At 39.9% G+C, this 144179-nt stretch overlaps 2 pseudogenes and 3 gene segments (V, D, J or C); all 5 read left to right on the top strand.

Moving 5' to 3' along the window:
- Positions 1–8324: 8324 nt before the first annotated feature.
- LOC131837083 (immunoglobulin heavy variable 3-23-like) lies at positions 8325–8885 on the top strand (annotated as a pseudogene).
- Positions 8886–24150: 15265 nt separating this feature from the next.
- Positions 24151–24791, top strand: LOC131837286 (immunoglobulin heavy variable 3-48-like). The segment is given in 2 exon segments: positions 24151–24281; positions 24385–24791. Coding segments are annotated over 2 exon segments (453 nt in total).
- A 12115-nt stretch (positions 24792–36906) lies between these two features.
- LOC131837085 (immunoglobulin heavy variable 3-74-like) lies at positions 36907–37671 on the top strand (the record flags this gene model as incomplete). The annotated part of the segment is given in 2 exon segments: positions 36907–36922; positions 37026–37671. Coding segments are annotated over 2 exon segments (582 nt in total), but the record flags the coding sequence as incomplete, so codon positions are not given.
- A 12956-nt stretch (positions 37672–50627) lies between these two features.
- Positions 50628–120156, top strand: LOC131837084 (immunoglobulin heavy variable 3-33-like). The segment is given in 2 exon segments: positions 50628–50739; positions 119816–120156. Coding segments are annotated over 2 exon segments (372 nt in total).
- Positions 120157–134792: 14636 nt separating this feature from the next.
- LOC131837285 (immunoglobulin heavy variable 3-23-like) lies at positions 134793–135349 on the top strand (annotated as a pseudogene).
- Positions 135350–144179: the final 8830 nt, after the last annotated feature.

Raw genomic sequence — 144179 nt, 5'->3', positions numbered from 1 at the left:
AATATAATTTGAAACATATAGAGACCTGGTTTCTAGGAATAACCCTCCAAGGAAAACAGCTGTCCCTCCCCTTACTGAGATAGGAGACATTTCCCATACAATAGAAACTATGAATTTATACCAACAGAAGGGAAAGACCTCACAGTGTGTGGGCACCTTATAGTTCACAGGGAATTGATCCAAAATTCCTGTTCACCTCTGAATACAATAAATATAGTTGGATGTTGTAGCCTAAGGAGCTGAATGAGGAACTCAAGTAAAGTAGGTAAGTATGAGGACATATCATTTCAACAGGACAGTCTGTAGTAGTTACACTGAGAGGGTAACTCCTCGCATGTTGGATAAATGGGGAAGGGAAAAGAGGAGTCCCTGTATCTCTGCAAGGATCTGTGACACCTGCTGCTGTACTGAGACCAACAGGGTGCACTCACAGTCCGTCTGACTCAAAAACCACGGAGCTCAAGATCCAGGGCAAGAGGTTGTTTGATGGCTGGTCTCCTTTCTAGGGTTTCCAGCTAAATGTTCTGTTAACTTCTCCCAGACAGAAACACAGTAAGCAGTTTGTAAATCTGTGGAAATAGATAAGAGTCCTACATGTTTTGATTAAACCATCAAAATGTCAATAATCAAACTTGCCAAGGGTGAAGAATTGGGAAAAATATAATTGATATCATCATGGCAATAAATATGAATGTAGAAGTACGATGATCTCCATTTCAGAAATGAAGAATTGTCTTTAACTAACAGCATACTTTCTGATTTCAGGTGTTCTGACATTAATTGTTTAACAAATAATTCCATTCTTTTATCTTTTTGAAGTTTTCCATTGATGTGTACAGAGAAAACAGGCATAAATGCCCCTTGTGGTTGTTGGTAACCCACAGTGTATTCAGCAGCTCTGTAAGTCTCTGTCAAGGCTTCCCATTGTCTCCAAGTTTATATGACAGAAAGACCTGGTCTCCACACATCAGTCTACTGGTAATTCTGGAAATTCAGGAAGCCTGCAAATCTCATGTCCATCTCTTTCCTGCAGGAGGTTTAAAGGAGCAAACAGATCCCATGGTAAGGAGCACAGACACAGACACTGGGGCTCAATTTCACCTGTTGTTCTCACCTGGAAATTCGCACAACCATTCTGTGCTGCAGAGTGTACATACCCACCTGTAAAATACTGGTAAAATTAGTACCTACATCACGAAGATGGGGTGCATATGTGAAAAAAGGAAGATAATGGGTTTTAAGCAGTTTCTCTAGCAAAATTACAAAATAAAAGGGTGTGGTTCCCGCAAAGATATCATGGTGACCAAACTCCCCCAGGACCTTCAGAACTGCTCTAGGTCTCTGCCATCATGAGAATGCTACCTTGAAAATTTGTTATATACTCAAAGAACATACAAACAAGGCCTTCCCTCTGCAGATTAACACAGCCCATCCCTGACTATGCAGCTGGGAGAGGAACCCCAGCACCAGGATTTCCAGGTGTTCTAATCAGTAATCAAGACAGAACACAGACAACCCAGTATGGAGTTTGTGCTTGGTTGGGATTTCATTGTTGCTCTTTTAAAAGGTAATTCATGGTGAACAAAAGACCCTGAGTGTGAGAGTGGATATGAGTGGGAGAAACAGTTGGTCTGCAACAATTTCCTAACCAGGATGTCTTGTGTCCTCAGGTGTCAAGTGTGAGGTGTAACTCGAGGAGTCTGGGGGAGACCTGGTGAAGCCTGGGGGATCCTGAGACTCTCCTGTGCCGCCTCTGGATTCACCTTCAGGAGTTACCACATGAGCTGAGTCCTCCAGGTTCCAGGGAAGGGGCTGCAGTGGGTCACATGGATTAGCAATGATGGAAGTAGCAAAAGCTACACAGACTCTGTGAAGGGTTGACTCACCATCTCCAGAGATAATGGCAAGAATATACTGTTTCTGTAGATAAACAGCCTTAGAGCCGAGGACACAGCCATGTATTACTGTGCAATGACAGAGTGAGGGGACATCAGTGTGAGCCTAGACAGAAACCTCACTATAGGAGAGGATAGGGACCACCAGAGGATGCACACTGCTCACCAATTCTGTCTTTAAGCCCAGGAGAAGATACAGATGGAGATTATGGGAAATTTTTCTGTCAGGATCGAGCAATTCCTCTCCAGAGAACACTTTCTTTCAGGGCCCTCTCTGCACACATGATTCTGTGCTTAACTCTTCACTCTCTGACTTCAAATATTTATTCTAATGGGAAAACAATCATACTAAAATGCACAAAATACAGAGTCACTCACGTTGTTTATTCCTGTCCCTAAATACCAATGAATCACAAATATCCTGATGCTCATCAACTGAGCTTTATAGGAATCCCAGAGGCACTCATTATGCATCACAGTTCACCCAGCTCAATGTGAAAACTTGATAGAAGGTGCATAAAGTGCATGCAGCACATGAGGGCACAGAGGCATCAACAATCCAAAGTAAAAGAAGAAAGGGTCTTTTGAGGGGGGTGTCACTGTCTTAAACAAATTTCAGAGCATCAATGTTAGTGACAACATCAGAAAGAAGTGAAACCCCACCAGGTATGTTGTGGATGTGGAGACTGAACATTAAACACACTCACCCACACACACTCACACAAAAGTATAAAACGTTCATCACTTTTACTTAATTAGCAAGGGTGGTCCTAAGACAGAAATACACAGAATACAAGAAGACCTCAAGATGCAAGAAAAATCTAAAATACACCACCTAACATTACATCTAAAGGAGCTAGAGAAAGTACAATGACTAAATACAGCAGAAAGAAGGAAATACTAAAGACTAGAGCAGAAATAAATAATATAAAAACCAAAAAATGAAAGGACAGATTAAAAAGCCAAGGTCTAGTTCTTCGGAAAAAAAATAAAATAAAATTTAGAAACCTCTGCCTAGATTTATCAAAAAAATAAGAGAAAGCGCCAAATAAATAAAATCAGAAATCTATATGTTTCTCTGTGAAACAAACATGATTTTGGAGGGGTGGGGTCAGAGGATGGCGTAACTTGGGGATGGGAGATAAGGAGGGCACATGCTGGGAAGAGCAGTGGCAGTTATACAGAAATAATGAATTGTTGAACACTGCATCAAAAATTAATGATGTAAAAAAACTAATGAACTATATGGTAGATAAATGAACATAATTTTAATGGAGGACATGGGGAGATAGAGAGGAGAAAGGAGTTGGGGGAAATTGGAAGGGGAGGTGAACCATGAGAGACTATGGACTCTGAAAAACAATCTGAGGGTTTTGAAGTGTCATGGGGTGGGAGGTCGGGGTACCAGGTGGTGGGTATTATAGAGGGCAAGGATTGCATGGAGCACTGGGTGTGGTGCAAAAATAATGAATACTGTTATGCTGAAAATAAAAAAAAATAAATTAAAAATAATAATTTTAAAAAGAATTTAAGCAAAAAAAAAAAAAAAAAGAATTTAAGCAGATAATGTTGTGATAAAATAAATAAATAATGCTATAATTCTAGGATGGACATTCCCCGTTCCAAATCCTCAAATTATAGTCAAAATTTTGAGTTTAAACTGGAGGTTGCTGTGGGGGATGGGGTAACTGGCTGATGGACATTAAGGACAGTACTTGATGGAATGAGCATTCAGTGCTATATGCAACCAATGAATCACTAAATCTACCTCTGAAACCAGTAATGCCCTGTGTGTTAACTGAACTTAATTTAAATTAAAATAATTTAAAGCATAATATAAGAAATCAGCCTGATCGTGTGTGTCATTGAAAGTCCTTGTTTTGAAAAATGCCGGTGGAATTTTCATCGGGATGGCGCTGAAAGTACAGATTGTTCTGGGCAGTATAGATATTTTAACAATGTTTATTCTTCCAATCCATGAGCATGGAACATTTTTCATTACTTTGTGCTGGAACAAAAAATCCCCAAAACCTTTATGGAATCAGACAACACTCTAAATTGCTAAGAAAATGTTGAAAAAGAAAAACCAAGCTGTAAGAGGGTTCCCTTTCTCCACATCCCCTCCAACACATGTTGTTTCCTGTCTTGTTAATTTTGGCCATTCTAACTGGTGTAGGGTGATATCTCAATGTGGTTTTAATTTGAAACTCCCTGAGGGTTAATGATGATGAACATTTTTTCATGTGTCTGATTGCTATTTGTATGTCTTCACTGGAGAAGTGTGTGTTCATATCTTCTGCCCATTTTTTTGATATGATTGTCTCTTTTGTGTGTATTGTGTTTGAGGAGTTTATTATAGATCCTGGATATAAACCTTTTGTCTGTACTGTCATGTGCAAATATCTTCTCCCATTCCGTGGTCTGCCTCTCTGTTTTTTTTTTTTTTTTTTTTTTGACTGTTTCCTTTGCTGTGTAGAAGCTTTTGATTTTGATGAAGTCCCAAAAGTTTATTTTTGCTTTTGTTTCCTTTGCCCTTGGAGACATATCTTGAAAGAAGGTGGGAATGCAAGTTGTGCAACTTCTTTGGAGAACAGTGTGGAAATTCCTCAAGAAATTAAAAATAGAACTTCCCTATGTCCCTGCAATTGCACTCCTGGGTATTTACCCCAAAGATACAGATGTTGTGAAAAGAAGGGCCATCTGTACCCCAATTTTTATAGCAGCAAAGCCCACTGGGGTCGCCAAACTATGGAAAGAACCAAGATGCCCTTCAATGGACCAATTGATAAGGAAAATGTGGTCCATATACACTATGGAGTATTATGTCTCCATCAGAAAGGATGAATACCCAACTTTTGTATCAACATGGACAGGACTCGAAGAGATTATGCTGAGTGAAATAAGTCAAGCGGAGAGAGTCAATTATCTTATGGTTTCACTTGTGGAGCATAAAAAATAGCATGGAGGACATGGGGAGTTAGGAGAAGGGAGTTGGGGGAAATTGGATGGGGAGGTGAATAATGAGAGACTATGGACTGTGAAAAACAATCTGAGGTGTTTGAAGTGGCGGGGGAGTGGGAGGTTGTTGTACTAGGTAGTGAGTATTATAGAGGGCAAGGATTGCATGGAGCACTGGGTGTGGTGAAAAAATAATGAATACTGTTATGCTGAAAATAAATAAATTAATTAAAAAAAAAGACTTGGAGAAAAAAAAGAAAAAAGAAAAAGAAAAAGAAAACCAAGCTGGAGGCATCATGTTTCCTGATTTCAAGATATACTACAAACCTATTGTCACAAAGACATCATGGTACTGACACAAACACAGACACATAGACCAGTGGAACAAAGCTGAGAGCCCAGTAATGGGCCTGCAACTTTACAATCAAATAAACTTCAACAAACCAGGAAAAAATATCCAGTGGGGCGGGGGGGGGGGGGGGACAGTATCTTCAATAAATGGCACAGGAAAAATTGGACAGCTATGTGTAGAAGAATGAAACTTGGCCATTATCTTACACCATACACAAAGATAAACTAAAAATGGATAAAAGGCCTCAATGTGAGGCAGGAATATATCAAAATTTTAGAAGAGAACATAGGCAATAACCTCTTCAACATCAGCCACTGCAACTTCTTTCAAGACATGTCTCTTAAGGCAAAGGAAACAAAAGTGAAAATGAACTCTTGGGACTTTGTCAATATCAAAATATTTTGTACTTCAAAGATACAGTCAACAAAACAAAGAGGGAACACGTGGAATGGGAGAACATATTCACAAATGATGTTAGACAAAGGATTGATGTCCAAGATCTATAGAGAACTCCTCAAACTCAACACGCTAAACGGATAATGATGTCAAAAAAAAAAAAAAAAATGGACAGAAGACATGAACAGACACTTCTCCAATAAAGACATACAAATGGCTCACAGACACATGAAATAAGGTTCATCATCATTAGCAGTCAGGGAGATTCAAATCAAAACCACATTGAGATACTTGAAAGAAGGGGCTGTGGCTGATATCGAAGAGATTACTGCCTATGTTCTCCTCTAGGATTCTGATGGATTCCGTATTGCATTGAGGTCTTTTATCCATTATGAGTTTATCTTTGTGTACGGTGTAAGAGAATGGTCGAGTTTCATTCTTCTACATATAGCTGCCCAGTTTTCCCAGCAACATTTATTGAAGAGGCTGCCTTTTTTCCACTGTATATTTTTCCTGTTTTGTCGAAGATTAATTGAACATAGAGTTGAAGGTCCATATCTGGGCTCTCTACTCTGTTCCAATGGTCCATGTGTCTGTTTTTATGCCAGTACCATGCTGTCTTGGTGACCACAGCTTTGTAGTAAAGCTTGAAATCAGGTAACGTGATGTCCCCAGTTTTATTTTTGTTTTTCAACATTTCCTTAGCGATTCGGGGTCTCTTATGATTGCATACGAATTTTAGAATTATTTGCTCCAACTCTTTGAAGAATATCGGTGGAGTTCTGATTGGAATAGCATTAAAAGTATAGATTGCTCTAGGCAGTATAGACATTTTAACAATGTTTATTCTTCCTATCCAAGAGCATGGAATGGTTTTCCATTTTTGTGTGTCTTCCTCAATTTCTTTCATGAGTGTTCTGTAGTTCCTTGAGTATAGATCCTTTACCTCTTTGGTTAGGTTTATTCCCAGGTATCTTATGGTTCTTGGTGCTATAGTAAATGGAATCGAGTCTCCAATTTCCCTTTCTGTATTTTCATTGTTAGTGTATAAGAAAGCCACTAATTTCTGTACATTGACTTTGTATCCTGTCACGTTGCTGAATTGCTGTATGAGTTCTAGTAGTTTGGGGGTGGAGTCTTTTGGGCTTTCCATATAAAGAATCAAGTCATCTTCAAAGAGAGAGAGTTTGACTTCTACCTCACACGAGTTAACACCAGTTTAACACCAGCTAAAGTGGACAAAATTAACAAGATAGTAAACAAGTGTTGGAGATGTGGAGAAAGGGAAACCCTCTTACACTGTTGGTGGGAATGAAGTTGGTGCAGCCACTTTGGAAAACAGTGTAGAGATTCTTTATAAAACTAAAAATAGTTTTGCAGACCTGTACCCCTACGTTTAAAAGTATATTTTATATTAATAAGAAACAGAAATTAAAAATAGAGATTCCCTATGACCCTGCAATTACACTCCCGGGCATTTACCCCAAATATATATATCAAGTGAAGAGAAGAGCCATCTGTACCCCAAGATTTATAGCAACAATGACCACAGTTGCCAAACTGTGGAAAGAACCCAGATTCCCCTCAATTAAGGAATGGATAAGGAAGATGTGGTCCATATGTACATGGACAACTGTGCCTCCATCAGAAAGGATGAATACCCAACTTTTGTATCAACATGGACAGGATTGGAAGAGATTATGCTGAGTGAAATAAGTCAAGCAGAGATAGTTATCACATGTTTTTACTTACTTGTGGGGTATAAGAAATAACACAGAGTACATGGGGAGATGGAGAGGAGAAGGGAGTTGGGAAATATTGGAGGGGGAGATGAACCATGAGAGACTGTGGTCTCAGAGGGACTACTGAGTGTTTTTGAGGGGAGAGAAGTGGGAGGTTGGGTAAGCCTGGTGATGGGTACTAAGGGGGGCATGTATTGCATGGAGCACTGGGTGTGGTGCATAAACAGAGAATTCTGAACACTGAAAAGATATTTAAAAAAATAAAAGAAATTTAAAAATGAAAGAAAGAAAGCAAACAGGCAACTAAGCCACCTGGAGTCACCACACTCCAATTTCAAGCTAGATTATAAAGCTCTTGTCATCAAAACAGTATGGTGCTGGCATAAAAACAGACACACAGGACAATGGAACACAAGAGAAAGCTTGGAAACTGATAATCCTAGTACTTTTACAAAGTTTATTCATTCATATATTAAAGGTATATTTGAACTTGGCTCTGATAGAATTCTTAACACTGAAAGGGAATTTATAATATTGATGTCCTTTTCCCATGTTTTCTACCAAAAATGCATTTTTTAAAGATTTGATTTATTTATTAGACAGACAGAAATCACAAGTAGACAGAGAGGGAGGCAGAGAGAAGGGGGTGGTGATGCAGGCTCCTGGCCAAATAGAAATCCCAATGGGGGGCTCGATCCCAGGAATCTGGGATCATGACCTGAGCCAAAAACATAGGCTTTAATCCACTGAACTGTCCAGGCACCCAATAAATGCATTTTTTAAACAAACAACCAAAAAAGAATACTGCATATTGTGAAAGTGCCATCTAAACAAAGCGATCCAGAAACAATGTAATCTTTGTTTTTAACTTGTAAAGAACTGAACCTGAGTCTGGAGCTAACTATATACTCAGAGGACATGCAAATAGGGTCCTCCCTCCACTGAATAAAACAGCCCAGCCCGGACCATGCAGCTGGGAGAGGAGCCCCAGGCCTGGGATTTCCAGGTGTCCACATATACTGATCTGGTCAAAACACAGAACTCACCATGGAGTTTGTGCTTGGCTGGGTTTTCCTTGTTGCTCTTTTAAAAGGTAATCTCTGGAGAGCAAGAGACATTGAGTATGTGAGTGGATATGAGTGAGAGAAACCATGGGTGTGTGATGGATTCCTGACTAGGATGTCTTGTGTCTGCAGGTGTCCAGTGTGAGGTGCAGCTGGTGGAGTCTGGGGGAGACCTAGTGAAGCCTGGGGGGTCCCTGAGACTCTCCTGTGCAGCCTCTGGATTCACCTTCAGCAGCTACAGCATGAGCTGGGTCCACCAGGCTCCAGGGAAGGGGCTGCAGTGGGTCGCATGGATTAGGAGTGATGGAAATAGCATATACTATGCAGACTCTGTGAAGGACCGATTCACAATCTCCAGAGACAACGGCAAGAACACGCTGTATCTGCAGATGAACAGCCTGAGAACCGAGGACACGGCAGTGTATTACTGTGCGAGAGACACAGTGAGGGGACTGCAGTGTAAACCCAGACACAAACCTCAATCTACAAGGGCATAAGACCAGCAGAGGGTGCACACTCCTCACTAATTCTGTCTTTAGTCCCAGGAGCAGGTGCACATGGAGTCTATGGCTTATTTCCTGTCAGGGTCTGGGGTTTCCTCTCCATAGAACTGTTTCCCCAAGGGAGCCTCCTTGACATTATTCTGTGCTTACCTATTTACTCTCTGACTTAGAATCTTAGTTGTAGCAGGAAGAAAAATATACTAACATGCAAAAAAAAGTCAGTTACATTAGTTTCCTCTTTTCCTTAAATACTAATAAATTAAAAATATCATGATGCAGGTCAACAAACCTTTTATAAGAATCTTATTGGCACTCATTGTGGATCACATGAACCTCCAACAGAGCCAGAATATCACACACATGCACATGCACACACACACACACATACACACACACACACATACACGAGTATAAAATCGCCACTGAAAAAATAAAATTAAATCGAAGAAAAGAGTAAAAAACCTTTATTACCATCCTGTAACTTCTCTGCAGCAAAGGTGGTCCCAGGACATAAATATACAGCATACAGGAGCACCTCAAGAAGAAAGAACAATCTTACATAAACAACCTAACATTACACCTAAAGATGATTGAGAAAGAGCAACAGCTGAATCCTAAATAGAGCAGAAGGAAGGAAATAACAAGAGGAGAGCAGAAAAAGATTATATAGAAACTAAGAAACACAGAACAGATCAAAGAAACCAGGAGCTGCATATGCTTTTTTCTAATTCAATTAGCCAAGGTATAGTACATCATTGACTTTTTTTTTTAAGATTTATTTATTTATTTGACATACAGAGATCACAATTAGGCAGAGAGGCAGACAGAGAGAGAGGAGAAAGCAGGCTCCCTGCTGAGCAGAGAGCCCGATGTGGGGCTCGATCTCAGGACCCTGAGATCATGACCTGAGCCGAAAGCAGAGGCTTTAACCCACTGAGCCACCCAGGCGCCCCCATCATTGACTTTTGATATAATAATCAACGATTTATCTCTTCAGTATAAAACCCTGTGCTCATCATGTCACGTGATACTTCTGGGGGAAAAAAAACGCAATACAGCTGAGAATCCTCTACCTCGTTTCTCAAAATGAAAGAAAAAGTTCCCAAATAAATAACTAAGAAGTCTATTTGGTCCAGTGTGTCAAAGCCCTTATTTCCTTGGTGCATAAACAATGAATTCTGTAACACTGAAAACAATTTTAAAAATGTGAAAAAAAGTCCATATTCTCTTTTAATGTTCACTTAGCCAACATATAGTACATGATTAATTTTTGATGTAGTGTTCAAAGATTCATTATTTGTGTATAACACCCAGTGCTCATGACATCACCTGCCCTCCTTAATCCTCATCACCTGGCTGCCCATCCCCCACCACCCTCACTTCTGCAATCCTGTTTGTTTCCCAGAATCCAGAGTCTCTCATGGTTTGTCTCCCTCTCTGATTTCTTTTTTATTATATTTTATTTTTCAGTGTTCCAAGATTCATTGTTTATGCACAACACCTTCAGCCCCATGCAATACGTGCCCTCCTTAATACCCACCACCAGGCTTACCCATCCCTCCACTCCCAAACCCTCAGTTTGTTTCTCAGAGTCCACAGGCTCTCATGCTTCATATCCCTCTCCAAATTCCCCCAACTCACTTTTCCTTTCCCTCTCCTAATGTCCCTCATGTTATGCCTTTAATCCACAAGTAAGTGAAGCCGTATGATAATTGACTTTCTCTGTGGTCCTCCTCACTATTCCTTATGTTCCACATAGAAGTGAAACCATAGGATAATTATCTTTCTCTGCTTTACTTACTCTACTTGACATAACAGTATTCATCCATAAAAGTATTCATCCTTTCTGATGGTTGAGTAATATTCCATTGTACATATGGACCACGTCTTCTTTATCCACTCATATATGGAAGGACATCTCAGCTCCTCCCACAGTTTCACTAAAGTGAACATTAATCCTATGAACATTGGGGTGCATGTGCCCCTTTTTTCACTACATCTGTATCTTTGGGGTAAATATCCAATAGCGCAATTGCTGAATCATAGGGTAGTCCTATTTTTAACTTTTTGAAGAACCTAGATACTGTTTTCCAAAGTGGCTGTATCAACCTGCATTCCCACCAAGAGCATAAGAGCATTCACTTTTCTCCACATCCTCTCCAAAATTTCTTGTTCCCTGTCCTGTTGATCTTAGTCTTTCTAACTCATGTAAAGTAATATATCATTGTGTTTTTTTAATCACAACATTCCAAACTTTATTGCATTCTTATTCTGGAACTTGTCAAGTGATTTTAACCTTTTTAATTTTTTTTAAATTTTTAATTTCTTTTCAGTTTACCAGGATTCATTGTTTATGTACTACACCCAGTGTTCCACGCAATATGTGCCCTCCATTATACGCACAACCAGGCTCACCCAAACTCCCACCTCTTGCCCCTTCAAAACCCTCAGATTGTTTTTCTGAGTCCAAAGTCTCTCATGGTTCACCTCCCTTCCAATGTCCTCAACGCCCTTCTCCTCTCCATCGCCCCCATGTCTTTCTTATGCTCCACAAATATGTCAAAACATATAATTGATTCTCTCTGCTTGACTTATTACACTCAGCATCATCTCTTCCAGTCCCGTCCATGTTGCTACAAAAGTTGGGTATTCATCCTTTCTCATGGAGGCATCATACTCCATAGTGTATATGGACCACATATTCCTTATCCATTTGTCTGTTGAAGGGCATCTGGGTTCTTTCCACAGTTTGGCGACCATGGCCATTGCTGCTATGAACCTTGGGGTACAGATGGCCCTTCTTTTCACTACATCTGAATCTTTGGGGTAAATACCCAGTTGATCAATTGCAGGGTCACAGGGAAGCTCTATTTGTAATTTCTTAAGGAATCTCCACACTGTTTTCCAGAGTGTCTGCACCAACTTGCATTCCCACCAACAGTGTAAGAGGGTTCCCCTTTCTCCACAATCTCTCAAACACACGTTGTTTCCTGTCTTGTTAATTTTGGCCATTCTAATTGTTGTAAGATAGTATCTCCATGTGATTTTTAATTTTGTTTTTATTTTTTATGAACATATAATATATTTTTATCCCCAGGGGTATAAGTCTGTGAATCACCAGGTTTACACACTTCACAGCACTCTCCATAGCACATGCCCTCCCGAATGTCCATAACTCCACCTCCCTTCTCCCAACCCCCCTCCCCTAGCAACCATCAGTTTGTTTTGTGAGATTAAGAGTCACTTAGGTTTGTCTCCCTCCCAATCCCATCTTGTTTCATTTATTCTTCTCCTACCCCCTTTTTTAAAAATTAAATTTATTTATTTTCAGCATAACAGAATTCATTATTTTTTCACCACACCCACTGCTCCATGCAATCCATGCCCTCTATATTACCCACTACCTGGTACCCCAACCTCCCACACCCCCGCCACTTCAAACCCCTCAGATTGTTTTTCCTACCCCCTTAAACCCCCGTGTTGCATCTCCACTTCCTCATATCAAGGAGATCATATGATAGTTGTCTTTCTCCGATTGACATATTTCGATAAGCATGATATCCTCTAGTTCCATCCATGTTGTCACAAAAGGCAAGATTTCATTTATTTTGGTGGCTGCATAGTATTCCATTGTGGATATATGCCACATCTTCTTGATCCATTAATCTGTTGATGGACATCTAGGTTCTTTCCATAGTTTGGCTATTGTGGACATTGCTGCTATAAACATTCAGGTGCACATGCCCCTTCGGATCACTATGTTTGTATCTTTAGGGTAAATTCCCAGTAGTGCAATTTCTGGGTCATAGGGTAGTTCTATTTTCAACTTTTTGAGGAACCTCCATGCTGTTTTCCAGAGTGGTTGCACCAGCTTGCATTCCCACCAACAATGTAGGAGTGTTCATTTTTCTCTGCCTCCTCGCCAGCATCTGTCATTTCTTGACTTGTTAATTTTAGCCATTCTGACTGGTGTGAGGTGATATCTCATTGTGGTTTTGATTTGTATTTCCCTGATGCCGAGTGATATGGAGCACTTTTTCATGTGTCTGTTGACCATCTGGATGTCTTTGCAGAAATGTCTGTTCATGTCTTCTGCCCATTTCTTGATTAGATTATTTGTTCTTTGGGTGTTGAGTTTGCTAAGTTCTTTATAGATTTTGGACACTAGCCCTTTATCTGATATGTCGTTTGCAAATATCTTCTCCCATTCTGTCAGTTGCCTTTTGGTTTGGTTAACTGTTTTCTTTGCTGTGCAAAAGCTTTTGATCTTGGTAAAATCCCAATAGTTCATTTTTGCCCTTGCTTCCCTTACCATTGGTGATGTTCCTATGAAGATGTTGTTGCGGTTGAGGTCGAAGAGGTTGCTGCCTGTGTTCTCCTCAAGGATTTTGATGGATTCCTTTCACACATTGAGGTCCTTCATCCATTTTGAGTCTATTTCTGTGTGTGGTGTAAGGAAATGGTCTGATTTCATTTTTCTGCATGGCTGTCCAATTTTCCCAACAGCATTTATTGAAGAGGCTGTCATTTTTCCATTGGATATCCTTTCCTGCTTTGTCAAAGATTAGTTGACCATAGAGTTGAGGGTCTATTTCTGTGCTCTCTATTCTGTTCCATTGATCTATGTGTCTGTTTTTGTGCCAGTACCATGCTGTCTTGATGATGACAGCTTTGTAATAGCGCTTGAAGTCCAGAATTGTGATGCCACCAACTTCGAATTTCTTTTCCTTTTTTTTTTTCATTTTTTTAGTGTTTTTTTTTTCAGCATAACAGTATTCATTATTTTTGCACCACACCCATGCTCCATGCAATCCATGCCCTCTATAATACCCACCACCTGGTACCCCGACCTCCCACTCCTGCCCCTTCAAAACCCTCAGATTGTTTTTTAGAGTCCATAGTCTCTCATGGTTCACCTCCCCTTCCAATTTCCCCCAACACACTTTGTATTTCTTTTTTAAATATTCCTTTGGATATTTGAGGTCTTTTCTGGTTCCGTATATAATCTAGGATTATTTGTTCCATTTTTTTGAAAAAGATGGATGGTACTTTGATAGGAATTGCATTAAATGTGTAGATTGCTTTAGGTAGCATAGACATTTTCACAATATTTATTCTTCCAATCCAGGAGCATGGAACATTTTTTCATTTCTTTGTGTCTTCCTCAATTTCTTTCATGAATACTTTATAGTTTTATGAGTATAGATTCTTTGCCTCTTTGACCAGGTTTATTCCTAGGTATCTTATGGTTTTGGGTGCAATTGAAAATGAGATTGACTCCCTAATTTCTCTTTCTTCTGTCTTGTTGTTGGTGTAGAAAAATGCAACTGATTTCTGTGCATTGATTTTCTATCCGGACACTTTACTGAATTCTTGTACAAGTTCTAGCAGTTTGGGAGTAGAGTCTTTTGGGTTTTCCACATATAGTATCATATCATCTGTGAAGAGTGATAGTTTGACTTCTTCTTTGCAGATTTGGATGCTTTTAATTTCCTTTTGTTGTCTGATTGCTGAGGCTAGGACTTCTAGTTCTATGTTGAATAGCACTGGTGATAACAGACACCCCTGCCGTGTTCCTGACCTTAGTGGAAAAGCTTTCAGTTTGTCTCCATTGAAAATGATATTTGCAGTGCGTTTTTCATAGATGGCTTGGATAATATTGAGGTATGTGCCCTTTATCCCTACACTTTGAAGAGTTTTGATCAAGAATGGATGCTGTACTTCGTCAAATGCTTTTTCAGCATCTATTGAGAGTATCATGTTTCTTGTTCTTTCTTTTATTGATGTGCTGTATCACATTGATGGATTTGCATATGTTGAACCAACCTTGCAGCCCTGGAATAAATCCCACTTGGTCGTCGTGAATGATCCTTTTAATGTACTGTTGAATCCTATTGGCTAGTATTTTGGTGAGAATTTTAACATCTGTGTTCATCAAGGATATTGGTCTGTAATTCTCTCTCTCTCTCTCTCTCTCTCTCTCTCTTTTTTTTTTTTAATTTTCAGCATAACAGTATTCATTGTTTTTGCACCAAACCCAGTGTTCCATACAATACGTGCCCTCTTTTTTGATGGGATCCTTGGCTGGTTTTGGGATCAAGGTGATGCTGGCCTCATAAAATGAGTTTGGAAGTTTTCCTTCCATTTCTGTTTTTTGGAACAGTTTCAGGAGAATAGGAATTAGTTCTTCTTTAAATGTTTGGTAGAATTCCCCCGGGAAGGCGTCTGGCCCTGGGCTTTTGTTTGTTTGGAGATTTTGGATGACTGTTTCAATCTCCTTACTGGTTATGGGTATGTTCAGGCTTTCTATTTCTTCATGGTTCAGTTGTGGTAGTTTATATGTCTCTGGGAATGCATCCACTTCATACAGATTGTCAAATTTGTTGGCGTAGAGTTGCTCATAGTATGTTCTTATAATTGGCTGTATTTCTTTGGTGTTTGTGTGCTCTCTCCTCTTTCATTCATGATTTTATTTATTTGGGTCCTTTCTCTTTTCTTTTTTATAAGACTGGCCAGGGTTTTATCAATCTGACTAATTCTTTCAAAGAGCAAGCTCCTAGTTTCATTGATTTGTTCTATTTTTTTTTTTTTTTTTTTTTTTTTTTTTTTTTTTTTTTGGTTTCTGTTTCATTGATTTCTGCTCTGACCTTTATGATTTCTCTTCTCCTGCTGGGTTTAGGGTTTCTTTGTTGTTCTTTCTCCAGCTCCTTTAGGTGTAGGGTTAGGTTGTGTACTTGAGACCTTCTTGTTTCTTGAGAAAGGCTTGTACAGCTATATATTTTCCTCTCAGGACTGCCTTTGCTGTGTCCCACAACTTTATTATGATTTGTTTCCATGAATATTTTCAATTCTTCTTTAATTTCCTGGTTGACTCATTCATTCATTTTTTAAATTTTTTTTCAATTTATTTATTTTCAGGAAAACAGTATTCACTATTTTTTCACCACACCCTGTGTTCCATGCAATCCATGCCCTCTATAATACCCACCACCTGGTACCCCAACCTCCCATCCCCTGCCACTTCAAACCGCTCAGATTGTTTTTCAGAGTCCATAGTCTCTCATGATTTACCTCCCCTTCCAATTTACCCCAACTCCCTTCTCCTCTCTAACACCCCTTTAGAGGGGTGCTGTGTAGTCTCCATGTATTTGGGTTCTTTCCAAATTTCCTCTTGTAATTGAGTTCTAGCTTCAGAGAATTGTGGTCTGAAAATATGCAGGGAATGATCCCAATCTTTTGATACCAGTTCATATCTGATTTAAGTCCGTGGATGTGATCTCTTCAGGAGAATGTCCCATGTACACTGGAGAAAAATGACACATTTTTTCATGTGTCTGATAGCCATTTATATGTCTTCATTGGAGAAGTGTCTGTCCATATATTCTGCCCATTTTTTATATGATTCTCTGCTTTGTGTGTGTTGAGTTTTAGAAGTACTTTATAGATCCTGGATATCAACCTTTTGTCTATACTGTCATTTGCAAATATCTTCTCCCACTCCATGGGTTGCCTCTTTGTTTTCTTGACTGTTTCCTTTGCTGTGCAGAAGCTTTTGGTTCTGATGAAGTCCCAAGAGTTTATTTTCGCTTTTGTTTCCTTTGCCTTTGGGGACATATCTTGAAAGAAGTTGTTGTGGCTGATATCGAAGAGGTTACTGTCTACGTTCTCCTCTAGGATTCTGATGGATTCCTGTCTCATGTTGAGGTCTTTTATCCATTTTGATTTTATCTTTGTGTACAGTTTTAAACTTTTTTTGACAGTCTTGCACATTGAGCAGGGGCCGCAGACAGGAGGCCCCACCGGACTCTCTGTGTCATAGGTGATGATCAGCAGTGACCGTCCTGGGACTGTGGGCTTAGACCCCTGACCATGACCGCCAGATTCCACCAGGTGTCCCTTCAGACATTTTGCTCCTTTTCAGTGCTTTTAATCATTCTCCAAGTTTTCTGCTCCCCAGTCAGAGGCCACTTTCCTATTTGGGTATTAATTTCAATGGGTCACTTCCAGTGGCTCATTCTCCCCTTGGTTTATCCGCTGATATCAGTCTGAGTGTTCCCATTCTGCTTTACCTTTCCACTGGTGTTTTCTGCACCATAGAGATTCAGAGTGTACAATCTTATATCCCAGGCTGATTTTCTGGGTGTTCAGAGTGCTCTGGTAGATATTTAGCTCATTTTGGGAGACTGGTTGAAACGTGCTCTACTACCTCTCCACCATCTTATGGAAAAGCGCTCTCTGCTCTGTGTTTTGAAAAAATTATATCATGAAAATTATTCATCATCACTAGCCATCAGGGAGATTCAAATTAAAACCACATTGAGATACCACCTTACACCAGCTATAATGGCCAAAATTAGCAAGACAGGAAACAACATGTGTTTGAGAGGATGTGGAGAAAGAGGAACCCTCTTACACTGTTGGTGGGAATGCAAGTTGGTGCAACCTCTTTGGAGAACAGTGTGGAGATTTCCTCAAGAAATTGAAATTAAAAATAGAGCTTCCCTATGACCCTGCAATTGCACTTCTGGGTATTTACCCCAAAGATACAGATGTAGTGAAAAGAAGGGCCAGCTGTACCCCAGGGTTCATAGCAGCAATGGCCACAGTCGCTAAACTGTGGAAAGAACCCAGATGCCCTTCAATGGACGAATGGATAAGGAAGATGTGGTCCATATACACTATGGAATATTATGCCTCCATCAGAAAGGACGAATACCCAACTTTTGTAGCAACATGGATGGGACTGGAAGAGATTATGCTGAGTGACATAAGTCAAGCAGAGAGAATCAATTATCATATGGCTTTACTTATTTGTGGAGCATAACAATAACATGGAGGATATGGGGAGATGGGGAGGATAAGGGAGTTGAGGGAAATGTGAAGGTGAGATGAACCATGAGAGACTATGGACTCTGAAAAACAATCTGAGGGTTTTGAAGGGGTGGGAGGTGGGAAGTTGGGAGAGTCAGGTGGTGGGTATTAAGGAGGGCACGTATTGAATGGAGCACTGGGTGTGTTGCCAAAGCAATGAATACTCTTACGCTTAAAAAAAAAACAACAACAACAACAACAACAACAACAACAACAAAAAAAAACACCTCAAACTCAACACTCAAAAAAGAAAAAAGGAAAAAAAAAAACAAAAAAAACAAAAACAGATAATCATGTCAAAAAATGGGCAGACACTTCTCCAAAGGGGACATATGAATAGCCAACAAGCATATGAAAACGTGTTCATCATTAGCTATTGGGGAAATTCATATCAAAACCACTTTGAGATATCACCTTACATAGTTAGAATGGCAAAAAGTGACAATGCATAAACAATGAATCTTGTCACACTGAAAAAATAAAATAAAATTTTAAAATAAGGTACAGGGCGCCTGGGTGGCTCAGTGGGTTAAGCCGCTGCCTTCGGCTCAGGTCATGATCTCAGGGTCCTGGGATCGAGTCCCGCATCGGGCTCTCTGCTCAGCAGGGAGCCTGCTTCCCTCTCTCTCTCTCTGCCTGCCTCTCCATCTACTTGTGATTTCTCTGTCAAATAAATAAATAAAATCTTAAAAAAAAAAAAAAAAAAAAAAATTAAAAAAAAAAAAAATAAAATAAAATAAAATAAAATAAGGTACAAAGATAAGAAACAGCAAATGTTGGAGAGGATGTGGAGAGAGGAGAACCCTCTTAAACTGTTGGTGGGAATGCAAGTTGATATAGCCACATTGGAAAACAGTGTGGAGGTTCCTAAAAAAGTTGAAAATAGAACCATCTTGTGACCCAGCAATTTCACTACTGGGTATTTACCACAAAGATACACAATGTTCATAACAGGAATTTCCACAATAGCCAAACTGTGGGAGATGCCTTCGGCAGAGGAATGGATAAAGAAGATGTGGTTTATATATACAACAGAACATTACTCGGCCATCAAAAAGGATGAATACCCAACATTTGTGTCAATATGAATAGGACTGGAGGAAATTATGCTAAATGCATTAAGCAGAAAAAGCCAATTATCATAATGTTTTATTTATTCATGGAAGATAAAAAATCGCTTGGAGGATATTAGGAGAAGGAAGGGAAATATAAATGGATGTGAATTAGAGGGGGAGATGAATCATGAGAGACAGTGGACAGTGAGAAATAAAGTGAGGGTTTTAGAGAGGAGGGGGTTGAGAGGAAGGCTTACTCCAGGACAGGTTTTAAGGAGGGCAGGTATTGCATGGAGCACTAGGTGCTATACACAAACAATGAATCTTGAAACACTACATCATATACTAAGGATATAAAGAAACTTTTGATCTTGATGAAGTCCCAAATGTTCACTTTCGCTTTTGTTTCCTTTGCTATGGAGACATATCTTGAAAGAAGTTGCTGTGGTCAATGTTGAAAAGATTACTGCCTATGTTCTCTTCTAGGATTCTTATGGATTCCTGCCTCATGTTGAGTTCTTTTATCCAATTTGAGGTTATCTTTGTGTAGTGCACAGCAAAGGATACAGTCAAGAAAATAAAGTGGGAACCCACAGAATGGGAGAAGATATTTCTAAATGACAGTAAATAAAAAGGGCTGATTCCAAGATTTACAAAGAACTCCTCAAACTCAACACACACAAAACAGATAATCATGTCAGAAAATGGGCAGAAGACATGAACACACACTTCTCCAATGAAGACATACAAATGGCTATCAAAAATATAAAAATTTGTTCATCATCACTAGCCATCAGGGAGATTCAAATTAATACCACATTGAGATACCACCTTACCCATTAGAATGGCCAAAATTAGCAAGACAGGAAACAACATGTGTCGGAGGGGGTGTCTAGAAAGGGGAACCCTCTTACACTGTTGGTGGGAATCAAAGTTGGTGTAGCCATCTTGGAGAACAATTTCCTCAAGAAATTTCCTCAAGAAATTAAAAATAGAGCTTCCCTATGACCCTGCAATTGCACTTCTGGGCATTTACCCCAAAGATACAGATGTAGTAGAAAGAAGGGCCATCTGTACCCCAATGTTTATAGCAGCAATGGTCACAGTCACCAAACTGTGGAAAGAACCAAAATGCCCTTCAACAGACGAATGGATAAGGAAGATGTGGTCCATATACACTATGGAGTATTATGCCTCCATCAGAAAGGATGAATACCCAACTTTTGTAGCAACATGGACGGGACTGGAAGAGATTATGCTGAGTGAAATAAGTCAAGCAGAGAGAGTCAATTATAATGTGGTTTCAATTACTTGTGGAGCATAATAAATAACACAGATGAGAAGGAAAGGAAAAGTGAATTGGGATAAATCAGAGGGGGAGATGAACCATGAGAGACTGTGAACTCTGAGAAACAAACTGAGTGTTTTGGAGGGAGGAAGTGCAGGGATGGATGAGCCTGGTGGTCGGTATTAAAGAGGGCATCTATTGTATGGAGAACTGGGCGTGGTGCACAAACAGTGAATCTTGGAACTCTGAGAAAATAAAATGAACTAAAAAAAGTTTTATATTCTCTTTTGTGTGTACGTGTTTCTCTGTGTGTGTTTGTGATCTTCAGACTCTGTATCCACACAACATCCTGGTCCAGGTTTCCACTTCTATCCCACGTTGTCATTAATATTGATACTGTGAGTATCGTTCAAGACTGAGACTCTACCAGGGCTGCTAATTATCTTGCTTTGCATTGTTGATGCCTCTGTAGGCTCATATCCAGCACGCACTTTACACTGGTTTTGACAATCTTGCACGCTGACCTGGGTGGCCCTCTAATTAAGAGAGAGTGTAGCTGGGGCTCCTGTAAGGTTCAGATGACATACAGTGAGATATTTGTAATTCATTGGTATTTAGGGATAGGAACAAGCAAGTATAAGTGATGCTGTCTTTTCTGCTTATTAGTATAGCTCTTGTCCCAAATTTCTAAGTTGGAGACTGAAGAGGAAGCCCAGAATCATGTGTCCAGAGAGGCCCCCTTGGGGAAAAAGTTTGGAGGGATGAATGCCAAGGACCCTGACAGGAAACCTGCCCATATCCTCCAGCTGTGCCTGCTCCTGTGGCTTAAAGACAGAACTGGTGAGTGGTGTCCGTCCCCTGGAGGTCCAGAACCCTTCCTACAGCGAGGTTTGTGTCTGGTTCACACTGATGTCCCCTCACTGTGTCTTTCGCACCATAATACACGGTCGTGTCTTCGGCTCTCAGGATGTTCATCTGCAGATATAGCGTGTTCTTGCCATTGTCTCTGGAGTTGGTGAATCGGCCCTTCACAGATTTCTACATAGCTTGGGCTACTTCCATCATAGCTAATATATGTGACCCACTGCAACCCCTTCCCTGGAGACTTGTGGACCCAGTTCATGTTGTAGCTGCTGAAGGTGAATCCAGAGGCTGCACAGGAGGCTCTCAGGGACCCCCCAGGCTTCACAAGGTCTCCCACAGATTTCACCAACTGCACCTCCCACTGGACACCTACAGACAGAAGACATCCTAGTCAGGAAACTGTCACATACTCACTGTTTCTCTCACTTGTATCCACTCTCACACTCAAGGTCTCTTATTCTTTGCAAACTACCTTTTTTTTAAATTAATATATTTATTTTCAGAAAAACAGTATTCATTATTTTTTCACCACACCCAGTGCTCCATGCAATACGTGCCCTCTTTAATACCCACCACCTGGTACCCCAACCTCCCACGCCCTGCCCCTTCAAAAACCTCAGATTGTTTTTCAGAGTCCATAGTCTCTCATGGTTCACCTCTCCTTCCAATTTACCCCAACTCCCTTCTCCTCTATAACACCCTTTGTCCTCCATGATATTTGTTATGCTCCACAAATAAGTGAAACCATATGATAATTGACTCTCTCTGTTTGACTTATTTCACTCAGCATAATCTCTTCCAGTCCCATCCATGTTGCTACAAAAGTTGGGTATTCATCCTTTCAGATGGAGGCATAATACTCCATAGTGTATATGGACCACAAATTATACTGGTATTTTTCAAAGAGCTGGAGCAAATAATCCAAAAATCTGTATGGAACCAGAGGAGACCTCGAATCTCTAAGGAAATGTTGAAAAACAAAAATAAAACTGGGGGCATCACGCTACCTGATTTCAAGCTTTACTACAAAGCAGTGATCACCAAGACAGCATGGTACTGGCATAAAAACAGACACATGGACCAGTGGAACAGAGTAGAGAGCCCAGCTATTGACCCTCAACTCTATGGTCAAATAATCTTCGACAAAACAGGGAAAAATATACAGTGGAAAAAAAGACAATCTATTCAATAAATTAAAAATTTTTAAACACAGTATAAGAAAGCAGGGGTTGTTGGTTTATGTGATACGGTGAGTGCTGGGAAGTGTGTAAGTCTGACCATTCACAGACCCTTCACCCTGTGGCTAATAATATATTATGTGTTAATAAAAATCAAATAAAAAAATAGATCAATCTGATCTGGTGTTTCAATGTCCTTATTGTGAAAAATGTCACTGGAATTTTGATAGGGATTGCACTGAACAGTATAGATATTTTATCAATGTTTATTCTTCTAATCCATGAGCAAGGAATGCTTTTTTATCTTTTTGTTCTGGAACAAACAATCCTAAAATTTGTATGGAGCCAGAAAACACCCTGAATTGCTAAGGAAATGTTGAAAAAGAAAAAAAAAAAAAAAAAAAAAAAAAAAACAACTGTGGGCATCACATTACCTGATTTAAAGCTTTACTACAAAACTGTCATCACCAAGGCAACATAGTACTGGCATATAAACAGACACAAAGACCAGTGGAACAGAGTAGAGAGCCCAGAATGGACCCTCAACTTTATGGTCAAAGAATCTTTGACAAAGCAGGGAAAAGCATACAGTGGAAAATAACTAATAAAGTACTGCATGGTGACTGACATAACAAAATAATTTTTAAAAAGCTGTGGAGCATAACAAATAGCATGGAGGACATGGGGAAATAGAGAGTAGAAGGTAGTTGGGGGAAATTGGAAGGGGAGGTGAATCATGAGAGACTATGGACTCTGAAAAACAATCTGAGGGGTTTGAAGTGGCGGGGGTGGGGTGGGAGGTTGGGGTACCAGGTGGTGGGTATTATAGAGGGCACAGATTTTATGGAGCACTGGTTGTGGTGAAAAAATATTGAATACTGTTATGCTGAAAATAAATAAAAAATAAATTTAAAAAAAGCTTTAAGAAAAAAAAGAGAAAATTTTCTTCACACATTAGAATACAGCTGAGTGAAATAAATCAAGCAGAGAAAGTCAATTATCATATGGTTTCGCTTATTTGAGGAGCATAAAGAATAACACGGAGGACATAGGGAGACAGAGAGGAGAAGGGAGTTTGGGAAAATTGGAGGGGGAGATGAACCATGAGAGACTGTGGACTCAGAAGAACTGACTGAGGGTTTTGGAGGGGAGAGGTGTGGGAGGTTGGGTGAGCCTGGTGATGGGCATTATGGAGGGCACATTTTGCATGGAGCACTGGGTGTGGTACATAAACAGTGAATTCTGGTACACTTAAAAGAAATTTAAATAAATATATATTTTTTAAAAGAATGAAAGAAAGCAAACAGGCAACTTCAGGCAAACAAACCTGAAGTCACCACACTCCAATTTCAAGCTAGATTACAAAGCTCTTGTCATCAAAACAGTAATGTACGGGCATAAAAACAGACACACAGGACAATGGAACACAATGCAGCTTGGAAAATGCTAATCCTAGTACTTTTGGCAAAGTTTATTCCTTCATATATTAAAGGTATATTGAAACTTGTCTCTGATAGAATTACTAACTCTGAATGGGAATTTGCAATATTGATGACATGTTCCAACGTTTCCTACCAATAAATGCATTTTTAAAAATATTTTATTTATTTGTTTAACAGACAGAGACCACACGTAGGTATAGAGGTAGGCAGGGTGGAGGGGATCAGGCTCCCAACTGAGCAGAAAGCCTGATGGGGGCCTCGGTCTCAGGACTCCTGGAACAGGACCCGAGCCACAGGCAGAGGCTTTAACACACTGACCCACCCAGGTGCCCAATAAAAGCATTTTTTAAACAAACAAACAAACAAACAAACATAAAGTATACTACATATTGTCAAAGTGCTGTCTAAACAAACTGGTCTACAAACAATGGACTCTTTGTTTTTAACTTGCAAAGAATTGAACCTACATCTGGAGGTAACTATATACTCAGAGAACATGCAAATAGGGTCTTCCCTCCACTGAATAAAACAGCCCAGCCCAGACCATGCAGCTGGGAGAGGAGCCCCAGCCCTGGGATTTCCAGGTGTTTACATTCACTGAGCAGGACAGAACACAGAGAACTCATTATGGACTTTGTGCTTGGCTGGGTTTTCCTTGTTGCTCTTTTAAAAGGTATTTTATGGAGAACAAGAGATATTGAGGATGTGAGTGAATATGAGTGAGAGAAACCATGGATGTGTGACAGATTCCTGACAAGCATGTCTTCTCTCTGCAGGTGTCCAGAGCGAGGTGAAGCTTGTGGAATCTGGGAGAGACCTGGTGAAGCCTGGGGGGTCCCTGAGACTCTCGTGTGCAGCCTCTGGATTCACCTTCAGTAACTATGACATGAACTGGGTCCGCCAGGCTCCAGGAAAGGGACTGCAGTGGGTCACATACATTAGCAGTGGTGGAAGTAGCACATACTATGCAGACTCTGTGAAGGGCCGATTCACCATCTCCAGAGACAACGGCAAGGACATGCTGTATCTGCAGATGAACAGCCTGAGAGCAGAGGACACGGCCATGTATTATTGTGCAAGAGACACAGTGAGGGGGCATCAGTGTGAGCCCAGACACAAACCTCAAACTTCAAGGGTATCAGACCAGCAGACGGTGCACACTCCTCACCAATTCTGTCTTTAATCCCAGGAGCAGGTGCAGATGGAGTCGTGGTCTGGGGTTTCCTCTCCATAGAGCAGTTTCCCCAAGGGAGCCTCCTTGACATCATTCTGTGCTTACCTATTCACTCCCTAACTTAGAAACTTAGTTGTAACAGGAAGACAAATATACTAACGTACACAAAACACAGTCAGTTTCATTAGTTTCCTCTTGTCCTTAAATACAAATAAATTACAAATATCCTGATGCAGGTAACAAAACCTTTAAAGGAATCTCAATGACACTCACTGTGGATCAAAAAATCTCCAGCAGAGCCAGAAGATCACACACACACACACACACACACACACACACACACACACACGAATATAAAACCTCTATCACCATCATGTAATTTCTCTGCAGCAAAAGTGGCCCTAAGACAGAAATGCACAGCATACAGGAAGACCTCAAGAAGCAAGAAAAATATCAAATAAACCACAAACATTACACCTAAAGGCGCTAGAAAAAAAAAAAAAAAACTGAAACCTATTATATCAGAAGGAAGGAAATAGCAAATTAGAGCAGAAATAAATTATATAGAAATTAGGAAACAAGAGAAGAGGTTAAAGAAACCTGGGTCTGATTCATTTTTTAAAAATCAATTAGCCAAAACATATTACATCATTGATTTTTTTCTTAAATTTATTTTCACTGTTCCATAATTCACTGCTTAGGCACCAAACCCAGTGCTCCATTCAACATGTAACCTCCACAATACCCACCACCAGCCTCACCCAACCTCCCAGCCCCCACCCCTCCAAAACCCTCAAATTGTTTCTCAGATTCCACAGTCTCTCATGGTTCATATCGTCCTGCAATTTCCCCCAAATTCCTTCTCTCCATCTCCCCATGTTCTCCATGTTATTCCTTATGCTCCACAAGTAAGTGAAACCATATGATAATTGACTGTCTCTGCTTGACTTATTTCACTCAGTATAATCTCTTCCAGTCCTGTCCATGTTTCTACAAAAGTTGGGTATTCATCTTTTCTGATGGAGGCATAATATTCCATAGTGTATATGGACCACATCTTTCTTATCCATTGAAGAGCATCTTGGTTATTTCCACAGTTTGGCGATTGTGGCCATTGCTACTATGAACATTGGGATACAGATGGCCCTTCTTTTTGCTACATCTTTATCCTTGGGGTAAATATCCAGTAGTGCAATTGCAGGGTAATAGGGAAGCTCTATATTTAATTTCTTTTTTAAAAGATTTTATTTATTTATTTATTTATTTATTTATTTATTTATTTATTTGACACAGAGAGTAAGAGCACAAGCAGCAGGCAGAGGAAGAAGCAGGCTTCCCAAGGAGCAGAAAGCCTGATGTGGTACTCAATCCCAGGACACTGGGATCATGACCCGAGCCAAAGGCAGCTGCTTAACCAACTGAGCCATCCAGGTGCCCCTATATTTAATTTCTTAAGAATATCCACACAGTTAGCAGAGTGACTGCACCAACCTGTATTCCAAACAACAGTATAAAAGGGTTCTCCTTTCTCCATATCCTCTCCAACACATGTTATTTACTGTCCTGTACATTTTGGCCATTGTAACTGGTGTAAGTGTGTATTTCAAAGTGGTTTTGATTTTAATCTCTCTGATAGCTAATGAGGATGAACATTTTTCACGAGTCTATTAGCCATTTGTATGTTTTCATTGGAGAAGTGTTTGTTCGTCTTCTGCCCTTTTTTGACATGATTATCTGTTTTGTGCATGTTGAGTTTGAGGAGTTCTTTACACATTCTGGCTATCAACCCTTTGTACTGTCATTTGTGAATATCTTATCCCATTCTATGTGTTGCCTCTTTGTTTTGTTGACTATGTATTTTCCTTTACAGAACATTTTGATCTTAATGAAGACCCAAGAGTACATTTTTGTTTTACTTTCCTACTTCTTTTGAGACATGACATGAAAGAAGTTGCTGTGGCCAATGCTGAAGAGGTTACTACCTATGCTCTCCTCTAGGATTCTGATGGATTTCGTTCTCACTTTGAGGTCTTTAATCCATTTTGAGTTTATCTTTGTGTATGGTGTAAGAGAATGGTCGGGTTTCATTCTCCTACATATAGCTGTCCAGTTTTCCCAGCACCATTTATTGAAGAGACTGACTTTTTTCCAATGTATATTTTTCCTGTTTTGTTGAAGATTATTTGACCATAGAGTTTAAGGTTCATATCTAGGCTCTCTACTCTGTTCCACTGGTCTATGTGTCTGTTTTTATGCCAGTACCATGCTGTCTTGGTGATCACAGCTTTGAAGTAAAGCTTGAAATCAGGTAACATGATGCCCCCAGTTTTTTAAATTTATTTTTTAGTTTCAGCATAACAGTATTCATTATTTTTGCACAACACCCAGTGCTCCATGCAATCTGTGCCCTCCATAATACCACCAACTGGTACCCCAAATTCCCAACCCCCACGCCTTCAAAACCTTCAGATTGTTTTTCAGAGTCCATAGTCTCTCATGATTCAATTCCCCTTCCAATTTCCCACAAACCCCTTCCCCTCTCTCACTCCCCATGTCCTCCATACTATTTGTTATGCTCCAAAAATAAGTGAAACCATAGGATAATTGACATAACAAATATCATGGAGGACAAGGGGTCTTAGAGAGGAGAAGAGAGTTGGAAATTGGAAGGGGTGGTGAATCATGAAAGACTATGGACTCTGACAAACAACTGAGGGGTTTGAAGTGCCAGGGGCGTGGGAGATTGGGGTACCAGGTGGTGGGTGTTATAGAGGGCACAGATTGCATGAAGCATTGGGTGTGGTTAAAAAATGAATATTGTTTTTCTGAAAATAAATAAATTAATTTAATTAAAAAAAAAAGAACTGGAGAATCAACAACAAATCAACTCCACATAAAAGAAGGGAAATCATCAAGATTAGAGCAGAGATCTATGAGGTAGGAACCAGAAGTACAGTAGAACGTATCAATGAAACTAGAAGCTGGTTTTTTGAAAGAATCAGTAAGATCGATAAACCATTGTCCACAGTAATCCAAAAGAAAAGAGAGAAATTCCAAATTTGTAAAATTTGGAATGAAAATGAAGAGATAAAAACGAACACCAAGGAAGTAGAAAAAATCATCAGTAGTTATTATCAACAATTATATGCCAAAAAGCTAAGCAACCTCGATGAAATGGATGCATTCCTGGACAACTATAAACTCCCAAATTGAACCAGGAAGAAATTGACAATCTGAATTGATCAATCCCTAGTAACGAGATTGAAGCAGTGATCAAAAAACTCCCAAAAGACAAGAGCCAAGGACCTGACGAATTCCCAGGGGAATTCTACCAAACTTTCAAAGAAGAAATAACACCTATTCTCCTGAAGCTGTTTCAAAAAATTGAAGCAGAAGGAAAACTTCCAGACTCTTTCTATGAAGCCAGGATTACCCTGATCCCCAAACCAGGCAACAACCCTACCAAAAGGAGAATTTCATACCAATATCACTGAAGAATATGGATGCTAAGATTCTCAACAAGATCCTAGCAAGCAGGATCCAACAGCACATTAAAAATATTATCCTCCATGACCAGGTGGGATTCATCCCTGGGCTACAAGGATGGTTCAACATTCGCAAATCAATCAATGTGACACAACAAATTAATATGAGAAGAGGGAAGAACCACATGGTCCTCTCAATTGATGCAGAAACAGCATTTGACAAAATCCAGCATCCGTTCCTGATTAAAACACTTCAAAGTATAGGGATAGAGGGAACATTCCTGAACTTCATCAAATCCATCTATGAAAGACCCACAGCAAATATGATCCTCAATGGGAAGAAGCTTGCAGCCTTCCCATTGAGATCAGGAATAAGACAAGGATGCCCACTTTCACCACTCTTGTTCAACATAGCATTAGAAGTCCTAGCAACAGCAATCAGACAACACAGAGAAATAAAAGGTATCCAAATTGACAATGAAGAAGTCAAACTCTCTCTCTTTGCAGATTACATGATTCTTTATATGGAAAACCCAAAAGACTCCACCCCCAAACTACTAGAACTCATACAACAATTCAGTAACATGGCAGGATACAAAGCCAATGTGTAGAAATCAGTGGCTTTCTTATGCACTAGCAATGAAAATACAGAAAGGGAAATTAGAGAATCAATTCCATTTACTATAGCACCAAGAACCATAAGATACCTGGAAATAAACCTAACCAAAGAGGTAAAGGATCTGTACAGGAGGAACTACAGAACACTCATGAAGGAAATTGAAGAAGACACAAAAAGATGGAAGACCAATCCATGCTCTTGGATCAGAAGAATAAACATTGTTAAAATGTCTTATCATATGGTTTCACTTATTTGTGGAGCATAACAAATAGCATGGAGGACATGGGGAGTTAGAGAAGAGAAGGGAGTCGGGGGGGAATTGGAAGGGAAGGTGAACCATGAGAGACTATGGACTCTGAAAAACAATCTGAGGGTTTTGAAGGGGCGGGGGTTGGGAGCTCGGGGAACCAGGTGGTGGGTATTATAGAGGGCACGGATTGCATGGAGCACTGGGTGTGGTGGAAAAATAATGAATACTGTTATGCTGAAAATTAAAAAAAAAATATGGTCCATTAAAAAAATGTCTATACTGCCTACAGCAATCTATACTTTTAATGCCATTATGATCAAAATTCCACCAGTATTCTTCAAAGAGCTGGAGCAAATAATCCAAAAATTTTTGTATGGAATCAGAAGAGACCCTGAATCGCTAAGGAAATGCTGAAAAACAAAAATAAAATGTGGGCATCACGTTACCTGATTTCAACCTTTTCTTCAAAGCTGTGATCACCAAGACAGCATGGTACTGGCATAAAAGCAGATACATAGACCAGTGGAACAGAGTAGAGAGCCCATATATGGACCCTCAACTCTATGGTCAAATAATCTTCGACAGGGACTCCTGGGTGGCTCAGTTGGTTGGACGACTGCCTTCGGCTCAGGTCATGATCCCGGAGTCCCGGGATCGAGTCCCGTATCGGGCTCCCAGCTGCATGGGGAGTCTGCTTCTCCCTCAGACCTTCTCCTCGCTCATGCTCTCTCTCACTGTCTCTCTCTCTCAAATAAATAAATAAAATCTTTAAAAAAAATAATCTTCGACAAAACAGGAAAAAATATACAGTGGAAAAAAGACAGTCTCTTCAATAAATGGTGCTGGGAAAACTGGGCAGCTATATGTAGAAGAATGAAACTTGACCATTCTCTTACACTGAACACAAAGATAAACTCAAAATGGATAAAAGACCTCAATGTGAGACAGGAATCCATCGGAATCCTAGAGGAGAACATAAGCAGTAATCTCTTCGATATCAGCCACAGCAACTTCTTTCAAGATATGTCTGCAAAGGCAAAGGAAACAAAAGCAAAATTGAACTTTTGGGACTTCATCAATATCAAAAGCTTCTGCACAGCAAAGGAAACAGTAAAAAAAAAAAAAAAAAAAAAAAAAAAAAGGCAACCCACGGAATGGGAGAAGATATTTGCAAATACAAATGACAGTACAGACAAAAGGTTGATATCCAGGATCTATAATGAACTCCAAACTCAACACACACGAAACAGGCAAACATATCAAAAAATGGGCAGAAGATATGAACAGACACTTCTCCCATCAAGACATACAAATGGCTATCAGACACATGAAAAAATGTTCATCATCACTAGCCCTCAGGGAGATTCAAATTAAAACTACATTGAGATATCACCTTATACCAGTTAGAATATCCAAAATTAACAAGACAGGAAACAACATGTGTTGGAGGGGATGTGGAGAAAGGAGAACCCTCTTACTCTGTTGGTGGGAATGCAAGTTGGTGCAGCCTCTTTGGAGAACAGTGTGGAGATTCCTCAAGAAATTAAAAATAGAACTTCTCTATGTCCCTGCCATTGCACTACTGGGTATTTACCCCAAAGATACAGATGTAGTGAAAAGAAGGACCATCTGTACCCCAATGTTTATAGCAGCAATGGCCATGGTCACCAAACTATGGAAAGAACCAAGATGCTCTTCAATGGACAAATGGATAAGGAAGATGAGGTCCATATACACTATGAAAATTTTTTTAAAGTGTATTCCAGGGTTGGTTGTTTTCCACATCATCAACAATACTTGGTCCATTCTCATGTCCTTTGTTTTTGTTTTGTTTTTTTTTTTCATAGACTTGTTAAGAGTTGTGGGGTGCTATCTCACTGGTGGAGGGTTGGGTTTCACTGATGATTAGTGACGTTGATCACTGATAGACATTTGGTTGTATTTTCTTCTTAAAACTTTTTTTTATATGAGGGACAGACAGCATTTCATCAAGTGCTCAGAGGCGCAGAAAGGGAGGGAGAAACATATTCCTAGGAGATGGCAGAGCCCAATGTGGGACTCAATTCCAGGTCGTAATTTGAGCTGAAGGCAGATAATTAATAAACTGAGTCACCTAGCAGCCACCATTTTTTTAATCTTCTATAGAGAAATGAATATGGAAGACCTTGGCCTAAGTTTTTTGAAATATATTATTTATATATGTGAAAGAAAGAAAACATGAAAAGAGGAGCAGATGGAGAAGAAGGGAGAAAATGTCCAATAGATTCCCAATGAACACAGAGCCTGTGAAGGGCGCAATCCCAGGACCTTTGTCATTACCTGATCAGAAATCAAAAGTTGGACTCATAATCTACTGAATCATTCAGATGCCCCATCCTTGCCCAAGTTTTTTAATCTTGTGATTTGTTAATTTTTATTTATGTGTTTTTGATAGTTTCTGTTGAGTTTAAGGAGTCCCTTCTGTATTTTGAATGTTAACTCCTTCTCAATATTTGGTTGAGCACTGTCTCCCATTTCATAGGCTGCCTTCTTGTGCTGCCAACATTTTTCTGCATACTTTGTAGTTTGATGTATTCCCACCTGTCTGTCTTTGCTCGTTTCCTGTGATTTCACTTTTATAACAAATAAACCATAGCTGAGCAAATGTCATGATGTTTGTTCCCCTTTGTTTTCTTTTATTTATTTATTTAAATTCAAGCTAGTTAACATACAGTGAATTATTAATTTGAGGGGTGGTATTTAGTGATTCATTAGTTGTGTATAACACCCAGTGCTCATTACATGATATGTCCTCCCTAATGCCCATCACCCGGTTATCCATTCTCCCCACCCACATCCCCTCTAGCAACCCTCAGTTCTCTATAGTTGAGTCTCTTATGTTTTTGTTTTTTTTTCTTTTTTATTTCTTTTCAGCATAACAGTATTCATTGTTTTTTCACCACACCCAGTGCTCCATGCAATACGTGCCCTCCCCATTGTGGGGGTTTTGGGGTCAGGTTTTTTGCTTAAGTATTTAATCCACTGTGAGATTTCCTGGATCTATATATCTGTATGTTTAAGATAAGGACCCAATATCATAATTTTGCATGTGGATGTCCAACACCATTTGTTATAGACACTATCCTATCCCCACTGTGTTTTCTTAAATAACTTTTGGGGAATATGCTGGCTGTATATGAACACTTTCACTTCTTATCTCCATAGTCCACTGCACTGCCTATGAGTATGATTGTATGCTAGTCATAGACCATTGTAGTTAATATACCTCTGCACTATATTTATAAAGAAGGAATATTATGTCCCCAGGAGTCTCATGATTGTGTTGTCATAGCCATGTACTTTGTATTTCTATATGTTTAAGGAATATTTTCTATTTCTGTAAAGACCATTGGTATTTTTAATTATTTAATTAACATTGAAATTATTAGAAGAGAAAAAAAGAAATTGAAACTATGCAAATACTAAATCAAGGAGATTGAAATTGGTATTTTGAAGAGACAAATGCAATTTAAAATCATAGGTAGACTAGAAAAATAGGTAAACCTCAAATAAATACAAGAGTTCAAAGAGAAGAAGTAGCTGACACCAAATAATGAACAAGAAGAAAATACTAAGATATTTACAGAGCAACATTGGAATAACAAAAGGCAAATTAGAAAATTTCTAGGTTTATCAATACGCCAAGACTGTTTCATGAAGAAATAGAAAACGAACAGGAAAAAAAAAAAAGAATAAGAAGACCAAATTCATTGCTGCTATAAACATTGGGGTACAGATGGCCCTTCTTTTCACTACATCTGTATCTTTGGGGACTCTGAAAAACAATCTGAGGGGTTTGAAGCAGCAGGGGTTTGGAGTTTGGGGGAACCAGGTGGTGGGCATAAGGGCACGGATTGCATAGAGCATTGGGTGTGGTGCAAAAACAATGAATACTGTTATGCTGAAAATAAAATAAATATTAAATAAGACCAAATTCATAATCTAAAGCCTTCTGCCTCGAAAACAAAAACAAAAACAAATCAAAAGTGAAAAACAGACAAAGATCCGTCCAGGATCAGATTGTTTTACCTATGAAGTACACCAAATATTTAACCAAGAATAAATGCCAATATTTCTCAGTCTCTTCCAAATAAAACTGACAGGAAAGTAATATGTCCAAATTCATTCTATAAAGCCAGCATTACACCAACTACAAAGCCAGGCAAGGACTCCTCAAGACCTGAAAACTCAGGCCAATATCTCACATGAACATGCCTGTAAAAGTCCAGGAATACTGAATGCAAAGTACATTGAAAGATCATACATGATGACCTAGTTTCTGAATCATCCTTCAGAAACAAAGATCACTCAACATACATAGATCAATAAATGGGACACTCTGCATTAAGACAGGGAAGGATTGGATCTACATAGTGCTCTCCGCTGATGCCTAAAACTACCTGAGAAATTTCAACGCATGTTCATTAGAATATCTCAACAATTGAGGAACAGATGGAAATTACTCCACTTGATCATGGTTATAGATGAAAAACCCACACTTTACATCATATTAAACAGTGAAAACCTGAAGCCTTTCCTGTCACATCAGGAGACGGGCAAGGATGCTCACTCCTACCATAAGTATTCAACATGGTATCATGAAGGAGAATAAGATGTACAATTCCAAATATCTCATCTGATCCCTGAGTTACTGTGAACTGAAGTCATTTGAGAACCTGCCAGTGGAAGGACATTATGAGCCTCCTTTGTCCTCCTGACAGCAGGAAATCAATCTCCTGTGGGAAAGCTCCCTTCCCTGTACAAGGAGGGGAGAACCATGCCCAGGACCAGAATATGGAACTTAGGGCCCAGAAGACTATGCAAACAAACGTTGTTGGTTCTTCACTAATTTACTGACCCAAATACTTGCCTTCAATCTTTGCAAATCCAATCTTTTGTTATCTAAGTGACACAAGTGCTGTCTACTTTGGTCGTTTTCTGAGTTCATATTTTAGGGATCTGATGCATGTGCAAAATGAAATTCATTTTCCCTTTACATCTGTCCTGCATCTACTGAATATTTAGACCCAACAAAGAACCCAGAAGATAAGAAGGGAAACTCTTCTACATTGACAACTGGAAGACCTACCAAGAGAAATTAGCCAATAAAAAAATAAATATATTGAAATCAGTAACAGGAAGAATAATTCTTTGTTTGCATATGATTTGTGTGTTTTTTAAAGATTTTATTTATTTATTTGTCAGAGAGAGATAGAACAAGAGAGCTATCACAAGCAGGGAGAAAAGCAGGCAGAAGAAGAAGAAGGGTCCCTGCTGAGCAAGGAACCTGATGTGGGACTCTATACCAGCACCCTGGGATCATAAGCTGAGCTGGAGGCAGAGGCTTAAGGATGGAGCCACCCAGGGGTCCCCGCATATGACATGTTCTTACACAAACACTACAAATGCCACACACAGAGAGACAAAAATCTTTGAACTAAACAACGATATCTGGGAAACTCCAGGATACAAAATCAATGTACAAAATAAAGCTATGTCTCCACACAATAACAACAAATATCTTTAAAAAATTAATAAAATCATTCTATTTACACTGACACAGGAAATAAAATGTTTTGGGTTAACATTCAACAAGGAGTTCAGATACTGTACACTAAAAATGACCTACATTGATGAAAGACTTTTAAAAATGCAAACAGAAATGGAAAGATAACTGTGTTCACAGATTCGAAAACTTGCTCTAGTCACAGTGTCATCCAAACAAAGTGATCTTCAAACATAATGCAATCTTTGCTTTATTAACTAGTAAAGGAAGGAATCTAAGCCTGGAGCTTGCTATATAGTCAGAAGACATGCAAATAGGGCCCTCCCTTTGCTGATTAAAAGATCCCAGCCAGAAACCTGTAGCTGGGAGAGGAGACACTCCCTGGGATTCCCAGGTGTTCCCATTCAGTGATTAGGACAGAACATAGACAACTCATCATGGAGTTTGTACTTGGCCAGCTTTTCTTTTTTGTTCTTTTTAAAAAAAAATATTATTTTTTAAATTATTTTATAAACATATAATGTATTTTTATCCCCAGGAGTACAGGTCTGTGAATCGCCAGGTTTACACTTTTCACAGCACTCACCATAGCACATACACTCCCCAATGTCCATAACCCCACCACCCTCTCCCGACTCCCCTCCCCCCAGCAACCCTCAGTTTGTTTTGTGAGGTTAAAAGTCTCTTATGGTTTGTCTCCCTCCCAATCCCATCTTGTTTCATTTATTCTTTTCCTACCTCCCAAGTCCCCCAAGTCCCCCAAGTTCCCTCACAACTTCCTCACATCAGGAAGATCATACATGATAATTGTCTTTCTCTGATTGGCTTATTTCACTAAGCATGATACCCTCTAGTTCCATCCACGTCATTACACATAGCAAGATTTCATTTCTTTTGATGACTGCATAGTATTCCATTGTATATATATACCACTCCTTCTTTATCCATTCATCTGTTAATGGACATCTAGGTTCTTCCCATAGTTTGGCTATTGTGGACATTGCTGCTATAAAAGTTCAGGTGCACATGTCCCTTCAGATCATTATATTTGTATCTTTAGGGTAAATACCCAGTAGTGCAATTGCTGGGTCATAGGGTAGTTCTATTTTCAGCTTTTTGAGGAATCTCCATGCTGTTTTCCAGAGTGGTTGCACCAGCTTGCATTCCCACCAACCGTGTAGGAGTGTTCCCCTTTCTCCGCATCCTCGGAGCATCTGTCATTTCCTGACTTGTTAATTTGAGCCATTCTGACTGGTGTGAGGTGATATCTCATTGTGGTTTTGATTTGTATTTCCCTGATGCCAAGGGATGTGGAGCATTTTTTCATGTGTCTGTTGGCCATCTGGATGTCTTCTTTGCAGAAATGTCTGCTCATGTCCTCTGTCCATTTCTTGATTGGATTATTTGTTCTTTGGGTGTTGAGTTTGCTGAGCCCTTTATAGATTTTGGATACTAGTCCTTTATCTGATATGTAGTTTGCAAATATTTTCTCCCATTGTCTCAATTGTCTTTGAGGAAGACACAAAGAAATTGAAAAGTGTTCCATGCACATGGATTGGAAGAACAAATATTGTGAAAATGTCTATATTACCTAAAGCAAACTACACATTTAATGCAATCCCTATCAAAATCCAATCTTTTTTTTTTTTTTCAAAGAAATGGAACAAATAGTTCTAAAATTTCTATGGAACCAGAAAAGACCTCGAATAGCCAAAGCAATATTGAAAAAGAAGCCAAAGTTGGTGGCATCACAATTACAGACTTCAAGCTCTATTACAAAGCTGTCATCATCAAGGCAGTATTTCACTGGCACAAATACAAACACATCGATCAATGGAACAGAATAGAAAGCCCAGAAATAGATCCTCAACTCTATGGTCAACTAATCTTGGAAAAAGCAGGAAGGAATGTCCAATGGAAAAAAGACAGTCTCTTCAAAAAATGGTGTTGGGAAAATTGGACAGCCACATGCAGAAAAATGAAATTGGACCATTTCCTTAAACCACACCCGAAAATAGACTCAAAATGGATGAAGGACCTCAATGTGAGAAAGGAATCCGTCAAAATCCTTAAGAACACAGGCGACAACCACTTCAGCCTCAGCCATAACAACTTCTTCCTAGGAACATCACCAAGGGCAAGGAAGCAAGGGGAAAAATGAACTATTGAGACTTCATCAAGATCAAAAGCTTTTGCATAGCAAAGGAAACAGTTAACAAATCCTTTTTGCTCTTTTAAAAGGTAATTTATGGAGATTAATGGACATTAAGTATGCAAGTATATGTGTGTGAGGGAAACAGTGGGTATGTGACAGTTTCCAGACTAGGATGTCTTCTGTTTGCAGGTGTCCAGTGTGAGGTGCAGCTGGTGGTGTCTGGAAGAGACCTGGTGAAGCCTGGGGGGATCCCTGAGACTCTCTGTGCAGCCTACGGATTCACCTTCAGTAGCTACTTTATGAATTGGGTCCGTCAGACTCCAAGGAAGGGGCTGAAGAGGGTCCCAGATATTAGCAATGATGGAAGTAGCACAAGCTACACAGACTTTGTGAAGGGCCGATTCACCATCCCCAGAAACAATGGCAAGAACATGCTGTATCTGCAGATGAACAGCCTGAGAGCTAAGGACACAGCTGTGTATTACTGTGTGAGAGACACAGGGAGGGGACCTCAGTGTGAGCCCAGAGACAAACCTCACTGTAGGACAGGATCTGGACCACCAGGGGGTGCACAACACTCACGAATTCTATCTTTAGAATTTAGCCAAGAGCAGCTGCAGATGGTGGTTAAGAGCAGGTTTCCTGTCAGGGTCTGGGGCTTCCTCTTCATAGAGCAGTTTCCCCGCAGGAAACCTCTCTGGACACATGATTCTGTGCTTACTTCTTCACTCTCTGACTTAGAAAATTTGTTCTAATGGGAAAACAACTACACAAAATAATAATAATTAAAAAAAAAGATATAAACACACAAAATACAGAGTCAGTTACATTGTTTATTCCCATCCCTAAGTACCAATGGATTACAAATATTCTGGTGCTCATCAACTGAACCTTTACAAGAATCCAAGCAGCACTCAGTATGCATCCCATGTCCACCCAGCTCACAGTGCAAACTTGCTAGCAGGAACATCCATGCTGGACATGAGGATACAGAGACATCGAAAATACAAAGCAATAGAAGAAAGACCCTATAATAGGGTCACTGTCTTGAACCAGGCTCACAGCATCAATATAGTGACAGTCTGATAAAACACAGATGGGGAGACAAGATGGCAGGGAAGTAGGAGGAGGCGCCCATTCAACCTGCACCCTAAAGTGAGCTGATTACCTTCCAAAGAACTCCAATCACCCTCGAAATCAGCCTGAGATCAGAATTATACACGTCTGGATCTCTACTGGAGCAGAAGACGCCAGTGGGCAGGTAAAGCGGAGTGGGAAAGTCAGACTGATATAGGAAGATAAACAAAAGGGGGAGGGAGCCACCAGAGGTGACCCTTTGGAAAGTAATATCCCAATACAAGAGTGCCCTGCGCCTGGGGACCAGCATTAACTCAGGAGTCTGGTAGAAAGCACTCAAAAAGAGCAAAGGATCACTGGGGGGAAATTGCGGGAATCTCGGAGTGTTAGGGACAGGGGCTTAAGTCCCCAGACACAGGACAGCCACCCCTGGTGCAGAGCCAGAGAAAGTGTGGCAGAAAAACCAGGTCTAGGTCCCTGAACCACCAGCGTGCCTGAGAGTGCTTGGCGCCAAGCTCCCTTGAGGGGCTGGGAGCCTGCCAGCCAACAGAAGCACAGCCTTTTTGCAGTCCCTACACAAGTGCCCTGCCATGCCATCAGAGTCAGAGTCTTGTCCTGTGCCCTCCCCTGAGAGAGAAGCACACAAATGCCAGCTGGGTTCTCTCAGACCAGAAAGACCAGGCACTCCCAGCCCAGGCCAGCAGGAAAATCTCAGTGTGTGATCAATGCTTGGAACTTCTCTGGCATTCTGGAGCTGCCCAGACAGCCACCGTTGCCATGGTTTTGGGTACAAGCAAAAAATCTTGAGTCCCCAGGGACCACAACTGGGAACCTGATATGCCAGCAGCCAAGGGGGGATTTATATGGGCTCTGCAGCCAGACTGAGGCTTCTCTCTGAGAGGGAGGTCAGGGTACAGTTTGCTTTCCTCTAAGCTACAAAAACATCAAAAGCGGTCAAGGGGAGAGAGAAAAACAAAAGTGAAGAAATACAAAAACCTCCAGAGAACAAAAGCCTGAAAAAATCAGTTTCCTCAGAGCCCACCCCCTTGAGGGGGGCAGGAGGACTTAGCTGAGAGAACTTCAGGGACTGAAAGCCCCTCCTCCAGAAAACCAACCGGGAAAGGGAAAAAAAAAAGACTACAAGAGAACAACCACCACTACTTCATAGGACAATTTTTATTATTAATTCAATCCCACTATTCTGGCTCATTTTTTAATATAGTTAATTTTTATTATTATATAGATAATTTTTAACCTATTTACCATCACAGTGAGATGCCCAGTACATCAAGTTCCATAATAACCTTCTAACCTGAACTTTTTGATACATACACCTGTGTTTTCCTATTGCATTTCTATTTTTTAAATTTCTTTTTTTTTAATTTAGTTTAGTTTATTCCTTTTTTTAATTTTTATTTTATAATATTCATATAGAGTTAAACTTCAAGGTAATCCCATTTCCCCAATCAATACTACCGCTATAGGTAATCCAATTTTTTTTCATTAACATATAATGTATTATTTGTTTCAGGAGTACAGGTCTGTGATTCATCAGTCTTAAACAGTTCACAACACTCACATTAGTACCTACCCTCCCCAATGTCCATCTCCAAGCCATCCCATCCCTCGCACCTCCATCCCCTCCAGCAACCTTCAGTTTGTTTCCTGAGATTAAGAGTCTCTATGGTTTGTCTCCCTCTCTGGTTTCATCTAGTTTCATTTTTCCCTCCCATCCCCTATGATCCTCTGTCTTGTTTCCCAAATTCGTAATATCAGTGAGATCATATGGTTATTGTCTTTCTCTGATTGACTTATTGTATTTTGTATAATACCCTTTAGTTCCAGCCATGTTGTTGCAAGTGGCATGATTTGGGTTCTTTGAAGGCTCCATAATATTCCATTGTATATATATGTCACCTCTTCTTTATCCATTCATCTGTGGATGGACATCTAGGCTTTTTCCATAGTTTGGCTATTGTGGACATTGCCGCTATAAATATTCAGGTGCACATGCCCCCAGTAAATGAATTTTATGCAGCATTTTATATTTTAATTATTTTCCTTTTTTAAATTTTTTATTTTTTATAAACATATATTTTTATCCCCAGGGGTACAGGTCTATGAATCGCCAGGTTTACATACTTCACAGCACTCACCAAAACACATACCCTCCCCAATGTCCATAACCCCACCCACCTACTCCCAATCCCCCTCCCCACAGCAACCCTCAGTTTGTTTTGTTAGATTAAGAGTGACTTATGGTTTGTCTCCCTCCCAATCCCATCTTGTTTCATTTATTCTACTCCTACCCACTTAAGCCCCCATGGTGCTTAAACCAATTTTTAATCCCCTTTTTCTTAGAAAAGTTGAGTCCTTTAACAAAGATATCAAGATATATCCAGGAAGAATCAAAATGAACTTCCTCACCCACACTGAGAATTTATAACCACTCTCCCATCTTTTTCTTCCACAAGTGTTTCTGTGTTTATGTGTTTGTCCTGATAGTATATAAATCTTACACTCAGGGTTCTTTTTGATGAGGTTCTTCCTTTATTTGCATATATATATATATATATATATATATATATATATATGCATATATATGCAAATATGTATATATATATTTTCTCTTGTTATATACTTTTATCAGTCTTTTTATTTGGATGGGTCTGTTTGTATTCCTCATAAATCTTACCTTAGGGCCCATTTGGGCTAAAGCTTCTCTATCTCACCTTTCTTTCCTGTCTATCTCCCTTTCTCTTTTTTTCTTTTCCTTTTCTTTTTCCTCTCATTTGGGTGGGGAACCCTGATTGCTCAGAAGCATTCCAGGGTGGACCTGGACTGCACCACAGTCGATATACCCAGCTACACCTGTTCAGCCCTCTCTCACCAAAATGACTAGGAGGAAGAATGCCCAACAGAAGAAAAATACAGAGGATGGACCTTCTGCAACAGAACTAACAGCTATCAACATAGACAATATGTCAGAAAGATAATTCAGGCTAACCATTATACAGGAAATAGCTAGGTTGGAGAAAGCCATGGGTGACCAAAAAGAATTGATTAGGGCTGAACTGAAAACGACCAGAGATCATGTTTTCAATGTTAGGGAAGAGCTGAAAGCTACCATGATGAGCTTCACAATGCTCTCAATGAGTTTCAATCTAATCTAAATTCTCTCAACGCTAGAGTAACTGAGACAGAAGATAGAATTAGTGATCTCGAGGACAAAGCGATAGAGAGAAAGGATCAGGAGGAAGCCTGGAACAAACAGCTTAGAAGCCAAGACAAAAGAAGGGAAATAAATGATGCCACGAAATGTTCCAATGCCAGAATTATTGGAATCCCTGAAGGAGAGGAGAAAAAAAAGAAGTGTAGAAGATATAGTGGAATAAGTTTTTCATGAAAATTTTCCAAATCTCGTTAGTGGAACCAGCGTTTATGTACTAGAGGGCGAAAGGTTTCCCTCCAAGATTACAGATTCGCGAAAGTCCTCGAGACACCTAATAGTAAGAATGAAGAATTATAATTGTAGGCAGAACCTCTTGAAAGCAGCTAGGACAAAGAAGATCCTTACATACAGAGGAAAGCCCATTAGAATAACGTCAGACCTGTCAACCGAGACATGGCAAGCCAGAAATGGCTGGCAAGATATATTCAGGGCACTTAGTGAGAAGAACATGCAGCCAAAAATACTTTATCCAGCAAGACTGACATTCAAAATGGATGGAAAGATAAAGAGTTTCCAGGACGAGCAAGGCTTAAAAGACTATGCAACCACCAAGCCGATACTGCAGGAAATATTAAATATTAAGGGGGCTTTTTTTTTTTTTACTTTTTTCAATTTATTTATTTTCAGAAAAACAGTATTCATTATTTTTTCAACCACACCCAGTGCTCCATGCAATCTGTGCCCTCTCTAATACTCACCACCTGGTACCCCAACCTCCCACACCCCCGCCACTTCAAACCCCTCAGATTAATTTTCAGAGTCCATAGTCTCTCATGGTTCACCTCCCATTCCAACTTACCCCAACTCCCTTCTACTCTCTAACACCCCTTGTCCTCCATGATATCTGTTATGCTCCACAAATAAGAGAAACCATATGATAATTTACACTCTCTGCTTGACTTATTTCACTCAGCATAATCTCTTCCAGTCCCGTCCATGTTGCTACAAAAGTTGGGTATTCATCCTTTCTGATGGAGGCATAATACTCCATAGTGTATATGGACCACTTCTTCCTTATCCATTCGTCCGTTGAAGGACATCTTGGTTCTCTCCATAGTTTGGCCATTGCTGCTATAAACATTGGGGTACAGATGGGCTTCTTTTCAGACATCTATATCTTTGGGGTAAATACCCAGGATTGCAATGGCAGGGTCATAGGGAAGTTCTATTTTTAATTTCTTGAGGAATCTCTACACTGTTCTCCAAAGAGGTTGCACCAACTTGCATTCCCACCAACAGTGGAAGAGGGTTCCCCTTTCTCCACATCCCCTCCAACACATGTTGTTTCCAGTTTTGTTAATTTTGGCCATTCTAACAGGTGTAAGGTGATATCTCAATGTGGTTTTAATTTGAATCTCCCTGAGGCTAGTGATGATGAACATTTTTTCATGTGTCTGATAGCCATTTCTATGTCTTGATGGGAGAAGTGTCTGTTCATATCTTCTGTGCATTTTTTGATATGTTTTCCTGTTTCATGTGTGTTGTTTCGGGAATTCATTATAGATCCTGGATATCAACCTTTTTTCTGTACTGTCATTTGCAAATATCTTTTCCCATTCCGTCGTTTGCCTTTTTGTTTTCTTAACTGTTTCCTTTGCTGTGCAGAAGCCTTTGATTTTTTTTAATTAATTTTTTATTTTTTATAAACATATATTTTTATCCCCAGGGGTACAGGTCTGTGAATCACCAGGTTTACACACTTCACAGCACTCACCAAAGCAGATACCCTCCCCAATGTCCATAATCCCACTCCCTTCTCCCAAACCCCCTAGCCCCAGCAACCCTCAGTTTGTTTTGTGAGATTAAGAGTCACTTATGGTTTGTCTCCCTCCCAATCCCATCTTCTTTCATTTATTCTTCTCGTACCCACTTAAGCCCCCATGTTGCATCGCCACTTCCTCATGTCAGGGAGATCACATGATAGTTGTCTTTCTCTGCTTGACTTATTTCGCTAAGCATGATACACTCTAGTTCTATCCATGTGGTCGCAAATGGCAAGATTTCATTTCTTTTGATGGCTGCATAGTATTCCATTGTGTATATATACCACATCTTCTTGATCCATTCATCTGTTGATGGGCATCTAGGTTCTTTCCATAGTTTGGCTATTGTGGACATTGCTGCTATAAACATTCGGGTACATGTGCCCCTTTGGATCACTACGTTTGTATCTTTAGGGTAAATACCCAATAGGGCAATTGCTGGGTCTTAGGGCAGTTCTATTTTCAACATTTTGAGGAACCTCCATGCTGTTTTCCAGAGTGGCTGCACCAGCTTGCATTCCCACCAACAGTGTAGGAGGGTTCCCCTTTCTCCGCATCCTCGCCAGCATATGTCATTTCATGACTTGTTGATTTTAGCCATTCTGACTGGTGTGAGGTGATATCTCCTTGTGGTTTTGATTTGTATTTCCCTGATGCCGAGTGATATGGAGCACTTTTTCATGTGTCTGTTGGCCATCTGGATGTCTTCTTTGCAGAAATGTCTGTTCATGTCCTCTGCCCATTTCTTGATTGGATTATTTGTTCTTTGGGTGTTGAGTTTGATAAGTTCTTTATATATTCTGGACCGGTATCAAAAGATTGGGATCATTCCCTGCATATTTTCAGACCACAATGCTCTAAAGTTAGAACTCAACCACAAAAGGAAGTTTGAAAAGAACCCAAATACATGGAGACTAAACAGCATCCTTCTAAAGAATGAATGGGTCAACCTGGAAATTAAAGAAGAATTGAAAAAAATCATGGAAACAAATGATAATGAAAATACAATGGTTCAAAATCTGTGGGACACAACAAAGGCAGTCCTGAGAGGAAAATATATAGCGGTACAAGCCTTTCACAAGAAACAAGAAAGGTCTCAGGTACACAACCTAACCATACACCTAAAGGAGCTGGAGAAAGAACAAGAAAGAAACCCTAAGACCAGCAGGAGAAGAGAAATCATAAAGATCAGAGCAGAAATCAATGAAATAGAAACCAAAAAAAAACAATAGAACAAATCAACGAAATTAGGAGCTGGTTCTTTGAAAGAATTAATAAAATTGATAAACCCCTGGCCCAACTTATCAAAAAGAAAAGAGAAAGGACCCAAATAAATAAAATCATGAATGAAAGAGGAGAGATCACAACTAACACCAAAGAAATACAAACTATTATAAGAACATACTATGAGCAACTCTATGCAAACAAATTCGACAATCTAGAAAAAATGGATGCATTCCTAGAAACATATAAACTACCACAACTGAACCAGGAATAATTGAAAGCCTGAACAGACCCTTAACCAGTAAGGAGATTGATACAGTCATTAAAAATCTCCAAACAAACAAAAGTCCAGGGCCAGACGGCTTCCCGGGGGAATTCTACCAAACATTTAAAGAAGAACTAATTCCTATTCTCCTGAAACTGTTCCAAAAAATAGAAATGGAAGGAAAACTTCCAAACTCATTTTATGATGCCAGCATCACTTTGATCCCAAAACCAGACAAGGATCCCACCAAAAAAGAGAGCTATAGACCAATATCCTTGATGAACACAGATGCGAAAATACTCAACAAAATACTAGCCAATAGGATTCAACAGTACATTAAAAAGATTATTCACCACGACCAAGTGGGATTTATTCCAGGGCTGCAAGGTTCGTTCAACATCCGCAAATCAGTCAATGTGATACAACACATCAATAAAAGAAAGAACAAGAACCATATGATACTCTCAATAGATGCTGAAAAAGCATTTGACAAAGTACAGCATCCCTTCCTGATCAAAACTCTTCAAAGTGTAGGGATAGAGGGCACATACCTCAATATCCTCAAAGCCATCTATGAAAAACCCACCGCAAATATCATTCTCAATGGAGAAAAACTGAAAGCTTTTCCGCTAAGGTCAGGAACACGGCAGGGATGTCCATTATCACATAGTACTAGAGGTCCTAGCCTCAGCAATCAGACAACAAAAGGAAATTAAAGGCATCCAAATCGGCAAAGAAGAAGTCAAATTATCACTCTTCGCAGATGATATGATACTATATGTGGAAAACCCAAAAGACTCTACTCCAAAACTGCTAGAACTTATACAGGAATTCAGTAAAGTGTCAGGATATAAAATCAATGCACAGAAGTCAGTTGCATTTCTCTACACCAACAGCAAGACAGAGGAAAGAGAAATTAAGGAGTCAATCCCATTTACAATTGCACCCAAAACCATAAGATACCTAGGAATAAACCTAACCAAAGAGACACAGAATCTATACTCAGAAAACTATAAAGTACTCATGAAAGAAATTGAGGAAGACACAAAGAAATGGAAAAATGTTCCATGCTCCTGGATTGGAAGAATAAGTATTGTGAAAATGTCTATGCTACCTAAAGCAATCTACACATTTAATGCAATTCCTATCAATGTACCATCCATCTTTTTCAAAGAAATGTAACAAATAATTCTAAAATTTATATGGAACCAGAAAAGACCTCGAATAGCCAAAGCAATATTGAAAAAGAAAACCAACGTTGGTGGCATCACAATTCCGGACTTCAAGCTCTCTTACAAAGCTGTCATCATCAAGACAGCATGGTACTGGCACAAAAACAGACAAATAGATCAATGGAACAGAATAGAGAGCCCAGAAATAGACTCTCAACTCTATGGTCAACTAATCTTCGACAAAGCAGGAAAGAATGTCCAATGGAAAAAAGACAGCCTCTTCAATAAATGGTGCTGGGAAAATTGGACAGCCACATGCAGAAAAAATAAGCCTTTGATTTTGATGAAGTCCCAAAAGTTTATTTTTGCTTTTGTTTCCTTTGCTTTTGGAGACATATCTTGAAAGAAGTTGCTGTGGCTGATATCGAAGACGTTACTGCCTATGTTCTCATCTAGGATTGTGATGTATTCTTGTCTCACGTTGAGGTCTTTTATCCATTTTGAGTTTATCTTTGTGTCCGGTGAAAGAGAATGGTTGAGTTTCATTCTTCTACATAAAGCTATCCAGTTTTCCCAGCACCATTTATTGAAGAGACTATTTTCCACTGTATATTTTTTCCTGTTTTGTAGAAGATTAATTGACCATAGAGTTGAGGGTCTATATCTGGGCTCTCTACTCTGTTCCACTGGTCTATTTGTCTGTTTGTATGCCAGTACCATGCTGTCTTGGTGATCACAGCTTTGTAATAAAGCTTGAAATCAGGTAACGTGATACCCCCAGCTTTATTTTTGTTTTACAACATTTCCTTAGCGATTCGGGGTCTCTTCTGATTCCATGCAAATTTTAGGATTATTTGCTCCAGCTATTTGAAGAATACCAGTGGAATTTTGATCGGAATGGCATTAAAAGTATATATTGCTCTAGGCAGTATAAACATTTTAACAATGTTTATTCTTCCAATCCAAGAGCATGGAATGGTCTTCCATCTATTTGTGTCTTCTTCAATTTCTTTCATGAGTGTTCTCTAGTTCCTGGAGTACTGAAAAAATGTTCATCATCACTAGCCATCAGGAAGATTCAAATTAAAACCACATTGAGATATCACCTTACACCATTTAGAATGGACAAAATTAGCAATACAGGAAACAACATGTGTTGGAAGGGATGTGGAAAAAGGGGACCCCTCTTCCACTGTTGGTGGGAATGCAAGTTGGTGCAGCCACTGGGGAACAGTTGATATTCCTCAAGAAGTTAAAAATAGAGCTTCCCTATGACCCTGCAATTGCACTACTGGGCATTTACCCCAAAGATACAGACGTAGCGAAAATAAGGGCCATCTGTACCCCAATATTTTAGCAACCATGGCCACAGTCACCAAACTGTGGAAAGAACCAAGATGCCCTACAACAGACAAATGGATAAGGAAGATCTGGTCCATATACAATATGGAGTATTATGCCTCCATCAAAAAGGATGAATACCCAGCTTTTGTAGCAACATGGATGGGACTGGAAGAGATTATGCTGAGTGAAATAAGTCAAGCCGAGAGTGTCAATTATCATATGATTTCACTTATTTGTGTATTATAACAAATAGCATGGAGGACAAGGGGAGATGGAGAGGAGAAGGGAGTTGAAGGAAATTGGAGGGGGAGGTAAACCATGAGATACTATGGACTCTGAACAACAATCTGAGGGTTTTGAAGGGGCTGGGGTGTGAGTTTGGGGGAACCAGGTGGTCGGTATTGGAGAGGGCATGGATTGCAGGGAGCACTGGGTGTGGTGCAAAAACAATGAATATGGTTAAGATGAAAATAAAGAAAAATTTAAAAACAATGAATACTGTTACACTGAAAATAAATAATTTTTAAAAGAGAAATGGATAAAAATATATGTTTATAAAAAATAAAAAAATTTAAAATAAAAGAAATAAAATAAAATAAAATTTAAAAAGCTTTTAAAAAAAAAGAGAAATGGATTAAAAATGCAAAAAAAAAAAAAAAAAAGAAGAAGAAGAAGATGTGGTCCATACATACAATGGAATATTACTCAGCCATCAGAAAGGATGAATACTGAGTTTTTGATTCAACATGGATAGAACTGGAGGAGCTTATGCTGAGTGAAATAAGACAAACATAGTATCATATCATCTGCGAAGAGTGATAATTTGACTTCTTCTTTGCCGATTTGGATGCCTTTAATTTCCTTTTGTTGTCTGATTGCTGAGGCTAGGACCCCTAGTACTATGTTGAATAGCAGTGGTGATAATGGACATCCCTGCCGTGTTCCTGACCTTAGCGGAAAAGCTTTCAGTTTTTCTCCATTGAGAATGATATTTGCGGTGGGTTTTTCATAGATGGCTTTGAGGATATTGAGGTATGTGCCCTCTATCCCTACACTTTGAAGAGTTTTGATCAGGAAGGGATGCTGTACTCTGTCAAATGCTTTTTCAGCATCTATTGAGAGTATCATATGGTTCTTGTTCTTACTTTTATTGATGTGTTGTATCACATTGACTGATTTGCGGATGTTGAACGAACCTTGCAGCCCTGGAATAAATCCCACTTGGTCGTGGTGAATAATCTTTTTAATGTACTGTTGAATCCTATTGGCTAGTATTTTGTTGAGTATTTTCGCATCTGTGTTCATCAAGGATATTGGTCTATAGCTCTCTTTTTTGGTGGGATCCTTGTCTGGTTTTGGGATCAAAGTGATGCTGGCCTCATAAAATGAGTTTGGAAGTTTTCCTTCCATTTCTATTTTTTGGAACAGAAATTGAGGAAGACACAAAGAAATGGAAAAATGTTCCATGCTCCTGGATTGGAAGAATAAATATTGTGAAAATGTCTATGCTACCTAAAGCAATCTACACATTTAATGCAATTCCTATCAAAGTACCATCCATTTTTTTCAAAGAAATGGAACAAATAATTCTAAAATTTATATGGAACCAGAAAAGACCTCGAATAGCTAAAGGGATATTGAAAAAGAAAGCCAATGTTGGTGGCATCACAATTCCGGACGTCAAGCTCTATTACAAAGCTGTCATCATCAAGACAGCATGGTACTGGCACAAAAACAGACCCATAGATCAATGGAACAGAATAGAGAGCCCAGAAATAGACTCTCAACTCTATGGTCAACTAATCTTCGACAAAGCAGGAAAGAATGTCCAATGGAAAAAAGACAGCCTCTTCAATAAATGGTGCTGGGAAAATTGGACATCCACATGCAGAAAAATGAAATTGGGCCATTTCCTTACACCACACACGAAAATAGACTCAAAATGGATGAAGGACCTCAATGTGCGAAAGGAATCCATTAAAATCCTTGAGGAGAACACAGGCAGCAACCTCTTCGACCTCAGCCGCAGCAACATCTTCCTAGGAACAACGCAAAAGGCAAGGGAAGCAAGGGCAAAAATGAACTATTGGGATTTTATCAAGATCAAAAGCTTTTGCACAGCAAAGGAAACAGTTAACAAAATCAAAAGACAGCTGACAGAATGGGAGAAGATATTTGCAAACGGCATATCAGATAAAGGACTAGTGTCCAGAATCTATAAAGAACTTAGCAAACTCAACACCCAAAGAACAAATAATCCAATCAAGAAATGGGCAGAGGACATGAACAGACATTTCTGCAAAGAAGACATCCAGATGGCCAACAGACACATGAAAAAGTGCTCCATATCACTCGGCATCAGGGAAATACAAATCAAAACCACAAGGAGATATCACCTCACACCAGTCAGAATGGCTAAAATCAACAAGTCATGAAATGACATATGCTGGCGAGGATGCGGAGAAAGGGGAACCCTCCTACACTGTTGGTGGGAATGCAAGCTGGTGCAGCCACTCTGGAAAACAGCATGGAGGTTCCTCAAAATGTTGAAAATAGAACTGCCCTAAGACCCAGCAATTGCCCTATTGGGTATTTACCCTAAAGATACAAACGTAGTGATCCAAAGGGGTACATGCACCCGAATGTTTATAGCAGCAATGTCCACAATAGCCAAACTATGGAAAAAACCTAGATGTCCATCAACAGATGAATGGATCAAGAAGATGTGGTATATATACACAACGGAATACTATGCAGCCATCAAAAGAAATGAAATCTTGCCATTTGCGACAACATGGATGGAACTAGAGCGTATCATGCTTAGCGAAATAAGTCAAGCGGAGAAAGACAACTATCATATGATCTCCCTGATATGAGGAAGTGGTCATGTAACATGGGGGCTTAAGTGGGTACGAGAAGAATAAATGAAAGAAGATGGGATTGGGAGGGAGACAAACCATAAGTGACTCTTAATCTCACAAAACAAACTGAGGGTTGCTGGGGGGAGGGGGTTTGGGAGAAAGGGGTGGTATTATGGACATTGGGGAGGGTATGTGTTTTGGTGAGTGCTGTGAAGTGTGTAAACCTGGTGATTCACAGACCTGTACCCCTGGGGATAAAAATATATGTTTATAAAAAATAAAAAATTATAATAAAAAAAAGGCAAACATAGAAAACCAATTGTCATACGATTTCACTTATTTGTGCAACATAAGGAATAGAGTGGAAAACATTAGCAGATGGAAGGGGTGAAGGGGAGAAATCAAAGTGAGAGATGAACCATAAGAGACTACAGACTCCAGGAAATGAACTGAGGTTTTTAGAATGGAGGAGGCTAGTGGGATGTATGAGCCTTTTGATGGGTATTAAGGAAGGCACAGGTTGCAAAGTGCACTGGTTATTATACACAAATAATGAATCATGGCACGACATCAAAAACTAATGATGTGCTGTATGGTGAGTAACATAACACAACAATTTTTAAAATTCTGTAATAGAAATAAGAAGAAAAGACAATTCTGTTCATACATTAAAATATTACATACTGACACAGTGCCGTCTAAACAAAGTGCTCTACAAACAATAGAATCTTTGTTTTTAACTTGTAAGAAATTGAACCTAAGTCTGGATCTAAATATATACTCAGAGGACATGCAAATACGGTCTGCCCACCACTGAATAAAACAGCCCAGCCTGGACCATGCAGCTAGGAGAGGAGCCCCAGGCCTGGGATTTCCACGTGTCCACATTCACTGAGCCGGACAGAACAGAGGACTCACAATGGACTTTGTGCTTGGCTGGGTTTTCCTTGTTGTTCTTTTAAAAGGTAATTTATGGAGAACAAAAGAAATTGAGGATGTGAGTGGATATGAGTGAGTGAAACCACGGGTGTGTGACAGATTCCTGAGTGGAATGTCTTGTGCCTACAGGTGTCGAGTACGAGGTGCAGCTGGTAGAGTCTGGGGGAGACCTTGTGAAGCCTGCGGGGGTCCCTGAGACTCTCCTGTGCAGACTCTGGATTCACCTTCAGTAACTATGCCATGAGCTGGGTCTGCCAGGCTCCAGGGAAGGGGCTACAGTGGGTCACAAGTATTAGCAATGATGGAAGTAGCACAAGCTATGCAGACTCTTTGAAGGGCCAATTCACCATCTCCAGAGACAACAGCAAGAACATGCTGTATCTTCAGATGAATAGCCTGAGACCTGAGGACACGGCCGTGTATTACTGTGTGAAGGACACAGTGAGGGGTCCTCAGTGTGAGCCCAGACACAAACGTCAAACTACAAGAGTATCAGACCAGCAGAGGGTGCACACTACTCATCAATTCTGTCTTTAATCCCAGGAGCAGGTCAGAGGAAGCTATGGCAGGTTTCCTGTCAGGGTCTGGGGTTTCATCTCCATAGAGCAGTTTCCCCAAGGCAGCCTCCTTGACATTATTCTGTGCTTACCTATTCACTCTCTGACTTAGAAATTTAGTTGTAGCAGGAAGACAAATATACTAACATGCACAAAACACAGAGTCAAGTACATTAGCTTCCTCTTGTCCTTAAATACCAATAAATTACAAATATCCTGATGCAGGTAACAAAACCTTTAAAGTAATCACAGTGGCACTCACTGTGGATCACAAAATCCTCCAGTAGAGCCAGAAGATATCTCACACATACACACACACACACGAGTATAAAACCTCTATCACCATCGTGTAATTTCTCTGCAGCAAAAGTGGTCCTAAGACAAAAATACACAGCATACAGGAAGACCTTAAGAAGCAAGAAAAATATCAAATAAACCACAAGCTTTACACCTAAAGGGGCTAGGAAAAAAAAAATCAACTGAAACCTGTATATAACAGAAGGTAGGAAATAGCAAGATTAGAGCAGAAATAAATTATATAGAAACTAGGAAACAACAGAAGAGATGAAAGAAACCAGGTATCATTCATTTTTTTTAATAAATCAACTAGCCAAGGGGGGAAGACAGGAAACTGGGGAAGTAGGAGGAGGCGCCGTTTCAACCTGTGACCTAAAGTGAGCTGATTACCTATCAAAGAACTCTGATAACCCATGAAATAAAACTGATATCAGAATTACACATGTCTGGATTTCTACAGGGGCAGAAGACACCAGTGGGGAGGTAAAGCAGAGTAGGAAAGGCGGACTGATATTGGAAGATAAACAAAAGGGGCAGGGAGCCACCAGAGGCAACTGACTGGAAACTAATACTTCAATACAAGAGTGCCCTGCGTCTGGGGACCAGCATTAACTTGCAGTCTGCAGTGTATGGCCTAAATGCGCCCATAAAACAGCACAGGGTTGCAGATTAGATAAAATGACAGGACCCATCCATATGTTGTCTACAAGAGACCCATTTTGAACCTAAAGATACACCCAGACTGAAAGTGAAGGGATGGAGAAGCATCTTTCATGCTAATGGCCTCAAAAGAAGGCTGGGGTAGCGATTCTCATATCAGACAAATTACGTTTTAAAGTAAAGACTGTAGTCAGAGATACAGAAAGACACTATATCATTTTTTTTTTTTTAGTAAACTAATGGCATGTACTTTATTTTTTTAATTTATTTTTAAATTTATTTTCGGCATAACAGTATTCATTATTTTTTCACCAAACCCAGTGCTCAATGCAATCCGTGCCCTCTATAATATCCACGCACCAGCAAATACAAACCCGTCAGATTGTTTTTTAGAGTCCATAGTCTCTCATGGTTCAGCTCCCATTCCAATTTCCCCCAAAACTCTTCTCCTCTCTAACATGTCATGTCCTCCAAGCTATTAGTTATGCTCCACAAATAAGTGAAACCATATGATAATTGACTCTCTCTGCATGACTTATTTCACTCACCATAATCTCTTCCAGTCCCATTCATGTTGCTACAAAAGCTGGGTATTCATCCATTCTGATGGAGGTATCATACTCCATAGTGTATATGGACCACATCTTCCTTATCCATTCGTCCGTTGAAGCGCATCTTGGTTTTTTCCAATGTTTGGAGACCATGGCCATTGCTGCTATAAACATTGGCCCTTCTTTTCATGACATCTGTATCTTGGGGGTAAATACCCAGGAGTGCAATGGCAAGGCCATAGGGAAGCTCTATATTTAATTTCTTGAGGAATCTCCACACTGTTCTCCCAAGAGGCTGCACCAACTTGCATTCCCACCAACAGTGTAAGAGGGTTCTCCTTTCTCCACATCCCCCCCAACACATGTTTTTTCCTGTCTTGCTAATTTCGGCCATTCTAACAGGTGTAAGGTGATATCTCAATGTGGTTTTAATTTGAATCTCCCTGAGGGCTATTGATGATGAACATTTTTTCATGTGTCTGATATCCATTTGTATGTCTTCATTGGAGAAGTGTCTGTTCATATCTTCTGCCCAATTTTTATATGATTGTCTCTTTTGTGTGTGTTGAGTTTGAGGAGTTCATTATAGATCCTGGATATCAACCTATTGTCTGTACTGTCATTTGCAAATATCTTCTCCCATTCCATGGGAGAAGTTTTTTTGACTCTTTACTTTGCGGTGAAGAAACTTTTGATATTGATGAAGTCCCAAAAGTTCAATTTTGCTTTTGTTTCCTTTGCCTTTGCAGACATATCTTGAAAGAAGTTGCTGTGGCTGATATCGAAGAGATTACTGCCTATGTTCTCTTCTAGGATTCTGATGGATTCCTGTGTCACATTGAGATCTTTTATCCATTTTGAGTTTATCTTTGTGGACGGTGTAAGAGAATTGTTTCATTCCATTTCATTCTTCTACTTATAGCTGCCCAGTTTTCTCAGCATCATTTATTGAAGAGACTGTCTTTTTTCCACTGTATATTTTTCCGGTTTTGTCGAAGATTATTTGACCATAGAGTTGAGGGTCCATATCTGGGTTCTCTACTCTGTTCCACTGGTCTATGTGTCTGTATATATGCCAGTACCATGTTGTCTTGCTGATCACAGCTTTGTAGTAAAGCTTGAAATCAGGTAAAGTGATGCCCCACGTTTTATTTTCGTTTTTCAACATTTCCTTAGCGATCGGGGTCTCTTCTGATTCCATACAAATTTTAGGATTATTTGCTCCAGCTCTTTGAAGAATACCAGTGGAATTTTGATCAGAATGGCAGTAAAAGTATAGATTGCTCTAGGCAGTATAGACATTTTAACAATGTTTATTCTTCCAATCCAAGAGCATGGAATGGTCTTCCATCTTTTTGTGTCTTCTTCAATTTCTTTTATGAGTGTTCTGTAGTTCCTCGAGTATGGATCCTTTACCTCTTTGGTTAGGTTTATTCCCAGGTGTCTTATGGTTCTTGGTGCTACAGTAAATGGAATAGATTCTATAATTTCCTTTTCTGTATTTTTATTGTTTGTGTACAAGAAAGCAACTGATTTCTGTACATTGACTTTGTATCCTGCCACGTGCCTGTATTGCTGTATGAGTTCTAGTAGTTTTGGGGTGGAGTCTATTGGGTTTTCCATATAAAGAATCATGTCTTCTGCAAAGAGAGAGAGTTTGACTTCTTCATTGTCAATTTGGATACCTTTTATTTCTCTTTGTTGTCTGATTGCTGTTGCTAGGACTTCTAATACTATGTTGAACAAGAGTGGTGAGAGTGGGCATCCTTGTCGTGTTCCTGATCTCAACAGGAAGGCTGCAAGCTTTTTCCCATTGAGGATGATATTTGCTGTGGGTCTTTCATAGATAGATTTGATAAAGTTCAGGTATGTTCCTTCTTTCCCTATACTTTGAAGCGTTTTAATCAGGAACGGATGCTGGATTTTGTCAAATGCTTTTTCTGCATCAATTGAGACGACTATGTGGTTCTTCTCTCTTCTCTTGTTAATTTGTTCTATCACATTGATTGATTTGCGAATGTTGAACCATCCTTGTTGCCCAGGGATGAATCCCACCCGGTCATGGAGGATAATATGTGCTGTTGGATCCTGCGATATTGGTCTGAAATTCTCGTTTTTGGTAGGGCTTTTGCCTGGTTTGGGGATCAGGGTAATGCTGGCTTCATAGAAAGAGTCAGGAAGTTTTCCTTCTGCTTCAATTTTTTGAAACAGCTTCAGGGGAATAGGTGTTATTTCTTCTTTGAAAGTTTGGTAGAATTCCCCACGGAATCTGTCAGGTTCTGGGCTCTTGTTTTTTGGGAGGTTTTTGATCACTGCTTCAATCTCATTACTAGAAATTGTCCTATTCAGGTTGTCAATTTCTTCCTTGTTCAATTTTGGGAGTTTACAGTTTTCCAGGAATGCATCCATTTCATCTAGGTTGCTTAGCTTATTGGCATATAACTGTTGATAATAACTTCTGATGATTGTTTCTACTTCCTTGGTGTTTGTTGTGATCTCTCCCTTTTCATTCATAATTTTATGTAGTTGAGCTTTCTCTTTTTTCTTTTGGATTAGTGTGACAATGGTTTATTGATCTTATTGATTCTTTCAAAAAACCAGCTTCTAGTTTCATTGATACGTTCTACTGTATCTCTGGTTTTTACCTCATCGATCTCAGCTCTAATCTTGATTATTTCTCTTCTTATGTGTGGAGTTGGTTTTATTTGTTGTTGATTCTCAAGTTCTTTAAGGCGTACAGACAGCTGCTGTGTTCTGGATTTTTCAACTTTTTTGAGGGCTTGGATGGCTATGTATTTCCCCCTTAGGACTTCCTTTGCTGTATCCCATAGGTTATGGATCAAAGTGTCTTCATTCTCATTGGTTTCCATGAATTGTTTCAATTTTTCCTTGATTTCGTGGTTGATCCAACCATTCTTAAGCAAGGTGGTCTTTAGCTTCCAGGTGTTTGAGCTCCTTCTGAGCTTTTCCTTGTGATTGAGCTCCAGTTTCAAAGCATTGTGATCTGAGAATTTGCAGGGAATAATCTCAGTCTTTTGGTATCGGTTGAGTCCTGATTTATGACCCAGTATGTGGTCTATTCTGGAGAAGTTTCCATGTGCATTTGAGAAGAATGAGTATTCTGTTGTTTTAGGGTGGAATGTTCTGTATATATCTATGAGGTCCATCTGTTCCAATGTGTCATTCAATGCTCTTGTTTCTTTATTGATTTTCTGCTTCGATGATCTGTCTATTTCTGAGAGAGACGTGTTAAGATCTCCAACCATTAGTGTATTCATATCAATATGACTCTTTATTTATTTGATTAACAGTTTTCTTATGTAGTTGACTGCTCCCATATTGGGGACATAGATATTTACAATTGTTAGATCATCTTGGTGGATAGTCCCTTTAAGAATGATGTAGTGTCCTTCTGTATCTCTGACTACAGTCTTTAGTTTAAAATCTAATTTGTATGATATGAGAATCGCTACCCCAGCCTTCTTATGAGGCCCATTGGCATGAAAGATGCTTCTCCATCCCTTCACTTTCAGTCTGGGTGTATCTTTAGGTTCAAAATGGGTCTCTTGTAGACAACGTAGGGATGGGTCCTGTCATTTTATCCAGTCTGCAACGCTGTGCTGTTTTAGGGCCGCATTTAGGCCATTCACATTGTGGGTGATTATGATAGATACATTTTTATTGACATCGTGTTACCTTTGAAGTCTTTCTTTCTGTAGATTGTCTCTATATTTCTGTTCAATACTATTCTTGGGCTTTTTCCTCCTTTAAGGAAGCCCCCTTAATATTTCCTGTAGTATCGGCTTGGTGGTTGCATAGTCTTTTAAGCCTTGCCGGTCTTCGAAACTCTTTATCTCTCCTCCCATTTTGAATGTCAGTCTTGCTGGATAAAGTATTCTTGGCTGCATGTTCTTCTCATTCAGTGCCCTGAATATATCTTGCCAGCCCTTTCTGGCTTGTCAGGTCTCTGTGGACTGGTCTGACGTTATTCTGATGGGCTTTCCTCTATAAGTAAGGATCTTCTTTGTCCTAGCTGCTTTTAAGAGGTTCTGCCTACAATTATAATTATTCATTCTTACTATTAGGTGTCTCGAGGACTTTCAAGAATCTGTAATCTTGGGGGTAAACCTTGGCCTCTAGTACATGAACGCTTATTCCATTCGTGAGATTGGGAAAATTTTCATAAAGAACTTGTTCCACTATATCTACTAGGCTTCTTTCTTTCTCCTCCCTTCAGGGATTCCAATAATTCTGACACTGGAACGTTTCATGGCATCATTTATTTCCCTGTTTCTGTTTTTGTGGCTTCTATGCTGTTTTTTCCAGGCTTCCTCCTGATCCTTTCTCTCTGTTTGTCTTCCAGATCACTAATACTATCTTCTGTCTCAGTTATTCTAGTGTTGAGGGAATTTAGATAAGATTGGAACTCATTGAGAGCATTGTGAAGCTCCTCTCTGGTAGCTTTCAGCTCTTCCCTAATATTGAAAACATGATCTATGGTCGTTTTCAGTTCAGCCCTAATCAATTCTTTTTGGTCACCCATGGCTTTCTCCAACCTAGCTATTGCCTGTATAATGATTAGCCTGAATTATCTTTCTGACATATTGTCTATGTTGATAGTCATTAGCTCTGTTGCAGAAGATCCATCCTGTGTATTTTTCTTCTGTTGGGCATTCCTCCTCCTAGTCATTTTGGTGAGAGATGGCTGAATGGGTGTAGCTGGTTGTTTCGACTCTGTTTCAGTCAATGTGCACCCTGGAACGCTTCTGAGCAATCAGGGTTCCCCACCCAAATGAGAGGAAAAAGAAAAGGAAAAGAAAAAAAGAGAGAGGGAGAGAAACAGGAAAGAAAGGTGAGATAAAAGAGAAGGTTCAGCCCAAATGGGCCCCAAGGTAAGATTTATGAAGTATACAAACAGACACAAACAAATAAAAAGACTGATAAAAGTATATGACAAAAGAAAAAAATATATATATATTTGCATATATATATATATATATATATATATATATATGCAAATAAAGGAATAACCCCATCAAAAAGAACCCTGAGTGTAAGATATATATATATATATAATCAGGACAAACACAAAAACACAGTAATACTGGTGGAAGAAAAAGATGGGAGAGTGGTTATAAATTCTCAGTGTGTGTGAGGAAGGTTGTTTTGATTCTTCCTGGATGTATCTTGATATCTTTGTTAATGGTCTCAACTTTCCTAAGATAAAGGGGAATTAGGATTTGGTTTACCTATAGCGGTGGCATTGATGGGGAAAGGGGGTTACCTTGAAGTTTAACTCTATATGAATATTAGAAAATAAAAATTTAAAAATGTAACGAACTTTACTAAACTAAACTAAAATTAAAAAAAAGAAATTAAAAAAATAGAAATGCAAAAGGAAAACACAGGTGTATGTATCAAAAAGTTCAGGTTAGAAGGTTATTATGGGGGGCGCCTGGGTGGCTCAGTGGGTTAAGCCGCTGCCTTGGGCTCAGGTCATGATCTCAGGGTCCTGGGATCGAGTCCCGCATCAGGCTCTCTGCTCAGCAGGGAGCCGGCTTCCTCCTCTCTCTCTCTGCCTGCCTCTCTGCCTACTTGTGATCTCTCTCTGTCAAATAAATAAATAAATAAAATATTTAAGAAAATAAAAAAAAAAGAAGGTTATTATGGAATTTGATGTACTGGGCATCTCACTGTGAAGTAAATAGGTTAAAAAATTATCTATATAATAAAAAATTAACTATATAAAAAATGAGCCAGAATAGTGGGATCAAATTAATAATAAAAATTGTCCTATTAAGTAGTGGTGGTTTTTCTCTTATCGTCTTTTTTTTTTTTTTTCTTTCCTGGTTGTTTTTCTGGGGGAGGGCCTGCCACATGGGTTTTCAGTCAATGATGTTCTCTCAGTTAAGTCCTCCTGCCCCCCTCAAGGGGGTGGACTCTGAGGAAACTGGTTTTTTCAGGCTTTTGTTCTCTGGAGGTTTTTATATTTGTTCATTTTTGTTTTTCTCTCGCCTTGAATGCCTTTGATGGTTTTTGTAGGTTTAGAGGAAAGCAAACTGCACTCTGACCTCCCTCTCAGAGAGAAGCCTCGGTCTGGCTGCAGTGCCCAAATAAATTCCCCCTTGCCCGCTGGCAGAGCAGTTTCTCAATTGTGGGTCCTGGGGACTCAGGATTTTTTGCTTGTACCCAAAACCAAGGCAGCAGCGGCTGTCTGGTTAGCTCCAGACTTCCAGAGAAGTTCCAAGCAGAGGTCACACACTGAGATTTTCCTGCTGGCCCGGGCTGGGAGTGTCTGGTCTTTCCAGTCTGAGAGCACCTGGCTAGAGCCTGTGTGCACCTCTCTCAGGGGAGGGCACGGGGCATGACTCAGACTCTGATGGCACAGCAGAGCACTCACATGGGGACTGCAAAAAGGCTGTGCTTCTGTTGGCTGGCAAGGCTCCCAGCCCCTCATGGGAGCTGGGTGCCAAGCACTCTCAGGCATGCTGGAGGTTCAGGGACAGAGACCTGGTACCTCTGTAGCACTCTCTCTGGCTCTGCACCAGGGGTGGCTGTCCTGGGTCTGGGGACTTAAGGCCCTGTCCCTAAGACCCCGATTCCCACAATTTACCCCCCTCCACGATCCTTTGCTCTCCTTGAGTGCTTTCAACCAGTCTCCAAGTTAATGCTGGTCCCCAGATGCTGGGCACTCCCCTATTGGGGTGTTACTTTCCATTAGGTCACCTCTGGTGGCTCCCTCCCACTTTTTTTTTTTTATCTTCCAATATCAGTCCGACTTTCCCACTCTGATTTACCTGACCACTGGCCTCTTCTGCCCCTGTAGAGATCCAGACATGTATAATTCTGATCTCAGGCTGATTTCGTGGGTTATCAGAGTTCTTTGGAATGTAATCAGTTCAATTTAGGGTACAGGTTGAAAGGGAGCCTCCTTCTACTTCCCAGTCATCTTGTCTCCCCCCACCTCCATATATTTATCTCTTTTTGTCATTAATCACTTTATTTTGTAGTTATTTTTAAATTTTTATTTATTTATTTATTTTTAATTTTTAATTTTTTCAGTGTAACAGTATTCATTATTTTTGCACCACACCCAGTGCTCCATGCAATCTGTGCCCTCTCAAATACCCACTAGCTGGTTCCCCCAACCTCCCAACCCCTGCCCCTTCAAAACCCTCTGATTGTTTTTCAGAGTCCATAGTCTCTCATGGTTCACCTCCCCTTCCAATTTCCCTTAATTCCCTTCTCCTCTCTAACTCCCTATGTCCTCAATGCTATTTATTATGCTCCACAAATAAATGACCATATATTTCTGTTAAATGACATTCTTGGGGTTTTTCCTCATTTATAGAAGCCCCCTTATTATTTCCTGAAGTGTCAGCTTGGTGGTCACATACTCTTTTAAACCTTGCTGGTGTTGGAAGCTCTTTAGCTCTCCATCCATTTTGAATGTCACTATTTCTGGATAAAGTATTCTTGGCTGCATGTCCTTCTCATTGAGTGCCTGAATACATCTTGCCAGCCCTTTCTAGCTTCCCAGGTTTCTGTAGACAGGTCTGACATTATTCTCATGGGCTTTCCTCTGTACATCAGGAATCTCTTCCTTCTAGCTGCTTTCAAGATCTCCTGTCTAAAATTATAATTCATCATTTTCACAATCAGCAGTCTGGATGTCTTTCTAGATTCTATGATCTTGTGGGGGGACATATCTGCCTCTATGACACGAATGCTGATTCCATATGCCATATTGGGATAATTTTCATGGATAACTTGTTCCACTATATCCTCTGGTCTTCTTTCTTTCTCCTCTCCCTCAGGGATACCAATAATTCTGACATTGGAACATTTCAGGGCATAATTTATTTCCCTAATTCTGTTTTCATGGCTTCTAAGCTCTTTGTTTCAGACCTCTTCCTGATCCTTTTTCTCTCAGTTTGTCCCTAGATCACTAATTCTATCTTCTTCTTCTTCTAACTTGCCTCAGTTACCTTAGCTGTTAGAGAATTTAGATTAGATTGGAACTCACTGAAAGCATTGTTAACATCATCCCTGGTGCCTTTCACTTCTGCCCTAATGAATTCCCTTTTGTCAATAATGGTTTTCTCTAATTTAGCCCTTGCCTGGATAATTTTTAGCCTGAATTCCCTTTCCCACCTTCTGTTTATGCATACCCAATAGCTCTGATGGAGAAGGCACAGTATCTGAATTTTTTCTCTGATGCGCATTCCTCCTCCTAGTCATTTTGGTGAGAGATGGCTGAGGGGCTATTTAGCTGAGTGTATCAAATGTGATCCAGGCAAGGTGCATCCCTGAACGCGTCTGAGCTATGGGGAGTCCCCACCAAAGATAAAGAAAAATGAAAAAAAGAGAGAGAAAGATAGACACAAAAAAATGAAAGAAAAAAAAAAAAAAAAGAATAACCAGCCCAAATGGGCCCCAAGGGTAAGATTTATAAATTATACAAACAAAATCAGACAAACAAAAAGACCAACAAAATTAAATGACAAGAAAAAATAGAACCCACTCAAAATGAACCCCAAGTATAAGATTTATATACTACCATAACAACAACAACAACAACAACAAAATACAGAACCACTGACAGAAGAAAAAGATTGGAGGGTGGTTATAAATTTTCAGTGTAGGTGAAGACAGTTATTTTGATTCTTCCTGGGTCTACCTTGATATCTTTGATAAAGGACTCAACTTTCTCACAATAAAGGGGGATTAAAACTGATTTATATATAGGGTTCGTATTGATTGATTAAAGAAGATTACCTTGAAGGTCATCTCTATATGAATATTTAATAAATAGAAAAAGAAAAGAAAAACACTGGTATATGTATCCAAAAAAGTTCAAGTAAAAAGGTTAGTATGGAATTTTTTGTGCTGAACATCTTATTTTGATTGTAAATAAGTTAAAAAATAATTTTTAACTTATAATTTTATAACTTATAATTTTAACTTATTTACAATCACAAATGGCTATCAGACACATGAAAAAATGTTCATTATCACTAACCATCAGGGAAATTCAAATTAAAACCACATTGAGATACCACCTTACACCAGTTAGAATGGCCAAAATTAGCAAGAGAGAAAACAACATGTGTTGGAGGGGATGTGGAGAAAGGGGAACCCTCTTTCACTGTTGGTGGGAATGCAAGTTGGTGCAGCCTCTTTGGAGAACAATGTGGAGATTCCTCAAGAAATTAAAAATAGAATTGCCTATGAGCCTGCCATTGCACTCCTGGGTATTTAACCCAAAGATACAGATGTCGTGAAAAGATGGGCCATCTGTACCCCAATGCTTATAGCAGCAATGGCCATGGTCACCAAACTTTGGAAAGAACTCAGATGCCTTTCAACGGATGAATGGATAAGGAAGATGTGGTCCATATACACTATGGAGTATTATGCCTCCATCAGAAAGAATGAATACCCACCTTTTGTAGCAATATGGACAGAACTGGAAGAGATGATGCTGAGTGAAATAAGTCAAGCACAGAGAGTCAATTATCATATGGTTTCACTTATTTGTGGAGCATAACAAATAGCATGGAGGACAAAGGGTGTTAGAGAGTAGAAGGGAGTTGGAGGAAATTGGAAGGGGAGGTGAACCATGAGAGACTATAGACTCTGAAAAACAATCTGAGGGTTTTGAAAGGGCAGGGGTTGGGAGGTTGGGGTACCAGGTTGTGGGTATTGGAGAGGGCATGGATTGCATGGAACCCTGGGTGTGGTGCAAAAATAATGAATAGTATTATGCTGAAAATAAGTAAAAATAAATTTAAATAATTATTTTTTAGAAAAGGAATGAAAATAGTGGGAATTAATTAGAAATAAAAGTTGTATCTATGAAGTATACAATTTTAGGTCAATGCTGGAAGTTTTAATGTCTTCTTTTCCCCTCATATAGGGGTTTTAGTTTTTATGAGGACACTGTGTCGGTTTTTTTTTTTTTTTTTTTTTTGGCTGGTTCTCTGGGAGAGGTATCTGCTGGGTTGTTTTTCAAGCAGTCTTGCTTGGGTTGACTCCTCCTGCCCCCTAAAAAGGGGCTGGGCTCTGAAGAACCCGGTTTTTCAAGCTTTTGTTCTCTGGAGGGTTTTTTTTTTTTTTTAATTTTCCTTTGGTGGCTTTTGATGATTCTTCAGAGATTTAGAGGAAAGAAAACTGCACCCAGACCTCTCTCTCAGAAAGAAGCCTCAGTCTGTTCCTCTCTGGGAGGTCCAGAGCACATAGACTCCCCCTCTGCCACCTTGCACCAGCCAAGCATGTCCCCAGACACCATCTCACGTGTCGCAGGAGCTCCCACTTGTTTCTGCACCATAGGTACTAAAACCATGAGCAATATCGGTCCGGGGAGACCACTTCCAGTGACTGCCTTTGCCAGACTGCTGACTGGGCAGGTCCAGACAGCCAAAGAGATCCCAATCAGAGACAGCATGCTGAGATTTTCATGTTGTCCTGGGCTGGGAATGCTGAGTCTTGGTTGGTCATAAGACCAGTCATCAGAGCCTGCATGGACCTCTCCATGCATGGAGAGTGTGGAGCATGGCTCAGGCACCCACTGTGCAGTGTGGGTACAGAGTGCAACAAGCTGAGGTTCTAGAGAGCATTGGCTGGCGTGAAGCTGGGCTCTCTCACATGTACCAGTGGCTCAGGGAGCATGGCCGGGATGCTTCACCACACTCTCTCTGGCATTTTGATGGCTGGTGGAAGTTTTTTGCTCTTTTTGAGTGCTTTTAGCCAGCTCCAAGTTAATGCTGGTCCCCAATCACAGGACACTCTTATATTGGGGCATTACTTTCCAATGGGTCACTTTGGGAGGCTCTCTCCCCCATCCCTTTATCCTCCAAAATCATCCCATCATTCAAACTCCACTGCTTGAAATCATCACTGGCATCTTCTGCCCTCATAGATATCCAGAAGGGTATAAGCCTGCATCTCAGGCTGATTTCATGTGTGTTCGGAGGGGTCTGATAGATAATAAGATCACTTTATGGGACCAGTTAAAAAGGCATCTTCTACTTCTCTGCCATCTTGCTCTCTCTTACAATTTATACTTTCAAAAATATCTGTATCAAAATGCCATCAAAAGCTTTTACAGCACTGAAACAAACAATCCAAAATTTGTTGGAGCCCTAAAAGACATCAAATCACCACGGAAATGTTGAAAAAGAAAACAAAAGCTGGGACCTTCACAATGCCTGATTTCAAGCTATCGCCATAGTCATCAAGAGAGTATGGTGCTGGCACAAAAACAAACACATAGATCAATGGGAAAGAATAGAGACCCTATATTATAGAGGGCACGGATTGCATGGAGCACTGGGTGTGGTGCAAAAATAATGAATACTGTTATGCTGAAAAAAAAAAAAAGAATAGAGACCCTAGAAATGGACCCTCAATTCTATGGTCAAATAGAATTGCTCTTTGACAAATCACAAAAGAACATACAATGGAAAAAAAGAGAGTCTTTTCCATATATGATTCTTGGAAAATGGGACAACCACATGCAGAAGAATGAAACTGGACCATTCTCTTACACTACACACTAACAGAAACTCCAAATGGAAGAAGGACCTCAATGTGAGACAGAAATCCATCAAAATGCTAGAGAACACAGGTAGTAACCTCTTCGACACTGCCCACAACAACTTCTTTCAAGACACCTATCTAAGGCAAGAGAAACAAAAGCAAAAATTAACTTTTGGGACTTCATCAAGATAAGCTTTTGCACAATGCAATATACAGTCAACAAAATTAAGAGAGTTCTGGAGCATAACAAATAGCATGGAGGACATGGGGAGTTAGAGAGGAGAGGGGAGTTGAGGGAAATTGGAAGGGGAGGTGAACCATGGGAGACTATGGACTCTGAAAAACAATCTGAGGGTTTTGAAGGGGCAGGGGGTGGGAGGTCGGGGTATCAGGTGGTGGATATTATAGAGGGCACGGATTGCATGGAGCACTGGGTATGGTGCAAAAATAATGAATACTGGCAAAAAAATTTTGCTAGAACTGAGGCAGCAATTCAGCAAAGTGACAGAATATACAATCAAGGACCAGAAGACAACTGCATTTCTATACACTAACAATGAGGAAGAATAAGGGTGATCAATCAGTTTATCTCCTTGACAATTGCACCCAAAGAAAAAATGATACCTAGAAATAAACCTAAATAGAGAGGTAAAGAATCTGTACTCTAGAAACCACAAAACACATATAAAAGAAATTTAGAAAGACATAACGAAATGGAAAAAACATTCCATGTTTTTCCATTCTCAAAAAAGCAGGAAAAAATATCCAATGGAAAAAAGTCCCTTCAGTAGATGGTTTGGGAAAGTTTGACAGCAACATGCAGAAGAATGAAACTGAATCATTCTCTTACACCATTTGCAAAGATGAACTCAAAATGGATGAAAAGCCAAAATGGGAGTCAAGAATTCATCAAAATCCTAGAGAAGAATGCAGGCAGCAACCACTTTGATCTCAGACACAAGGACTTCTTGACAGTCAAATCTCCAAAGGCAAGACAAATAAAGAAACAATGAACGATTCAGACTTCATCAAGATAAAGAGCTGCCCAGCAAAGGAAACAAGTCTACAAAGCTAAAAGGCAACCTCAGAGTTAGAGAAGATATTTGTAAATGCCGTATAGATAAAGGGTTAGTATGCAAGATCTACAAAGAATTTAACAAACTCAACACCATAAAACACCCAAATAATCCAGGCAGGAAATGTGTAGAATACACAAATAGATATTTCTCCACAAAAAACAAAACAAAACAAAACAAAACAAAAACAACAACAACAAATGGCTAACAGATGCAAGAAAAACTGTTCAATATCACTTGGCATCAGGAAAAAAGAAATCAAAACTACAATGAGATACCACCTCACCCTAGTCAGAAGAGCTAAAATTATTGAGTTGGAAACATTGGTTGGCAGGGATGCGAAGAAAGGGTAAGCCTCTCCCACTGTTACTGGGAATGCAAGCTCGTACAGCTACTCTGGAAAACAGAAAAGAGTTTCCTCAAGACGTTAAAAATAGACCTACCCTAAAACCCAGCACTTCCAATAGTATGTATTTACTCCATAGTACAGATGTAGTGAAAAGAAGGGACACATGCACCCCAATGTTCACAGCAGCAATGTCTACAATAGACAAACTGTGTCAGGAGCTCAGATGTCCTTCAACAGAAGAATGGATAAAGAAGATGCAGTTCATATATACAACGGAATATTGCTCAGCCTCCAGAAAGGATGAATACCTAACATTTGTATCAACATGGATGGAACTGGAAGGTATTATTGTAAGTGAAATGAGTCAGGCAGAGAAAGATAATTATCACATGGTTTCACTCATATGTAGAATAAGGAATAGTGCAAAGGACAATAGGGGAAGGGAGGGAAAACTGAATGGGAAGAAATCAGAGAGCGAGACAATCCATAAGAGACTCTGGACACAGAGTAACATGTTGAGGGTTCAGAAGGGAAGGAGATAGAGAGATGGGGTAAGAAGGTGATGGATATTAAGGAGGGGACATGATCTAATGGGCCCGGGAGATTAATGAAACTAGTTAATCATTGAACACTACATCAAAAACCAACGATGTAAAAAGAAAAAAAAAAAAAACCTAATGATGTACTATACATTAGATAATTGCACTTAATTAAAAAATGATTAATACCTAAAACCTACAAAGAACTTAGCAAACTCAACACCCAAAAATCAATTAATCCAGTCAAGAAATGTGGAGAAAACAAGAACAAACATTTCTCCAAAGAAGACATACAAATGGCCAAGAGACACATGAAAAAATCCTCCACATCATTCAGCATCAGGGAAATACAAATCAAAACCACAATATGATATGACAACACAGGTGACAAAGGCTACAATGACAAGACAGGAAACAACAAATGTTGGCAAGGATGTGGCGAAAGGGTAACCCTCTTGCATTATTGGTGGGAATTCGACCTGGTGCAGCCACTCTGGAAACAATATGTCAGTGCACATCCCAGAGCTCAGGACACCCTGGGAAGTAAGACCATGGAATGACAGGTAGTGTCTCTGGAGGAGGAATATGGTTACTTGTGGCCCTCAGGGCCCTCTGACCATGAGCCCCAGCCATAGATACGGGTGCAGACAGAAGCTGGGAAGTGACAGGTTCCTGTAGGGCTCTGCCGTGTCCAATGCTGGGAACAAACCCATGCTTAGGGCTCCTCTGTATTCTTGGCTCTGAGTCACAATTTCCCTTATAACTTTACACTCTGGGAAAATGGTTCAGGTACCCCTGAGCCTTCATCGATTCAGTCATTGCAAGATGCTAAATAACACAAATGATCTTATTTATGTCCTCTCCATTTAAAGATGTTATCCTGCTTATATAATGACTTAGGTTTCAAAGACATATTCCATGGACTGTTATAGGGCAAGATATGTTCTATAGCTTACACAAAATTATACAACAACCAATATCTGCAAGGAGGCACCACCACCCTAAGTGGAAACTGTGCTTATTCATTAAAAAAAGTAACACATATCCTTACTTGGGTGTTAACCCAAAGTTGACACCAAAATATTCTTTCCTCATGAAAATATGGTTTTAGAAACAATGACAATTTTGGACATTCCATTTTATGTGTTCATAATGATATGATTCCTCTGTAGTGTCTTTTAAAATAATATAAACTTATGTAAGTATCCATCTGTCATCTATCTGTTCTATGGGCATCTGATCTCTATTTGAAGTCTATTCATCTATCTAAGCATTTATCCTCTTGCTGCAGGTTTTTCAGGAATATGAACATAACCCACACAATCTCTTATTAGACCTCTAATGATTAGGTCCTAATAATTTCTGGGTCCTTAACACCATTTCCTTCAGGTTAGTATTTTATTGTCATTAACTCCATGCCTGAATTAATGATTATCTCTGTGCTGCATAAGAAAAAATTTACCCACTTTTTTTTAAAGCAAGATCCTCCTCCAACAGATAAAATGCACCTGTGTGAGGTGGATTTCTCAGGACTAGGGAGGCACCCTCCCAGCATAGGAACAGAATAGGTGCCTTGTGTTGGTGTCCATGCACTTGCAGACAAAGATATCACTTACACGTTTTGCAGACATCTTCGCAGACAAAGCCCATTAGCAGAGACCATTGGGATCAAAGGTCCCCAGATGCACCCATGCTGCACAGGTAGTTGTTCATTTGGAAAGCTGTAGCTACAAAGTGTGGATCCCATTAAGTATCTTCTTGAAAAATAGTTTAGCCCACTGAGCCACCCAGGCGCCCCGAAAAATAGTTTATATTAAAATGAATTTTGAATCACTCGTTTATTCAACATTTATTCTTATGCTCAGAAAGTGAGGCCATCTATTGACCTGCTTCCAACACAGCTCATAGACCCAGGGCTCACCCATCCCAGAGCAACATACCTTGTGAGTTCAACAAGGAGATACCCACGGGTGGTCCTGGAAGTTCCAGAAGAGCCTAACTCTTTCCTGTCTACTTCCAAGGACAGGTTCCTTCCCACACATGCAAACTTCTCCTCAACCTCTAGGGTAAAATTCACTCTCAGGTGTGGTAGCTCACAGCTCTCTCTCCAGACAGGGTGAGGTCTCTGGGGAAGGCAGAGCTTTGGTCTGGAGAAAAATGAATTTCTAGGTCCTTCTCTGTGTCTGGTGACAGCTCCCCAAAGAGATGGTCCAGATGTCAGACATGGGACTATTGGGATGGTTGTGAGTGTCGTGAATGATGAGGCCTTGTGCCAAGGTGTCCTGCCCCAGGTTCTGCTTCAGGAGTCAGGCTCATGCCTGGTGAGGGACTGACAGACCCTGCACCTCAGTGTCACCATCTCCGGATTCTCTGTGTCATGCAGTAATTTCTGGTGGAAATGAATCAACCAACACCAAGTGACTGGGGGCAGTGAATTGGTTTATAAATCATAGATAAATCACACATGACACTCCATCCAACAAGAGCTACATGTACATCTCCAGAGTCACATCCAAGAACAAGTTCTTGCAGCTGACTGATCTCCATGCCACCAAGGTCCTGGACATGTATTACTGTGTAGAGACATAGTGAGGGAATGTCAGTGTGAGCCCAGATGCAAACCTCCCTGCAGGGACACAGGAGAGGGTGGGCTGCAGGAACAGTCAGGAAACCAGTGGGCGCTTGGGTCACCAAGGGGTGCTTGGGTCACTAGGGGCACTCAGGACACCACAGGGCTCTAAGACCCAGCAAATACAGGGTTGGTCTAGCTGCTGGTGAAGAAGGTGAATTGATTTCCTTCTCAACTATAAACATATATACTGGGCTTGAGGGGGTGTGGATTTGTACAGGTTATGATTTTTTAGTATTTATTTATTTATTTTTAATTTGTTTTCAGCATAACAGTTTTCATTATTTTTGCACCACACCCAGTGCTCCATGCAATCCATGCCCTCTATAATACCCACCAACTGGTACCCCAACTTCCCACCCCCCTGCCACTTCAAACCCCTCAGATTGTTTTTCAGAGTCCATACTCTCTCATGGTTCACCTCCCCTTCAAATTTCCCCAAACTCCCTTCTCCTCTCTAACTCCCCATGTCCTCCATGCTATTTTTTATGCTCCACAAATAAGTATTTATTTTTTTAGTATTTTAGTATTGTATGTTATAACCATTGAGTTTCGAGTTGAAATAATATTTACACTAAAATATATTTTAGGTGTTCTCTGGAAATAAAAGATGAAAAATATATATTCCAAAGAAATAATAATGTGCAACTATTTCCTCTTATCCTTCCAGATTTTATGAATATTTATTGATATTTCTAACTACAAACCAATTGGATTTTAATATATAACTATTAAGAAATGTATGGTTTAAAATATCTAGAGTAATCTATTTACTAAATATTTTAATGAATATTATTATTAAATATTTTAATACTATTTAATACTCTTAAACACCCTTATTAAATTTCTCAATTAAATACTTTTATAAACAGTTCCTAAATAATAAAATTGAATGATGGACAAAGTATCAGTATTTGGGATTATCCTTAACTGACTTCAATATATCCACATACTACACATGAATTAATTTTTCATTTTTCACTTCAAATGTAGTCATTCATTAGAGTGTTCCTGACAAAATCAGTATTGCTCCGTGTTTTGGAAAGATGACATCGTCTTGAGACTCTCATCTGCAGTTTTGCTTCTGAAAGGCTTTAAGAATCGCCCCCAGGTTGAGCAGAAATTGTCTTCCCCCATCGGTGTCTAAGGACCAGGGATCTCTCCCTTCTTAGATCTCATGATCTTTTCATCATCTCTTTACTCCTCATTATCCTCACCCATCTCTTGACCCAAACACACATGACACTTCATTCATAGAATTGTGATTGTTAGCCCTTCGCATGTCTGACATATTTTAGCACTTACAAGCCACAAGAACATACCAGAAGCTCCATGTACTAGTCATAGTTCTCCTGAGGAAAGGAACACATAGCCCACTGCATATATCACTGAAGAGTCTGAGAAGTCCCATGATCTACTATCACAAGGTGGAGACCCAGGACAGCCAGGGATGAAAGTCTCACCAGATTCCCAGTGTGGTCTAGACAGAGATCCTGGGGACCTGAAGGCGTAACTGCATCCAAGGGCAGTAGGTGACCAGTGTTCCTGCTCAAACATGTACACAGGAAGTAAACGTGAAGGAATTCCTCCTCCCTCAGCCTTTTATTCTACTCAGAACCTTCATGGATTGGATGATGCCCATGTACAGAGAGACCATGGATGCAAATGCCAATCCATTCCAGAAACAGCATCACAGACACCCAGAGAAACAATGTTCAATCCATGTAACCATGTCCCTGTCACACTGACACATTGAGTAAACCAACCATCAACGTCCTGTAAACTGTGCCTCCATACTCATTGCCTTAATCACACTCATTCTACAAGCACAGAAAATAACACAGTCACAATTTCACCATATATGATACAAGTATCCTGCATACAACCAAAACCATCTGAAACCTTCTCCAGAAAAGGAGGTGAAGCTCTTCAGTGGTGTTTTCTCTTCTCATTGATATCCTTAAACTGAAATATTATGATGCATAATTAAGAATTCTTAAATGTAATGATATAAAGTCAATACATCTTATGTTATATGGCAAAGAAAAAGACAGGAAACAAAATGAAGACATACCCATGTTTGAAAACAACAAGGAGGACGTAAGCAAGATAACTAAGGTCCACATTTCTGTAACTGGAAATAACTGAAAATTGGGATATAGAGCTGCTTTCATACTCTACCAATGATGTATCCTCTCTGTTGTCCGCCAAATATTCAAGCAGTGCCAGACCATTACCTGACAGGATGACCAATATCTTCATTCCAGAAGGATCTTGAATTTGCCTCAAATTTGCAAGATGTTGACACTGAATTAATGCTGTAATCCTGCCTTCATGAGGGAAATTCTGTCGTATAAAACAGGTGCTCCAGAGAGGTGGAGAACGTGATAAGACAAGTGAATTCCCTCTGAGGAACTAACTGAAGGTTTTGGAGGGGACAGGGGTAGGAGATTGGTTGAGTCTGGTGGTGGATATTGTGGAAGGCAGGTATTGGGTGGAGCACTGGGCGTGGTGCATAAACAATGAATTCTGGAACACTGAAAAGAAATTTAAAAAATAAAAACATTTTTTTAAATAAATAATTTTTAAAAGACTAGTGTGTTCCACCTTTAACTGGTGTCTGAATATTATACAGAAACAAATGTGAACCAGGTTCAACTTTTTCTTCCCCTTGGAAGTAATTGTAGAGCTCTCCCCATGAGGCCATATATGTAGGTTAGGAGAGAGAAAGCAGTACAGCAGGATGGGAGATCATGGACATGTAGAAAATTCTTCATGTGACTTACTTGTGTTTTCAAGATCTCTTCAGACACCATTATTTTTCCATCAGCTGATGGAGTATCACTTTACATGCTCCACTTTATGGCTTGGACATTCAAATAACACCCACTTCAAGATGGACAGCTCAATTTCCATGGCAACCTAGTGACTCGGGCTTGAACTTATGGTTCCTAAGATAAAGGAACAGGCTTCCAGCTATTTCTCAAAAGAAGAATTATGATCTGCAAAGAATGGTGGAGTTTTACTCCAAAATTTTAAAGTCCAAGACTGTGATTTACCTTCCACAGCTCTTAACAACTTGTGCAGCACAAACTGGACATGGGAATGGACATGGGGTGAACTTCACCATCCCTACATCCTCTATATCCATGGCGGTAGGACTAATCTTAGCAGTTCTTCAAGGAACATGTATCAGCATAATGTCCTATTCTAGAAAGAGATAATTATATACATCAGTACTTTCATCCTCACAAGATACCACTACACCTGCACTAAGAATGGCTACAATACAAAAAGGCAGACAATACCATATGCCAACAAGCATGTACACAATGGAGGGTTATTATTCATTTCCAGCTGAAATTTCACCTGCAGAAAGAACATATGTAATTAGGTCCCATGGTAAGAGAGCCTGAGAAGTCCCAGGCTCTGTCCTCTACAAGCTCGAGGGGATGGTGGAATAAATTATTCTCAGGCTGTTGGATGGAGAACAAGGGAACCCCTGGATGTATTGCTCAGTCCAAGAGTAGGGTAGGAAAAGAGGAGATGAGCAGTTCAGGCAATGAGATTGAAATGAAAGGGTGACTTCCTTCTTCTTATGCCTTTGTTCTCCAGGTTCTCAATGGGTTGGAGGATACTCATCTCCACTTGGAAAGGAAATCTGTTACATAGCAGGGATCCAATGCTAATATCACCTAGAAGCACACCAATTTTTATGGAAATCCAAGGTTTCTGTGCAAGACTTGTAGACTCAGCCAGGTCTGTGCCTCTCTGTAGTGTAGGGAATGGACACCTATGTGACTGCAACTTTCTAAGGGGACCAAGAAATATATCTTCCTTTTTAAAATATCTTCGATATTTTCTTGCTTCAAAGATGGTGTGATAAGAACCCAGTGCTTTATATATAGAGGCTCAAAATGGCACTCTGCTGTTTTATTTCAGAATATCTTAACCTTATTTCCCTTCCTCTTCTGATCAAGTGGTCCTATGAACCCAACTGCTGTTTTAATGTGGAAAGCCCAGTGAATATTATTCAATAAGTATATCATTTTGCAGTAAGTGACTGTTGCCACCTGGCATCCAGGCACATACTCTCACCCAACAAGTCACAAGGAGAAATAAACAATTGTCAGCAATGAGACAATCACTTTGATCAGGAAGTCAGAGGTGCTCCAAAAGGATGAGAATAGCAGGGATATGGTCAGCAGCACTCAATATCCCACTGCAGTGGACATTGCTGCATTGTGAATGGATTGGCTGGATGGCAGTGTTCTTGATGCACAGGATCCTTTCAGGAATGGAAAGTACTGGATCTGGAGACAGAACACAAGTCTTCTGCTCACCCTGTGGGTTCAAAGGGACTGATCTAAGAAAAGCTAAACTGAGGTTGATCAGAATTGCACCTGAAATTGAATTCCTCCATTTTATCATTTTCCTTAAGATTCTTCCTTCTTTGGTGTACTACAAAACACAGTTATGCTGAGGGTTTGGTGATTAAGAGAGGTCTCTGGTGTGTACTGGTGTGTACTCTGCACTGTTTGTTCTCTGCTGTTCTGTTTTAGCAGGAATTGCTTTCAGGCCAATTGTCTACAGAGCCTCTCCTAGCCTACAGTGGTCTGTGTTCAGTCCCTGGCCAGAAACTAAGGACTTTTAAGTAGGTGGGCTCTGCTGGGATTGTTAAATGAGAACTGATACCATCTCCTTAGAACTGATGTCCTGCAGAATTCCCTGGTTGGATGTGGAGTGTGCAGGGTACAGCCACTCTGGAAAACAGGGTGTAGATTCCCCAAATACTAAAAGTAGAACTACACTATGACCCAGAAAACACAGGACTGGATATTTACCCAAAGAGCACAAAAAGACAAGCACACAGAGCACCTCACACCCTTAAATTAACAGCAACATTATTTACAATACCCAAACTATACAAACAGCCCACGTGTCCACTCATTGATGAATGATAAAGAAGATGTGGTATATTCAGAGAGTTAAATGTTACTCACTCATAAAAAAGAATGAAATCTTGACATTTCCAATGACTTGGATGGAGCTGGAGAGTTTTATGCTAAGTGTATTAGTCAGTGAAAGACAAATACCACATAATTTCACTCATATGTTGAATTTTAGAAACAACTACATTTCAAAAAGGATAAAAGGGGAGGAAAAGAAAGAGAGAAAACAAGAAACACACTCTTAACTACAGATAACAGACTGATGGTTACCAGAGGGTTGGCAGGTGGAGGTGGGTTATGTAGGTTTGGGTCTTGTTAAATATGCCCTATGTTAAATAACTGTAATTGAAATAAAAACTTAAAAAATAACTGCAAACAGTGATTGTGTTTGTTCTCCTGAACCTCACAACATACTACAGAAGGATTTTTCCATTAAACAAAGCTTATATTATTCAGGGATTTACTAATTACCACTTCTGTGAAACTGAATGGTTAACAAACTACCAAGATCCAAATTCCTGAACTCCTATTACTATAAAGTGACTCATTCTGGGAAACATAAATAATTATTAGATTTTTAAGGTTTTATAGCTTGTAGGGTTAGGGAGTCACTTGCCTATTTTTAAATTTAGCTTCTTGACTATTCATTTGCTTTAATTTAACTTTCATATAATTAGTCTTCTGTTTATGTCCTTTTTATGAGAGAGTAGAAAAGACCAACACAACTGGTAAACATTAATATACTTTATGTATCTCAACTCTACATGGTTAAACCAGTAACTCCAGGAAGCTCTTGGAAAGGTTTGGATGACATCCTATGAGGGACAAGACTAAGGTCCAGTCCTGAGGCCCTGATCATTGCAGGGCTGGTCCACACGTCAGGTGTGGTGGAAGAAATGAGACTCTGTTGGAGATGCTTCAGTGTGAAATCATGTGGTGTGTATGGTTATCACCATTGCATTTTTACCTTTCAAAAATTTAAGATGCTACATATTATGTGGTGTGATTTTTTCTAAAATAAAAAAATTAAAGGCAGGAGTTTTTAACAACTAATACAGAAAATCTATGCTCATATATTTAGTGAATATTTTTAAAGTTTTCAGAATAATTTGAATAGTTTCTCTAATTTAGGTTGAAAGAGAGAAATTCAGTCTCAAAGTTCATAATCATTGGGTTCTAGAGAAATGAGACTCAACTCTTTACATTTTCACATTTTCTCCCTGACTGGTTGTGGACATAATAAAATAAAACAGTCATGACTAACTGTGTGGAGCCATATGTTTTGGCTTTCCTTACTTGTCTGTGCCCACACCTCATTGGCAGCTGTCCAAACACCATGCATCCCACATCCTGCCCAAGTGTGGTTGTCCTGAGCTCCTGGGCCAGGCTGGATCTCAGCGGTGCATCTGAGAACTCATGAAGCATGGACAAGTGTCAGCTGGCCTTTCCTTGCACCTCCCATTCCTCTGCAGGAACAAGCCCAAGCTTGAGGATGCATGTTTATGACGTGTTGTTCCCCTGGTCCTCACTGCCTGACACCACACATGTATTCCAGTACCTGCAGCTTTTTTATTTATTTTATTTTTAAGTTAAATTTTATTAGTTACCACACAGTGTAATATTGGTTTCTGGAGTGTAATTCAGTGATTCATCCTTACATACAACACCTAGTGTTCATCAAAACCGGTGCCTTCTTTCATGATCATCATCTCCACAATCCTCACTCATCTCCCTCCAACAACCTGCGGTTTGTTCTCTGTTACTAAGAGTCACTTGTGGTTGTTTCCCTCCCTCATTTTTATCTTTTCCTACTTTGCTTATGTTCATTTGTTTTCTTCATGAATTCCACATATGAATCATAAATGGGATAAGATATTTGGAAAAAACATATCTGATAAAGTTTAATATCCATAATCTATAAAGACTTTCCCACACTCAACATGCAAATAATACAGTTAAGAAGTGGTCAGAAGAAAGGAAGGAATAAACACTTATTGAAATAAGATGTCCAGGTAGTTATCAGGTACATGAAAAGACGCTCAACATTAGCCATCATCGAGGAAGCACAAATCAAAACCATGGAAAGATGTCACCTCATACCTGACAGAATGACTAAAATCCAATATCTGCTGGAGACAATTCTCAGACCAATGGCAATTTCATTAGTGATACACATCAAATATAATTGGAAGCATATAGAGATGTGGTATCTAGGACTACTTCTCCAAGGACAAGTAGTTGACCCCCACCTTACTGAGACAGGAGACATTTCCCATATAGAACCTATGAATTTATACCCTCAGGAGGGAAAGACCTCAGTGACTTGAGAGCACCTGATAGATCGTAGGTACTTGATCCAAGATTCCTGCTCACGTCTGAATACAATAAATATTGGATACTGTAGCCTATGAGCAGAGTGTGGAGCTCAAGTAAAGGAAGTAAGTATGAGGACATGTCCTACCAATAGGACAATCCATAGTGGTTATGCTGAGAGGGTAACTCTTTGCATGTTGGATAAAGTCCCTGTATCTCTGCAAGGGTCTGTGACACCTGCTTGTGCATTGGGACCAACAGGGTGCACTCACAATCCCTCTGACTCAAGAACCATGAAGCTTATGATCCAGGACAAAAGGTTGGTTGATGGCTGGTCTCCTCTTGATGGTTTCCAGCTAAATGCTCTGTTAACTTCCCCTGCACAGAAACACAGTAAGCAGTTTGTAAATCTGTGGAAATGCAAAAGAGTCCTCCATTTTTGGATAAAACCATCAAAATGACAAAAATCAAATTTGCCAAGGGTGAAGCACTGGGATAAATATAATTGATACCATCATGATAATAAATATGAGCATAGAAATACAATGATCTCCATTTCAGAAATGAAGAATTGTCTTTAACTAACAGCATGCATTCTAATCTCAGGTGTTCTGATGTTAATTGTTTAAATAATAATTCCATTCTTTTATCTTTATTTAAAGTTTTCCATTGATATGTACAAAAAGAACAGGTATAAATGCCCCTTGTGGTTGTTGACAGCCCACAGCATCTCCACAAGCTTTGAGTGTTTCTGTCAAGCCTTCTCGGTGTCACCAAGTTTCTGTGTCAGAAAAACCTGGTCACCACACATCAGTCTATTGGGAATTCTGGAAATTCAGGAAGCCTGCAAGTCTCATGTCCTGCTCTGTCTGCAGGAGGTTCAGGGGAGCAAACAGTTCCCATGATAAGGTGCACAGACTGCGATACTGGGGCTCAACTTCACCTGCTGTGCTCACCTGGAAGTTCACACAATGATGCTTTGCTGCAGTGTGTACATACCCACCTGTAAAATACTGTAAACTTAGTACCTACAACACAACGATGAGGTGCATAGTGAAAAAAGGAATATAATGAGTGTTATGCAGTTTCTCTACCAAAATCACAAAGTAAAAGAGTACAATTTCCTCAAAGATATCATGGTGACCAAACTCCCTCAGGAATCTCACAACTACTCTAGGTCACTGCCATCATGCGGATGCTACCTGGAAAAATAGATACATACTCAGGGAACATGCAAATAGGGCCTTCCCTCTGCTGATTAAAACAGCCCAGCCCTGACCATGCAGCTGGGAGAGGAACCCCAGTACCAGGATTTCCAGGTGTTTCAATCAGTATTCAAGAAAAGACACAGACAACTCACTATGGACTTTGTGCTTCACTGGGCTTTCCTTGTTGCTATTTTAAACAGTAATTCATGGTGAACAAGAGACCTTGAGTATGAGAGTGGATACGAGTGAGAGAAACGGTGGAGCTGCAAAAATTTCCTGAGCAGGATGTCTTGTGTTCTGAGGTGTCCAGTGTGAGGTGCAGCTGGTGGGATCTTGAGACTCTCCTATGCAGGCTCTGGATTCACTTTCAGCAGTTACCACATGAGCTGGGTCCACTGGGCTCCAGGGAAGTGGCTGCAGTGGGGGGTCACATGGATTAGCAATGATGGAAGTAGCACAAACTACACAGACTCTGTACAATTCAGTATCTCCAGAGACAATGGCAAGAATACACTGTATCTGTATATGAACAGCCTGAGAGCCAAGGACACAGCCATGTATTACTGTGAAACGACACAGCAAGGGACATCAGTGTGAGCCCAGACAGAAACCTCACTGTAGGAGAGGATAGGGACCACCAGAGGGTGCACACTCCTCACCAATTCTGTCTTTAAATACAGGAGAAGATGCAGATGGAGGTTTTGGACAAGTTTCTGGTCAGCATCTGGTGATTCCTCTCCAGAGAACACTTTCCTTCAGGGCCCTCTCTGCACACATGATTCTGTGCTTACCTCTTCACTATCTGACTTCGAAAATTTGTTCTAATGGGAAAACAATTATATTAAAATGCACAAAATACAGATTCACTCATGTTATTTATTCCTGTCCCTAAATATCAATGAATCACAAATATCCTGATGCCCATCAACTGAACCTTTGCAGGAATCCCAGAGGCACTCAGTATGCATCACATGTCCACCCATATCAACATGTACACATGATAGAAAAAGCATAAAGTGCATGCTGGACATGAGTCCACAGAGTCATCAACAATCCAATGTAAAAGATGAAATGGTCTTTGGAGGGGGGTGTCACTGTCTTAAAGTTCAGGGCATCAATGTTAGTGACAACATCAGAAAGCAGTGAAACCCCACCAGGTGTGGTGTGGATGTAGAGCCTGAACATTACACACACACACACACACACACACACACACACACACACACACACTCACAAGAGTATAAAACCTACATCACTTTGTCTTACTTAGTTTTTCTGCAGCAAATGTGGTCCAAAACAGTAATACAAAGCATACAGGAAGACCAGAAGAATTAAGAAAAATCTAAAAGACACCACCTAACATTACACCTGAAGGAACTAGAGAAAATGCAGTGACTGAAGCTAAATACAGCAGAAGGAAGGAAATACTAAAGACTAGAGCAGAAGTAAATGATATAAAAACCCAAAACAGCAGAACGGATTTAAAAAATGCAGGTCAATTTCTCTGGGAAAAATAAAATAAAATTGATAAATCTCTTTCTAGATTGATCAAAAAGAAAAGAGAAAGCCCCAAATAAATAAAATCAGAAATCAGTATGTTTCTCTGTGGAACATACAGGGTTTGGAAGGGTAGGGGTCAGGGGATGGGGTAACTTGGGGACGGGTGGTAAGGAGGGCACATGCTGGGAGGAGCAGTGGGTGTTATACACAAATAATGAATTGTTGAGCACTGCATCAAAAACTAATGATGTACTATATGGTGTCTAACTGAACATAATTTTAAAAAGAATTTAAGCAGATAATGTTGTGATAAATAAATAAAGCTACAATTCTAGGATGAACATTCTCCAATCCAAATCCTGAAATTATATTCAAAATTTTCTGTTTAAACTAGAAGTGGCTGAGGGGGATGAGGTAACTGGCCAAAGGGCATTAAGGAGGGCATTTCATGGAATGAGCACTAGCTATTATAGGCAACTGATGAATCACTAAATATACCTCTGAAACCGGTAATGCACTCTGTGTTAACTGAACTGAATTTAAATTAAAATAATTAAAGCATAATATAAGAAATCAGTCTGATCATGTGTGTCATTGAAAGTCCTTGTTTTGAAAAATGCCAGTTGAATTTTCATCAGGATGGCACTGAAAGTACAGATTGTTCTGGGAAGTATAGATATTTTAGCAATGTTTATTCTTCCAATCCATGAGCATGGAATGCTTTTTCATTACTTTGTGATGGAACCAACAATCCTAAAATTTGTATGGAACCAAAAAGCACCCGGAATTGCTAAGGAAATGTTGAAAAAGGAAAACCAAACTAGAGGCATCACGTTTCCTGATTTCAAGATATAATACAAAACTATTGCCACAAAGACAGCATGGTGCTGGCATAAACACAGTCACATAGACCAGTGGAACAGAGACTTGAGTAATGGACCTGCAACTCTATGATCAAATAATCTTCGACAAAGCAGGAAAAAAAAATATCTAATAGAAAAAAGACAATCTCTTCAATAAATGGCGCTGGAAAAATTGGAAAGCTACGTGTAGAAGAATGAAACTTGGCATTTCTCTTACACTGCACACAAATATGAACTTGAAACGGATAATAGGCCTCAATATGAGGCAGGAATATATCAAAATTATAGAAGAAAACATAGACAGTAACGTCTTTGACATCAGCCACCACTACTTCTTTCAGAACTTGTCTCAAAAGGCAAAGTAAACAAAAGTGAAAGTGAACTCTGGGGACATTGTCAATATTGAAAGTTCTGAACTTCAAAGGAAACAGTCAATAAAACAAAGAGACAAGCCATGGAATGGGAGAAAATATTCACAAATGACCTTAGACAAAGGACTGATATCCAAGATCTATAAAGAATTCCTCAAACTCAACACACACAAAGCAGATAATAACGTCGAAAAATGGGCAGAAGACATGGACAGACACTTCCCCAAAGAAGACATACAAATGGCTATCAGACACATGAAACAATGTTCATTATCAATAGTCATCAGGAATATTCAAATCAACAAGGAGATTCAAATTAAAACTACATTGAGATATCACCTTACACCAGTTAGAATGGCCAAAATTAGCAAGACAGGAAAGAACATGTGTTGGAGAAGATGTGGAGAAAGGGGAACCCTCTTCCACTGTTGGTGGGAATGCAAGTTGGTACAGCCTCTTTGGACAACAGTGTGGAGATCCCTCAAGAAATTAAAAATAGAATTGCCTATGACCCTGCCATTGCACTCCTGGGTATTTACCCTAAAGATACAGATGTCGTGAAAAGAAGGGCCATCTGTACCCCAATGTTGATAGCAGCAATGGCCACGGTCGCCAAACTGTGGAAAGAACCAACATGCCCTTCAATGGATGAAGGGATAAGGAAGATGTGGTCCATATACACTATGGAGTATTATGCCTCCATTAGAAAGGATGAATACCCAACTTTTGTAGCAACATGGACAGGACTGGAAGAGATTATGCTGCGTGAAATAAGTCAAGCAGAGAGAGTCAATTATCATATGTTTTCACTTATTTGTGGAGCATAACAAATAGCATGGAGGACATGGGGAGTTAGAGAGTAGAAGGGAGTTGGGGGAAATTGGAAGGGGAGGTGAACCATGAGAAACTATAGGCTCTGAAAAACAATCTGAGGGGTTTGAAGTGGCGGGGAGGTAGAAGGTTGGGGTACCAGGTGGTGGGTATTAAAGAGGGCACGGATTGCATGGAGCACTGGGTGTGGTGAAAAGATAATGTATACTGTTATGCCAAAAATAAATAAAAAATAAATTAAAATAAAGACAGGAAACAATGTCTGTTGAAGGGGATGTGGAGAAAAGGGAACCCTCTTACACTGTTGGTGGGAATGCAAGTTGTTTCAGCCACATTGGAAAACAGTGTGGAGATTCTGTGGAAATTAAAAATAGAGCTTCCCAATGACCCTGCAATTGCACTACTGGGTATTTACCACAAAGATACCGATGTAGTGGAAAGAAGGGGAATCTGTATCCCAAAGTTCTTAGCAGCAATGGCCACATTCTCCAAACTGTGGAAAGAATCAAGATGCCCTACAACAGATGGATGGATAAGGAAGATGTGTCCATATACACTATGGAGTATGATGCCTCCATCAGAAAGGGTGAATACCCAACTTTTGTAGCAACATGGACGGGACTGGAAGAGATTATGCTGAGTAAAATAAGTCAACCAGAGAGTCAGTTATCATATGGTTTCATTTATTTGTGGAACATAGGAATAACACAGAAAACATGGGGAAATTGTGAGGAAAAGAGAGTTGGGGAAAATTGGAGGGGGAGACAAATGATGAGAGATTGTGGACTCTGAAAAATAAACTGAGTGTTTTGGAGAGGAGGAGGATGGGAGGTTGGGTGAACCTGGTGGTGGGTATTATAGAGGGCACATATTGCATGGAGCACTGGGTGTGGTGCATAAACAATGAACTCTGGAACACTGAATAGAAATTTTTAAAAAATAACTTTTTTAAAAAAATGCTTTAATAATCCCAAGAAAAGACAAAAAATCGGGGATTTTATTGTGGTTCAGCTGAAAATTTATGATGGCTCTGCCAAGTCAAAGGCAAAGAATTAGTCTTTCTAATAAGGCTTCCCATTTGTATAGTAGAAGATGAAGGAATGAGCCTTATGGCTGTAAATAATGAATTATTGGACTATAAAGACTGATGACTAATTCCTTCAAGACCCATAAAAATTAGTGAAAGAGAAAATAAGTGACCAATAGGTGTAGGGGATAAATAGAGTCCCAGGAAATGGGAATGGCAAGACCTAAAAACACGATTTTTTTTAAAAAGATTTTATTTATTTATTTGACAGAGAGAGATTACAAGTAGGCAGAGAGGCAGGAGGAGAGAGAGGAGGAAGCAGGCTTCCCGCTGAGCAGAGAACCCGATGCGGGGCTCGATCCCAGGACCCTGAGATCAGACCTGAGCCGAAGGCAGCGGCTTAACCCACTGAGCCACCCAGGTGCCCCTAAAATCATGATGTTAATAAAACTATTAGAAGTAGGAAGAGAGCTTACCCAAGATCTCAGGTGAAATTTCTCCAGTCCCCAAGATCACCAGCTGGTTCTGAATGTCTTGTGTTTGCTGTGTGCACACAGAGACCAGAAGCTTCCAGTGGGTCCATGGGAATGCTCAGATTGAGGTGCTGGATGGGAGAAGCCTTCCATCATAACTAACTGTTCCTTCAGTTGCTGATATGATTTCCACATGATATAATTTCCCAATGTGAAACCTAACATGTGATGGGATGAAGATGTGGAGACTTTGGGAAGGGTGCATCAGGAGGGTAAGGCCTCATATTGGGGATATTGCCCCTCCTCACAGAAGAAAACCCACACCATGGACACAGGAAGGGATTAAAACTGAGGGGCTACAGAATGCAGATCTTTTTGAGGACAAGAAAGGGACACTCAGAGACAATGGTGATACAAGGTAGAGGACAAGGACCCTACAACACTTTCCAGACCAAATCCTGGATCCTCCATCCTGGGCCTCACACTGTGGCCTCCCTTTGGCCTTGTGGTCTTGACCAGTACCTCTCTCTATTCTTCATTAGATTTTCCAGGAACATCTATGAGGTTTCTGGGAGCATCACAGGAGAAAGTGTCGCTTGAGGTAAAAGGGGAAGGTGTCAGGAGAGGGGATGACCAGAAGAATGCAGCCCCATGAATGGACAAAAAGAAAGCTGTCTGGTGAAGAGTGATTGTCTGGAATCTGGGGAAGCTCTTCGAGCGCAGACCACACTTACCTGTCGCTCTACTTCCCTGCCCACCAGGAGATGTGGAGCAGCATCAGCTGAGTCAACTAACTTGGCGCTGCTTCTCTTCCACCCCAGGTCTCAGGATTATCTCTCCCACAGGCATGGGGTCACCATGACTCACAGTTGCCGGTACAGGAAAGTTAGGGGATGACTTCTCATGCCTGTCCTCAGTCTCAGAACCAACCTCACATCTGCTGGTGTCCACACTGTCCAGCAGGAACACGCATATTCCAGAGAACATTCACTAACACAACCTCTTGTTTGGTGGGCATGAACCTCAGTATCCAGCCCGGTCTGAGGGACACACACCACTGTTTCTGCTATGTGGTGTGTGCAGCCCAACTTTACAAGACCAGAGTACAGGCTGGAGGATGGGACACTCTTGCAGTCACCACAATCCTCCCCATACCCAGAAGCATAGCTGTCTCTGAAGAATGAACCACGAGGGCTTTCTACATACAACATCAAGCTCTTATGATGAGACAGTTTATCCAAACCAGAAGCAGATGAGTCTCCCCCACTGTGGCTTCTTATGTGAATTACCAGCTGTTCTAGAAATGTTAGCAAGACAGGCCAGTTCTTCATGAAGCCCATCTGCACAGGTGAGAAGGTGACTGAATTCTAGAAGGGACACCCCTATCTCAGAGACCCTTCACTGTCACTCAAGCAGGGGACCCTGACCCAACAAAACAGCATTCCAGATCACCTATCCCTGCATCAGCACCTGCCTTTGTTTTGGAAAGACTGCCGTGTCTAGTGACCTCCAGAGAACTGTCCTTAATATCCTGGCTGTGCCCACTGGGAAAGGGGACCTCCTGGGGCTGCAGGTCTACTGGGGCTTTCCCCACATGCCAAGGGCTCAGTAATGGCAGCAATGACAGGGTGGGTCAGCCCAGGAATGACCCTCTGAGGAGCAAGCATGTGCTCTTCTGTCCACAGCATCTGTAGGGCCCCAAGAGCTGGAAACACACACACACACACACACACACAAAAAAAAAAAAAAAAAAAAAAAAAAAAACGTGCATGCACTTCCCAGTCTCTGCTTGAATTATTTGCTTTTGTTGTGTCGTCATGAATGGAAGGACACACCTGGTCCCAGCATCAGTGCAGAGAGCACTGTCCATGTGCTGAGTACAGGGAAAAGGAAAATTTGGATCCCTACTGCTAATATCAGCTACAGCATTGGTGCATGCTATTGGATAGTGGGTGTGGAGCAGACTGTGAGTTACATGTGTGTGCATGAGCACATACAATCAGACGTAACCTTCAATAATAGGAACCTAAAAGAGATAAGAGGCCCCAACCCAATATCCCCCAGAGTTTATGGACTCCCAGTGAGTACAGACTGTGTCAATTCAGCTGGGGGCTCCAGGGAAGGGGCTCCCGGGTAGGTTATGAGATCCCTTGCTTGGGGTCTCCCTGTAAAGTGTACAGGCCTAGTAAGGCCACCTCACTATTACAAGAGACGTTATCACAGCACATGGTGTCATTGAAAGAGCTTCCTGAAGGCAAAGCACATACATTGTAGGGGCAGAACGTTTTGCCACATTCCTTTCTAGGACCTTCAGCTGTTTTAACAATTAAATTGAAATAAGAAAATCAGTAGAAAAATGAATTTAATTGTGTGTTTATTTTATTTTCATTGTTATTTTTTTAATTTTTTTCTTTTTTAACTTTTTTTTTTTTATTTTCAGCATAACAGTATTCATTATTTTTGAACCACACCAGTGTTCCATGCAATCCATGCCCTCTATAATACCCACCAACTGGTACCCGATCTCCCACCCCCCGCCCCTTTAACCCACAGATTGATTTTCAGAGTCCATGGTCTCTCATGATTTACCTCCCCTTCCAATTTCCCCCAACTCCCTTATTCTCTCTATCTCCCCATGTCCTCCATGCTATTTGTTAGACTCCACATATAAGTGAAACCATATGATAATTGACTCTCTCTGCTTGACTTATTTCACTCAGCATAATCTCTTCCCATCCTGTCCATGTTGCTAAAAAGTGGGCATTTGTCCTTTCTAATGGAAGCATAACTTCTTTCAAGATATGTCTTTAAAGTCAAAGGAACAAAAGCAAAAATGAACTTTTGGGACTTCATCAAAATCAAAAGCTTCTGCACAGCAAAGGAAACAGTCAAGAAAACAAAGAGGCAACCCATGGAATGGGAGAATATATTTTCAAATGACAGAAAATGACAGACAAAAGGTTGATATCCAGGATCTATAAAGAACTCCTCAAACTCAACACACACAAAGCAGAAAATCATATTAAAAAAATGGGCAGAAGATATGGACAGACACCTCTCCAATGAAGACATACAAATGGCTATCAGATACATGAAAAAATGTTCATCATCACTAGCCATCAGGGAGATTCAAATTAACACCACATTGAGATACCATCTTATACGAGTTAGAATGGCCAAAATTAATAAAACAGGAAACAACAAGTGTTGGAGAAGATGTGGAGAAAGGGGAACCCTCTTCCACTGTTGGTGGGAATGCAAGTTGGTGCAGCCTCTTTGGACAACAGTGTGGAGATCCCTCAAGAAATTAAAAATAGAACTTCCCTATAACCCTGCCATTGCACTCCTGGGTATTTACCCCAACGATACAGATGTCGTGAAAAGAAGGGCCATCTGTAACCCAATGTTTATAGCAGCAATGGCCACGGTTGCCAAACTATGGAAAGAACCAAGATGCCCTTCAACGGACGAATGGATAAGGAAGATGTGGTCCATATACACTATGGAGTATTATGCCTCCATCAGAAAGGACGAATACCCAACATTTGTAGCAACATGGATGGGACGGGAAGAGATTATTTTTATTTTTCATTAGTTTTTCTTTCAAAAGCAAATTTTGTTTTTTTAAATATTTATTTTTTTTTCAATTTCTTTGTTTTTTTGACTGTTCCTTTGCTGTGCAGAAACTTTTGATTTTGATGATTTCCCAAAAGTTTATTTTCAGTTTTGTTTCCTTTGCCTTTGGAGACATATCTTGAAAGAAGTTCTGTGGCTGATATCGAAGGAATTACTGCCTATGTTCTCCCCTAGGATTCTGATGGATTCCTGTCTCACGTTGAGATCTTTTCTTTTTTTTTTTTTTTTTTTTTTTTTCATCAACCATATTTACATGTATTTTCTTAGGTGATATTCAATAGTTTTGTTTTGTTTTTTTTTACTTTTAATTTTTTATTTTTTATAAACATATATTTTTATCCCCAGGGGTACAGGTCTGTGAATCACCAGGTTTACACACTTCACAGCACTCACCGAAGCACATACCCTCCCCAATGTCCATAACCCCACCCCCCTTCTCCCAAACCCCCTCCCCCCAGCAACCCTCAGTTTGTTTAGTGAGATTAAGAGTCACTTATGGTTTGTCTCCCTCCCAATCCCATCTTGTTTCATTGATTCTTCTCCTACCCACTTAAGCCCCCATGTAGCATCACCACTTCCTCATATCAGGGAGATCATATGATAGTTGTCTTTCTCTGCTTGACTTATTTTGCTAACCATGATATACTCTAGTTCCATCCATGTTCTCGCAAATGTCAAGATTTCATTTCCTTTGATGGCAGCAGTATTCCATTGTGTATATATACCACATCTTCTTGATCCATTCATCTGTTGATGGACATCTAAGTTCTTTCCATAGTTTGGCTACTGTGGACATTGCTGCTATAAACATTTGGGTGCACGTACCCCTTTGGATCACTACGTGTGTATCTTTAGGGTAAATACCCAGTAGTGCAATTGCTGGGTCATAGGGCAGTTCTATTTTCAACATTTTGAGGAACCTCCATGCTGTTTCCCAGAGTGGTTGCACCAGCTTGCATTCCCACCAACAGTGTAGGAGGGTTCTCCTTTCTCCGCATCCTCGCCAGCATATGTCATTTCATGACTTGTTGATTTTAGCCATTCTGAGTGGTGTGAGGTGATATCTCATTGTGGTTTTGATTTGTATTTCCCTGATGCCGAGTGATATGGAGCACTTTTTCATGTGTCTGTTGGCCATCTGGATGTCTTCTTTGCAGAAATGTCTGTTCATGTCCTCTGCCCATTTCTTGATTGGATTATTTGTTCTTGGGTGTTGAGTTTGCTAAATTCTTTATAGATTTTGGACACTAGTCCTTTATCTGATATGTCGTTTGCAAATATCTTCTCCCATTCTGTCAGTTGTCTTTTGATTTTGTTAACTGTTTCCTTTGCTGTGCAAAAGCTTTTGATCTTGATGAAATCCCAATACTTCAATTTTGCCCTTGCTTCCCTTGCATTTGGCATTGTTCCTAGGAAGATGTTGCTGCGGCTGAGGTCGAAGAGGTTGCTGCCTGTGTTCTCCTCAAGGATTTTGATGGATTCCTTTCTCACATTGAGGTCCTTCATCCATTTTGAGTCTATTTTCATGTGTGGTGTAAGAAAATGGTCCAATTTCATTTTTCTGCATGTGGCTGCCCAATTTTCCCAACACCATTTATTAAAGAGGCTGTCTTTTTTCCATTGGACATTCTTTCCTGCTTTGTCGAAGATGAGTTGACTGTAGAGTTGAGGGTCTATTTCTGGGCTCTCTATTCTGTTCTATTGATCTATGTGTCTGTTTTTGTGCCACTACCATGCTGTCTTGATGATGACAGCTTTGTAATAGAGCTTGAAGTCCGGAATTGTGATGCCACCAACTTTGGTTTTCTTTTTCAATATTGTTTTGGCTATTCGAGGTCTTTTTTGGTTCCATATAAATTTTAGAATTATTTGTTACATTTCTTTGAAAAAGATGGATGGTACATTGATAGGAATTGCATTAAATGTGTAGATTGCTTTATGTAGCATAGATATTTTCACCATATTTATTCTTCCAATCCAGGAGCATGGAACATTTTTCCATTTCTTTGTGTCTTCCTCAATTTCTTTCATGAGTACTCTATAGTTTTCTGAGTATAGATTCTTTGCCTCTTTGGTTAGGTTTATTCCTAGGTATCTTATGGTTTGGGGTGCAATTGTCAATGGGATTGACCCCTTAATTTCTCTTTCTTCTTTCTTGTTGTTGGTGTAGAGTAATACAACTGCTTTCTGTGCATTGAGTTTATATCCTGACACTTTACTGAATTCCTGTACAAGTTCTAGCAGTTTTGGAGTAGAGTCTTTTGGGTTTTCCACATATAGTATCATATCATCTGCGAAGAGTGATAATTTGACTTCTTCTTTGCCGATTTAGATGCCTTTAATTTCCTTTTGTTGTCTAATTGCTGAGGCTAGGACTTCTAGTACTATGTTGAATAGCAGTGGTGATAATGGACATCCCTGCCGTGTTCCTGACCTTAGCGGAAAAGCTTTCAATTTTTTCTCCATTGAGAATGATATTTGTGGTGGTTTTTTCATAGATGGCTTTGATGATATTGAGGTATGTGCCCTCTATCCCTACACTCTGAAGAGTTTTGATCAGGAAGGGATGCTGTACTTTGTCAAATGCTTTTTCAGCATCTATTGAGAGTATCATATGGTTCTTGTTCTTTCTTTTATTGATGTGTTGTATCACATTGACTGATTTGCGGATGTTGAACGAACCTTGCAGCCCTGGAATAAATCCCATTTGGTCGTGGTGAATAATCCTTTTAATGTACTGTTGAATCCTATTGGCTAGTATTTTGGTGAGAATTTTCGCATCTGTGTTCATCAAGGATATTGGTCTATAGCTGTCTTTTTTTATGAGATCCTTGTCTGGTTTTGGGATAAAGGTGATGCTGGCCTCATAAAATGAGTTTGGAAGTTTTCCTTCCATTTGTATTTTTTGGAACAGTTTCAAGAGAATATAAATTAGTTCTTTTTTAAGTGTTTGGTAGAATTCCCCTGAGAAGCCGTCTCACCCTGGGCTTTTGTTTGTTTGGAGATTTTTAATGACTGTTTCAATCTCTTTACTTGTTATGGGTCTGTTCAGGCTTTTTATTTCTTCCTGGTTCAGTTCTGGTAGTTTATATGTTTCTAGGAATGCATCCATTTCTTCCAGATTTTCAAATTTGTTGGCATAGAGTTGCTCACAGTATGTTCTTATAATAGTTTGTATTTCGTTGGTGTTAGTTGTGATCTCTCCTCTTTCTTTCATGATTTTATTTATTTGAGTCCTTTCTCTTTTCTTTTTGATAAGTATGGCCAGGGGCTTATCAATTTTATTAATTCTTTCAAAGAACCAGCTCCTAGTTTCGTTGATTTTCTCTATTGTTTTTTTGGTTTCTATTTCATTGATTTCTGCTCTGATCTATACGATTTCTCTTCTCCTGCTGGGCTTAAGGTTTCTTTGTTGTTCTTTCTCCAGCTCCTTTAGGTGTAGGGTTAGGTTGTGTACCTGAGACCTTTCTTGTTTCTTGAGAAAGGCTTGTACCGCTATATATTTTCCTCTCAGGACTGCCTTTGTTGTGTCCCACAGATTTTGAACCGTTGTATTTTCATTATCATTTGTTTCCATGATTTTTTTCAATTCTTCTTTATTTTTTGGTTAACGGATTCATTCTTTAGAAGGATGCTGTTCAGTCACCATGTATTTGGGTTCTATCCAAAATCCTCTTATGGTTGAGTTGTAGCTTCAGAGCATTGTTGTCTGAAAATGCAGGAAATGATCCCAATCTTTTGATACCAGTTGAGTCCAGATTTAGGTCCGAGGATGTGATCTATTCTGGAGAATGTTCCATGTGCACTAGAGAAGAATGTGTATTCTGTTGCTTTGGGATGAAATGTTCTGATTATATCTATGATGTCCATCTGGTCCAGTGTGTTGTTTAAGGCCTTTATATCCTTGCTGATCTTTTGTTTGGATGATCTGTCCATTTCAGTGAGGGGAGTGTTAAAGTCCCCTACTATTATTATATTATTGTTGATGTGTTTCTTTGATTTTGTTATTAATTGGTTTATATAGTTGGCTTCCCCCACGTTGGGGGCATAGATATTTAAAATTGTTAGATCTTCTTATTGTACAGACACTTTGAGTGTGATATAGTGTCCTTCCTCATCTCTTATTATAGTCTTTGGCTTAAAATCTAATTGATCTGATATAAGGATTGCCACTACTGCTTTCTTCTGATGTCCATTAGCATAATAAATTCTTTTCCACCCCCTCACTTTTAATCTGGAGGTGTCTTCGGGCTTAAAATGAGTTTCTTGGAGGCAACATATAGATGGGTTTTGTTTTTTTATCCATTCTGATACCCTGTGTCTTTTGATTGGGGCATTTAGGCCATTAACATTCAGGGTAACTATTGAGAGATATGAATCTAGTTCCATTGTATTGCCTGTAAGGTGACTGTTACTGTATATGGTCTCTGTTCCTTACTGAACTACCACTTGTAGGCTCTTTCTTTGCTTAGAGGACCCCTTTCAATATTTCCTGTAGAGCTGGTTTGGTGTTTGCGAATTCTTTCAGGTTTTGTTTGTCCTGGAAGATTTAATCTCTCCTTCTATTTTCAATGTTAGCCTAGCTGGATATAGTATTCTTGGCTTCATGTTTTTCTCGTTTAGTGCTCTGAAAATATCATGCCAGCTCTTTCTGGCCTGCCAGGTCTCTGTGGATAAGTCAGCTGCCAATCTAATATTTGTACCATTGTATGTTGCAGACTTCTTTTCCTGGGCTGCTTTCAGGATTTTCTCTTTGTCACTGAGACCTGTAAATTTTACTCTTAGGTGACGGGGTGTGGGCCTATTCTTATTGATTTGAGGGGCGTTCTCTGAACCTCCTGAATTTTGATGCTCATTCCCTTTGCCATATTGGGGAAATTCTCCCCAATAATTCTCTCCAGTATACCTTCTGCTCCCCTCTCTCTTTCTTCTTCTTCTGGAATCCCAATTATTCTAATGTTGTTTCATCTTATGGTGTCACTTACCTCTCCAATTTTCCCCTCGTGGTCCAGTAGCTGTTTGTTCCTCTTTTGCTCAGCTTCTTTATTCTCTGTCATTTGGTCTTCTATATCACTAATTCTTTCTTCTGCCTCATTTATCCTAGCAGTGAGAGCCTCCATTTTTTATTGCACCTCATTAATAGCTTTTTTGATTTCAACTTGGTTAGATTTTAGTTCTTTTATTTCTCCAGAAAGGGCTTTTATATCTCCCGAGAGGGTTTCTCTAATATCTTCCATGCCTTTTTCGAGCCCGGCTAGAACCTTGAGAATTGTCATTCTGAACTCTAGATCTTACATATTACCAATGTCTCTATTGATTAGGTCCCTAGCCTTTGGTACTGCCTCTTGTTCTTTTTTTTTTTTTTTTTTTTTTTTTTTTTGTGGTGAATTTTTCCGCCTTGTCATTTTGTCCAGATAAGAGTATATGAAGGAGTAAGTAAAATACTAAAAGGGTGGTAACAATCCCAGGAAAATATGCTTTAACCAAATCAGAAGAGATCCCAAATCGTGAGGGGAGAGAAATGGGATTAAAAGAGGTTCAAAAAGAAAGAAATAAAAAAAAAGAAAATAATTTTTAAAAAAGAAATGAATAAAGAAAAATATAAAAAAGAAAAAATATATAGATAGATAGATAGATAGATAGATAGATAAACTAGTTAAGAAACGTTAAAAAAGAAAAGGGTAAAAGTTAAAAAAATTAGCAGAAGAAGAGAAAAAAATAAGAAAGAAAAAAATTAAATTAACTTCAAGACTAAAAAAATTACAGGGAGAAAGCCATGAGTTCCGTGCTTTGCTTTCTCCTCCTTTGGAATTCTGCTGCTCTCTTTGTTCTTGAAACCGCACTCCTTTGTAGGTGATTTGGTCTTGGCTGGGTTTCTTGTTGATCTTCTGGGGGAGGGGCCTGGTGTAGTGATTCTCAAGTGTCTTTGCCCCAGGCAGAATTGTACCGCCCTTACCAGGGGCCGGTCTGAGTAATCTGCTCGGGTTTGCTTTCAGGAGCTTCTGTTCCCTGAGCGCTTTCCGTAGAGTTCCGAAGGATGGGATTACAAATTGCGGCCTCCTTGTCTCCAGTCCAGAGGAGCCGAGAGCTCGTGGCCCCACTCCTCATTGTGCCCTCAGAGAACAGCGCCCAGTTACTCCCGTCTGTCTGACCTCCGGCCATGCTCTGAGCTCACTAAGCCTGCAACTGGGTAGATAACACCGAGCTGTGATCTTACTGCCAGCTCCATCTCTGTAGGCGGCTTTCCCGTTCCAATACCTGCAAGCTCTGCGACACTCAGACATCCCCGATCCTTCTGTGACCCTGCGGGACCTGAGGCCACGCTGACCTCACGTGGGCTTCGCCCTGGTATAGCCTTTGGAGCGATGTCCCTCAGTGGAACAGACTTTTTAAAGTCCCAATTTTGTGCTCCGTTGCTCCGCCACTTTCCGGGAGCTGGCCCCTCCCCCCAGGGTCTATCTTCCTGTCGCTTTTGAGTCACTTCTCAGCCAGTCCTACCTTTCAGAAAATGGCTGTTTTTCTGTTTCCAGAATTGCTGTTTTTCTTCTCTTAGATCTGCCGATGGATTTGCAGGTGTTTGCAATCTTTAGATAAGCTATCTAGCTGATCTCCTGCTAGCTTAAGTAGTCTCAGCCTGCTACTTCTCTGACATCTTGACTCCTCCCTCTCGCGTTGAAATCTTTTATCCATTTTGAGTTTATCTTTGTGTATGGTGTAAGAGAATGTTCGAGTTTCATTCTTCTACATATAGCCGTCCACCTTTCCCAGCACCATTTATTGAAGAGACTGTCTTTTTTCTACTGTATATTTTTTCCAGTATTGTCGAAGATTTATTGGCCATAGAGTTGAGGGTCCATATGTGGACTCTCCACTCTCTACCATTGGTCTATGTGCCTGTTTTTATGCCAGTACCATGCTGTGTGATCACAGCTTTATAGTAAAGCTTGAAATCAGGTAACGTGATGCCCCTGGTTTTATTTTTGTTTTTCAACATTTCCTTAGCGATTTGGGGTCTATTCTGATTCCACACATTTTTCTGGATTATTTGATCCAGCTCTTTGAAGAATACCGGTGGAATTTTGATTGAAATAGCATTAAAAGTATAGATTTATCTAGGCAGTATAGACATGTTAACAATGTTTATTCTTCTGATCCAAGAGCATGGAATAGTCTTCCATCTTTTTGTGTCTTCTTCAGTTTCTTTCATGAGTGTTCTGTAGTTCCTCAAGCAATGTTCCTTTACCTCTTTGGTTAGGTTTATTCCCAGGTATCTTATGGTTCTTGGTGCTATAGTAAATGGAATTGATTCTCTAATTTCCCTTTCTGTATTTTCATTGTTAGTGTATAAGAAAGCCACTGATTTCTATACATTGACTTTTTATCCTGCCACGTTGCTGAACTGCTCTATGAGTTCTAGTAGTTTGGGGGTGGAGTCTTTTGGGTTTTCCATATAAAGAATCATGTCATCTGCAAAGAGAGAGAGTTTGAGTTCTTCATTTCCAACTTGGATACCTTTTATTTCTCTTTGTTGTCTGATTGCTGTTGCTAGGACTTCTAATACTCTGTTGAACAAGAGTGGTGAGAGTGGGCAACCTTGTTGTGTTCCTGATCTCATCAGGAAGGCTGCAAGCTTTTTTCCATTGAGGATGATATTTGCTGTGTTTCTTTCATAGATAGATTTGATGAAGTTCAGGAATGTTCCCTCTATTCCTATACTTTGAAGCATTTTAATCTGGAACGGATGCTGGGTTATCAAATGCTTTTTCTGCATCGATTGAGAGAATGATGTGGTTCTTCTCTCTTCTCATATTAAATTGTTCTATCACATTCATTGATTTGCTAATGTTGAACCATCCTTGTAGCCTAGGGATGAATACCACCTGGTCATGTTGGATAATCTTTTTAATGTGTTGTTGGATCCCATTTGTTAGCATCTTATTGAGAATCTTAGCATCCATATTCATCAGTGATATTGATGATATTGATCTGAATTTCTCCTTTTTGGTACAGTCTTTGCCTGGTTTGGGGATCAGGATAATGCTGGCTTCATAGAAAGAATCTGGAAGTTTTCCTTCTGCTTCAATTTTTGGAAACAGCTTCAGGAGAATAGGTGTTATTCCTTCTTTGAATATTTGGTAGAATTCCCCAGGGAATCCGTCAGGTCCTGGCCTCCTGTTTTTTAGGAGGTTTTTGATCACTGCTTTAATCACGTTACTAGATATTGGTCTATTTAGGTTGTCAGTTTCTTCCTGGTTCAATTTGGGAGTTTATATATTTCCAAGAATGCATCCATTTCATCTAGGTTGCTTAGCTTATTGGCATATAACTGTTAACAACTTCTGATGAGTTTGTTTTTCCTTGGTGTTCGTTGTCATCTCTCCCTTTTCATTCGTAATTTTATGATTTTGGGCTTTCTCTCTCTTCTTTTGGATTAGTGTGGCCAATGGTTTATCGATCTTAATGATTCTTTCAAAAACAGCTTCTAGTTTCATTGATACATTCTACTGTATCTCTGGTTTCTACCTCATTGATCTCAGCTCTAATCTTGATATTTCCTTTCTTATATGTGGAGTTGGTTTGATTTGTTGTTGATTCTCCAGTTCTTTAAGGTGTAGAGACAGCTTGCATATTCTGAATTTTTCAATTTTTTTGAGAGAGGCTTGGATGACCATGTATTTCCCCCTTAAAACTGCTTTTGCTGTATCCCATAGGTTTTGGACCAAAGTGTCTTCATTCTCATTGGTTTCCATGAAATGTTTCAGTCCTTCTTTGATCTCCTGGTGGATCCAATCACTCTTAAGCCAGGTGGTCTTTAGCTTCCAGGTATTTGAGTTCCTTCGGAACTTTTTCTTATGATTGAGCTCCAGTTTCAAGGCATTGTGTTCTGAGTATATGTAGGGCATAATCTCAGTCTTTTGGTATCTGTTGAGTCCTGATTTTTGACCCAGTATGTGGTCTATTCTGGAGAAGGTTCCATGTACAGTTGAGAAGAATGAGTATTCTGTTGTTTTAGGGTGGAATGTTCTGTATATATCTATGAGGTCCATCTGTTCCAATGTGTCATTCAATGCTCTTGTTTCCTTCTTGATTTTTTGCTTTGATGATCTGTCTATTTTTGAGAGAGACGTGTTAAGATCTCCAACAATTAGTGTATTTGTATCAATATGACTCTTTATCTTGATTAACAGTTTTCTTGTGTAATCGGCTGCTCCCATATTGGGAGCATAGATATTTACAATTGTTAGATCATCTTGATGGATAGTCCCTTTAAGAATGATGTAGTGTCCTTCTGTATCTCTGATTACAGCCTTTAGTTTGAAGTCTAATTTATCTCCTGTGAGAATCACTACCCCAGCCTTCTTTTGAGGCCCATTGGCATGAGAGATGCTTCTCTATCCCTTCACTTTCAGTCTGGGTGTATATTTAAGTTCAAAATAGGTCTCCTGTAGACAACATATGGATGGGTCCTGTCATTTTTTTTTTTCCCCAATCTGCCACCCTGTGCCATTTTATGGGCGCATTTAGGCCATTCACATTGAGGGTGATTTTTGATAGATACGTTTTTATTGATATTATGTTACCTTTGAAGTCTTTCTTTCTGTAGATTGTCTCTATATTTCTGTTCAATTCTATTTGTAGGATTTTTCTTCTTTTATAGAACCCCCCCTTAATATCTCCTGCAGTATTGGCTTGGTGGTTGCATAGTCTTTTAAGCCTTGCCCATCTTGGAAACTCTTTATCTCTCCATCTGTTTTGAATGTCAGTCTTGCTAGATAAAGTATTCTTGGCTGCATGTTCTTCTCATCTAATGCCCTGAATATATCTTGCCAGCCCTTTCTGGCTTGCCAGTTCTCTGTGGACATGGCTGACGTTATTCTGATGGGCTTTCATCTGTAAATAAGGAGCCTCTTTGTCCTAGCAGCTTTCAAGAGATTATACCTACAATTATGATTCCTCAATTTGACTATCAGGCGCCTTGCTGTTTTTTTGGAATCTATAATCTTGGGTGGAGACCTTTCGGCCTCTAGTACGTGAACGTTGGTTCGATTCACGAGATTGGGAAAATTTTCATGAAGGACTTGTTCCACTATATCTTCTAGACTTCTTTCTTTCTCCTCCCCCTCAGAGATTCCAATAATTCTGACGTTGGAACTTTTTATGGCATCATTTATTTCCCTGATTCTGTTTTCATGGATCCTAAGCTGTTTTTTTCCAGGCTTCCTCCTGATCCTTTCTCTCTGTTTGTCCTCCAGACCACTAATTCTACATTCTGTCTCAGTTACCCTAGCTTTGAGAGAGTTTAGATTAGATTGGAACTCATTGAGAGCATTGTGAACCTCAGCCCTGGTAGCTTTTAGCTGAGCCCTAACATTGTGAACATCCTGTCTAGTCGCTTTCAGCTCAGCCCTAGTCAATTCTGTTTTGTCACCCATGGCTTTCTCCAACCTAACTATTGCCTGGATAATTGTTAGCCTGAATTCTCTTTCCGACATATAGTCTATGTTGATAGCCGTTAGCTCTGTTGCAGAAGGTCCATCCTCTGTATTCTTCTTCTGTTGGGCATTCCTCCCCCTTGTCATTTTGGTGAGAGATGACTGAACAGATCTAGCTGGATGTATCAACCGTGGTGCTGACAAGGTGCACCCTGGAACACTTCTGAGCAATCAGGATTCCCCACCCATACAAGAGTCAAGAGAAAAGAAAAAGAAAAAGAGAGAGAAATAGAGAGAGAGAGGAAATAAAGGGAAGATGAAAGAGAAGTTTCAGCTCAAATGGGCCCCAAGGTAGGATTTATGAAGTAGACAAACAAAAACATACAAACAAAAACTGACAAAAGTATATGACAAGAGAAAATATATATATATATGCAAATAAAGGAAGAACCTCGTCAAAAAGAACCCCAAGTGTAAGATTTATATACTATCAGGAGAAACACAACAACACAGAAACACTGGTGGACGAAAAAGATGGGAGAGTGGTTATAAATTCTCAGTGTGTTCAAGGAAGGTTGTTTTGATTCTTCCTGGATGTATCTTGGTATCTTTGTTAAAGGACTCAACTTTCTTAAGATAAATTGGGATTAAAAATTGGTTTACCTATAGGGGTAGTATTGATTGGGGAAAGGGGATTACCTTGAAGTTTAACTCTATATGAATATTAGAAAATAAAAATAAAATGAATAAACTATACTAAACTAATCTAAAATGAAAAAAAATTCAAAAGATAGAAATGCAAAAGAAAAACATAGTTGTATGTATCAAAAGTTCAGGTTAGAATGTTATTATGGAATGATGTACTGGACATCTCACTGTGATGGTAAATAGGTTAAAAAAATATCTATATATAAAAATAGAATCATAATAGTGGAATAAGTAAAAAATAAAAGTTGTCCTATGAAGTAGTGTTGGTTGTTCTCTTGTCATCCTTTTTTTTTTTCAATTTATTTATTTTCAGAAAAACAGTATTCAGTATTTTTTCACCACACCCAGTTCTCCATGCAATCCATGCCCTCTATAATACCCACCACCTGGTACCCCAACCTCCCAACCCCCCCGCCACTTCAAACCCCTCAGATTGTTGTTCAAAGTCCATTTGTTTCCGGGGGGAGGGGCCTGCCACGTGGGTTTTCTGGGGATGTTCTGAACTTCAAAATACCAGGCACTTGTGCAGAGCCCTAACCCTTAGTCCCTAACCCCTAATTCTCAAATCTAAACCTAACTCAAACACTAATACTTAAACATTACACTCTGAAGGAAATGAATAAATAAATAAATACTAATTCTCATCTGTGAAACTGAGTTTCTAAAAACAACTACTTAACCCCAATGTTTGTAGCAGCAATGGCCACAGTTGCCAAACTGTGGAAAGTGCTAGATGCCATTCAACAGATAGATGGATAAAGATGTGGTCCATATATACTATGGAGTATTACGCCTCCATCCAAAAGGATGAATACCCAACTTTTGTATCAACATGGAAGAACTGGAGGAGATTATGTTGAGTGAAATAAGTCAAGAGGAGAGTTAATTATCATACGGTTTCACTTATTTTTGGAACATAAGGAATAACTTGGAGGTCATTAGGAAACAGAAAGGAAAAGTGAATTGGGGGAAATCGGAGAGGGACATGAACCATGAAAGATTGTGGATTCTGAGAAACAAACTGTTTAGGAAGGGAGGGGGCAGGAGGTTAGGTGACTCTGATGCTGGGTATTAAGGAGGCATATATTGCATGGAGCACTGGGTGTGATGCATAAACAATGAATTCTGGAATACTGAAAGCATTTAATTTAATTAAAAAAAAGATCAACTACATAATAAGAAAACCCTCCCAAGTTGTAGAAACTCCCACACTGATGCAAATGTGCACCACTACACTACTTCCGGTAAGTTGTTGTTGTGGAAAGTGTATAAATAACACATTCTCTGAACACTACACCTTCAACTCTAGGCTAGGAAGCAACTTTATTGAAATACCTGAAACTGTAAATGATCCCAATCCTAAAAAAACTACTGAAAAAAATTAAATTCTCCTGTGTTCATTGTCTGAAGTGTTACCAATAAATAAAACTGATGATTTTTGCTATACACAACCACATGGATATATTCCCAAAGGTTGATGCTGAGAAAAATAAGCCCTAAAAATAAAAGTACATACAGTAAAACTAACATTTTTACATTCTAGAAAATTGAACCTAGTGCAAGGTAACATGAGAAAGATGAATAGTTATGTGGGGACAGGGTGAAGAAAGGAAGAGAAGAAGGAGGAATTCCAGGGAAAATACCGGAAAATCTAAGGGGACATTACCTTCTCACTCTTGAGAATGTTGACTCAGACAGAAGTGTTTCCCATATCACACACTCAACACTTGTGAACTTCATCCTGTGTCAAATACACACACCAGAGCTATTACAGATAATCCCAGAGATGACTCAGGAGGAAAGCAGAGATAGTGCAATGTCAGAGACTTGAAAACACACCACAGACCCTGATTCACTCTGTATTTCAGGGAAACTCTAGAATAAGCAAAACCACACTGTCCCCATACAGGATAAGTTCCACATTCCTCACGACCCTGCCATTCTGTTCTGCAAGTGGTTCAGGAAGGCAACAGATCTCATGGGGAGGAGCACAGGTATACATCCTGAGGCTGACCCTCACCCCATATGTGATCTTGGACGTCTCACAAACCCTCTACAATTCTGGATGTAGGTTCACATCTGTTTCTGTGGTAACATGACATCTATGCCCCAAGATTTGTGTGAATATGCAAAAAGTACATAGCACATGAACCCCAAATATGTACTCTGAAAAATCATTTAATCAAAAATCCTATTTTACAATTGTTGTCAATACCACTGATTCAAAAGCAATCACATCTGATCTGGTCGCTGCTCACTCTGTAAACACAGATCCCAAGCTAGTTGTATAGGCAGAGGATATGCAAATTGGGCCCTCCTTATGCTGATTAAAGCAGCACAGCCCTGACCCTAGAAATGAGAGCGGAGCCCCAGGCCCAGGAATCCAAGGTGATTCCATGCAGTGATCAAGACAGAACACAAACCACTCACCATGGAATTTGTTCTTGGCTGGGTTTCCCTAATTACTAGCTTTTAAAAGCTAATTTATGTTAAACAAGAGACATTGAGTATGTGACTGGATATGGGTGAGAGAAACAGTGGATATCTTGTGTCTGCAAGTGTCCATGTGAAGTGCACTTGGTGTAGACGGGGGGATACCTGGTGAAATCTTAGGGGTCCCAGAAACTTTCTTGTGCAACCTGTGGCTTCACCTTCAGTATCTACAGGATGAGCTGAGTCTGCCACTCTCCAGGGAAAGGGCTGCATGGGTCTAATATATTAGATTTGTTGAAATAGCACAGGTTGGAGAACCAGGAGATATGAAAGTATAATTATCTCCAAAGACAGAAGGACATGACTGTTCCTGTTCTAGATCAAGCATGTTGCAGATCAAGCATACAGGAAAGAAGAATCAGGGAATACCTTCCTATGCATTTCATTCCGTTCAGAACCTTAATGGACTGGATGATGCCCACTGGCCCAGAGACCATGGCTGTAAATACCAGTCTCTTCTGGAACATCACTATAGGCACCCACAGAAACAATATTTAACCTGGGCACCCATGACCTAATCACTTTGACACATAGACTTCACCATCACACAGAAACCTTCTATAAATGTGGGCATCAGTATGCATCTTCTTAAATCAAACTCATTCTGAATATAGAGAAAATAACATGGTCATAATTTCACCTTATATGAAATAAGTATCCTGCATATAACCAAGACATGAAACCCCCTTCCAAGAGAAGGAGATGAGGCTCTTGAGTGCTGTTCACTCTTCTCCTCAATAAACTATAACTGAGCTATTATGTTATACAATTAAGAATTCTTAAATATACTGATCAAACAAAATGGTAAAAGAGACAGAGACTTGATTTCATCTGCTTCCCTGAATTTAGCTAGATAACTATCTAATCACTCAGCACATCTATGAGTTCAACCTGAGAGGTACAGGAAAAAATGCTGGAATTCTATAAATAGAAAAAGAACCACTTTTTTTCAAGGAAGGTGTGCCTAGAAGTGAAACAAAGGAGATATATCAGAAAATAAACAACGGGGAAGGGAACTTCAGAAAGCCAGCCAACGTAAGTGATATAGCCTCTGATGGCAAAACCAGAACCTTTAGAAATTTGCTCCAGTGAGAGAAATTCCTGATTGAAAGGTGCTCTTTGGTGAAGGGGGATTAGAATTTTAGGTGGGACTTGTGGTCTCAAGATCATGGAGATACAGACAAATGGGAATGCATAAATCTGCAGTGTTCCTCAGCACTGGAGCAGGAAAACTGGTTATGGTCTGAGAACTTGGGTGGGGCTCTCAGCTCAGTTCTCTATAAACCTGGAGACCTGCCTGCTCTGGATGACAGATCTCAGTGTGGGGGAGGGATGTTGCAAATGCCAAAAAAAAAAAAAAAAAAAAAAAAAAAAAAGTGGTGGCCCATCGCCATCCCAAAGGAGGGGAGGCTCAGGAGTGCACATGACCAGGTGACCACTCTCCGTGGGGCATCTTGAGGACAGAAAGTCCCGACCCTCCACCTACCCAGGAGAACTGGTGCAGGTGCACACCACAGTATTCTAGACAGTGGCACATACAAAAGGGAAGACCTCCTATCCCTGAGTGTTAACTTTAGAAAGGAGCTGGGATCATTCAGCTCCCAGGCTGGAGATCACCATATGGCTATTTTTATTCTCATCCTCTAAAGAGATTCAAATGCCTTCAGGGAAGAAAAGCCACATAGAAAAACTAGTATCAGCTTACACTGACCCTGACCCCTGGCAAGGGGTGGTACAAATCCCCTGACACAGGGACACCTCAGAATCAGTGCATCAGGCCCCTCCCCCAGAAGAACAGCTGGAAAAACATGGAACACCACGTGTACAGAGCACTCAGCACTGCATATCTCCAGTTCTAGGGGAAAATACTACATAGAATTTGAGGTTGTTTCTCATGATTCATTGCTATTTTAGTTTAAAATTTTCTTTTCCTTTTCCCTTTTTATTCCTTTTCAATGACTTTGTTATTTTAACAACTCTGTTTTAAAGTCTTTTTTTTTAAATTAATTTTTTATTTTTTATAAACATATATTTTTATCCCCAGGGGTACAGGTCTGTGAATCACCAGGTTTACACACTTCACAGCACTCACCAAAGGACATACCCTCCCCAATGTCCATAATCCCACTCCCTTCTCCCAAACCCCCTCCCCCCAGCAACCCTCAGTTTGTTTAGTGAGATTAAGAGTCACTTATGGTTTGTCTCCCTCCCAATCCCATCTTGTTTCATTTATTCTTCTCCTACCCACTTAAGCCCCCATGGTGCCTCACCACTTCCTCATATCAGGGAGATCATATCATAGTTGTCTTTCTCTGCTTGACTTATTTCACTAATCATGATATGCTCTAGTTCCATCCATGTTCTCGCAAATGGCAAGATTTCATTTCTTTTGATGGCTGCATAATATTCCATTGTGTATATATACCACATCTTCTTGATCCATTCATCTTTTGATGGACATCTAGGTTCTTTCCATAGTTTGGCTATTGTGGACATTGCTGCTATAAACATTCAGGTGCACGTGCCCCTTTGGATCACTACGTTTGTATCTTTAGGGTAAATATCCAATAGTGCAATTGCTGGGTCATAGGGCAGCATATTTGCAAACGACATATCAGATAAAGGACTAGTGTACAGAATCTATAAAGAACTTAGCAAACTCAACACCCAAAGAACAAATAATCCAATCAAGAAATGGGCAGAGGACATGAACAGACATTTCTGCAAAGAAGACATCCAGATGGCCAACAGACACATGAAAAAGTGCTCCATATCACTCGGCATCAGGGAAATACAAATCAAAACCACAATGAGATACCACCTCACACCAATCAGAATGGCTAAAATCAACAAGTCAGGAAATGACAGATGCTGGCGAGGATGCGGAGAATGGGGAACCCTCCTACCCTGTTGGTGGGAATGCAAGCTGGTGCAGCCACTCTGGAAAACAGCATGGAGGTTCCTCAAAATGTTAAAGTCTTTTTTAACTAGAATTTGAACACAAACTTTTTATACATATATTCTTCATTTTTTTGCTTACTTTCACTGTACTCAATTATTTTGTATATATGTAAGTTTTGTTTTCCTTACAATTTGGGGGTTTAGTTTCTTCTAAGCCACAGACCAAAATATTCACAAGACCAAGTGGACCCTCCTCTTTTGTCCCCTCAGAAGTTTGTATTCTCTCTTTCACACCCAGCATTTTTGTCTCTTTGGTTCTGACCACTTCAGACTTCTCTACTGTGTAGTTTGCTTGCATTTGGATTGATAGTTGTGCTTTTGTTCACTCATTCATCCACACTTCCATGGGCAAAATGAATAGAGAGAGGAATCCAAAGCAGAAGAAAGATGCAGAGGTAAAACTCTCTGCCTAGATGTAATCTATAAAATAAAATCGAAATTCGTTAAATAAATAAATAATTAATTAAAACACCAAAAAACGGGGCATCCACATACAGAGGAATGAAACTGGACCATTTCCTTACATCACACACAAAAATAGACATAGTGGATTAAAGACCTCAATGTGAGACAGAAATCCATCAAAATCCTTGAAGAGAACACAGGAAGCAACCTCTTCAACCTCAGCCACAGCAGCATCATCCTAGAAACATTGGCAAAGGCAAGGGAAGCAAGGGCAAAACTGACCTATTGGGATTTCATCAAGATCAAACCTTTTGCAAAGCAAAGGAAACAGTTAACAAAACCAAGAGACAACTGACAGGATGGGGGTCGATACTCACAAATAGCATATTAGATAAAGGGCTAGTATTCAAAATCTGTAAAGAAGTTATCAAACTCAACACCTAAAGAACAAATAATCCAATCAAGAAATGGGCAGAAGACATGAACAGACATTTCTGCAAAGAAGACATCCAGATGGCCAACAGTTAAATGGTAAAGTGCTCCACATCACTCGGCATCAGGGAAATACAAATCAAAACCACAATGAGATACCACCTGACACTGGTCAGAATGGCTAAAATTAACAAGTCAGGAAATGACAGATGTTGGCAAGGATGCAGAGAAAGGGGAACCCTCCTACACTGTTGGTGGGAATGCAAGCTGGTGCAGCCACTCTGGAAAACAGCATGGAAGTTTCTCAAAAACTTGGAAATAGAGCTACCTACAACTCAACAATCACACTGCTCCCTATGACTCACCAATTACACTATTGGGTATTTACCTTAAATATACATATACAGTGACCTGAAGTGGCATGGGCACTCAAATGTTTATAGCAGCATTGTCCACAATAGCCAAAGTATAGGAAGAACCTGGATACCCATCAACAAAGGAATGGATAAAGAAGATGTGGTATATATACACAATGGAATACTATGCAGCCATCAAAAGAAATGAAATATTGCTATTTGCAATAATGTGGACAGAATTAGAATGTATTACACTGAGTGAAATCAGTCACTCAGAGAAAGACAATTATCAGATGATCTCCCTGATATGAGGAATTTGAAAGGCAGGACAGGGGGTCGTTGGGGGTAGGGAGGGAAAAAATGAAACAAGATGGGATCAGGAGGAAGACAAACCATAAGGGACTCTTAATCACACAAAACAAACTGAAGATTCCTGGGGGGTGTGGGAGTAGGGATAGGGTGGTTGGGTTATGGACATTGGAGAGGGTATGTGCTATGGTGAGTGCTGTGAAATGTGTAAGCCTGATGATTCACAGAGCTGTACCCCTGGGTTAAATAATAAATGTTCAAGACAACAACATGCTTGAATGTTCAAGGATTTGTGCAGAGAAAAAAAATCCTACAAATAAAATTATATACAATATAAATTCTTCAAAATTAAAACTAGTCTAAGAAACATGAGAAAAGCCCATAGTTGTGTGTCAACAGGTGAAGAAGGGAAGAGGAAAGAGGAATTCCAGAGAAAATACAGGAAGTTTTATGGATAATTGATTTGTTCATTCTGGATAATGTTGAATCTGACACCCATGTCTATCTTATCACACTCTGCCTGTATGCCATTCATTCCATTCAAGCACACTCACCAAAATTCTTACAAATAATCCCAGAGATGACTTAGGAGGAACACATAGACGTTGAAATGTTAGAAAATACACCTACACAAACCCGATGCTCTCTATATTTCAGGGCAACATAGAGAGGAAGTAAAATCATCCCATCCCCATTATAGGAGGGTTTCCACATTCCTCAACAGCCTGCCCACTCTGTCCTCCAGGTGGTTCAGGGGACAGTGTGTACTGTGGAGATGAGCACAGGGTCACATACTGGGGCCCACTCTCACCCTGTGTGTGCTCTTGGACACCTCACAAAACCCTCTAAAATTCTGGGTGTAGGTTTTCTTTTCATCATGGCGTAACATAACATCAATTCCACAACATCTATGTGAATATGTAAAAAGAAAGTAGCACATGTCCAAGTATATACTCTGGAAAGTTATATAATGAAAATCATTTTTTTTCTAAAGTGATCAAAACAACCAAAATGAAGGCAGTCGGATGTATTCTGGTCATTGCCCTTTATGGTCACATAGACCCCAAGCTGAATATATGGTCAGAGAACATGCAAATAGGACCCACCCTCTGCTGGTTAAAAACAGCCCAAACCTGACTCTGCAGCTGGGAGAGGAGCCCCAGCACCAGGATTCCCAGGTGCTCCATTCAGGACTCAGGACCGGACACAGAGAACTCAACATGGAGTTTGTGCTTGGCTGGGTTTTCCTTGTTGCTCTTTTAAAAGGTAATTCATGGTGAACAAGAGACATTGAGGATGTGAGTAGATATGAGTGAAAGAAATCATGGCTGTGTGACACTTTCCTGACCATGATGTCTTGTGTCTGCAGATGTTCAGGGTGAGGTGGAGCTGGTGGAGACTGGAGGAGACCTGGTGAAGCCTGGGGGATCCCTGAGACTCTCCTGTGCAGCCTCTGGATCCACCTTCAGTAGCTATGCCATGTACTGGGTCCGCCAGGCTCCAGGGAAGGGGCTGCAGTGGGTCGCAATTATTGGCAGTGATGGAAGTAGCACAAGATACACAGACTCTGTGAAGGGCCGATTCACCATCTCCAGAGACAACGGCAAGAACACGCTGTATCTGCAGATGAACAGCCTGAGAACCGAGGACACGGTCGTGTATTACTGTGCAACAGACAGTGAGGGGACTGCAGTGCGAGCCCAGACACAAACCTCAAACTACAATGGGATCAGACCAGCAGAGGGTGCACACCACTCTCCAATTCTGTCTTTAAGCCCCAGGAGCAGGCACAGCTGGAGGATATGGGCAGGTTTCCTGTTAGGCTCTTTGGCTTTCATGCCTTCAAGCTTTTTCCCCAAGGGAGCCTCTTTGAACACATGATTCTGTACTTAACTCTTCTCTCTCTGACTTTGAAAATTTGCTCTAATGGGAAAACAATTATACTAAAATGACAAAATACAGACTCACTCACATTGTTTTTTGCTGTCCCTAAATGCCAATGAATTACAAAAATCCCGATGTTCATCAACTGAACACTTACAGGAATCCCAGCTGCTCTCACTGTGCATCACGGGTCCACCTAGCTCAATGTGCAAACTTGATAGAAGCAGCATAACGTGCATGCTGGACATGAGGCTATGGAGGCATCAACGAGCCAAAGTAAAAGAAACGGTCTTGGTTTGGGAGTCACTGTCTGAAACAATGCTCACAGCATCAATGTTAGTGACAACGTGGGAAAGCAGTGGAACCCCCTCCAGGTGTGATGTGCAGTCTGGGCATTACACACACACATGCATAAACACACACACACACACACACACACACACACACTCATGAGTATGAAAATTTTTTCACTTTGCACTAATTCCTCTGCAGCAAAAGTGGTCCTAAGACAAAAATACACAGCATACAGGAAGACCTCAAGAAGCAAGAAAAATCTGAAAGAAACACTCTAATGTTACACCTGAAGGAGCTAGAGAAGGTTGATGACTAAAGCCTAAATAAAGGAGAAGGAAGGAAATAATAAAGATTAGAGCAGAAATAAATGATATAACAACAAATGAAAACAAACAAACAACAACAACAAAAAAAAAAAACAAACAGAATAGAACAAAAAAGCAAGGTCTGTTTTTTTTTTTTTTGAAAAAAAAAAAAAACTGAGAAACTTCTGCCTAGGTTTATCAAAAGGAAAAGAGAAAACCCAAAATAAATAATATCAGAAATCAATATGTTTCTCTGTAGAACAAACAGGGTTTTGGAAGGGTAGGAGTGGCAGAATGGGGAAACTCGGCAATGAGGACACATGATGGGTGAGCACTGGGTGTTACACGCAAATAATGAGTTGTTGAACAGTACATCAAAAACTAGTTATGTACTATGTGGTGGCTAGCTGAACATGATTTTAAAAAGGAATTTAAGGAGATAAAGTTGTGAGAAAATAAATATTAAAGCTAGAATTCTGGGAGAAACATTTCCTAATACAAATCCTGAAATTATAATCAAAATTTATGTCAAACTAACATCTCAGGGGAGATATAAAATGGTTTGTGACCAAAACAGGGCAACAGCACTCAGGGTGGTGTGGCCCATGAAAGGACACTAGAGAGGCACCTGGCCGTGAACTGGGAGCCACACAAGAGAGTGCGTGTGTGAGCCCATGGCTTGGTGGACAAAGTGGCTACATCCACAACAACTCTCAGAATGATGTGACACCAGACAGGACACTGGGTCAGCACCCAGCATGACCTGGGAGGTACAGAAGAGGGTGCACTCACGAGGCCACACCCACTAACAGTTGCAAAGTCAGAAAGCACGGAGACACTCATGTGTCACTGGAACTTTCCCCAGAGAATTGCAGTGGGCATCAATAATGCACGTCTGGGGATTTGGGTACACATAGAGGTGGAGATGGATTAACCTGAGGTGGGGGTGGGGGTCCGGGCCACCATATTGTGGCTCTGGTCTGGAGATTCCCACATGTTTGCCATGTTTGCTCTGACCCTCTGAGGAGAAGCAGAAAGCCACCAGGGAAAAATAACGAGACACAGGATCAGCCCCCATTCAGCCAATGACCCTGACAAGAGTAGGGCAACTCCAACAGGACGAAGATGCATGAGAAGCCAAGCATCAGGCCCCTCCCCCAGAAGACAGACTGGAAGAACAGGTGAAGGATCAGGTTACTTCCCACAGGAACAGGAAACTCCAGCACCAGGGGAAATTACATAGGGAGCTCCAAGTGTTCCCTCAGGACTTGCTTATACTTAGGATAAAAGTTTACATTTCTTTTTTTTCTTTTTTCTGTTGCTTGCTTTTTCTTTTTTACCCTGTTCCCATTTCAAAGTCTTATTTCCCAACATCAGTTTCTAAGTTTCAAATCTTCATTTTATAGATTTAAGCCCCACATAATCCCATTTTCCCTGTATTCTATTTATATAGAAAATAAGTTCTGATTTCCTTAAAATTTTCAAATATAGTGTCTTCTAACATATACCAAAAATCAATCAGGAACAGGGAGATCAAGGCAATTGGCAGAGGTTTAGGGGGCCCAGTTTAAGCAGGTCCCTTGCATTTAGCTGTGTATCTATAAAACTATTTTGAACATCCATGAAATCAACCTGAGATGTAAGGATATATATGTGGATTCTACAAAAATTGGCTGTGTTTGACAAGATGTCTATTATACCAGCTCACTTTTTCATAGAACATTTTTAAGTTGTATTTTTACAAACCTATATTTTTAACAGGTATATGATTTATTTTAGCAAGCTGTTCACTCTACTCAGTTTTACCTTTTGATATATTCATCTTTTAATTTTCTAGTGATTTTGAGATTTAGTGTCCTCTAACATACAGACAAAATTCACCCAGGAACAACTGAAGCACTCTATTTTGCCCAAAATGAAAGTTACAGTCACTCTTTACTTGCCCTCTTTTTTATTTTCTACTCTCTCTATATTTTATATATAATTTTTAATTTTTTTCGGTGTTTTTAACTTTAATTCTGTACAGTGTTCCAAGATACATTGTTTATTCACCACACCCAGTGATCCATGCAATATGTGCCCTCCACAATACCCACCACCAGGCTCAACTAACCTTCCACCCTCCTCCCTTGCAAAACCCTCAGTTTGTTTCTCAGAGTCCACAGTCTGTCATGGTTAGTCTCCCCCTCCAATTTCCTCCAACTCCCTTCTCTCCAGTTCCTCATGTCCTCCGTGTTATTCCTTATGCTCCACAAATAAGTGAAACCATATGATAATTGACTCTCTCTGTTTGACTCATTTCACTCAGCATAATCTCTTCTAGTCCCATCCATGTTGCTACAAAAGTTGGGTATTCGTCCTTTCTGATTGAGGCATAATACTCCATAGTGTATATGGACCACATCTTCCTTATCCATTTGTCAGTTTAAGGGCATCTTGGTTCTTTCCACAGTTTGGCGACCGTGGCCATTGCTGCTATGAACATTGGGGTACAGGTGACCCTTCTTTCACTACATCGGCATCCTTGGGGTCAATACCCAATAGAGCAATTGCAGAGTCATAGGATAGCTCCATTTTTAATATCCTAAGGAATCTCCACACTGTTCTCCAAAGTGGTTGCACCAACTTGCATTACCACCAACAGTGTAAGAGTGTTTCCATTTCTCCGCATCCTCTCCAATACACGTTGTTTACTGTCTTATTCATTTTGTTTATTCTAACTGGTGTTAGGTGGTATCTCAATGTGGTTTTGATTTCAATCTCCCTGGTGGCTAGTGATGATGAATATTTTTTCATGTGTCTGTTAGCCATTTGTATGTCTTCATTGGAGATGTCTCTGTTAGTGTCTTCTGCTCATTTTTTGACAGGATTATTTGTTTTGTGTGGGTTGGGTTTGAGGAGTTCTTTATAGATCCTGGATATCAGCACTTTGTCTGTAATGTCATTTGCGAATATCTTCTCCAATTTCATGGGTTTCCTCATTGTTTTGTTGATTGTTTCCTTTGCTGTGCAGAATTTTTTTATCTTGATGAAGTCCCAAAAGTCACTTTTGCTTTTGTTTTGTTTCCCTTTGGAGAAATATCTTGAAAGAAGTTGCACAATGAATGTGATAGAAACTACAGATACAGAGGAACTACAGATACAGTGGAACACATCAACGAACCTAGAAGCTGGTTTTTGAAAGAATCAATAAGATTTATAAACCATTGGTCAAATTAATCCAAAAGAAAAGAGAGAGGACCCAAGTTAATAAAACTATGAGTGAAAAGGGAGAAATCACGACTAACACCAGGGAAATAGAAACAATTATCAGAAATTATTATTGAAAATTATATGCCAATAAATTAAGAAACCCAGATGAAATGGATGCATTTCTGGAAACGTATAAACTTTCAATACTGAATCAGGAAGAAATTGACAACTTGAATAGACCAACTGCTGTTTTAATGTAGAAAACCCATTGAATATTATCAAATTAGCATATTATTTTGCAGTAAGTGACTGTTGCCACTGAGGTCCCTGCACATAATATCAACCAACAAGTCACTTAGAGAAGAAAGCTTTTGTCAGCAATGAGACAACCACTTTGAGCAGGAAGCCAGAGGTGCTCCAATAGGACAGAATGGCAGGGATATTGTCAGCAGCACTCAGTATCCCAGCACAGCAGACGCTGCTGCATTATGAATGGTTTGGCTGGATTCCAGTGTTCCTGATGCACAGGATCCTTTCAGGAATGGAAACTACTGGATCTGGAGACAGAACACAAGTTTTCTGATCACCCTGTGGGGTCAAAGGGACTTATCTACGACAGCCTAAATTGAGGTTGATCAGAAGTCCACCTGAAACTGAATTCCTCCATCCTGTCATTTTCTCTAAGATTCTACCCTCTCTTGTGTGTTGCAAAAGTCAGTTATGTTCCCTTCTCCTGAAAGTAACAGCTTTATGTATAAGAGGCCATATAGTGTTGAGGGTTCTTCAGAGAGGTCTCTGGTGTGTGATGTGTGTTCTCTGCTGTTCCATTTTAGCTGTATTTTCCTTCAGGCCAGTTGTCTACAGAGCCTCTCCTTGCCTGCAGTCGGCAGCGTTCAGTCCTTGGATGGAATTTGTGGAGTTTTAAGTAGGTGTGCTCTGCTGAGCTTCTTAAATGTGACCTGATAGCACTTCCTTAGAACTGAGGCTCTGCAGAATTCCCTGGTCAGGAGATGTGGAGTGTGCAAATTGCACTCTGGAGAACAGGATGTAGATTCCCCAAATACTTACAAGTTGAATTACACTATGATCCAGCAATCACACGACTGGATATTTATCCAAAGAGTAGTTCACAGATATTTACCCAAAAGGCTAGTTCTCAGAGAACCTCACACCCCTATATTACCAGCAGCATTATTTACAATAGCCAAACTATGGAAACAGCCCGTGTCCACTCATTGATGAATGATAAAGAGGTGGTATATGTAGAGAGAGTGGAATGTTATTCACTCATAAAAAAGAATGAAATCTTGCTATTTCCAATGACGTGGATGGAGCAAGAGTTTTATGGTAAGTGTATAAGTCAGTGAAAGACAGATACCATATAAATTCACTCATATGTTGAATTTAAGAAACAAAATACATGATGAAAGGGGAAAAAGGGAGATAAAACAAGAAACACACTCTTAACTACAGATAAAAAACTGACGGTTACCAGAGGGGTGGCAGGTGGAGGTGGGTTATGTAGGTTCTGGTCTTGTTAAATATGCCCTTAGATAAATAACTGTAATTGAAATAAAAACTTAAAAAATAATGGCAAACTGGGATTGTGTTCATTCTCCTGAACTTCACAACATACCACAGAAGGATTTTTCCATTAAACAAAGCTGATATTATTCAGGATTTACTAATTACCACTTCTCTGAAACTGAATGATTAACAAACTACCAAGATCCAAATTACTGAACTCCTATTTCTATAAAGTGACTCGTTCTGAAAAACATAACTAATCCTTAGATTTTTAAGGTTTTATAGCTTGTAGGTTTATGAAGTCACTTGGTTATTTTTATTAATTTATTTTTTATTTATTTTCAGGATAACATTATTCTTTTTTTTTTGCTTTTTTTATTAATTTATTTATTTTCAGCATAACAGTATTCATTATTTTTTCACCACACCCAGTGCTCCATACAATCCATGCCCTCCCTAATACACAGGGCATAGGGAAGTTCTGTTTTTAATTTCTTGAGGAATCTCCACACTGTTCTCAAAAGAGGCTGCACCAACTTGCATTCCCACCAACAGTGGAAGAGGGTTCCCCTTTCTCCACATCCTCTCCAACACATATTGTTTCCTGTTTTTTTTTTTTAAATTTGGCCATTCTAACTGGTGTAAGGTGATATCTCAATGTGGTTTAATTTGAATCTCCCTGAGGGCTAGTGATGATGAACATTTTTTCTTGTGTCTAATAGCCATTTGTATGTCTTGATTGGAGAAGTGTCTGTTCATATCTTCTGCCCATTTTTTGATATGATTGTCTGTTTCGTGTGTGTTGAGTGGGAGGAGTTCATTATAGATCCTGGATATCAACCTTTTGTCTGGACTGTCATTTGCAAATATCTTCTCCCCTTCCGTTGGTTGCCTCTTTGTTTTCTTGACTGTTTCCTTTGCTGTGCAGAAGCTTTTGATTTTTGATGAAGTCCCAAAAGTGCATTTTCGCTTTTGTTTCCTTTGCCTTTGGAGACATATCTTGAAAGAAGTTGCTGTGGCTGATATTGAAGAGATTACTGCCTATGTTCTCCTCTAGGATTCTGATGGATTCCTGTCTCACGTTGAGGTCTTTTTTCCATTTTGAGTTTATCTTTGTGGACGGTGTAAGAGAATGGTCGAGTTTCATTCTTCTATATAAAGCAGTCCAGTTTTCCCAGCACCATTTATTGAAGAGACTGTCTTTTTTCCACTGTATATGTTTTCCTCTTCTGTCGAAGATTAATTGACCAAGAGTTGAGGTTCCATATCTGGGCTCTCTATTCTGTTCCAATGGTCTATGTGCCTGTTTTTACGCCAGTACCATGTTGTCTTCGTGATCACAGCTTTGTAGTAAAGCTTGAAATCGGGTAACATGATGCCGCCAGTTTTATTTTTGTTTTTCAACATTTGCTTAGCGATTCGGGGTCCCTTCTGATTCCATACAAATTTTTGGATTATTTGCTCCAGCTCTTTGAAGAATACCGGTGGAATTTTGATAGGAATGGCATTAAAAGTATAGATTGCTCTAGGCAGTATAGACATTTTAACAATGTTTATTCTTCCGATCCAAGTGCATGGAATGGTCTTCGATCTTTTTGTGTCTTCTTCAATTTCTTTCATGAGTGTTCTAGTTCCTCAAGTAGAGATCCTTTACCTCTTTGGTTAGGTTTATTCCAAGGTATCTTATGGTTCTTGGTGCTATAGTAAATGGAATCGATTCTCTAGTTTCCTTTTCTGTGTTTTCATTGTTAGTGTATAAGAAAGCCACTGATTTCTGCACATTACTTTGTATCCTGCCACGTTGCTGAATTGCTGTATGAGTTCTAGTAGTTTGGGGGTAGAGTATTTTGGTTTTTCCATATAATGAATCATGTCATCTGCGAAGAGAGAGAGTTTGACTTCTTCATTGCCAATTCGGATACCTTTTATTTCTCTTTGTTGTTCGATTGCTGTTGCTAGGACTTCTAATACTATGTTGAACAAGAGTGGTGAAACTGGGCATCCTTGTCTTGTTCCTGATCTCAATGGGAAGGCTGCAAGCTTTTTCCCATTGAGGATGATATTTGCTGTGGGTCTTTCATAGATGGATTTGATGAGGTTCAGGAATGTTCCCTCTATCCTTATACTTTGAAGCGTTTTAATCAGGAACGGATGCTGGATTGTGTCAAATGCTTTTTCTGCATCAATTAGGATGACTGTGTGGTTCTTCTCTCTTCTCATATTAATTTGTTGTATCACATTGATTGATTTGCGAATGTTGAAGCATCCTTGTAACCCAGGAATGAATCCCACCTTGTTATGGTGGATAATCTTTTTAATGTGCTGATGGATCCTGTTGGCTAGGATCTTGTTGAGAATCTTGGCATCCATATTCATCAGTGATATTGGTCTGAAATTCTCCCTTTTTTGGTAGGGTCTTTACCTGGTTTGGAGATCAGGGTAACGCTGGCTTCATAGAAACAGCCTGGAAGTTTCCTTGTGCTTCAATTTTTTGAAACAGCTTCAGGAGAATAGGTGTTATTTCTTCTTTGAAAGTTTGGTAGAATTCCCCAAGGAATTCCTCAGGTCCTGGGTTCTTGTTTTTTGGGAGGTTTTGATCACTGCTTCAACCTCATCACTAGATGTCAGTCTATTCCAGTTGTCTATTCCTTCCTGGTTCAATTTTGGTAGTTTATAGTTTTCCAGGAATGCTTCCATTTCATCTAGGTTGCTTAGCTTATTGGCATATAACTGTTGGTAATAACTTCTGTTTATTGTTTCTACTTCCTTGGTGTTCGTTGTTATCTCTTTCTTTTAATTCATAATTTTATCAATTTGGGCTTTCCCTCTTTTCTTTTGGATTACTGTGGCAAATGGTTTATTGATCCTATTGATTCTTTCAAAAAAACAGTTTCTAGTTTCATTGATACATTCTACTGTATCTCTGGTTTCTACCTCATTGATCTCCGCTCTAATCTTGATGATTTCCCTTCTTATTTGTTGAGTTGGTTTGATTTGTTGTTGATTCTCCAGTTCTTTTAGGTGTAGAGGCAGTTGGTGTATTCCGGATTTTTCAGTTTTTTTGAGGGAGGCTTGGATGGCTATGTATTTCCCTCTTAGGACTGCCTTTGCTGTATCCCATAGGTTTTTGACCAAAGTGTCTTCATTCTCATTAGTTTCCATGAATTGCTTCAGTTCTCCTTTGATCTCCTGGTTGATCCAAGCATTCTTAAGCAAGGTGGTCTTTAGCTTCCAGGTGTTTGAGGTCCTTCTGAACCTTTCCTTGTGATTGAGCTCCAGTTTCAAAGCATTGTGATCTGAGAATACGCAGGGAATAATCTCAGTCATTTGGTACCAGTTGAGTCCTGATTTGTGACTCAGTATGTGGTCTATTCTGGAGAAAGTTCCATGTGCACTTGAGAAGAATGAGTATTTGGTTGTTTTAGGGTGGAATGTTCTGTATATATCTATGAGGTCCATCTGGTCCAATGTGTCATTCAATGCTCTTGCTTCTTTATTGATTTTCTGCTTCGATGATCTGTCTGTTTCTGAGAGAAGCATGTTAAGTTCTCCACCGATTACTGTATTCATATCAATATGACTCTTTATCTTGATTAACAGTTTTATTAAGTAATTGGCTGCTCCCATATTGGGAGCATAAATATTTATAATTATTAGATCATCTTGGTGGGTAGTCCCTTTAAGGATTATGTACTGTCCTTCTGTATCTCTGACTACAGTTTTTAGTTTAAAATTTAATTTATCTGATATGAGAATCGCTACCCCGGCCTTCTTTTGAGGCCCATTGGCATGAAAAATGCTTCTCCATCCCTTCCCTTTCAGTCTGTTTGTATCTTTAGGCTCAAAATGGTTCTCTTGTAGACAACATATGGATGGGTCCTGTCATTTTATCCAATCTGCCACCCTGTGCCATTTGATGGGCACATTTAGGCTATTCACATTGAGAATGATTATTGATAGATACGTTTTTATTGACATCGAGTTAGCTTTGAAGTCTTCTGTTCTGTAGATTGTCTCTATATTTCTGTTCAATGCTATTCTTAGTATATTTCCTCTTTTATAGAATCCTCCTTAATATTTCCTGCAGTGTCAGCTTGGTGGTTGCATAGTCTTTTAAGCCTTGCCGGTCTTGGGAACTCTTTATCTCTCCATCCATTTTGAATGTCAGTCTTGCTGGATAAAGCAGTCTTGGCTGCATGTTCTTCTCATTTAGTGCCCTGAATATATTTTGCCAGCCTTTTCTGGATTGCCAGGTCTCTGTGAACAGGTCTGACATTATTCTGATGGGCTTCGCTCTGTACGTAATAGCCTCTTCCCCTAGCAGCTTTCAAGAGATTATACCTACAATATAATTCCTCAATTTGACTATCAGGTGTCGTGATGTTTTTTTGGAATTTATAATACGGAGTGGAGACCATTCAGCCTCTAGTACATGAATGCTGGTTCCATTCACGAGATTGGGAATTTTTTCATGAATGACTTGTTCCACTATATTTTCTAGACTTCTTTCTTTCTCCTCCCCCTCGGGGAGTCCAATTATTCTGAAGTTGGAACACTTCATGGCATCATTTATTTCCCTGATTCTTTTTTCTTGTTTTCTAAGCTGTTCCAGGTTTCCTCCTGATCCTTTCTCTCTATCTGTTTGTCCTCCAGATCACTAATTCTATCTTCTGTCTCAGTTACCCTAGCTTTGAGAAAGTTTAGATTAGATTGGAAATCATTGAGAGCATTGTGAACCTCAGCCCTGGTAGCTTTCAGCTCCGCCCTAACATTGTGAACATCATCTCTCATCGTTTTCAGCTCAGCCCTAATCAATTCCGTTTGGTCATCCATGGCTTTCTCCAACCTAGCTATGGCCTGGATAATTGTTAGTCTGAATTATCTTTCTGACATATTGTCTATGTTGATAGCCGTGAGCTCTGTTGCAGAAGGTCCATCCTCTGTATTCTTCTTCTGTTAGGCATTCCTCCCTCTAGTCATTTTGGTTGGAGATGACTGAGCAGATGTAGCTGGATGTATCAACCATGGTGCAGTCAAGATGCACCCTGGGACACTTCTGAGCAATCAGGATTCCCCACCCAAATGAGAGAAAAAAGAAAAGAAAAAAAAATAAAAATAAAAGAGAGAGAGAGAGAGACAGGAAAGAAAGGGAAGATGAAAGAGAAGGTTCAGCCCAGATGGGACCCAGATAGGATTTATGAAGCAGACAAACAAAAAGACTGATAAAAGTATATGACAAGAGAAAAATATATATATGCAAATAAAGGAAGAACCTCTTCAAAAAGAATCCCAAGTGTAAGATTATATGCTATCAGGACAAACACAAAACCACAGAAACACTGGTGGATGAAGAAGATGGGAGAGTTCTTATAAATTCTCAGTGTGTGTGAGGAAGGTTGTTTTGATTCTTCCTGGATGTATCTTGATATCTTTGTTAAAGGACTCAACTTTCCTAAGATAAAGGGGATTAAAAATTGGTTTACCTATCGGGGTAGTATTGTTTGGGGAAAGGGTATTACTTTGAAGTTTAACTCTATATGAATATTAGAAGATAAAAATAAAAAGGAATAAACTAGACTAAACTAAACTAAAATTTATAAAAAGGAATTCAAAAAATAGAAGTGCAAAAGAAAAACATAGGTGTATTTATCAAAATGTTCAGGTTAGAAGGGTATTATGGAATTTGATGTACTGTACAGCTCACTCTGATGGTAAATAGGTTAAAAAAAAAAAAAAAAACCATGTGTAAAAAAAAAAAAAAAAATGAACCAGAATAGTGGTAACGAGTGAAAAATAAAAGTTTTCCTATGAAGTAGTGGTTTTTCTCTTGTAGTCCTTTTTTTTTTTTTTTTTTCTTGGTTTGTTTTCTGTGGGAGGGCCTGCCAGGTGGGTTGTCAGTCAATGATGTTCTCTGAGCTAAGTCCTCCCGCCCCCCTCAAGGGGGTGGGCTCTGAGGAAACTGGGTTTTTTCGGGCTTTTGTTCTCTGGTGGTTTTTATGTTTGTTCCCTTTTTTTTCCTCTCACCTTGACCGCTTTTTTTTTTTTTTTTGAGTTATATATTTTTTAATTTATTTATTTTCTGAAAAACAGTATTCATTATCTTTTCACCACACCCAGTGCTCCATGCAATCCGTGCCCTCTATAATGCCCACCACATGGTACCCCAACCTCCCACACCCCCGCCTTGACCGCTTTTGATGGTTTTTGTAGTTTTAGAGGAAAACAAGCTGCACCCTGATCTCCCTCTCAGAGAGAAGCCTCAGTCTGGCTGCAGAAAACTTTCTGGCCCTCACCTGGAAAACCTTTGCAAAGAGATTGGCAGTAAAAAAAAATGAAAGATATTAAAATCAATAGACAAGAAGAAAAAACTATTTGTCTCCATACAACATGGTCTTATAAATAGTCAAAGCCCACAAACTTCGTAAAAGAAAAATCTTAGATTTTTTTTTAACGATTTCAAGGAAACTTCAGCATACAAAATCAAAATGCAAAATAAAGCAATGCTTCCATACATTAACAAGAAATTATCTAAAAAAGAAATTAACAAAATAATTTCATTTATGCTGGTACCATAAATAAAATAATTAGGACTAAACATCATTAAAGGGGTAAAATAATTTATAATCAGTCTACATTAATGAAAGACTTTTTAAAATGCACAAATAAATGATAAGAAAACTCCGTGGCAAAAATCGACAAGGTAAGAAGCAGTAAATGTTGGAGAAGTTACAGGGAAAAGGGACCCCTCTTACACTGTAGGTGGGAATGTACATTGGTAAAGCCAATTTGGAAATCAGTGTGGAGTTTCCTCAAAAAATTAAAAATAGAGCTACACTCCATGGTGAATAAAATAAAACACATAACAAGATAAAAAAAATTTAAAATAGAGATAAATAAATTCATAAATATTAAAAAAAGAGAGCAACCTATGATCCAGCCATTGCACTACTGGGTATTTATCCCACGATACAGATGTAGCGGAAAAAAGGGACTACATGCATTCTAATGTTCATAGCATGATTGTTCACAATAACCAAACTGTGGAAAGAGCCAAGATGCCCTTCAATGGATGAATGGATAAAGAAGATGTGGTCCATATTGTTGGGCTGGCAGGAAGGGCTACCAAAGATGGCGAAAGTTCCCGCCACAAGACCTGAGCTCGGACAGGAGAACAAAGGACCAAGATGGCGAAAGATCCCGCCACACGACCTGAGCTCGGACAGGAGAACAAAGGCCCAAGCAGGAATCTGAGACCCCCGCCCCGGGCTCCTGTGGACCAATGGGATCCCGATGAGCAGGAGGGATATCCAAATAAGGGAAACTTGCCAAAAGACTCCTGAGCTTTCCCCAAACCCCTTAAAAGCCCCCTCCTCCCTGCCTTGGGCGCGACTTCCCCCACTCTGCTTTCCAGAGTTGTGGAACCTCGCCCAAGGGTGCCCACCTCCTCCCGGTGCAACTTTCTCAGCTCCCCTTCACCTGGGCCCTGAAACTTCACCAGAGAGAACCTTTAATAAACCTTGCCTTACACTCACTTTGCCTTGTGTTGTGTTTATCTCGCCGGAAAAACCTTACACATATATACAATGGAATATTACTCAGCCATCAGAAAGGATGAATACTGAGTTTTTGATTCAACATGGATAGCAGTGGAGGAGATTATGCTGAGTGAAATAAGTCAAACATAGAAAGCCAATTGTCATACGATTTCACTTATTTGTGCAACATAAGGAATACCATGGAGGACATTAGCAGAAGGAAGGGGTGAAGGGGAGAAATCAAAGTGACAGATGAACCATAAGAGACTACGGACTCCAAGAAATAAACTGGGTGTTTTAGAATGGAGGTGGGTAGGGGGATGGATGAGCCTGGTGGTGGGTATTAAGGAAGGCAGAGGTCGCAAAGTGCATTGGGTGTTATACAAAAAACAATGAATCAAAAGCTAATGATGTGCTGTATAGTGAGTAACATAGCAAAACAATTTTTTAAATGCTGTAATAGGAAAAAGAAGAAAAGACAATTCTGTTCATATGTTAAAATACTACATACTGACACAGTGCCATCTAAACAAAGTGATCTACAAACAATGGAATCTTTGTTTTTAACTTGTAAAGAATTGAACCTACTTCTGGTGCTAAGTATATACTCAGAGTATATGCAAATAGGGTCTTCCTTCCACTGAATAAAACTGCCCAGATCGGACCATGCAGCGGGGAGAGGAGCCCCAGGCCTGGCATTTCTACATGTCCACATTCACTGAGCAGGACAGAACACAGAGAACTCACCAGAGTTTGTGCTTGGCTGGGTTTTCCTTGTTGCTCTTTTAAAAGGTAATTTCTGGAGAACAAAAGAAATTGAGGATGTGAGTGGATATGAATGAGTGAAACCACGGGTGTGTGACAAATTCCTGACTGGAATGTCTTGTGCCTACAGGTGTCATGTGCGAGGTGCAGCTGGTGGAGTCTGGGGGAGACCTGGTGAAGCCTGGGCTTTTCCTGAGACTCTCCTGTGCAGCCTCTGGATTCACCTTCAGTAACTATGACATGAACTGGGTCTGCCAGGCTCCAGGGGAGGGGTCACAGTGGGTCGCAGTTATTTGGGATGATGGAAGTAAAACATACTATGCAGACTCTGTGAAGGGCCGATTCACCATCTCCAGAGACAATGGCAAAAACATGCTATATCTGCAGATGAATAGCCTGAGAGCCAAGGACACGACCTTATTGTGTGAAGGACACAGTGAGGTGTCCTCAGTGTGAGCCCAGATACAAACCTCAAGCTACAGAATATCAGACCAGCAGAGAGTGCACACTACTCACCAATTCTGTCTTTACTCCCAGGAGCAGGTGCAGATGGAAGCTATGGCAGGTTTCCTGTCAGGGTCTGGGGTTTCCTTTCCATAGAGCAGTTTCCTCAAGGGAGCCTCCTTGACATTATTCTGTGCTTACCTATTTACTCTCTGACTTAGAATCTTAGTTGTAGCAGGAAGACAAATATACAAACACGCACAAAATACAGAGTCAAGTACATTAGTTAACTCTTGTCCTTAAATACCAATAAATTACAAATATCCTGATGCAGGTAACAAAACCTTTAAAGTAATCACAGTGGTACTCACTGTGGATCACAAAAACCTCCAGCAGAGCCAGAAGATCACACACACACACACACACACACACACACACACGAGTATAAAACCTCTATCACAATCATGTAATTTCTCTGAAGCAAAAGTGGTCCTAAGAAAGAAATACACAGCATACAGGAAGACGTCAAGAAGCAAGAAAGATATCAAATAAACCACAAACATTACACCTAAAGGGGCTAGAAAAAATCAGCTGAAACCTGTATATAGCAGAAGGAAGGAAATAACAAGATTAGAGCAGAAGTAAATTATATAGAAACTAGGAAACAACAGAAGAGGTGAAAGAAACCAGGGTATCATTCACTTTTTATAAATCAATTAGCCAAGGGGACAAGATGGGATAGTGGGAAAGTAGGAGGAGGCGCTGTTTCAACCTGTACCCTAAAGTGAGCTGATTACCTACCAAAGAACTTCAATCACCCATGAAATCAGCCCGAGATCAGAATTATGCATGTCTGGATCTCTACAGGGGCAGAAGATGCCAGTGGGCAAGTAAAGCAGATTGGGAATGTCAGACTAATATCGGAAGATAAACAAAAGTGGGAGGGAGCAACCAGAGGCAACTGGTTGGAAAGTAATACCCCAATACAAGAGTGCCCTGCGTCTAGGGACCAGCATTAACTTGGAGTCTGGTTGAAAGCACTCAAAAAGAGCAAAGGATCCTGGGGAGAAATTGTGGGAATCAGGCCAGTAGGGTAAAGGGCTTAAGACCCCAGACCAAGGAGAGACACCCCTGGCCCTGAACTAGAGAGAGTGTGGTCGAAAAACCAGGTCTTGGTCCCTGAGCCACCCGCACCCGCGAGAACATATGGGGTCTGGCTCCCCTGAGGGGCTGGGAGCCTTGCCAGACAGCAGAACACCTCACCATGGTATCAGAGTATGAGACGCGTAAGCCCCATACCCTCCCCTGAGAGAGGTGTGAGCAGGCACCAGCCTGGTGCTCTGGACCCAGAAAGACCAGGTACTCCCAGCCCAGGACATTGGGAAAATCTCAGTATGCGATCACTGCTTGGAACCTCCCTGGCGGTCTGGAGCTTCCCAGACAGCAGCCACTGCCATGGTTTTGGGTACAAGCACTAGATCCTGTGTCCCCAGGGACTGCGACTTGGAAACTGCTCTGCCAGCAGTCCAGGGGGAACTTATGTACTCTGGGGCACCCAGAGGGGAACAGACTGAGGCTTCTCTTTTAGAGAGAGGTTGGGATGCAGTTTGCTTTCCTCTAAACCTCCAAAAATCATCAAAAGCTGTCAAGGAGAGAGAAAACAAATGAATAAACATCAAAACCTCCAGAAAACAAGAGCCTGAAAAACCGGTTTCCTCAGAGCCCACCCCCCTGAGAGGGGCCAGAGGACTTAAATCAGGGAACATCATTGACTGAAAACCCATGTGGCACGCCCCTCCCCCAGAAAACCAACCGGGTGGGGGGAAGATGACAAGAGAACAAACACCACTACTTCATAGATACAACTTTTATTTTAACTGGTTTCCACTACTTTGGTTCATTTTTTTATATAGATAATTTTTAACCTATTTATCATCACAGTGAGATGTCCAGTACATCAAATTCCATAATAAACTTTCAACCTGAACATTTTGATACATATACCCGTGTTTTTCTTTTGCTTTTCTACTTTTTTTTTAAATTTTTTAAAATATTTTATTTCTTTTCAGCATAACAGTATTCATTGTTTTTGCACCACACCCAGTGCTCCATGCAAGCTGTGCCCTCTCTAATACCCAAGACCTGGTTTCCCCAACCCTCCCCTCCCCATCCCTTCATCCCTCCCCTCCCCATCCCCTCAGATTGTTTTTCAGAGTCCATAGTCTCTCATGATTCACCTCCCCTTCCAATTTACTCCAACTCCCTTCTCCTCTCTAACTCCCCATATCCTCCATGATATTTGTTATGCTACACAAATAAGTGAAACCATATGATAATTGACTCTCTCTGCTTGACTTATTTCACTCAGCATAATCTCTTCCAGTCCCGTCCATGTTGCTACGAAAGTTGGGTATTCATCCTTTCATATGGAGGAATAATACTCCATAGTGTATATGGACCACATCTTCCTTATCCATTCATCCTTGAAGGGCATCTTGGTTCTTTCCACAGTTTGGCGACCGTGGCCATTGCTGCTATGAATATTGGGGTACATATGGCCCTTCTTTTCACTACATCTGTATCTTTGGGGTAAATACCCAGGAGTGCAATGGCAGGGTCATAGGGAAGCTCTATTTTTAATTTCTTGAGGAATCTCCACACTGTTCAAGGTTTTATAGCTTGTAGGGTTAGGGAGTTACTTGCCTATTTTTAAATTTTGCTTCTTGACTGTTCATTTACTTTATTTTAGTTTTTGTATAGTTGCCTTCTGTTTATGTCCTTTGTATATGACAGAAGAATAGAACAACACAACCAGTAAACATTAACATACTCTATGTATCTCAACTCTACTCAGTTAAACCAGTAACACCAGGAAGCTCTTGGAAAGGTGCAGATGACATCCTATGAGGGGCAAGACTAAGGTCCAGTCCTGAGGCCTTGAACATGGAAGGGCTGGTCCACGTGTCAGGTGTGGTAGAAGAAATGAGACTCTGTGGAGATGCTACAGTGTGAAATCATGTGGTGAGTATGCTTGTCACCATTGCATTTTACATTTCAAAAATTTATGATTCTCTGTATTATGTGGTGTTTTTTTTTTCTAAAATAAAACAATTAAAGCAGGCATTTTTGACAGCTAATACAGAAAATCTACACTCACATGTTGAGTGAGTGTTTTTAAAGTTTCAGAATAATTTGAATAGTTTCTCTAATTTAGGTAGAAAGAGAGAAATTATGTCCCAAATGTCATAACCATTGGGATCTAGAGTAATGACACTCAACTTTTTGGATTTATCAATTTTCTCCCTGACCGGTTGTGAACATAATTAACTAAAACAGTCATGACTGTCTGTGCGGTGTAGTATGGGTTGGCATTTCCTAACTTGTCTGTACCCATATCTCACTGGCAGCTGTCCAAACACCCTTCATCCCACATCCTGCCCAAGTGTGGTCGTCCCGAGCTCCTGGGACAGGCTGGATCACAGAAGTGCATCTCAGAACTCATGAAGCCTGGACAAGTGTCAGCTGGCCTTCCCTTGCACCTCCCATTCCTCCACAGGGAACAAGCCCAAGCTTGAGGATGCATGTTTATGATGTGTTGTTCCCCTGGTCCTCACTGCCTGACACCACACATGTATTCCATGACCTGCTGCTTTTTTCTTATTATTTTTACTTTAAGTTTCATTAGTTACCACACAGTGTAATATTGGTTACTGGAGTATAATACACTGATTCATCCTCATATACAACACCTAGTGTTCATCAAAACTGTTGCCTTCTTTCATGCTCATCATCCATCTCTCCAATCCTCACTCATCTCCCTCCATCAATCTGTGTTTTTTCTCTATTACTAAGAGTCACTTGTGGTTGTTTCCCTCCCACAATTTTTTTCTTTTCCCACTCCCCTCATGTTCATCTGTTTTCCTTCATAAATTCCACATATGAGTCATAAATGTGGGAAGATATTTGCAAAATACATATCTGATAAAGTTTAATATCCATAATCTATAAAGACTTTACTACAATCAATACCCAAGAAATGCAGTTAGGGAATGGTCAGAAGAAAGGAGTAAACACTTATTGAAAGAAGACATCCAGATGACTATCAGATACATTAAAAGATGCTAAACATAAGTCATCATCAGGGAAGTACAAATCAAAACCATGGCAAGATGTCACCTCATACCTACCTGAATGACTAAAATTCAATACCTGCTGAACACAATTCTCAGAACAATGGCAACTTCATTAGTGATTCACATCAAATATAATTGGAAACATAAAGAGATGTGGTTTCTAGGACGAATCCTCCAAGGAAAACAGCTGACCCTCCCCTTACTGAGACAGGAGACGTTTCCCATACAATAGAAACTACAAATTTATACCAACAGAAGGGAAAGACCTCACAGTGTGCGGCCACCTTATAGATCACAGGGAATTGATCCAAAATTCCTGTTCACCTCTGAATACAATAAATATAGTTGGATGTTGTAGCCTAAGGAGCTGAGTGAGGAGCTCAAGTAAAGGAGGTAAGTATGAGAACATGTAATTTCAACAGGACAATCTGTAGTACTTACACTGAGAGAATAACTCCTCACATGCTGGATAAATGGAGAAGGGAAAAGAGGAGTCCCTGTATCTCTGCAAGGGTCTGTGACACCTGCTGCTGTACTAAGACCAACAGGGTGCACTCACAGTCCCTCTGACTCAAGAACCACGGAGCTCAAGATCCAGGACAAGAGGTTGTTTGATGGCTGGTCTCCTCTCTAGGGTTTCTAGCTAAATGTTCTGTTAACTTCTCCCAGACAGAAATTCAGCAAACAGTTTGTAAATCTCTGGAAATAGAGAAGAGTCCTACGTGTTTTGATTAAACCATCAAAATGGCAATAATCAAACTTGCCAAGGGTGAAGAATTGGGATAAATATAATTGATATCATCATGGCAATAAATATGAATGTAGAAGTACGATGATCTGTCAGAGGCAGGCCCCTGGCCAGGGCAGACTCCGCCATTAAAAGATGGCGCCTGGCTAGTTGCCAGGTTAGGATTGCCTCGTGAGACTAAGCGGTGCGCCCTAAGAGGAAGTAAACAGCATTGGTTGCTAGCGAAGTTGTTCGCTTAGGTGCACAGCCTGATTCGCTCCCTCCTGTACCCTGCTCGCTGATTGGTCATGTAAGCGTATATAAGTGTGTAGACTTGCGGAAATAAAGAGAAAGAGAGAGAGAGAAGAGAGAGAAGATGCATCCAAACCAGGGCGTCTTGTCGTCCTTGCAGGGCGAGGGCGATAATGATCTCAATTTCAGAAATGAAGAATTGTCTTTAATTAACAGCATACTTTCTGATCTCAGGTGTTCTGATGTTAATTATTTAACAAATAATTCCATTCTTTTATCTTTATTGAAGTTTTCCATTGATGTGTACAGAGAGAACAGGCATAAATGCCCCTTGTGGTTGTTGGTAACCCACAGTGTCTTCAGCAGTTCTATAAGTCTCTGTCAAAGCTTCTCAGTGTCTCTATGTTTCTGTGACAGAAAGATCTGGTCTCCACACATCAGTCTACTGGGAATTCTGGAAATTAATGAAGCCTGCAAATCTCATGTCCAGCTCTGTCCTGCAGGAGGTATAAAGGAGCAAATAGATCCCATGGTGAGGAGCACAAACACAGACACTGGGGCTTAATTTCACTTGCTGTCCTCACCTGGAAATTCACACAACCATTCTGTGCTGCAGAGCGTACATACCCACCTGTAAAATACTGGTAAAATTGGTACCTACATCACGATGATGGGGTGCATATGTGAAAAAAGGAAGATAATGGGTTTTAAGCAGTTTCTCTAGCAAAATTACAAAATAAAAGGGTGCGGTTACCTCAAAGATATCATGGTGACCACACTCCCCCAGGACCTTCAGAACTGCTCTAGGTCTCTGCCATCATGAGAATGCTACCTTGAAAATTTGTTATATACTCAAAGAACATACAAATAGGGCCTTCCCACTGTTGACTAAAACAGCCCAGCCCTGACTGTGTAGCTGGGAGAGGAATCCCAGCACCAGGATTTCCAGCTGTTCCAATAAATAATCAAAACAACACAGACAACTCACTATGGAGTTGGTGCTTGGCTACGTTTTCATTGTTGCTTTTTTAAAAGGTAATTCATGGTGAACAAAAGACCTTGAGTGTGAGAGTGAATATGAGTGGGATAAACAGGTCTGCAACAATTTCCTAACCAAGATGTCTTGTGTCCTCAGGTGTCAAGTGTGAGGTGTAACTCGAGGAGTCTGGGGGAGACCTGGTGAAGTGGTGGGGATCCTGAGACTCTCCTGTGCAGGTTCTGGATTCACCTTCAGGAGTTACCACATGAGCTGAGACCTCCAGGCTCCAGGGAAGGAGTTACAGTGGGTCACATGGATTAGCTATGATGGAAGTAGCAAAAGCTACACTGACTCTGTTAAGGGCCGATTCACTATCTCCAGAGACAATGGCAAAAATATACTGTTTCTGTAGATGAACAGCCTGAGAGCCAAGAACACAGCCATGTATTACTGTGCAATGACAGAGTGAGGGGATATCAGTGTGAGCCCAGACGGAAAACTCACTATAGGAGAGGATAGGGACCACCAGACGGTGCACACTCCTCACCAATTCTGTCTTTAGGCCCAGGAGAAGATGCAGATGGTGGTTATGGGCAAGTTTCCTGTCAGGATATGGTGATTCCTCTCCAGAGAACACTTTCTCTCAGGGCCCTCTCTGCACACATGATTTTGCGCTTAACTCTTCACCCTCTGACTTCGAAAATTTATTCTAATGGGAAATCAATTATACTAAAATGCACAAAATACAGAGTCACTCACGTTGTTTATTCCTGTCCCTAAATACCAATGAATCACAAATATCCTGATGCTCATCAACTGAGCTTTACAGGAATCCCAGAGGCACTCAGTATGCATCACAGTTCACCCAGCTCAATGTGAAAACTTGATAGAAGGAGCATGAAGTGCATGCTGCACATTAGGGCACAGAGACATCAACAATCCAAAGTAAAAGAAGAAAGGGTCTTTTGAGGGGGGTGTCACTGTCTTAAACAAATCTCAGAGCATCAGTGTTAGTGACAACATCAGAAAGCAGTGAAACCACACCAGGTATGTTGTGGATGTGGAGACTGAACATTAAACACAGTCACCCATACAAACTCAAACAAAAGTATAAAACCTTCATCAATTTTACTTAATTAACAAGGGTGATCCTAAGACAGAAATACACAGAATACAAGAAGACCTCAAGAAGCAAGAAAAATCTAAAAGACACTACCTAACATTACATCTAACGGAGCTAGAGAAAGTACAATGACTAAATACAGAAGAAGGAAGGAAATACTAAAGACTAGAGCAGAAATAAATAATATAAAAACCAAAAAAATGGGGGGGCGGAGTCAAGATGGTGGAGAAGTAGCAGGCTGAGACTACTTCAGCTAGCTGGAGATCAGCTAGATAGTTTATCTAAAGATTGCCAATACCTGAAAATCCATCGGCAGATCGAAGAAAAGAAGAACAGCAATTCTGGAAACAGAAAAACAACCACTTTCTGAAATATTGAAAGCGGTCCTTTAAGCAAAGAGAGAGCCTACAAGTGGTAGATCAGAAAGGAACAGAGACCATATACAGTAACAGTCACTTTACAGGCAATACAATGGCACTAAATTCATATCTCTCAATAGTTACCCTGAATGTGAATGGGCTAAATGCCCCAATAAAAAGACACAGGGTATCAGAATGAATAAAAAAATCCAAACCCATCTATATGTTGCCTCCAAGAAACTCATTTTAAACCCGAAGACACCTCCAGATTTAAAGTGAGGGGGTGGAAAAGAATTTACCATGCTAATGGACATCAGAAGAAATCAGGAGTGGCAATCCTTATATCAGATCAATTAGATTTTAAGCCAAAGACTATAATAAGAGATGAGGAAGGACACTATATCATACTCAAAGGGTCTGTCCAACAAGAAGATTTAACAATTTTAAATATCTATGCCTCCAACGTGGGAGCAGCCAACTATATAAACCAATTAATAACAAAATCAAAGAAACACATCAACAATAATACAATAATAGTAGGGGACTTTAACACTCCCCTCACTGAAATGGACAGATCATCCACACAAAAGATCAGCAAGGAAATAAAGGCTTTAAACGACACACTGGACCAGATGGACATCACAGATATATTCAGAACATTTCATCCCAAAGCAACAGAATACACATTCTTTTCTAGTGCACATGGAACATTCTCCAGAATAGATCACATCCTCGGTCCTAAATCAGGACTCAATCGGTATCAAAAGATTGGGATCATTCCCTGCATATTTTAAGACCACAGTGCTTAAAGCTAGAACTCAACCACAAAAGGAAGTTTGAAAAGAACCCAAATAGAGAAAGTACAATGACTAAATACAGAAGAAGGAAGGAAATACTAAAGACTAGAGCAGAAATAAATAATATAAAAACCAAAAAATGGGGGGGGCGGAGTCAAGAAACAGCATCCTTCTAAAGAATGAATGGGTCAACCGGGAGATTAAAGAAGAATTGAAAAAGATCCTGGAAACAAATGATAATGAAAATACAACGGTTCAAAATCTATGGGACACAACAAAGGCAGTCATGAGAGGAAAATATATAGCGGTACAAGCCTTTCTCAAGAAACAAGAAAGGTCTCAGGTACACAACCTAACCCTACACCTAAAGGAGCTGGAGAGAGAACAAGAAAGAAACCCTAAGCCAAGCAGGAGAAGAGAAATCATAAAGATCAGAGTAGAAATCAATGAAATAGAAACCAAAAAGACAATAGAGCAAATCAACGAAACTAGGAGCTGGTTCTTTGAAAGAATTAATAAAATTGATAAACCCCTGTCCAGACTTATCAAAAAGAAAAGAGAAAGGACCCAAATAAATAAAATCATGAATGAAAGAGGAGAGATCACAACTAACACCAAAGAAATACAAACTAATATAAGAACATACTGTGAGCAACTCTACGCCAACAAATTTGACAATCTGGAAGAAATGGATGCATTCCTAGAAACATATAAACTACCACAACTGAACCAGGAAGAGGTAGAAAGCCTGAACAGACCCATAACCAGTAAGGAGATTGAAACAGTCATTAAAAATCTCCAAACAAACAAAAGCCCAGGGCCAGACGGCTTCCCGAGGGAATTCTACCAAACATTTAAAGAAGAACTAATTCCTATTCTCCTGAAACTGTTCCAAAAAATAGAAATGGAAGGAAAACTTCCAAACTCATTTTATGAGGCCAGCATCACCTTGATCCCAAAACCAGACAAGGATCCCATCAAAAAAGAGAGCTATAGACCAATATCCTTGATGAACACAGATGCGAAAATTCTCACCAAAATACTAGCCAATAGGATTCAACAGTACATTAAAAGGATTATTCACCACGACCAAGTGGGATTTATTCCAGGGCTGCAAGGTTCGTTCAACATCCGCAAATCAGTCAATGTGATACAACACATCAATAAAAGAATGAGCAAGAACCATATGATACTCTCAATAGATGCTGAAAAAACATTTGACAAAGTACAACATCCCTTCCTGATCAAAACTCTTCAAAGTGTAGGGATAGAGGGCACATACCTCAATATCATCAAAGCCATCTATGAAAAACCCACTGCAAATATCATTCTCAATGGAGAAAAACTGAAAGCTTTTCCGCTAAGGTCAGGAACACGGCAGGGATGTCCATTATCACCACTGCTATTCAACATAGTACTAAAGGTCCTAGCCTCAGCAATCAGGCAACAAAAGGAAATTAAAGGCATCCAAATCTGCAAAGAAGAAATCAAATTATCACTCTTCGCAGATGATATGATACTATATGTGGAAAACCCAAAAGACTCCACACAAAACTGCTAGAACCTATACAGGAATTCAGTAAAGTGTCAGGATATAAAATCAATGCACAGAAGTCAGTTGCATTTCTCTATACCAACAGCAAGACAGAAGACACATGACAATGTGCTCCATATCACTCGGCATCAGGGAAATACAAATCAAAACCACAATGAGATATCACCTCACACCAATTAGAATGGCTAAAATCAACAAGTCAGGAAATAACAGATGCTGGCGAGGATGCGGAGAAAGGGGAACCCTCCTACACTGTTGGTGGGAATGCAAGCTGGTGCAACATCTCTGGAAAACAGCATGGAGGTTCCTCAAAATGTTGAAAATAGAACTGCCCTATGACCCAGCAATTGCACTATTTGGTATTTACCCTAAGATACAAACGTAGTGATCCAAAGGGTTATGTGCACCCGAATGTTTATAGCAGCAATGTCCACAATAGCCAAACTGTGGAAAGAACTTAGATGTCCATCAACAGATGAATGGATCAAGAAGATGTGGTATATATACACAATGGAATACTATGCAGCCATCAAAGAAATGAAATCTTGCCATTTTTGACAACATGGATGGAACAGAGTGTATCATGCTTAGCGAAATAAGTCAAGCAGAGAAAGACAACTATCATATGATCTCCCTGATATTAGGAAGTGGTGATGCAACATGGGGGCTAAAGTGGGTAGGAGAAGAATCAATGAAACAAGATGGGATTGGGAGGGAGACAAACCATAAGTGACTCTTAATCTCACAATACAAACTGAGGGTTGCTGGGGGGAGGGGGTTTGGGAGAAGGGGGTGGGATTATGGACATTGGGGAGGGTATGCGCTTTGGTGAATGTTGTGAAGTGTGTAAACCTGGTGATTCACAGACCTGTACCCCTGGGGATAAAAATATATGTTTATAAAAAAAAAAAAAAATGACCGGACAGATTTAAAAAACCAAGGTCTATTTCTTTGGAAAAAAATAAAATAAAATTCAGAAACCTCTGTCTAGATTTATCAAAAGATAAGCAAAAGCCCCAAATCAATAAAACCAGATGGGTGTCTGGGTGGCTCCTTGGGTTAAGCCTCTGCCTTTGGCTTAGTTCATGATCTCAATCTCAGGATTGAGCCCTGCATCCTGCTCTCTGCTCAGTGGGGTGTCTGCTTCCCTCTATCTCTCTGTCTGTCTCTCTGCCTACTTGTGATCTCTGTCAAATAAACAAATAAAAATTTAAAAATAAATAAATAAATAAATAAATAAATCCAGAGATCAATATCTTTCTCTGTGAAACAAACATGGTTTTTGAGGGGTGGGTTCAGGGGATGGGGTAACTTGGGGATGGGAGATAAGGAGGGCACATGCTGGGAAGAGTAGTGGCCGTTATACACAAATAATGAATTGTTGAACACTACATTAAAAAGTAATGATGTAAAAAAACCTAATGATGAACTATTTGGTAGCTAATTGAACATATTTTTAAAAATAATTTAAGCAAAAAAATAAAAAGAATTTAAGCAGATAATGTTGTGAGAAAATAAATAAATAAATCTATAATTCTAGGATGGACATTCCCCAATCCAAATCCTGAAAGTATAGTAAAAATTTTGTGTTTAAACTAGAGGTGTCTATGTGGGATGGGGTAACTGGCTGATGGACATTAAGGAGGGCACTTGATGGAATGAGCACTCGGTGTTATATGCAACCAATGAATCACTAAATCTACTTCTGAAACCAGTAATGCCCTGTGTGTTAACTGAACTGAATTTAAATTAAAATAATTTGAATTTAAATTAAAATAATTTAAAGCATAATATAAGAAATCAGTCTGATCAAGTGTGTCATTCAAAGTCCTTGTATTGAAAAATGCCGGTTAAATTTTCATTGGGATGGCACTGAATGTACAGATTGCTCCGGGCAGTATAGATATTTTAACAATGTTTATTCTTCCAATCCATGAGCATGGAACATTTTTCATTACTTTGTGCTGAAACAAAAAATCCCCAAAACTTGTATGGAATCAGACAACACCCTAAATTGCTAAGGAAATGTTGAAAAGAAAAACCAACCTGGAGGCATCATGTTTCCTGATTTCAAGATATACTACAAACTTATTGTCACAAAGACATCATGGTACTGGCACAGACACAGAAACATAGACCAATGGAACAGAATAGAGAGCCAAGTAATGGAACTGCAACTCTATGATCAAATAAACTTCAACAGACCAGGAAAAGATATCCAGGGGGGCGGAAGGGAAACAGTCCCTTCAATAAATGGTGCTGGGAAAACTGGACAGCTATGTGTAGAAGAATGAAACTTGGCTATTCTCTTATACCGTACACAAAGATAAACTCAAAATGGATAAAAGGCTTCAATGTGAGGTAGGAATCTACCAAAATTCTAGAAGAGAACATAGGCGGTAACCTCTTCGAAATCAGCCACTGCAACTTCTTTCAAGACATGTCTCCAAAGGCAAAGGAAACAAAAGTGAAAATGAATTCTTGGAACCTTTGTCAATTTCAAAATCTTTTGTACTTCAGAGAAAACAGTCAACAAAACAAAGAGGGAACGCATGGAATGGGAGAACATATTCACAAATGACGTTAGACAAAGGATTGATGTCCAAGATCTATAGAGAACTCCTCAAACTCAACACACACTAAATGGATAATGATGTCAAAAAATAATGGGCAGAAGACATGAACAGACGCTTCTCCAATAAAGACATACAAATGGCTAACAGACACATGAAAAAAGGTTCATCATCATTAGCAGTTAGGGAGATTCAAATCAAAACCACATTGAGATACTACCTCACACCTGTTAACACCAGTTTAACACCAGTTAAAGTGGACAAAATTAACAAGATAGTAAACAAGTGTTGGAGATGTGGAGAAAGGGGAACCCTCTTACACTGTTGGTGGGAATGCAAGTTGGTGCAGCCACTTTGGAAAACAGTGTAGAGATTCTTTATGAAACTAAAAATAGTTTTGCAGACCTGTACCCCTAGGTCTAAAATACATTTTATGTTAATAAGAAACAGAAATTAAAAATAGAGTTTCCCTATGACCCTGCAATTACACTCCCGGGCATTTACCCCAAATATACATATCAAGTGAGGAGAAAGAACATCTGTACCCCAACGTTCATAGCAACAATGACCACGGTTGCCAAACTGTGGAAAGAACCCAGATGCCCTTCAATGGAGGAATGGATAAGGAAGATGTGGTCCATATGTACATGGAGAATTGTGCCTCCATCAGAAAGGATGAATACCCAACTTTTGTATCAACATGGACAGGATTGGAAGAGATTATGCTGAGTGAAATAAGTCAAGCAGAGATGGTTATCACATGGTTTTACTTACTTGTGGGGTATAAGAAATAACACGGAGGACATGGGGAGATGGAGAGGAGAAGGGAGTTGGGAGAAATTGGAGGGGGAGATGAACCATGAGAGACTGTGGTCTCGGAGGGACTACTGAGTGTTTTGGAGGGGAGAGAAGTGGGAGGTTGGGTAAGCCTGGTGATGGGTACTAAGGGGGGCACGTATTGCATGGACCACTGGGCGTGGTACATAAACAGAGAATTCTGAACACTGAAAAGACATTTAAAATAAATAAAAGAAATTTAAAAATGAAAGAAAGAAAGCAAACAGGCAACTAAGCCACCTGGAGTCACCACACTCCAATTTAGATTACAAAGCTCTTGTCATCAAAACAGTATGGTGCTGGCATAAAAACAGACACACAGGACAATGGAACACAAGAGAAAGCTTGGAAACTGATAATCCTAGTACTTTTACAAAGTTTATTCATTCATATATTAAAGGTATATTTGAACTTGGCTCTGATAGAATTCTTAACATGAATGGGAATTTATAATATTGATGTCCTTTTCCAATATTTTCTACCAAAAAATGCAGTTTTTAAAGATTGGATTTATTAGACATACAGAGATCACAAGTAGTCAGAGAGGCAGGCAGAGAGAGGGGGGTGGTGATGCAGGCTCCTGGACAAATAGAAATACCGATGGGGGGCTCCATCCCAGGTATCTGGGATCATGACCTGAGCCAAAGGGAGAGGCTTTAACCCACTGAGCTGCCCAGGCACCCAATAAATGAATTTTTTTAAAGATTTATTTATTTATTTGACAGAGAGAGATCACAAGTAGGCAGAGAGGCAGGCAGAGAGAGAGAGGAGGAAGCAGGCTCCCTGCTGAGCAGAAAGCCCGATGCGGGACTCGATCCCAGGACCCCGAGATCATGACCTGAGCCGAAGGCAGCGGCTTAACCCACTGAGCCACCCAGGCTCCCAATAAATGCATTTTTTAAACAAACAACAACAAAAAAAGAATACTACATATTGTCAAAGTGCCATCTAAACGAAGCGGTCCAGAAAAAATGCAATCTTTTTTTTTTTTTAAAGATTTTATCTATTTATTTGTCAGAGAGAGAGCGAGTGAGAGCAAGCACAGGCAGACAGAATGGAAGGCAGAGTCAGAGGGAGAAGCAGGCTCCCTGCGGAGCAAGGAGCCCGATGCGGGACTCGATCTCAGGACGCCAAGATCATGACCTGAGCCAAAGACAGCTGCCTAACCCACTGAGCCACCCAGGCGTCCCCAATTTTTGTTTTTAACTTGTAAAGAATTGAACCTGAGTCTGGAGCTAACTATATACTCAGAGAACATGCAAATAGGGTCTTCCCTCCACTGAATAAAACAGCCCAGCCCAGACCATGCAGCTGGGAGAGGAGCCCCAGCCCTGGGATTTCCAGGTGTCCACATTCACTAAACTGGTCAAAACACAGAACTCACCATGGACTTTGTGCTTGGCTGGGTTTTCCTTGTTGCTCTTTTAAAAGGTAATTTCTGTAGAACAAAAGACATTGAGTATGTGAGTGGATATGAGTGTGAGAAACCATCAGTTTGTGATGGATTCCTGACTAGGATGTCTTGTGTCTGCAGGTGTCCAGTGTGAGGTGCAGCTGGTGGAGCCTGGGGGAGACCTGGTGGAGCCTGGGGGGGTCCCTGAGACTCTCCTGTGCGGCCTCTGGATCCACCTTCAGTAGCTACCACATGAGCTGGGTCCACCAGGTTCCAGGGAAGGGGCTGCAGTGGGTTGCATGGATTAGGAGTGATGGAAATAGCATATACTATGCAGACTCTGTGAAGGACCGATTCACCATCTTCAGAGACAACAGCAAGAACACGCTGTATCTGCAGATGAACAGCCTGAGAACCGAGGACATGGCCGTGTATCACTGTGCAACAGACACAGTGAGGGGATATCAGTGTGATCCCAGACACAAACCTTAGACTACAAAGGTATAAGACCAGCAGAGCGTGCACACTCCTCACCAATTCTGTCTTTGGTCCCAGGAGCAGGTGCACATGGAGTCTAGGGCATGTTTCCTGTCAGGGTTTGGGGTTTCCTCTCCATAGAGCAATTTTACCAGGGGAGCCTCCTTGACATTATTCTGTGCTTACCTATTCACTCCCTGACTTAGAAACTTAGTTGAAACAGGAAGAAAAATATACTAACATGCAAAAAAAAAAAAAAAATCAGTTACATTACTTCCTCTTGTCCTTAAGTACTAATAAATTACAAATATCGTGATGCATGTCAACAAAACCTTTATAAGAATCTCATTGGCACTCACTGTGGATCACATGAACCTCCAACAGAGCCAGAATATCACACATGTGCACACACACACACACACACACGAGTATAAAACCGCCACTGAAAAAAGAAAATTAAATCGAAGAAAAGAGTAAAAAACCTTTATCACCATCCTGTAACTTCTCTGCAGCAAAGGTGGTCCCAGGACAGAAATACACAGCATACAGGAGCACCTCAAGAAAGAAGAATCTTAAATAAACAACCTAACATTACACCTAAAGATGATTGAGAAAGAGCAACAGCTGAATCCTAAATAGAGCAGAAGGAAGGAAATAGCAAGAGGAGAGCAGGAAAAGATTATATAGAAACTAAGAAACACAGAACAGATCAGAGAAACCAGGAGCTGCATATTTTTTTTTTCTAATTCAATTGGCCAAGTTATAGTACATCATTGACTTTTGATATAATACTCAACGATCTATCTGTTCAGTATAAAACCCTGTGTTCATCATGTCACATGATACTTTTGGGGAAAAAAACGCAATAAACCTGGGAATCCTCTACCTCAGTTTCTCAAAATGAAAGAAAAAGGGCCCAAATAAATAACTAAGAAGTCTATTTGGTCCAGTGTGTCAAAGCCCTTATTTCCTTGGTGCATAAACAATTCTGGAACACTGAAAAAAATTTTTAAAAACGTGGAAAAATTCTATATTCTCTTTTAATGTTCACTTAGCCAACATATAGTACATGATTAGTTTTTGATGTAGTGTTCAAAGATTCATTATTTGTGTATAACACCCAGTGCTCATGACATCACCTGCCCTCCTTAATTCCCATGGCCTGGCTGCCCATCCCCCACCACCCTCACTTCTGCAATCCTTGTTTGTTTCCCAGAATCCAGAGTCTCTCATGGTTTGTCTCCCTCTCTGATTTCTTTTTTATTTTATTTTATTTTTCAGTGTTCCAAGATTCATTGTTTATGCACGATACCTACAGCTCCATGCAATATGTGCCATCCTTAATGCTCACCACCAGGCTCACCCATCCCTCCACCCCCCTCCACTCCCAAACCCTCAGTTTGTTTCTCAGAGTCCACAGGCTCTCATGCTTCATATCCCTCTCCAAATTCCCCCAACTCACTTTTCCTTTCCCTCTCCTAATGTCCCTCATGTTATGCCTTTAATCCACAAGTAAGTGAAGCCATATGATAATTGACTTTCTCTGTGGTCCTCCTCACTATTCCTTATGTTCCACATAGAAGTGAAACCATAGGATAATTATCTTTCTCTGCTTTACTTACTCTACTTGACATAAGAGCATTCATCCATAAAAGTATTCATCCTTTCTGATGGTTGAGTAATATTCCATTGTACATATGGACCACGTCTTCTTTATCCATTCATATATGAAAGGACATCTCAGCTCCTCCCACAGTTTCACTATAGTGAACATTAATCCTATGAACATTGGGGTGCATGTGCCCCTTTTTTCACTACATCTGTATCTTTGGGGTAAATATCCAATAGTGCAATTGCTGAATCATAGGGTAGTCCTCTTTTTAAGTTTTGAAGAACCTAGTCACTGTTCTCCAAAGTGGCTGTATCAACCTGCATTCCCACCAAGAGCATAAGAGCATTCACTTTTCTCCACATCCTCTCCAAAATTTCTTGTTCCCTGTCCTGTTGATTTTAGACTTTCTATCTCATGTAAGGTAATATATCATTGTGTTTTTTAATCACAACATTCCAAACTTAATTGCATTCTTATTCTAGAACTTGTCAAGTGATTTTAAATTTTTTTATTTTTTAAAAAATTTTTAATTTCTTGAAGTTCAGGAATGTTCCCTCTATCCCTATACTTTGAAGCGTTTTAATCAGAAACGGATGCTGGATTTTGTCAAATGCTTTTTCTGCATCAATTGAGAGGACCATGTGGTTCTTCTCTCTTCTCTTATTAATTTGCTCTATCACATTAATTGATTTGCGAATGTTGAACCATCCTTGTAGCCCAGGGATTAATCCCACCTGGTCATGGTGGATAAACTTTTTAATGTGCTGTTGGATTCTGTTTGCTAGGATCTTGTTGAGAATCTTAGCATCCATATTCATCAGTGATATTGATCTGAAATTCTCCTTTTTGGTAGGGTCTTTGCATGGTTTGGGGATCAGGGTAATGCTGGCTTCATAGAAAGAGTTGGGAAGTTTTTCTTATGCTTCATTTTTTTTTTAAAGATTTTATTTATTTATTTGACAGAGAAAAATCACAAGTAGGCAGAGAGGCAGGCAGAGAGAGAGAGGAGGAATCAGACTCCCTGCAGAGCAGAGAGCCCGATGCGGGACCCGATCCCAGGACCCTGAGATCATGCCTGAGCCGAAGGCAGTGGCTTAACCCACTGAGCCACCCAGGCGCCCCTATGCTTCATTTTTTGGAAACAGCTTCAGGAGAATAGGTATTATTTCTTCTTTGAAAGTTTGGTAGAATTCCCCAGGGACTCCATCAGGTCCTGGGCTCTTGTTTTCTGGGAGGTTTTTAATCTCTCCTTCAATCTTGTTACTAGATATTGGTCTATTCAGGTTGTCAATTTCTTCCTGATTTTATTTTGGGAGTTTATAGTTTTCCAGGAATGCATCCATTTCATCTAGGTTGCTTAGCTTATTGGCATATAACTGTTGATAATAACTTCTGATGATTGTTTCTACTTCCTTGGTGTTCGTTGTGATCTCTCTCTCTTCATTCATAATTTTATGTATTTGAGCTTTCTCTCTTTTCTTTTGGATTAATGTGGCCAATGGTTTATCGATCTTATTGATTCTTTCAAAAAACCAGCTTTTAGTTTCATTGATACGCTCTACTGTATCTCTGGTTTCTACCTCATTGATCTCAGCTCTAATCTTGATTTTTCCCTTTTTATGTATGGAGTTGGTTTGATTTGTTGTTGATTCTCCAGTTCTTTAAGGTGTAGAGACAGCTGCTGTGTTCTGGATTTTTCATTTTTTTTTTTTTATTTTTTTTATTTTTTATAAACATATATTGGATGTCTATGTATTTCCCCCTTAGGACTGCCTTTGCTGTATCCCATAGGTTTTGGACCAACGTGTCTTCATTCTCATTGGTTTCCATGAATTGTTTCAGTTCTTCTTTGATCTCCTGGTGGATCCAAGCATTCTTAAGCAAGGTGGTCTTTAGCTTCCAGGTGTTTGAGTTTCTTCTGAACTTTTCCTTGTGATTGAGCTCCAGTTTCAAAGTGTTATGATCTGAGAATGTGCAGAGAATAATCTCAGTCTTTTGGTATCGGTTGAGTCCTAATTTGTGACCCAGTATTTGGTCTATTCTTGAGAAGGTTCCATGTGCACTTGAGAAGAATGAGTATTTTGTTGTTTTAGGGTGAAATGTTCTCCATATATCTATGAGGTCCATCTGGTCCAATGTGTCATTCAATGCTCTTGTTTCTTTATTGATTTTCTGCTTTGATGATCTGTCTATTTCTGAGAGAGGCATGTTAAGATCTCCAACCATTAGTGTATTCATATCAATATGACTCTTTATCTTGATTAACAATTTTCTTATGTAATTGGCTGCTCCCATATTGGGGGCATAGATATTTACAATCGTTAGATCATCTTGGTGGATAGTCCCTTTAAGAACTATGTAGTGTCCTTCTGGATTTCTGACTACAGTCTTTAGTTTAAAATCTATTTTGTCTGATATGAGAATCGCTACCCAGCCTTCTTTTGAGGCCCATTTGCATGAAAGATGCTTCTCCATCCCTTCACTTTCAGTCTGGGCGTATCTTTAGGTTCAAAATGGGTCTCTTGTAGACAACATATAGATGGGTCCTGTCGTTTTATCCAGTCTGCAACCCTGTGCCATTTTATGGGCACATTTAGGACATTCAAATTGAGGGCGATTATTAATAGATATGTTTTTATTGACATCGTATTACCTTTGAAGTCTTTCTTTCTGTAGATTGTCTCTATATTTCGGTTCAATGCTATTCTTGGGCTTTTTCCTCCTTTAAAGAAGCCCCCTTAATATTTCCTGCAGTATCGGCTTGGTGGTTGCACACTCTTTTAAGCCTTGGCGGTCTTCGAAACTCTTTATCTCTCCATCCATTTTGAATGTCAGTCTTGCTGGATAAAGTATTCTTGGCTGCATGTTCTTCTCATTAAGTGCCCTGAATATATCTTGCCTACCCTTTCTGGCTTGCCAGGTCTCTGTGGACAGGTCTGACATTATTATGATGGGCTTTCCTCTGTAAGTAAGGAGCTTCTTTGTCCTAGCTGCTTTCAAGAGGTTCTGCCTACAATTATAATTCTTCATTCTTACTATTAGGTATCTCTAGGACTTTCGAGAATCTGTAATCTTGGGGGAAAACCCTTCGGCCTCTAGTACATGAACGCTGGTTCCATTCACGAGATTTGGAAAATTTTCATGAAGAACTTGTTCCACTATATCTTCTAGACTTCTTTCTTTCTCTTCCTCTTCAGGGAGGGATTCCAATAATTCTGACGTTGTTACGTTTCATGGCACCATTTATTTCCCTGATTCTGTTTTCGTGGCTTCTAAACTGTTTGTCCCAGACTTCCTCCCGATCTTTTCTCTCTATATGTTTGTCTCCCAGATTACTAATTCTATCTTCTGTCTCAGTTACTCTAGCGTTGAGAGAATTTAGATTAGATTGGAACTCATTGAGAGCATTGTGAAGCTCATCCCTGGTAGCTTTCAGCACTTCCCTAATATTGAAAACATGATCTCTGGTCATTTTCAGTTTGGCCCTAATCAATTCTGTTTGGTCACCCATGGCTTTCTCCAACCTAGCTATTGCTTGGATAATTGTTAGCCTGAATTCTCTTTCTGACATATTGTCTATGTTGATAGCCATTGTTCTGTTGCAGAAGGTCCATCCTCTGTATTCTTCTTCTGTTGGGCATTCCTCCTCCTAGTCATTTTGGTGAGAGATGGCTGAACGGGTGTAGCTGGGTGTATGGACTGTGGTGCAGTCAAGGTGCACCCTGGAATGCTTCTGAGCAATCAGAGTTCCCCACCCAAATGAGAGGAAAAAAAAAAGGAAAAGAAAAAAGAGAGAGGGAGAGAGACAGGAAAGAAAGGTGAGATAAAAGAGAAGGTTCAGTCCAAATGGGCCCCAAGGTAAGATTTATTAAGTATACAAAGAGACACAGACAAACAAAAAGACTAATAAAAGTATATGACAAGGGAATAACTATATATATATATATATATATATATATATATATATATTTGCATATATATATGCAAATAAAGGAAGAACCTCGTCAAAAAGAACCCTAAGTGTAAGATTTATATACTATCAGGACAAACACAAAAACACAGAAATACTGGTGGAAGAAAAAGATGGGAGAGTGGTTGTAAATTTTCAGTGTGGGTGAGTAAGTTGTTTTGATTCTTCTTGGATGTATCTTGATATCTTTCTTAAAAGGACTCAACTTTCCTAAGATAAGGGGGAATTAGGAATTGGTTTACCTATAGGGGTGGCATTGATTGGGGAAAGGGGATTACCTTGAAGTTTAACTCTATATGAATATTAGAAAATAAAAATTAAAAAAAGGAATAAACTAGACTAAACTAAAATTTAAAAAAAAAGAAATTAAAAAAATAGAAATGCAAAAGGAAAACAGAAGTGGATGTAGTAAAAAGTTCAGGTTAGAAGGTTATTATGGAATTTGATGTACTGGACATCTCACTGTGATGGTAAATAGGTTAAAAAATTATCTATATAATAAAAAATTAACTATATAACAAAATGAGCCAGAAGAGTGGGATTGAATTGATAATAAAAATTGTCCTATGAAGTAGTGGTGGTTGTTCTCTTATCGTCTTTTTTTTTTTTTTCCTTTCCTGGTTGGTTTTCTGGGGAAGGGGCCTGCCACGTGGGTTTTCAGTCAATGATGTTCTCTCAGTTAAGTTCCCAGGTCTCCCTCAAGGGGGTGGACTCTGAGGAAACTGGTTTTTTCAGGCTTTTGTTCTCTGGAGGTTTTTATATTTGTTCACTTTTTTTTTTTTTTTCCTCTCTCACCTTGACCGCTTTTGATGGTTTTTGTAGGTTTAGAGGAAAGAAAACTGAGAGAGAAGCCTCAGTATGACTGCAGAGCCCAGATAAATCCACCTTTGGCTGCTGGCAGAGCAGGTTCCCAGTCGCGGTCCCTGGGGACTCAGGATTTTTTGCTTGTACCCCAAACCAGGGTAGCAGTGGCTGTCTGGCAGCTCCAGACTGCCAGAGAGGTTCCAAGCAATGATCACACAATGAGATTTTCCCGCTGGCCCTGGCCGGGAGTGCCTGGTCTTTCGGGTCTGAGAGAACCTGGCTGGCATTTGTGTGCACCTCTCTTAGGGGAGGGCGCAGGGCAGAACTTGGACTGTGATGGCATGGCAGGGCACTCGCGTGGGGACTGCAAAATGGCTGTGCTTGTTGGCTGGAGAGGCTCCCAACCCCTCAGGGGAGCCAGGAGCCAGGCACTCTCAGGCACGCTGGTGGTTCAGTCAGACCCTAACACCCTGCTTCCTGCAATTTCCCCCCGGTGATCCTTTGCTATTTTTGAGTGCTTTCTACCAGACTCCCAAGTTAATGCTGGTCCCCAGGTGCAGGGCACTCTCATATTGGGATATTACTTTCCAGCGGGTCGCCTCTGCTGACTCCCTCCCTCTTTTGTTTATCTTCGGATTTCAGTCCGACTTTCCTACTCAGCTTTATCTGCCCACTGGCATCTTCTGCTCCAGTAGAGATCCAGACGTGTATAATTCTGATCTCAGGCTGATTTTGTGGGTGATCGTGGAGTTCTTTGGAAGGTAATCAGCTCACTTTAGGGTATAGGTTGAAAGGCCGCCTCCTCCTACTTATGGCCTCTGGAAAATCATATAATTAAAAAAATCTCTTTTTACACATTTACCCACATCTTGGGGTGTTTGTTTCATGTTATACCAGAAAGAGTTTTGAACATACACCCCAAATTATAGAGGTTGTGTGAGGTGTCCAAGAGCTTGTGTAGTGTGTGAGCCCCAGGAATTGGCCTGGGCTACTCCCCGCCAGACCTGATGTCCTTGAAACACTTGTAGGACAGAATGGGCAGGTTCATGAGGAAGGTGAAACCTCTGCTGTTGATGAGGACAAGATGATTTTGCTTCTTTTCGATTTTCTCTAAAAAGTAGAGAGAATTATTGTTTGTGCAGTTCTATTTCCAAGTCTCTAACATTTCAGTATCTCTACGTTCCTCCCAAGTCATTTCTGGGATTATCTGCAACAGCTCTGCTGTGTGTACTTGACACAGGATGAAATGCACAAGTGTAGATTGTGTGATATGATAAACCCTTCTGTCAGAATCAGCATTATCTAGAGCAAGCAAATCAATTTCCCACACAATTTCCTGTATTTTCTTTGCAATTCTTCCCTCCTCATTCCTTCTTCATTCTGTCCCCGCATTACTATTGATCTTCATGTTACCTTACACTAGCTTTAATTTTCTAGAGTATATAATTTTGTAATTGTAATAAGTGTACCTTTATTTCTACTTCTATTGCTCAGTGAAATACTTGACAAGACCATGAAAGACCATGATATTTATTATGGTTTTTTTTTTTTTTTTTTTTTTTTTTTTTTTTTTTTTTTTTTTTTATGATGGGCAGCATTCCAAAGATGACAAAGACCACAATATGTTCACTTTTTTTTTGTAGTGTCTTTTGTATTGATCCATAAATTTATTATTATGTCTTGAGATCTTTATCTCTTAGTTTGTCTTTTTATTTTGTGATGCAACTTTTTTTAAATTTATCTTTTATTTTCAACATAACAGTATTCATTATTTTTGCACCACACGCAGTGCTCCATGCAATCCGCGCCCTCTATAATACCCACGACCTGGTTCCCCCAACCTCCCACTCCCCCGCCACTTCAAACCCCTCAGATTGTTTTTCAGAGTCCATAATCTCTCATGATTCACCTCCCCTTCCAATTTTCCTCAACTCTCTTCTCCTCTCTAACTTCCCATGCCCTCCATGCTATTTATTATGCTCCACAAATAAGTGAAACCATGTGATAATTGACTCTCTCTGCTTGACTGATTTCACTCAGCATAATATCTTCCAGTCCAGTCCATGTTGCTACAAAAGTTGAGTATTCATCCTTTCTGATGAAAGCATAATTCTCCATAGTATATGTACCTCATCTTCCTTATCCATTCGTCTATTGAACAGCATCTTGGTTCTTCCCTCAGTTTGGCAATTGTGGCCATTGCTGCTATAAACATTGCTGTACAGATGGCCCCTCTTTTCACTACATCTGTATCTTTGGGGTAAATACACAGTAGTGCAATAGCAGGGTTATAGGGAAGCTCATTATATCCTTTAAACCTGAAATTCTTTGGTTCATATACCTGTGTTTTTCTTTTGCTTTTCTATTTTTTTAACTTATTATTTATGTTATTATTTTTAATATTCATATAGAGATAAGCTTCAAGGTAGTCCCCTTTCCCCAAACAATGCTACCCCTAT

The sequence above is a fragment of the Mustela lutreola genome, chromosome 7 (genome assembly GCF_030435805.1).
Source record: "Mustela lutreola isolate mMusLut2 chromosome 7, mMusLut2.pri, whole genome shotgun sequence".
NCBI lineage: Eukaryota > Metazoa > Chordata > Mammalia > Carnivora > Mustelidae > Mustela > Mustela lutreola.
Note: the sequence above shows the minus strand (reverse complement) of the source record. Positions and strands in the feature narration are given on the sequence as shown.